Source organism: Diadema setosum, chromosome 11, assembly GCF_964275005.1.
Source record: "Diadema setosum chromosome 11, eeDiaSeto1, whole genome shotgun sequence".
NCBI classification, from domain to species: Eukaryota; Metazoa; Echinodermata; class Echinoidea; order Diadematoida; family Diadematidae; genus Diadema; species Diadema setosum.
In genome coordinates this window covers 11,778,356-11,921,451 of record NC_092695.1, presented here as the reverse complement: position 1 = coordinate 11,921,451, position 143,096 = coordinate 11,778,356, and the positions used below count along the sequence as shown (strand labels likewise).

Genomic DNA, 143,096 nt, shown 5'->3' with positions numbered 1-143,096 from the left:
TATCATTAAGTGAAATTTCATTTCATTTAATGAATTTAAGCAAAATATGGCCAACATTATGATAACGTTCAAAATGAATCTTCAGATTGCTCAGCAAGACGGCGGCTTGGAACATTGATCATCAAAGGCACAAGTGCACCTGTGGAATTCTTTTGTACATCAATAGAAATCTGACAACTGTTTGAATAATTACAGCCAGTTGGAACTCCAACTCTTAAACCTCCTTGGATAAACTTAGTTCACTGAATGTTAATTTCCAAAGTATTATGAACAAACGTGCTGAATGGGAAGCACTGATACAGGAACTTCAACCGGATTTTATACATCGTACCGAAACATGGCTTGACCCATCCATTGAATTTTTGCCAGAGGGATATACAGTCTTTCGAAGGGATAGACCAACAGACAAGCACGGTGGGGTGTTTTTTGCCTTCAGAAAGGATCTCCCTGTAAAGCGCACTAATCCGCTTAAACCGATCGATAAATTGCCTAATCCCGCGGTACAATGAAAGCTTTTCTCGCGCTTTTGTTCCTTTTACATACAGCTTGCATTCTATGTGGTGATTGACTATCAAGCGGTGTTCCCAACTAAATTTGCGTGTAAATTTTAAGTTTCTCTCACGGTTTCATGTGCAAAAGTCATGCCTTTACAGTAATGTAGCAACTGGTCATTAAAAAAAAATAAATAGAAATGGATTTGTCATACAATTTACATCAAAGCAAAGCTTGGCATTCCTCTTCAACTTTGCTCACTATTACGTCCAGCTTAACAGAAATCTTCGTGTCTCAGAATAACGTGGCATACAGAGGGTTTCCACCATGGCAAATAAAGAGTTAACAATGGCACCAAACTTAGAGATATTGTACTACAAGGTGACCTCAACCAACCAAACATTGATTGGAAGATGAGCTCGACTGCACCCAACCACTCGGCATCCAAAGAAACAGCTGACAAATTGTTGCAGACCACCCGTGACTTTGGCTTGGAACAAAGAGTAACAACAGCGACAAGAAAAAAATAACACGCTTGACTTGGTATTTGTTAACAACCCAGCACTCATAGACTTAGACCCCGTTTACAGTGCGGGCGGGGCTGGGCCGAGCCGCGGCCGAGCCCAGCCTCAATTGCGGGGCCGAGCCCCGCAATTTTGTCCGTTTACACTGCCCGGGCTCGGCCGCGCTTTTAATTCAAACCTTTCAATATTTTGTCGTAGTGGCGCTCTGCTTGTAAACAAACACAATTTGGTATAACCTGGTTTTCAGACCCTTTGCCAACTGGATTCCGTGGCGACGAAGTCGCCGTTCGGGCAAAGGCCTTTGCCGAAGGAAAAATCCTTTGCAGGACAAAACCACCTTAAACTATACTAGTTTTCGACGTTGAGGGGGTTAATATCGTGAATAGCGAAATAGTACGGGCAGAGGGTCTGGAAGCCAGACTAAAATTGGCCGCGCATTTGGCCCAGTTTGCGTTTACACCAAGAAGAGGCCGGGCTACGAGACCACCTCCAGAGCGTGGCCAAATGCGCGGCCAATTTTGGCCTCGCATTTGGTCTTTTGCGCGTTTACACTGAAATGAAGAAGGGCTCGGCCGCGGCCGAGCCTCGCACTGTAAACGGGGTCAAGGTCTCAGTTGCACCTGGATTGAGTGACCATCATGCTGTACTGACTGTTCTTAACATAAGAGTTAGGAAGAGAAAGGCTCCTACCCGCAAAATCTATCTGAGACAAAAAGCAAACGTAGAAATTATCAAACAGGAAATGAGTGACTTCTGTGACAGTTACTTAGATACCCCAGGGAAATCTGTCCAAGAGAAGTGGGATATATTTGAGAATAAGATCATATCAGTTATAGATGAACATATCCAAAGTAAAACCTCCAGTAACAGAAGAAACCTTCCATGGTTTGAGAGGAAACACAGACGGTTGTGTAGGAAAAAACAAGCTGTACAACAAAGCCAAAAGATCTGGGGATCAAAAGGACTGGGAGACTTACAGGAACTTCAGTCACTCCTTAAGAAGAAAATTAAATCATTCCAAGCGGATTTATGTGTCAGATAATTTGTCCCGTTGCATGGAAGAGAGAATCCAAAGGCCTTCTGGTCCTTCATTAAAAAGATGAGACAAGAAGATCCAGGTGTTGCTGATCTCAAGATTTCAAATAAAATCATTAGTGATGATTTTGGTAAAGCAAAGGCCCTTAGTAATCAATTTGCTAGTGTTTTTTTTTTTCTAACATTGAAGACACAGCAGAAGTCCCAACCCTAGATCGGTCCAGTGTACCTGACATATCTACTCTGGTCATTAAGGAAGAGGGTGTTCTGAAGCAGATTAAAAAGATCCAACCCAATAAAGCCCCTGGACCAGACAGTATCTCCCCGTGGATGCGTCAACTGTGCGCAGAGGAAATCACCCCTGTGCTGACAGACATCTTCCAGTCATCTGTCGAAGAAGGAACCCTACCGTCACAATGGAGAGATGCCAACGTCTGTGCCATTTACAAAAAGGGAGACAAAGAGACAAGTGTAGCCTGTAAGGTACTAGAACACATCATCCACTCACACATAATGAAGCACGTAGAAGTTCATGACATTTTAGTGGACAGCCAACATGGCTTCAGAGCCAAATGCTCCACGGTAACACAGCTAGTTCTTACCACTCATGATCTGACCAAAAATATTGAGAATGGTGAAACAACCCACATGGCAATCCTTGATTTTGACAAGGCTTTCGACAGGGTGACACACGAAAGGTTGATTGGGAAATTGGACCACATATGGAATCAGAGGCCCACTACTACGATGGCTCAGACATTTCCTCACATCAAGGACACAAAAAGTAGTCTATAATGGAACAGCTTCTAAATCCAAGGAAGTTTTGTCAGGTGTACCGCAAGGTACAGTACTGGGCCCCCTGATGTTCTTGTTGTACATAAATGACTTACCAGACAATCTTCACAGCACAGACTGTTTGCTGACGACTGTATCCTCTACACAAGCGGCAACTCGCAAGAGGACTTCGACTCTCTCCAAGAAGATCTTCACCAACTAGAAGATTGGCAGAGCAAATGGGCCATGTCATTCAACCCGTCTAAATGCTCGGTGATGAAAATTTCAAACAAGCAGAATCCACCAGACAGGAACTACACCTTCTGTAGAAGTCTGTAGAAGTCAGCACGCATCCACACCTCGGGGTAGAAATTGACAACAAACTGAGATGGGACACCCACTACAAAAAGATCACCGTCAAAGCCAACAAGGTTCTTGGTTTCCTGAGGAGTCTATGGTTCTGTACCAAGTCCATCAAAACCACTGCCTACACAACATTAGTTAGACCCATCTTAGAGTATGCCAGTTACTGTAGCTCATGGGATCCGTATCACAAAGGGAATATTCACCTCATAGAATCCGTTCAATCCCAGCAAACACGTCCACGTGGGGCCCACGTGGGTAAGATGCGGGTTAAGTGAGCTGACCCAAACGGGGCCAATGTAGGCAAAACGTGCTATTTCATTGGCCCCAATTGGGGTCTTTTCATGGTTTGGCCGCGGGGCCTACAATGGCCCTATATGGGCTTGCCGATGGGACGCCAGTGGGCATCGTATGGGTACCATATGTTTACCCTCATTTAGTTGATCACTTTTTAGTTGTAATGGGCTTGCCCGAGTATACCCTTCATGGGCCCATGTGAAACCCATGTAGGACCCAGTCGAGCCCACGGTTTTCATTATCAGCTCTTCTTGGGACGAAAAAAAAAAGATGGGTTGATTAAGGCATAATAGTCATACGAGTGTGCACAAGCACAACTCTGGGATTATGCCCTACTCCTAATCCTATCCTAACCTATAATCCTAATGTCCTACCCCTATCGGCCTACCTCCTACTTCCTAATCCTAACTGATGAGTGTGTGTCACAGTTTTTTATATACCCTGCAAAACAGGTAGTCTGTGAAGACATGGTTACTTAAATTAGTTCACCCAAGTGTGTCATTTTAATATTCATAAAAACGCATGAATATTCATGAATGTGCCCTTTATGTCCTATGTGGGGCCATTGTGGGACCCGTGTGGGTACGGAAACCATAAATACCAACAGGGATTTGGTATTAGATTTTCATGTATACAAATAGGTGCCACACACACACACACACACACACACACTTGTTTGTAAACACATAAGAACACTTACAATCGCACACTCACACCCACTCACAAAAAAGGCAAGGCTAGCCCTACAAAAGCCCATCATACTCCCTGCCGGCTCCGTCTGTGCCCATGTGAAACCCAAGTGGCAAGCCCATGTGAAACCCATATCAACTTTTCCCATCTCTGCCCTTGGCTGGCCCACAAGGGCCCCTTGAAGGATGACGCTCGAGTAGGCTGGCCCACAAGGGCCCCTTGAAGGATGACCCTCGAGTAGCCCTTGCCCACCTTTTACCCACGTGGGCCCCGCATGTTGGTGTTAGCTGGGATGCAAGGCAGCTAGATTCTGTATGAATGACTACAAACAAGAGAGCAGTGTCTCTCATATGCTAAAGGATCTGGAATGGGACACCCTGGAGAACAGGAAGAGAATTTCGAGACTTCAACTACTGTTCAAAGTCATGAATGGGGAAGTGGGAATTGACCCCAACGTCTACATTAGAGTTAATGACAGAGGGGGAGAATGACCAGAGGGAATAGCAGAAGAATAAAAAAAACACTCACCAAGAAAGATGTACACAAGTACTCATTCTTCCATAGGACAGCAGTAGACTGGAACCTCCTTGACGAGGAAACAGTCACGTCTACATCCAGTACAGTCTTCAAACAGAGGCTTCAAATGTGAAACATTCTTCCTGTCCTGCACATGAACGACCATACTAGTTATAACGTTGGTGGGGTACAGTTAATTCTGAGTATACCGACGGAACCGGAACAGAAACAGAACAGAAACGGGAAATGTTCGGAGTGTTCACACCATGGGGTCAAAACTTCAAGGTCACATAGAATTTGCAAGGGTCAACCGATTATCACCAAAATCTTATTCTTTCATGTCATTGTCCAAACATTCTCTGAACATTTCATGCAAATCCGTTTACCCGTTCACTTGTTATCTTGTACACAAACAAACAAACAAACATACGGAACCCTTATATAACCCCCTGCCGATTTTCATCGGCGTGGGTAATAATAATAATAATAATAAATCATTTATTAAGCGCAGAAACTATGTATATATATTCTACTGCGCTTCAAGAGCTCTTAAATTCCTATGTTGCATTAGCATAATGCTGCATGAGAAGTAAAAAAAGAAATACGCTTATACTAAAACAAAAAAGTTTTCACTTTTGATTTGAAGCTGTCTTAAGTCTGACATTTCCGAATGTCTAATGGTAATCTATTCTACAATCTAGGGGCTGCACAAGAAAATGATCGGTCACCTAAGGTAACTTTTGTTCTGATTTGGGGTATCTGCAATATCGATCAATCCATCATTTGTACTACGGAGATTATGACCATGAGTCTGAGATTCAAAGTTCAATAATTCACTGATATAACTAGGGGCCTGACCATTCAGAGCTTTATAAACCAGCATCAATATCTTGAAATTAATTCTTTGGCGGATGGGCAGCCAGTGCAACTCCCTTAAAAGTGGTGTAACATGAGTAAATCTTGGGAGATTACAAATCAATTCTATTGCTATTCAATAAGTCTATTCAATAGCAATAGCTATCCTATTCAATAGCTATTCAATAGCAATCAATTCTATTGCTATTCAATAGCTATTCTATTTCTTGAAAAATTTACCGTTTTGAGGAGAATAATTTTACAAACACAAGCCACAAATTGAGGCGAATCGCTGCGATATGGGTACGTTTTCATCCGTTCAATGTCATGTTGAACTCTGATAAGCAGGCTAGAAATTGGGAAAGCTTATTAAAAATATCATTTTAAATGAAACCATACATCGTTCTTGTCCTCGGTTATTTTTTCATACATTTTTTCTATGGGAGAGGGGGTCTCATGAAGAGGACAATTTCAAAAAAAAAAAAAAAAAAAATTGGTAACAATGTTGCTCCCCCCAGCGTGACAAAACTGCCCCTTAAAAGCCACACGGGCTGTAGAAATACATACTTGATGTCGTTGATATGTAGATGGTGCTGTTCAATTAGTTACAATCTCTCGCTTGATGGCGTGACGAAATTGCACCCGCCAGTATGTAATTTTTCCTTCGTGGAACACCCTGTACAGGTACTTATTTGTAATTGACATGTAGATGACGCTGTTCATCTTGTCGGTCTCGTGAGCCTTCTTTGCCTGGTGTCGGTCTCGTGGGCTTTCTTTGCCTAGTGTCAGTCTCGTGAGCCTTCTTTGCCTAATTTGCATCGGCAACACCATGCAGTAACCTTTGCCTCATAAGTTTGCTAACTCTCAAGATATTGGCAAAGAAGTATGATACTGCATAAACACTCTTATATCGATAATGCACAGGTGAGGGTGTGTTTTCAAGAGGAGATAAGCATCACAAACATAAACATGTGCATTATCTGTTGTATAAAATGGGTCTATGAATTGTATCAGCTCATAAAACTTTGTACTTCAATAGGTCAAGAAGGGTTGCTCTTCATTTGGCAGTGCAGACGACACTGTGAATCAAAGCGAATGTTTGGCTGCAAAGGGTAACTGGACTGAGCACTTGGTAATCTGCCACGGGATAAACCACAAAGCAGTTGTGCTGTTTTTCTTTTGCTGCAACACTTTTTGGACTCCTGCGCATTATTGAACAAATAAAGACAGCACATACCACTCACTTCAACTCTTCTGATTGGCTGCAAACCAATTTTATAACACAAACTGACATGATTCAAGAAAATAACAAATGTGGCACACTTTTACCTTTTTTTTTTTAGATAAATGTGATTTCCAAATTTATTGGTGCATCTTTACAACAAATACGTGTATATCACATTCCATCATAAAATATATAGAAGCACTTTTTATAGATGAATGACATGTACACATGAAATACTCTTTTTTTTTTCTCTCGGCATATAACAATATTCCATTTGTACAAGAGCCTGTGTAAAAGTGAACACTGAGAAAATTTTAATTACATTTGCACATTCAGTTAATCACAGTTGAGATCATACAAAATACAGTCGTGCTTCCTCATATCATGAACAGATACAATGTTGAATATCATTACATATTTGACACGAAACGCTCAGTTTAGATCATTTCATGGCGACAAAGACATACTGATGAGCAGACGGACAGTGAAAACCGGAAATTGACCATTGATAACATTTAAACAAAGCTACGAAATGACGACCATAGACGTAACCAGTGAGCACTTTTTCATCATGCAGCGTCGAAACAAAACTCACACCAAATTGATGAAAAAAATATCGCCCTCTTTGATGAAAGGCGGCAGAACCGTAGACGGACAATACAGGCAGGAAGAGAGAGAGATAAACGTCAAGCCCTGACACAAAACGAAAACCATCTCCCAATTAATCAACAAACAGTTTCCAAATAAACAAGTCACATCAATAAATGGTGAATGACAAGAGCCCCCTCGCTTGGCAGTTCATTGCTGACACTTCTCTGCAAAGCCTCTGACATTGCATAAACTTATGTCTGGATGGAGTCCAGTTTGAAGGTATGCTTTCACAGCCCACATCGCCATCATCTCAGGAAAAAATAAAATGATGAAGACACATTTACTTCCATTCCATGTTCACATTATCATATTTTTTTGAGGTAATATCAACATCCAGTGGCTTTCTCTGTACTCATTTGTATGTAAATTTGAAGCACAATTATTGTGAATCCAGGCTAATGGAGTAACACAATAAATAGTTACTGTCAAGCTCAGAAGTTGCTGGAAATCTCACTTCTACTCCTTCTCCTTGCACTACTTCCTTCCCCTCCCGCAATCGATTTGCAACTCTTTGGGTTTCTGACCCCTCCAAATACAAAGTTTTGACAGTCTACATACATTGTTGACATACACTGTACAGCACTCCCGTCCTTTTGTCCAAATAAAAAAAAAAGAAGAAGAAAGTAACATGCTGGCAGTACATCACACATTTGAAATCCAATTTGAATAATCTCAATAAAATGTAATACCAATCATGGTTAAAACAATCTTGTGAGACATTTTCTGGCTGCCTGCTTGGGCAATGCCGTGCCTCAGTTGGCTGTAAGTCTGTCTTGTGTCACACCGAGAATGCAAAGACATTGGATATGTTACTGATTTCTCCAACAAGATGTATGAACATTAATCACTGTTTCAGAGTTGAATCATGTAATGCCCCAAAGATGGTCATAAACATAGTTTAAAAACTATAAAAAAAAAAGACACACACAGATACAACCTTCCAGTTTCTAACAAAACTTGGTTTTGGCACTTTCTTTCTGAAACAAACTTACACAACATCAGCAGTTACACAGACCATAGCAAATTCAAACTACTGCTCTCCTGGATCGAAGACTAGCGGACGGACAAGGGTCAACGCTCAAACCAAGTAATTTTGAACCAAATTTGACTTGAATAAATGATGACCAGTACTTTTAGAATCATAGGCCCAAAAATGCATGAACAACTCTATGAAGACAGCAGCTTGCCATCATTTTCAATTATCGAAATGAAAATAATCCTACGTTGTTGTCATAGCAAGTGTATTTGACAGTACTAGTATAGCCAATCTTTCTGCAATAATGAGGCTGATAAATCTTCACCAACTATCATTAAAATATGTATAAAACACACACACAAACTAACACACACACACACACACACACACAAACACATCCTTCACCATCAAAATCTTGGTACAATGTAGTTGACTGAAATCACCGTCTTTGGGAAAACCCAATAAACCAATACAAAATTTGACTCATAAAAGATAATCCCACATATGTAAATCTGTGTTGCTTCCAAGAAGGTTCTTCTAAGATATGCTCTTGCTTGGAGTGCACAAAAAGTCCACAAAAATGTGTACAGGGATTTACATTAACAGTACAATTAGCAGATCAAACTGCCCAGGAGAGATTTGATTTGATTTTTTTTTATATATTTTTTTTTAGAATACACTTATGCTATTACGTTGTAAATACAATCTTGCGCCGACTTCATGCACCCAATCAAGACAGAATGAAGTAACCTGGTACATTCATAAGGTTTGATATTTCAAAGTGTGGCAGAAAAAAATTAGGGGACACTGAAATCACAGTGTTTAAAACAGGGGGGGGGGGGTGTTTCATCAAGTTAGTCAGCACTGACAAGTTGTCAGTCTCTGACAATGACCACAGTAACAGTCAGTGACCAGAGCATCTCAGCCAATCAAAACCAAGGATTTTGCTGAAATTGTCAGAGACTGACAACTTGTCTGCGCTGACTAAATTGATGAAACACCCCCCTGGTCTCTTGCTCTCTTGTGACAATGCAATATGCTCTAATTATGGCCTGGACTTTTCAGGTAATATCTAGCTTCAGGCAGTAATGCGGACAATCTGGCACGATGACCTCAACAGCTGACCTCTGGCACTTGACCAATCAGAAAAGACAAAATATCAGAGCATTGTTACTGCATACCTGCCAACATTTCAAGATGAAATATCTTACTCGTGAATTGCAAAAATCTTATTTTATACGCAAACTGAAGTTAAAAAACTTACTTTCGGTTAAATCTTCGGAAAATACACATGAAAGGTATATCTAAATATTTTTTAAAAATCTGATTTCTCTGAAGTTTCTTTATGTGTGTGTGTGTGTGTGTGTGTGTGTGCATTATTTGTTGTTCATTTAAAGAAAACAAAATCTTTCAGCTGCTCACAATGACAAAAAAGAATGTTCTGATTCAATTTGAACTTGACCTTTCATTTCTTGATCTCTGGCACAAACTGTTAAAAGCAAAACTACAAAAAACAGCTTGCCCCCCAACAGAATATGCACTTGGTGAACTGCTGCTGGGCTAACATTACCCCTATATCTACTATGCTTGAACGAACGTCAACACTGTCCGTATTTTGTACTTGCTTTCTCATCAACGGAGCAAAGAATCGTGTGAGTGAAGTCGTAGCCAGCAAGAATAGCATGCTATGCAAGTAACTTACTGTAACAACAATAACCACACAACTAATCAATGCAAGATTCCTTGTGGTTGCCATAGAAATTGCAAGCATATGTCGAAATAAATAGCACGTCCCTCACTCGTGCTGCTGGTTTTGTTGTTTTTTTTTTTGGTTTTTTTGTAGACCCCTGACCTAATGCATATGAATTTTCACAGTATGATACCATGAAATCTTTATTGATGCTGTCTATCAATTTTGACCACGTCCTGCTGACCATCTTTAGTTTTTATTACTGTAATGGCAATAAGGTTTGAACTTTGACCCTTGACCATAATGAGAAATGATGCAGAACAGATGGACGGACAGTGTGAAAATGTGAAAAGAGAAGTACCTGGAGAACATCTTGAGAACAGGCCCCAGAGCAAACATGAGAGAATCGGCAGTACCGTGCCTGTATCAGAATGGCCTGCAGATACTGGCTAATACTGTTTGTGGTTTAGTGATTGGTTTTGTTGTTTTGCTATGACATGAAAAGCTGCTTTCCACCGATTAACATCAATTCTACGACTTCTTGTAGATGACCATTGGTCTCCAGGCATGACAACATGGGATCAACCCAAGCCAGAACATATTTCCTTTGGCGATGTAGAAACAATACAACATGCTTTCCATTCCCAAAAGAAAGAAAGAAAAAAAGAGTACTGACGAGGAGAGGTTGCAATGTCCTTCATGCTAATTCCACCTGTTACGATTCTCGTTCAAATGCTTTCACAATATGGGCTTGGATGATGCAAAGTTGCAAAGTAACAATAATTGTTTCTCAAAAGCAATACAATGATGTATCTGCCCCAGTGAAAGCAGAAAATTGGAAGGCACATACATAAGCAAACACCCACTACAAAGACAACATGATTCATACATTGGAGGCGATGTGGCAGAGTGGATAAGAGCAGAGTCTCTGAACCTCAAGCGTGATTGGGTTAGTAGGTTTGAGCCCAACAAAGCCGAACAGGTTTGCCGTTCAGCAAGGCACTTTACCCACATCGCTGCTCTCTACCCAGGAGTATAAATGGGTACCTGGTAGGATGAGTGTTGGTTAATCAGCAAGTGTGCACCTACGATGGTGACTGGCTGAAATGCTCCTCAGGGAGTGGAGAGTGAGCACCGCAGGGCTGCCAACTCTCACTCATTTTGGTCCTTTCTCACTCTAAAACTTTATTTCATTTGCATGCACTTCTATTGATCTCACTCATTTTGACTCCTAAATTATAGCATTGGCCTATGGGAGTCTCACTCTCAACTGGTTTCCAATGTTGGCAGCCCTGGCACTGTCAGTGCTGGATGGAAATAATGTAGGCCTATCCAGTAACCAGGGTAATGATAATATTGTATGTGCACTCTACAGAGTGGATTTGGTGCAATATAGGTCTTTTATATTATCATTATCATCATCATTATTATCATTATTATGATTAGTCCCATGCATGGAAAGTTGTGTGAGCACTCTTTGTTTACAGTAAACTGGTTTGTTACAACTTCATCAGGTCAGAAAATCACCAAAGAAACTGTCTCAAAGTTCATAATCTCCAGAAAAAGGATTCTAGTGTCACACATGATTGACAGTACAGAACATACTCTTGGCAGCTCTTCCAAAAATATTAGATCGTGGACAAAAACTAAAGAAACAAAATGAGCAGATACATAATGCCAGTAGGCCTACTCAACTTTACACTTCAACACAAAAAAGTTGCATTATTATTCATCTTTTAAGAAAATAAAAATCAAATACAATAATTGGCAATAACATACACATACACACACACACACACACACACACACACACACAAACACATACCTTTCTTTCACTCTAAAAAAAAAAATGGTGCCACAATGAAAGGAAAACAAAAAATAAGTACCATCATAACTTTCAAGAGAATATTTTTCTTTAAATCAACCGCATTGATAATGCACACACTGATGACAGGCCATCACATTTAAGCAGAGAATACGGTCATGATTTCATTAAAACTCTGCCAAATACATGTATTTCACAAATCTGTTACAATTTTCATTCTCTTCCGCTGTTATCTTTTTTTTTTTTTGCCTGTATGTATATATTTTTATAAATTGAAATGAACTCTTATATACACTTATTTACAATTGACAAAATATGTATATACGTATGAAAAATTTCAAAAGATACAATATTTTTAAAAAGTGCAGTCTAAACCTGCAAAAAAAAAAGAGCAGTAGCATAAACAAAAAAATAAGGTAGATGCTCTTAGCATGAAGTAGTTGGAGTACGCAGAGTACTTTAAATTTCACATGAACTCTAAATAACACCTGGGAGAATTTCACTACAACAGCGTTCCAATGACATTCAGGTAAAAGCTAGGAATTCAAAAGGGAGTGACACAGGTATTGAGAGAAAAAAAAAACACACAAAAATCCACATTTCACAAATTAAGCTGCAACTCACAATCACACACAGTTTGATGAAGCACTGATACATGCAAATACACGCACAAGAAGCTATAACGAAGTCTTCATTCTATACAACCTGTAGCAACATTACTGATTTGTCAAAACAAATCCAACATTTGTAAATACATTGTACTGACCCTTTGCACCCTCTGAAAATATATGCCGATTAAATCCCTTTTCTACCAGTATCATGACAAGGTATGCTCCTTTCCACTCTCTCCTTTCAGCACGAATGGCAACACAATGTCATGTACTGTATATGCCATATGCAATACTTATAGCGAGTCTAATTTTTGTGAATCCAGGACTTCCAGACAATTTCACGTGTGGTTAAATTCACGTTCATGGAGTACAGTAACGACTAAGGAAACATATGCATGCATGTTGCATTCATGTCAGGAATACAGTTAATATTTCTGCGTGTTGATTTGCAAATAGCAAACGACTTGCAAAATTTGTGAAAATAACAACCCCGCAAAAACTATGGCATATGCAGTAAATAAATTGAACATTTGTTGTCACTCCCACCCCTTTCAGATGGAAGCCATGTGAAATGTACACCAGCCAAATGTGACCATGCATCACAAAACCAACCAAAAGCTGCACGCCCCCATTTTAAGCGAGGATGCAAAATAGGTGAAACAGGTCAACCTAGTCCATCTTTGGTCTGTCATATTTTCTGCAAGAGCAATAATGCATAATTCTAAAATTTAGGATCATAAAACAAATGGGAAATTGTTTTTCCAGTTTTCTAAAAGAACACTTTTTTTTTTTTTTGGAATAGTGTGATTAGGTACGAGGAGGCCCCTGTTCATTTCTTAAAACTCCTTGCACACTCTTTACTTTCATTGCAAACAGCTTTTAAAAGGAAGATACCAGTAGTGCTGCTTTGTGTTCATAAAATGTGTAAAAGTATCAGCTATATCTGATTATCCCTTCACTGTGGATGCTATGGAAATTTACATCCTGTTTTTGTTTATTTCTTCCCATTCATTGAACACAGCACAGCTTGGTGAGATTCAGCATTTCAATTAACAGCAAGGCCTTCTTTTCTCAGTTAACTTTCCAGAGTGTGCTCTTTTTTCCATTATCTAGAAAAGTTAGGAAAGTCCAATTTTTCTTTTTTTTATTGAGTTAAAAATCATTTTAAAGCTTAGAGTCTGCTCTTTTGGAATCTGCCCTTTAACTAAAAAATCCATGTCTGGCAATTTCTGGGGTGATTTTGTGATGCATGGTCACAAATGATTACTGTATAAGCTGTTATTTTCACGTACAGATGTTTTTCGTGGATCAGGTCACAGTTTTCGCAAGATGTTGTTTTTGCAAATGGACACACGACACTATCGTAAATGCGCCATTACCTTAACACACAGTGACATTTCCATGTGTTGTTAAATTCACTATCCGACTGTGATTCGCAAAATTCATGAAAATTAAACCCTCGCAAAAATAACAGCTTATGAAGTACATGGTCACTTGGGTTCCCCTCCATTGCTTCTCAGCTCTACAAAAAAACAAAACAAAACAAAAAATAGGCGACATGTATCCCAACAGCTTGTGCACACGTGTGACATTTTGCCACTAGAATTTGAACTGAAGAGGGGGTCAATATTTTTGTGTAAATCTATCAGCGCACTACACCATGCACCACAAAAATATTGTGTCAAATCCAATGAGGTAGATGTCCTGAAAACTAAACAAACTGAAGAAAAGTGGGAGATGGCTTCTCTTAAAGAAACAAAACAAACTTCCATGATCTAGGGACCCGAGTCATAAAGATCGAGCGTAAGTTGCACTCAATCGCATATTGCGTTTCATAAACAACTTTGCAACTGATCGCAAGTAATGCTCAATCTACTGAAAGCTATGCTTGATTCTTCTTTAAAGTAAGCATGTCTTTATGAAAACAGGCCTTATGCTCAATACTGAATTTACGCTCAATAAATCGAGCATACGGTCAATCGCGACTTAATTGTTACGAAACAGGCCCCTACTAATCTCCTATTTAGTTCAGAGTGATGAAGTCTGCATAATACATACATACATGTACATGCATGTGAGGCTACAAGTATCACTATCTCCCACAATGCGATTCAATGCACTTCATCAAGAATATCTTCTACCATCCTTGTTCATTGTGTAAAGCCCGCCGCACACACTATACGATCCGACCGGTCGTATGACCTTAAGACCGAAAGTGTGACATCACCAGCCTTGCCAGTTTCAGTCGTACGACTGGGTCTTAGTGCCAGTCGTAGAGATTTGACATGTTGAATTTCCACGACCGGTCGTATTTTGAATTCGGGGAAAATGAGAAAAAAATCACTGCCCAACAATTCTCTCACAATTACATGACGAAATATACAGTGTAACATGATGTGTGTGCGTAGGTCAAGCTCTTGGTATTCATATCTTCAAACAATTTTACCCATGGGACAAATATCTGCTTCACAAATACCTACCACCTCCTGACATTGATGTTACTTCTTTACAGCAGAAGTGTTTTGTTCTTTTTTGTTCTTTTTTTGTTTTTTTTTTTGTTTTTTGGCTGAGGTCCGTGTAATATAATTTGAGGTTTGTTGGTCACAAAAATCAACTTGAGTTAATAAGAATTTGTAGAGGCATATCAAATCAAGCCTGGTAATCTTATCCTCTAAATATCTGTTGGGATTGAGGATGAGGAAAATAGCTGATACCAAAAAGTTTGTTCTAAATTTTGCTCTTTCTCTCTCTTTCTAAGGTATTTTGCTGTTGATGTTGATATCTGTTCTATACTTGCACACATGATACATTATGCTGAACATGAAAGCGGAGTTTAATTGTAGTGAATTTTCTGATAACTTCAAGAATCCAATCTAGTTTTAATCAAGGATGCTTTCATGCGGCCATTTTACAAGACAAGCAGAGAGCTCTGGACCAAAAAAGATTGACTTCCTCCAGATGACAAACTGAAGTCTTACTAGCTCGATACATCCACGCACAGGCATGGGTAAAGTGAAGCATTCCCTGCAAAAAACATGTGGGCTCAGTTTAAATGATATTGCCAATGTCAAATCAGACAGACTACCCAGCATTCACACTGTTATCCGTACTGTAAATGGAAAGCAAGAATATGAAAATAGTACAAGCTTAAGAACCTCCCCTCCCCGTTCCCCATCACCCCCACCCCCAACACCTCTAGTTTCATGACTGGATCTCATAAATACTTCCCAATCTTCTTCACATTATGCATGAGGTATTCTTCATCTCCATCCTCTTTTTGATCACAATGTTTATGACATGCTTGTGGCCAACCCCCTTTTTCATCATATTATGCAAGGGGCATATCCTTTTTTTTTTTTTTGATTTGTTTTGTTTTGACCAATCACTGCTTCAAATGAGGTATCTTCATGTTGTCTACAGACCGCAGCCCTATCCTTTTTTTTTTGAGCTTGAAAATTACACCTTGGCTTTGAAACTAGGTCATTTACCATCATCACAGACAAGAGATGTGTTTCCAGAGGCCAGCTCAGCTGGTTTGGTTTTCAAGATGTTCTACTGCCCTCGTGTGTCAACAGATGACAGAATAAGGATTTTGACCACAAAGACTCAGCCCTAGTTAACAACTTCTTGTTTCTTGTTACGCTGACCTTTTCCTTAATCCCAAAATCATGCAATGTAGGATGAAATGAGACAGTGCGAAGGAAACACATTGGATATCAAAATGACCTCGTGATTAATGAAACTGAAACATCAAAACAGCAGGAAACTTTGAGGAGAGTATGTCATCCAGAAATATAGCAAGACAAAAGTCGTATGCAATTGTTGTTGTTGTTGTTGTTGTTGTTTGTTTAATATGTAAGAAAGCAGACTAGTTGAAAATACAGACCTATATCCAGCTTGGTCCCCAATTTTGGTCTGAATTAGCCTTGTTTCAACACTGTGGGGTCAGTGTTTCATCGCTAGTACCTGGGAGAGCTTTTCACCATGTCCTCATCAATAAAGTCTTTCATGTGAGTAACAAGAAAGTCTGTAGACACACTACATCAAAGTTCACTACTCCTACAATGTATCTCTCATATAGGATTAAAATACAATGTACCAGTCAAATGACAGTTCACAAGAATGGGGAAGGGGTTGAGGAGAAAAGTTTACAAACAAATCTACAGCATACCAAGGAATTTGATTATGGCTTCATAATGTTTCACCAAACTGCTACTCTTCAGGGAATAATGACATGCAAAATATTATATTCTGCCACAGCTTGCGATGCCAACCAATAATTGCATGATAACAATCAGCAGAGCAACGAACACGCCAATCAGGAACGAATGCTGGTGAATACGAACCCTTAGAATCAATCAACCACTGAACACGCATACAAAAACAAAATATTTTGATGTCTGGAAACAAAAACCCAAAGAGAAAAATACAAGCACAAAGTGATCTATCAAAATTTCATCTCCATTCAAACAGACGGGTACAGGCAAGTTGTGAAGTACCAAAATTGTGTTGTCCCCCCCCCCCCCCCCCTTCTTGTATCCATTTTTCTGCCACATTACATAAACTGACATTGTTGGCTCATGATATTGTGGGTATGCATGTATCTGGTATATTCAAATGCTTTAATATGTATTAATGTTTATGCTGCATAAATACATCTACAGGGGCTAGGCTATCTTTGAAGCATTTAATCTCAGAATCATATGTGTGTGTACCTTCAACATTGGCACTGCAGGTCATTCTTAATCAATTCATACAAAAAAGCAGGTGTTTGTATTCAGTGAAAGACAAACTGACCAAACATGATTCGATTGGTACAAAATAGGACTGGTGGGAATGAATTTCATTTTGGTTGGGAATAAAAAGGCAAAATGTGATTTACAACAGACAAAAAAGAAAAATACCCCGTTGTGACCTGAGACAACCCATGCACAGATGGTAAAACCGAAGAGATCTTGTTATCTTGGTAACACCATTCCCACACATGATACAAAATGTAGAATAAGGGGCACCAACATCTCTCCATGTATTGTGGCTCCATCAATGAATTTCACATAATGTGGAATGCAGTGGGCATTCAAAGACATGAACCTAGCACTGTCCTCAACCTACTCTAGATGCAAAAAGACCTAACTGTAACATGTTTGACTGCATGCAGAGCACCAAGTTCGGCGATACGGCTAGGGGAGAAGAGACTTCCTAGTCTTGTTGGCCCCCTTTCTCACCATCATCACTACTCTCACTTGTTCTCATTACTTTCATCTTTTCGGGTTTGTTCAGTTTTCATTTTTCAGATGAAAGGAAAATGTAGTCAAAGCTTTCAGTGTTCTCGCTGTTTCATCTTAATTTCCAGTTTCCGCTTAACTTTCACATTAGAAAGTCCTCTCAGTCCATCCCCCTCCCAAAAAAATTCTTCTTCCTCCCTTCAATGCCTCCATCCTTCTATCCAGCCCTTTCATCTCCAGGTCTGAATCTGATCTATGAAAAGTGATGAAATGTCAATAACTTGCTACCGTCATAACGCTACAGTCAAACAGAGATGTCACCTAGATGGCTCTTGGAATGGCTCTAACCTATGACCTTTGAACCTTGAATGAAACCGAGAGGTCCGTGTGTAATGGCACTTTTGGCTCAGGTTGATTTGGTTTGGATGTTGTTGCACTTGTTCATTTGTTCTTGTGATGGTACAAGGAGTTTTAGCAACATGCTTGTTTTCTGCACAAGTGTGAGAGCAAGATTACACTTCCAACCAGACCTGCTGCTTTGTACATCATGCATTAAAAAAAATAATGAATCTATTCCAGTTTGTGTGTTAACATCCTTGTTTTGCTTCTGATCTTTCACCTTCACTTAAACACATACACATTGCATTTCCTTGTCAAATTTCTCAGATGCTAAACTAATGACAATAATTGATTCCCATATCAAAATACCATGACAACAAAAAATGCCCAATTTCACTCTGTACCACTTTGCACATTATAAACTTCTAACTGGACACTACAGAAAAGTTCACCATTATCATGTGTAGGGAAAGAAATCTATAAATCATCTTACTGTTAGAAACTGCAACGTTCAGGTTTCCAACATGAGTACTGTGTTTATTCTGGCACGACTTCTAACTCTTATGGTCAGGGTACCAAGAGATGTTCATGACATTTGTCAATTTGCTGAACATATTAGAAGACTGCATTCATTTGAAGCACAAGCCTATTTGTAAACCCTGCTCCTATTTCTATCAAACAATTCTGTTTCTGAACAAGTATCAAGATAGCTAGCTTTGGCATAGACTGAGTTTGTCAAAATTTGCATGCTGAATAAAAATGTCAAACTACAAAGTTATGGGGGAAAAAATTATTTATGACAAAACCACATTATCTTTTTGCTTACCACAATAACCTGGTGAAAGTCAAAGACTGGGCAATCTGCCAAACAAGTTTGGTACATCAGTGGAAACATGCCATTAACATGTCTACAATAGGTGCAAGATGCACTATTTGCAGTAAACCACAGCAACAAATTAATTGCTCACATCCGATTTGGTTGTTACCCAGCCAACTGCACAGTAACGGCAATCATCTGCACCAATAGTTATGTTGTACATAGACAGAAAGATCCGTCTGTCCGGAGGACTCTTTTTTATATTTTGCCATTAACGCTGTCCTCCGTAGACAGACGGAAGCTTGCAGTACCCATTGCTGTGTGGATGTTCTTAACCACTGTCTCTATGGAAAATTGGGTGAGGTACCTCACCCTTCTCGATTGCGTCTAATTCACGGCCCTAGGTCGGCAAATTTAAGCTTGTATAGTGAAATTAGCCTTTTAAGAATACATTACACTCACCAGATTAATGAATAATCCAACATTTTAGGAGAATTTTCAACGTAAAACACAGCCTGTCGCGTCGTCACGTTCAAACTCAAGAAACATACACTATGAATCTATTAGCCAATCACATGCGAGGTAGTTTCTACGTGTTTGTGTTACTAAAACACGTACCTCGCATGTGATTGGCTTACAGATTTAAAATGGCGACTTACAGCTTGCGAACGGCGATGTTGCGATATCGATAAAATTTCTACGTTATAACCGAGTTTATGTGAGTATTTCGATTGCACAATTGAGAAATTTATCCCAAATATTGCTGCATAATGTGTCATGTCATGTCAAACTTGTTTGAATGTAAAAAAGCTGTCTGAATTTTGGTTTATCGTAACGTTTGATCTGTGCGCGACTGCTCCACACAGGAGCCGCAATCATTGACTTCGGTCTGTATACGGAGGGGATCCGTGAAGCCAGACGCAGTCTCCGCGGAACATTCCCCGACGGACAGATACAGACCGATCTTTCGGTCAATGTTGTACACATCTTAATGGCATGGGGTCCACAAGTTTAATGTGATAAAATCCATCAAAAAAAAAAAATTGTACTAAATTTCTCGTCTTTTAAAACAATACACAAAAAGAAAAAAAAATCAACAGCAAGTGGTGTATTACATGACATTTGAAGAGAGAAAACATCATGCACTGATGCCAAAGGTTACATGGTGGGAAGGGAGATTGGTTATAGGTTTATCTATCAGAAGAAGGGGTTTAAAGACAGCACCACTCCTTTCACCTTTGTCTTCATTAAAGACTACAGCAAAAAACACACAAACACACATGCACATAGTCTTACAATGATCCACACTTAATTTTGTGAAGGCACTTGGTAAGTTCAGATTTTCCAAGAAAATAAAAAAATTAATAAAACAAGGAAAGAATACCACTTTCTCTCTGGTCTAGTAAAGGCACTGGATCAGTGTCCCATTGTACAATGCTCTCCTGCCTTGTTTTCAGGCTTGCTGAAAACATGCCGCACCTTTGCCGTTTACCGATCCAAGAAGGCACACAGTTGCATCTGCACACAATAACATCATGATAACGGCAACACACACACATGAACAAACACTCACAAACATGCACACACACGCACACACACACACTAACAACAACCAGCCAACATGATATGCTGACCTGTGCCCCATCCTTGGTATCAGACTTGGGTGACACTGGCTTGGCAGGCACCCCAGAGTAACCCACACTGCATCCAGCCCTATATCACTGTACACATGCTGGACCCGCAGCCATCTGTCTTGGCAAAACTTTGCATGAAACCAACTAAAAAGATCCTGTTTTTCTCCAAAAAACAAAAAAACAAACAAAAAACAAATAAAAAAACAGCAGAAAAAATGTAGTATCTGGACATAGTGAAAGTACAACTTTCGTAATAGAAGACAAAACACAGACAAAAAAATCCTGACATGCCAGAGTAAACACAAGGTCTTGGCAAGGCCTTTCAATAATGCTCCATAGAAACACCACCATATAACAATGTGAAGAAAACAATGATAAATACAAATCAAGAAAAGAGAAAAACAAAGCAATTCTTTGTTGAGATTCACAAATAAAAGCTTTGGTTACCATGATAATTCTTAATACCATGGTAAGTTGGAGCAAAAACCACAGAAATCACTAGTATCTTTGAAATGTGTATTTTTCTGTTTTGTTCTCTTTTTTTTTCAGGGGGGAGGGGGCAGCAGGGAACACCCTTTTAACTCTTGTCTTACGGAACTATATACCATATACCTGCCATTTTCCTTTAGCTCATCTGACTGTAATCAAATGAAACATTTAACATGCGGTATTTCAGGTGTAAATACTCGGTGTAAATAAATATGAATCTTTAACAAGTACAATAGAGTAATCTCATTCTTCATCACAGAACACGTATAGAGTGAGGGGATGTATTGAAAATTCCTCTCCTATAAACATTCACGATACAATTATCATACCACGGGGTTGTTGGAGATGGTGGACATTAACAATGAGGAAATTTAAAGTGGGACTAAAAAGTTATATTCCATGAAAGCATCAAACCTTTAATACTTCACTTTCATCTTTCGCTTCCCATCACGTTTGTGAGTAAAGGTGATGTGGTGACTTGTATTTTAGCAAAATGAAATAATTCAAACTAACTTATGAAATAGCTTAGAGACTGATCAGCATACATGTAGGGGAAAAAAAAAGCACTTGCTTTATGAAAATTAAAGGGAAGTGGAACAAATACAAGTAAAAATTACAGCCGACACATGAATTATGGCACCTTGATCTTACAGTGGCATAGGAGCAATTCAGTACAGGCCCCTTGTCTGGTAAATACCACACCTTCCAAATTTCCACTTAAAGAGCCTAATACAAGATATTGTCTGAACTGCACAGGAAATCTCATACGATGGTTTCAAAACATCTACGGATGATGATAATGATAAATATATATCCTGGCAAAGAGCCAATAAATGATAGCAAATTAGGGGGAAATGAACAAATTTGTGACATTCCGTGCAAAATGATTACGATGAGTGAAGATGGAACTCTTGTGATGTAACGGTCATGTGACAAAGATCACTACACTGTGACATTTCCAGTGGCGCTGCATTTGACAGATACCTGTCACTCAAACGGTCAAAACTTTTTGAAATAAATTTATCTTCTTCCATATCAAGTACCATTTAAATGATGCTCTTCCAATAAGTTTCATCAGAGAGTTAAATCTTCTTTTGAACAAGAGGTAGTCACCACTTCAGAGCCGAGGGTGTAAAGTAAGATACCCTACATGGAGAGATGTGTGTGAGGAGGAAACAGATGCCTGTACTTTGGCTCCTACTGTACATTTGGATGACCAGCGTTTAGAGAGAGAGGTATTCAAGACTGATCAGTGCTGTCACATGATTAGGGAAGATCACATGACCAAGAGTTGGGATACATTTTCACTGCAGCTTACACTGTACTGCCACAATTCACAGGTGTGACTTCTTGACTGCAGCAACAGCTTGACATACATCAGGGAGAATAAAACAAACCACACTTACCAGGTACGTTACAAAATTACTCCAAACACAAACACACACAGCATAATTTTCCTCACTACATGTTTTACATCACCTCGCGGAGAGGGATTTGGGCATTAGTGTTGTTCACCCTCCACCTGTTACGGGCAACTGACAGGTGAAACCAATACTTCAATCAATAAAATAAAAACTTCTCCAACATCCTCAATAAGTTGACAAATGTACAAGATGGACAATGCAACGTTTGTCTCTACTGTTGCCGTCTTGATACGATTCCCTTCTCCGGGCTGACACCTAAGCTGAAACTAGCTCTCTTACTCCTTAAACTCCTCGGTCATGACATTTTGGCAGAAAAAAAGAAGAAGAAGAGATGTTGTAAGATCCACAATCATGGCTTTCATTTCAGAATACACACAAAGCTAGAGCATTAAAACAAAAAAGAAAAAAAAAAATCTCTGAACTTGCACAAGCACAACCTAGCGTGTACACATACGTCTCACTCCTGTGCAATCAAGGCTCGAAGTATCCCATCCACAAGGTGGAAAAAGTTTGCGTGGCTCTCTACTTCCGAAAAACAGGTTTATAGGTATATCTTTGTGAAAGACGCAAATGGACAACAATAGGTCCGGCCGGTCCATCGCCAACGAATCGTGCCCACGCCCCGTGGGTGGGGAACGTCACAGAAATACGTTTGTGCATTAATCGGCACAGGGCATGTTCGCACAGAGAAATACTTGGGGAAGCGTGCCCTACATATTTCAGCCTTCACGAGGTGGCTTGGAAGTTGAGGATTCCACTTACGATAGGTGACTTTGGCACTCACTTTTCTTCTCGCACACAGCGCACTGCCTTGGCACACAGACTTTGCAGATTGACCAATCAGACACAATCAACATCCAGGGGTCTATCTCCTGTCACAGCATCAGCGCTTTTGACTCAGTGCGTAGGCATACATGTACATGTTTCAATTTAACATACTCAGCGGCAATGTGAACACATTCTCACCTTTATTCTCTCTTTCTCTATCTCTCTCACTCTCTCTCCTTGGACTTCTGCAAAGGTATGATTTCTTGCTTTCCACATACACACATGTGTGCCACTGTGTACATCAAACAACAGAGCTTCGTCCCTCTCTGGATAAGAGTTGGCTCCTTTCAACCCTAGAGGGCGTCCTGTCCATCTGGCTGGTGAATGTACTGGTCCGACGACATGTCCAGGGTGGGGAGTCCGAGGCAGGAAAGATCCTGCATAGGCATGGCCTGGGCTCCGGGGGGCATCGTCATGGACGAATGCATCGTGGGCTGCGGCAGTGACAAGGTGGCTTGCCGGGATTGTGGCTGCTGTTGCTGCTGCTGCTGCTGCTGCTGCTGCTGCTGTTGCTGATGCTGTTGCTGCTGTTGGTGCTGTTGCTGGTGCTGGTGCTGCTGTTGTTGCTGCAACTGTTGGCTGAGACTCGTGGCAGTCCTGTGGGGGGTGGAGTGGTTGAGACGTGTGTCCATGCTCCCCGACGGGTACTGCTGCGCGTGATGCATGGCAAACGGTGCTCGGGTGGCTGACTGCAAATCAAAAGGGAACAATTCATACACCACTCAATGCACATGTTGATCCTGTAGACATTGCATCTCTCATGAACACACTGTAACGAAGTGCTACTTTGCTTGTTTGACTGGTGTAGAGGAAAGGGGGTAATTTTCCATTAGAAGGACTGCATCTTTTCAGCAGAATGAGTACTCGTGCAATTCTGCGATGTGTAACCTGCACTATCATCTTGATCTTCTCATCATGGGGGCATAGAGATAAACTTTTATCTTTTACCTGTCCTTTCCTTACTGGGAGCATATTTAGCAATTAAAGGTTCAATTTACCTTTGGGAGCAGTGATTTTAAAAATGTTCAAGATATCACATTTGATGCATATGTGTAGGTCTGTTGTATCACAAATCGACCTACCATATAAAATTTTGGCAATAAAGCCTAAAATATAAGGAGATATCAGTATTTTTCTCAATAAACCGTAACTGTAGACGGTTTAATCTGGAAGTATTCTTATTATAATTATTGTTCACATTTTGTGTATTTAACAATACTAAACATCGATTATACAGATTCATTTTTTTACAGTGGTTGTTTCTATCTCTAACTCGCATTTAGAACTAGTTTAAAGCACTGATGCTGGGTTTTTGTTTCATCTGCAAATGGTAAACTATGCCTTTAACAAATCTTTTGTTGTCAATTATCAACTCTCTTCAGGGCCTGTTAATATTAACCTATGGACAATCAGCACATGACAACACAAAGGTACAGGAAGTTAAGTGAAAAATTTTGCTCAACTGTGAATAGAATAGTAAAACTTCGTCACAATTTGAAAGAACAATACACAAGTACATCCTTTGCTATACAGAAAACCTTGAAACTGTAAATCCATACAACAAATTGTCTCTGTTCAGAAATTGCACTGTAGATGTAACAGACTACACTGACAGTAGTATATTTACTTCCATGCAGCTGTAAATACAAGTGCAATCTACTGTTGCAAAAATTCTGAAGGACCTTTTTTCTGACTGCCTGACTATTTAAAGGGATTGTACAGTTTCGGCTGAGACCTAATTTCAGGTTTCTAACATTTTTTGGTGAGATAATGAAAAACCTCTTATGAAATATAAAAGAGCATGAAATTCTATGTGGAATTCAATGTTTATTTGATGAAAATTGGTTTTGAAATGGCTGAGATATCAAAAAAAGAGCGATTCTAATAAAGTGTGGGACCCACACTTTATTGCGATCGCTTTGTTTTACTTTGTTTTTGGATGTTTCAGTCATTCCAAACCCGATTTTCATCAAATAAACTTTGCATTCCACTTAAAATGGTATGCTCTGTACTATATCATAAGTGTTTTCTTGATATCTCGCAAAAAGTTAAAAGCCCAATTCTCATCTCCACCAAAACTGTACCATCCCTTAAGTACAGAATATGACTTTGGTACAATAGCCCCATATCGACAACGCCACAAAATTTGGTTCAGACAATCTTACGAATTAGTTGAGACTACTTATATGTGCACTCAAGTATGCAGGACAAAATAGAGAAAGAGAGGTTATGCACCTTTTCTACAAGGGAAAGATCATTCACCTGAATAAAGGAATGAAATGTAGGTGGTGGTGTTTGGGGTTGTTTATTTTCCCTCTTTTTTTTTTTTTGTTTATTCATATTCTTTTTTGGTCAAACCTCATTTTTCTGAGGGACTTGCATGACATCCTCACAATGCACTGGATATTCTGAACATTCCTGTCCTTTGTTGCCTAGTCCTGAAGATATACATGAACTCTTGCACACCGGTTGTGCCAAGGATGACAAGTTTGGGGGCTTATTACAAATACAAATGCTTAACCCTAAAAAGACTGGGGGGGGGGGGGGGGGGCTAAAAGGCCCCCCCTTGACATTTCGCGCGATTACTCTGCAACACGCAATGCTCTTGCCGCGATGCTCTATGACTTTTTTCTTTCGAGTTTCCCGCACATTTTGACACCAAATTTGTGACGCCCGGGGGTACGGTTCTGAAGTTACAGTTTGTACATAACTTTTTGTACATGCACGTGAGGCCGAAAATGGCTCAAAAATGTGATTTTGTGTACAAAGTTAATGCAAATTGAGTTTTTTCACATGGTTCATATAAATATGCTTATTTTTACTCTCAATGGCTAAAATTAATTTGTTTTAGGAGTATTATGCTTCAAAAAGTGTCTGCCACAAATTTTGTTAAAAAAAACAACAAAAACAAAAGGTCAAAAAAAACCAGAGAAATACATAAGAAATTCATAAAACAATAAAATAAATAAGAAATTAATTTTGATACCAAATTTTTTTTCCAGTACATTTGCTAAGAATGCCATAAAGAATAATTAGACCAAAAATGAGCGCTTTTGGAGCTTTACTTACTGATTTAGATCAAAGAGTCTGATTCCTCGCATAAATTAGCATAATTAATCAAAATAAAATAAAAGAAGACTATTCTGTAAAATTTGAATATACGATCTTGTAGATTACATCGCACACTACCATTGTGCAAATTTCCGCGGCGATCGCGCGATCCACGGCCGAGATCTTAAGGGGGGGCCCTTTAGGCCCCCCCCCCCCCCAGTCTTTCGAGCTACCAAAATAGCCCAGTCTTTTTAGGGTTAAAGTAGAGGAAGAGTTAGGGAAGGGGAAGGCGAAAGAAGGGCGGGGGAAGGCAAAAGAAGGGTTGGAGGGAGACGGAGGAGGAGAAGGAGGTGGTGGTGGAAGAGATAACCACCTGATGACTGGCAGTGATGAGATTAGGAACAGATCTGAAGGTTAAGAGGGGTTGGAGGACAAAGATTATCTACTGGGTGATGGACTTGCATCAGTAAATGGAAGTTGGTGTGTGTGTGGAGCAGGAGAGGGGTGGGGTTAGAACCAAGCAGCTAACCTGTAAGGCATTACTTGGCAAGGCTGAGATGTTGCTGTTACAGGGCCACATGGCCCCAGTTGAAAGCTGTTTCACAGAAGGAGAAACAGGCTGGTTAGTACACATGTGACAAGCAGGACGAGCTGGGCGAAAGGTTTGACATCACAGGTAGAGAATTTGGTCTGAGAGGAGCAAACGTCCACTACCTTCTATCATTTGCCATTGTAGATGGTACGGTGAACTGAAACACTGTTGGCCAATCTTATTGTAGAGGAGTCATTTGGCAGACACAACTGAATTCACAGACTGCTTGTTGTGTTTGCATTAGAGGTACTAAAGGCAGCTTTGGTGCTGTCTCACCATAAAGATACACAGCTTGATCATTACAATTCCTTCTCAGCTTCAATGTGGCTATAGGGAAAGAATCACTGTACGAAACAAGGTTATCTGGTAACTTCCAGACTGGAGAGACAAAAATTGATTTGGCACAAAAGATCTTCATTCCTTCAATTCTGATCAGCACAGTAGAAATAGGGGCGTGCCATTATGGATAATGATTACAGACTTCACATGACCAAGATTAACTTTGTTTATGTCTTGCAAATTAGTCTGGCTGGCTAGGGAAAGCATCTCAAAAATGCACAGTTCTTGTAAATAATGTGTCATGCAGATGAACACAAGTCAATGCAAAATATGTAAAGATGATTTTCTCCATGGCTGCCTCATACTTTTTGAGAGCCAAAAACACTTGTTTCATTCTTTATTAACAACAAGATTAATAGACTCTCATAAAGCACTTATTTCATCCAAATTTCATTAAACAATCTCTCATCTAAGATTGCCCACATGCTAACTATTACTAATATAGAAAGTTACACCATTCATAATGCAGAATATACAATATGTATACTGTCCTCACTGTCCGCATTATTACATGAAATGGCTCTCATGAAAAATCATGGAATTGCATGCCACTTCATCATTTTTATGTTGAAAACTATTTTTTTTAATATATCCGTTTTTGAAAACCTTTTCATCTAACTTTAATTCTTTTTTTGGTCTGTCCTCAAATTGAAAGGTAGGTAAATGATAATGAAATTCCCTTGCAACCATAAGAGCTTAGTCATGACAGGCATGATAAAACAAACTTCTACCATGATGACAAACATCCGACCACTCTTGTAATGACATGTTAATTAATATCAGGCAAGGTGAGTTCACTAGTAATTCATGCACATCACATCAAAAAGACATTCAATAGAATCTGCAATATGATACATGTCAAAACAAAAAGAGACTGGTCAAGCTAAACAAACTGAAATACAAAGAAAAAAAGGAGCTTGAGTAAATTCAGTGCAATACTTTGGTGAAACACAAGTTTGTAGGATGGGAGGGAGGCCCAAGAACTTGTTAGAAAAGGTGACAGATGTATTATTGTCGCAGATAGTGGACAGCAACCTTCACGAAAAATTAGTACTGTCACTGACTGTTTAGGACATTAACCCATATCTGCCGATCTCCCGTAGTTCGCTCAAACACTACAATCACCAATTTACAGGATAATTCGTAGAGAGTGCGGAACTTGGACAATGACGTCATTTATAAATGATGTCATATATTATTTCTGTAGCACGTGAACTCTGACTTAACATCCCACCCTCCCTTGCCTCACTTTTGAAGTATACAGCCGATAGAATAGGTCTACATCTATGTGAGATGAAGCAATGCTACACGCTTGTACATACTGTAGTCTCATCCATACAATGTAGGTTTGTGAATTAGGCCACACTACTCCACAGCTTTCTATCAGTTACCTTTCAATAATCCTTCCTACTTGTAAGTGTTAAATACCCCAAGAATCACAATTTATATATATCCTTGTAAAGCTTACACCATGAAGAATTTCACAAATTTAGACATACAAAGACTTCAAATTTTTTCATAAGTGGTTTCAATATGCAATATGATTATTCCAAATGTATATTTCACATGTAAATAGTCATATCATGCGATACCACAAAATTCATGATACTGATTTACATCTAATATTGAAGACCATTATTTTCTCTTTTAATTCAGTTTTCCAAAGTTTTCTTCTCGTAAGTGTCGGTGTTATCAATCTGAAGCTGAGAGAGCACAGCTGAATGAATGCAAGTGAAATAGCCTGCAGCAACAACACCTTATAAACAGCATTATGCAATGGGCAGATATGGGTTATGCAACTCTATCAAAGTCCTAAGTCACATCACAGCCGCGACTAAAAATACTAAAGATAGAAAAAGAATGAAGTAACTGTGCATGCACTATGAATTAGTTGAAGTAAAATCATCAAGTATAGTGACATGTTAAGAAGTCAAATCATGCAAAAAAATGAGCTCAGGAGTCACAGGCACAATCTATAAAATCCATTTGAAAAGTGTCAGGAAGACAAAATAGTGATTGAGGACAGTTGTTCCAAGTCCCATGCATGTAAATTGGTGTTGATTGTACTTACCTGGTGCTGCATGGCAGGTTCCACCGTCAAGGCCTGGTGGAGCTGTGACTGAAGGGCCTGGGGCGGCTGGGACGGCCCGCTAATTTGGTCTCCGCCCGGGACCATGCTCTGTGGGGTCAGCGGCGAGACGGGCGTGGCCTGGCCAGACCCACCCAGGTCCAGCTGCATCGGGGAGACATCGCTGCCCATGAGCTGTGTTTGCTGCTGGAGAAACATCTGTCCCAGCATCGGGTGGTGCTGCATCATCAGCTGCTGGGCCATCATCAACTGCTGCTGCACCTGTAAGACAAGAGTAACACCAGCAATTTGAGGAAACTCCCTACCTAGCATCCCACATGCAGCCCTTTAAAGGGATAGTATAGTATTGGCTGAGGAAAGGAATCAGCTTTCAACTTTTTGCAAGATACTTTAATAGAAACCATTCCAAGAAATGTTGAAGAGCATACAATGCCAAGAGGAATTCAAAGTTTATTTGATGGAAATTGGATTTGAAATGGCTGTGATATCCAAAATAAAGTGATCCTAATAAAAGGTGGGACTCACCTTTTATTAGGATCACTTTGTTTTACTTTGGTTTTGGTATCTCGGCCCTTTCAAATCCGATTTTCCTCAAATTAACTTTGAGAGAATGCAGAAATAATTATGGCACATGGTTTTCACCAACACTTTGGACAATCAGACCTTCCAAATGGATCTTTTCCTAAAACTTCACTGCTATGTTCCAATAATATCTCTACATTCACTGAACCCACATATTGTCAGTGGGATGATCACAAGACCTTGTATTTCAAATTTTGATAAAAATCACTTTTTTTTTAAAATCAATTGTTGGATATCAGTTAAGTGATGTCCTGTCCAAATCCTAGCCGTCTTACCCCAACACTGGAGCCACTAAGACCTGTCAAAGGAAAGGAAATCATATTTGTCACAATGCTTTGCCTAACATATTTTTCAACCTTCTGAATATTTGACATTTTTGACATATGAGGTTTTGTCATTCTGACAGCGATATATATATATATATATATATATATATATATATATATATATATATATATATATATATATATATATATATTGGGGTAAATTTCCCTTTGTTCCCCCTCCCCTCCTCCTCCCTCAACCCTCCCCCAGCCACACCCGATCCGATGCCCACCTGCTGTAACTCCTGCTGCTGTCGGAGGATAGCATCCTGCAGCTTGTGGTGTCTCATCATCAGCTGCTCCTGGAGCTTCAGCTGGATGACCGTCACCTGCTGTGGGGTCAGGTTGTCGTCCGACGTGTCCTGCTGCTAGGGACGGTGGCAATCACAATAGACTGGGGGTCAAAACTTGGATCACGGCCACAGTTTGCAGTACAATTTAACATCAATGGGTTTTATTTCACAGTAATGCATAAAGTGAATATTTATGAATGCATGCTACAAGTACATTCGAGGGATCGGTTTCTTCTCAAGCACAGAGTATACTTGCATGGCTGTAAGTTATGCTGTCATTATTAGAATATGAAATGGGCTTCCATCCATCGTTTCCATGGATATCAAGCTTTAGTTCTTGTGCTGATGAATGGCTGTCAGGTTCTTCAAGTAGCTAAATGTACTTCATGTCATATTTATCAAGGGATTTCTTTCACATTTGCTCTCATTAAATTATGGACGCAAGCTTTTACTAGTGCATTAGTGTATTGTCCGTATGTAGTTTATCGACATTCAGTATGTGTGTTCGTGTATGTGCGTGCCTGTTGTGTGTGTGTGTGTGTGTGTGTGTGTGTGTGCATGTGCACACACGCACTGGCGTGTCTCAGGTATGGTAAGGGAGGATGCAAACAGTAAACACTCACCTGCTCCTGGGGTGGGTTACTATGGTACATGGTAGGGAGCGTCGGACCGGATGCAAAGGCCTGCGTTTCAGGTTGATCCTGGGTGGGCTTTGGGGGATTTGACGCCTGAGGTTCTGTGGAGAAACCAAGCAGAATCACGCTCTTAAGAACTTCTGGTTAATTAGGTTTCCTTTATGGCACATCACTATAAACAAGTAGCATGCTCTTTATGACCCGACTTTCAAGTGCTACCAAGTTTATGCAATGCCTCACCAAGTGCTGTGAACGCCAGCAAAATTCTCGGTCAAGTGCCATAAACTGTATATGGCATATAGAACTTAAAGACACAGATATTCAAGAGCCAGGAAATTTGACACAGTTCACACTGACCATACCTCCCACCCCTCCTCTCAATAAATAGAACAAAAATAAATCCCCCCCCCCCCCGACGAAAAATACTGAACGATGGCTGCTCCTTTAATCTTCAAAGCAATAGTTAATTTGTATCAAATAGACTTCAGGTATCAACAAACTTTGCATATCCCAAAGAAAGACTGGTTTGTCAACAAGCCTTCATTAATTCCTTGTCTAAAAAAAAGAGATCAACTTATCAAACACCGTCTATATCAACATTAGGTTTGGATTTCTATGTAACAAACTTGCTCAGAGATCCAAGCTCATCTGTGAGCCCAGAAAATGACAGTGGACAACTCATTTTTATTTTTTCAATATGTTAGGCTCTTTACCCATTTTCTAAGCGGCATAATGCTTACCATAAACAACGGTGTATCAACCCCACCCATGTATTAACCGCACCCCCTTTGTTTTAAGCCGTCATGGTGAAAAACTATTTGAACTACGTGGGCTGTACACGCCCCATTGTTACATCACACCGTGAATAAACTTTGCTTTATTACAATGTAATGCTCCAGTGTCACAATGTGAATAAAATTGACATTTCACATCACAACTCCAGGTGACATTTCTGTTTTCTCAACACAACATATGTTTCTCATATTTCAGTGCCGAGAGTATCTCCTCACTTTACTACAAAAGTCTCATTTTCATTTTTGCGGATTTCACAGGAGGAGATAGTAGACTCCACCATTGTATACATGGGCAGTGGCTCCCCTGGTACACGGTCCTAAATTTCCCATACAGCTGTATGTCTGGCAAAATCTTTGTGTTGTTTGTAACTTAGCTTCCTTTCCCCTTTGAAGCAATATTTTTGTAACACTGAGTGAACTGGTGGACTGTACTGTAAGAGCTACATTTTTTTTCCCCTACTCGTCTCTCTCTCTTGCAAATCTCTGCTCATCTCATTACAGAGTGGTAAGCGTGTGTTTTCTAAAGCTCTAAGTAATCAAACCAATCTGATTCATTCTTCACCAGAGCCTCTGGCATTCTTAGGGCTGCGGCAAAACAGAAAGAAAACAAAAAGAGGTACAAATGACAAGAAGAAATAAGATATGAAGATGTTCAAAAAAGTGTTACAGAAAAAAACTAGAAATGTCGCTTTGGCGACTGGGTATGCCTCCGCCATAATGCATGATTTTCCCAATAGGTCTAGATAGTACATGTGGACAATGTGTGATTACATTTTCACAAAATTGGCAAAATATTGAAATGACAAGTTTGTCACAAATGTGTTGAATGTTCACCTTCCTTGACCTAGGTTTAATTGGATGAATAGGAGAGCATGTATCTACGGATTTAAGGACTTTAACTTGACTTTGACCCATTCATACATTTAGGCAATGAGTAATTTTCAAGGTACAGGTGTGGAGAAAAAGTGCAATTTCTGAATTGAATAGTAAATTGTTACCATTTTCATCAGGCCCTTGACCCTAAAATTCATAAGATAATTACTTTCAGGTAGAACATGCATAATATGTACTAAGTTTCAAGATAACTTGAGCCACTTCCGAGATATGGAGGAAAAAGTTAGTTCAGCACTTTCACTTGATCTTTGACCTTTTGACCTTTGAGGCAATAAAAGAAGAAAAAAACAACTTTCCAGAGAATTTCTATTAGGTTACACACGCATACACCAAGTGTAAAAAAATAACCCTGCTGGCATTGCATAAATATGAGGGTAATAGTAAAATTTTGAAGTCTTGCACTTGACCTTTGACCTTTGACCCCATGAACCCTACATTCTCTAGATAATCACTTCCAGTCAATACATGTATATACTATGTTCTATGAAGATACCTTGAACAATTTTCCAAGGTACGGAGAAAACAAAGAAGTTTTAATATTTTTACTTGACCTTTTGACCTTTGACCTTTGACCTCATGACCCAAACTTTCACCAGAGAATCTTAATTGGGTAATACATGTATACACTAAGTTTCAAGAAAATATCTTCAGGCATTCAATAGATATGGTGGAAATAGTGAAATTTTATGTATTTGACCCTGACCTTTGACCTTTGACCTCATGACCCAAACTTTCACCAGAGAATCTTAATTGGGTAATACATGTATACACTAAGTTTCAAGAAAATCTCTTCAGGCACTCAATAGATATGGTGGAAATAGTGAAATTTTATGTATTTGACCCTGACCTTTTGACCTTTGACCTCATGACCCAAACTTTCACCAGAGAATCTTAATTGGGTAATACATGTATACACTAAGTTTCAAGAAAATATCTTCAGGCATTCAATAGATATGGTGGAAATAGTGAAATTTTATGTATTTGACCTTGACCTTTTGACCTTTGACCTTGAGCATGTGCACCCAAAAGTTGATAGGCACAACTTCACTCCCTAATACACATACATGCCAAGTTTCATTAGGATACCTCAACGAGTTTCGATAGTTACCTTGTCCACAAAATTCATTACGGACGGACGGAAGGACGGACGGACGGACGGACGGACGGAAGGACGGACAACCCGAAAACATAATGCCTCCGGCACCACTTCGTGGCGGAGGCATAAAAAACCACCCAAACCAACCATCATGCAGGAAAGATGCTTCCTACTTCTACATCTTCTGCCTCACTCCTTACATCATAAATTTATTGCAAAATGAGTGATTTGACATGGACAGTATTTTTCTGTATATCATACAGACTTGCTGAAAAACAGCCTAATGGCTGAGTGCAAGTATTTTAACCGGTGTTTAAAATGAACAAACAGTAAATCTTCATCTCATTTGACTTACAACCCCATACTACAATCTCTCCAGGTGGAGTTGTGCATAGTAACATCTCATATACTCCAACAGAGAGAGAGAGTGAGATGTCTTTCTAAACTTTATGACGACAAGATCAAGCATAACAACCAGACAGACAGAGGAGACTTTATATACAGTCACACCTGTCTATAGCAGCCATCCAAGGAGGACAGAAAAAGTGGCTGTTACAGACAGGTTCTTTAACATGCTTTTTCACTGAGAGGGAATTGTTTTCAGTGGTCGTATACAGCAGGTGGCCGCTATAGAAAGGCGGTCACTAAGACAGGTTTGACTGTATTGAAAAAAAAAAAAATTACAGTTCATGTACAACAAACACTTTAAGGCTGATGTCATTCTGTCACAACTCTCCTACAGGTTTCTATAATAATAGTAGCAGTAATAACAATAATAATTAAAATGACAAAAATAATAATGAGCATACACATACATTCTACTTCGAATCGGTCTTTAGTTAGCAGTGATAAGCTCCCCCCATCCCTGGCAAGTTTTTATAACTCTGTATTATATATTCTCTGATATAGAAGTCTTTCGTGAAAACATTATAGAATGAAAAAGTCTACAACTTTCTTATTTTACATTCCACTAAAACTCTTACTGTTCTGCGTGCTTGATTTTAGTCTATACGCCTACAGCAAAAATGAAACACAGGATGGAATTCAATTTTCACTGGAATGCTGTTAGCTCACAGACAAACTCTGTGTGCCAATCGCAAGACACATCAAGAGTATGCCAGAAAAAAATGTACAAGCACCTCTAATAAGATCGTGAGGTGAATGGCACACTTGGTTGCTACGCGTAGGTGTAATCACCTGCTACTGAAAAAGCTGCTACCATGGCTGACTTACAATACAACCACACCATCAGAGCTAGCAACACAGACATGCCCGAGACACACCAAACCAACACTGCATTGTTTTTAATTCGTACCCAGCCAGACAGGCAGATGCTGTACGGCATCCCTGGGTGGTGTGGGGGGCAACTAAATTCAAAGCACGCACGTCTTCTAATGCCAAGTGTTGTTCTGCACAGTGTAATGTGTCACTGCAACTAACTACAATTCCTGGAATTACGGAGATCTCTGACGCCACTCTTCTGTACTGCAGCAATGTTCTTTGATCCAATCTATTTCACCACATCTGCCTCTGCACAACATCAATGCATTGTTTTGGGAGGTGTTGGGGGCAAGCACGAAATTGCCTATAGTTTACCACAAATATATCGCACAAATGTCCACATTTTAGTATCACTGGGGTTGGGGGATGGGGAGGAAGAGGCAAGAATGGTTCAAAGATTTAGTCAAAATTCTCCTACTGTCAATAAAAATGTTGACTGAGATGATGGTGACAGAAATGTAGCTACTACAACTACTACTACTTCTACAGATAATATTACTTTGCAATCTCTGTATCCACACCAGAGGGATGCTTAAAGGGATGGTACAGTATTGGTGGAGGCAAGGACTAGGCTTTTAACTTTTTGTGAGATACCAAGAAACCACTTATGAAATAGGACAGAGCATAACATTTTAAGACGAATTCAAATATATTTGATCAAAATTGGTTTTGGAATGGCTGAGACATCCAAAAACAACGTAAAATAAAGTGATCATAATAAAAGGTGGGTCCCAGCGTTTATTAGGATTGCTCTGTTTTACGTATCTCAGCCATTTCAAAACCAATTTTCATCAAATAAACATTGAATTCCTCTTGGAATTACATGCTCTTTCATATTTCACATAGGTTTCTCATTATCTCACCCACAAATGTTAGAAACCTGAAGTTAAGTCTCACCCAAAACTACTGTACGAGCTGAAATTTTCGCGTACAGATATTTTCGCGAATTGCTACTAGGAGAACATTTTCACGTGTTGTTAATTTCGCGGTTGCAAGGTCTAACTGTGCTTATCTGTTCGCACGATGTTATTTTCGCGTGTTGTTATTTTCACGGTTCAAAGGCGATTCGCGAAATTCGCGAAAATAGAACCACCGCGAAAATTTCAGCTCGTACAGTATACGATCCCTTTAATAGGAGTTTGTTATAGTAATCTAAAGAGAGCACATTCGACTTCAGAATGTGCGATGGCATACTTCTTTATCAATACATCTCTGCAGTGGAAACTGAAGGACAGTCCTGAATTAAGTTAGGAGAGAGAAGAAGAAAAGGTCTTGTTCAGCTGAAGTTCAGTGACCGTTGACCTTGTGAAATTTTGCCAATATTTTAATAAGATTTGGGTGGAATGGACAGACAGACAGACAGACCAACTGAACATATGATGCCTCCACCCCTCCCCCCCCCCCCTCCAAGCAGAGGCATACAAATGCAATCTTTAGATAATGCCATTGAACCCACATATTTTTGTGACAATTCTCTACACATGACAAACTCACAGCCACTTCACAGCATCACATTACACAAGACAGATGGAACAAACAAACAAACAAACATGAATGCAATATGTCTAGAACAGTTTACCGTACATACAACCGTACTTTCTGCACAGAGACTCATTTGCCCTCTAAATCAAATGCATCTGGAAGCTGCTTTCAATCAAGCTCATACCAACATTCTTTTTTTCTTTCTTTCTTTTATTATGAAGTCTGAAATGCTTAGACAAAAGCTGTGACATGCATTTCCAAAGTGTGCAAATTTTCCAGCCTACTGACAGGGATGGTATAGTTTTGGTTGAAACCTGGTTTCTGGTTTCTAATGTGTTTTTGGAGAGAAAATGATAAACCTTTTATAAAATGTAAAAGAGCATGTAATTCCATAAGGAATTCTACATTTATTTGATGAACTTTGTTTTTGGACATCTCAGCCCTTTCAGAACCGATTTTCATCAAATAACCTTTGAATTCCCCTTAAAATGATATGCTCTGTAACATTTCACAAGTGGTTTCTCAGTATCTCACAAAAAGTTAAAAGCTAAATCCTCAACTCCACCAATACTATACCATCTTTTTAACCCATCCCCAATGCATTCACTGGCTCATAGTGCAATGCCATACGAGGGGCGCGTGTTTGTCTCCCCCCATGGCACACCACATGGTGGTCACGTACCCTGTCTGATCTTGGTCGACATGACACTGCCGCCATCTGACATACGTGGCGCGGTGGACTTCTTGACACTGCTTGTGCACGACACATTCTCGTCTGGGGTGAAGCAGGATTAAACATAGGAGAGAGAGAGAGAGAGAGAGGGGTGGGGGAGGAAACAAAAATGGGCGGTGAGCGCTTTACTGTGCTTGACCATAAGGCAACATATGTGACGCAGAAACGTAAGCAGAAGCATACTACAAACAGGCAGAACTTAGAATAGCCATAAATCAACAAAGGATGGATGTTTAAAATCAACATATTCTCACAACTAGAACTATCACTCAATGCGATTAATACCACCACCTAAAACTGATGGAGTTGGCTTAACCAGCAATAATTTTGTATGCTTTTTACTGGAAAGAAATTGTTATCATGGCAATGCTTTGATCAAAGTTGAAAAAAAAAATGTGTTTTGCTCATTTAGAAATTATGTTAATCAGCATATGCCATATCTTAAGTCATGTGTTCAAAACCTGAGTGAGTTTGATGAAGAAAATGGTGATTTCAATGACTTTCATTTAAAAACACTGTTACCATGGTAACACAATGGTCAACATTAACAAAATATGAAGTTTGCACATTTACATATCAAGCAGTCTCATGTGCCACATTTCAAGCCAAATGCTAGAAATCTAAAAAGTTAGCTGAATCCACAATAATTTTTTATGATGAAATAAGATTAAATTTGCACATCTGCGTACTACAGGGGTAACATGTGCCAAATTTCAAGCAAAATGCTAAAAAATTGAGGGACCTAGTCAACAATATTTCTGAATGATATTCATTCAAAATACACTGTTACCGGATGGTAACACATTCTTCAACAATAATGAAAGACAAAGATTGCACATCTATGTACTATAGTGGTCACATGTGTCAAATTTCAAGTCAAACACTCAAAGACTAAGGGAGTTACATGTACATGTAGCTGAATCTGCAGTATCTTTTTTATGATTTTCATTAAAAATATGCTGTTACCGTGGCAACACATTCAACAATGATGAAAGAATGATGATTTGAAGCCAAATGCTCAGATGGACAGAGTTAGCTGAATCCACAATATTTCTGTATGCTTTTTAATTGCACATCTATTTTGTACTTTTGACAGGGGTCACACATAAAGTATGCCAAATTAGGGGTCAATTGCAAAAAAAAAAAAAAAAAAAAATGAGAGAGAAGTTCAATCCACAAAATTTTGCAATGGACTGACCGCCCGGTCACCCGACCTCAGAGTGATTCCTATACCCCCATGCACACCATGTGTGTGTGTGTGTGTGTGTGTGGGGGGGGGGGGGGTATAGAGAAGAAGTGCCTCAAATTTAAAGTATGTTCAAAATGTTTCTATTTCTATGTGACTTTCATTACAAACCTCAGAAGCCAGGAGATACACAAAATTTGAAAACACAAAAATAATCACAGACAGCTACATAAGTGTGACATTAAAAGAGACACACTAGCTGTATTTCTAAATAAGAGTGAATTTCTCTACTATGTGGCTGGACCTCTGCATACACTGTTAAAGTGGACATTTTTGCAGTGTTGAAATTTTCACGCATTTCGCGTAACCAGAAACTAGCACGAAAATAAAAGCATGTAAATATTTTTGCTTGCCATAATCCCTTCAGTAGCTGATGTCTTGATTCCACGGAATAAAAAAACATGTGAAACTCTTCTTTCCCTGCCGAGCGCAAAAAAATTAGTCGCGCGAAAATATCCACTTTTACAGTAGACCTTATCATCAATGGCAAAGTATCAGTTCAGTCAACAAGCTCATTCTGCAGACAGAGTAAACTTGCTTTGCTCATAACTTGTTGTTTAATTAAAGTCTGACATTTCCAGAGGCCAGCAGTGAAGGTGCTGAAAAATAATCATAAGAGGTTTTTTCCTCACTTTGTGTCTGGAGAGGAAAGTGCAGTGTACTATTTTTTTTTTTTTTTTTTCTGAATTAGGGGGAAGAGGTCTTGGCAATCTTCTGCCAACAAAGACACGCAATTCTTCTTTCCTTATGGACACACACTCATACAGTGGATTAAGAGGCAAGAACAGCAAACGACTAACATGTGAATCGGACGTGGCATTTAGTTTAGCAGGGAGCCAGATGGTCCGGTGTAATACAATGCAGCCTTCGAAAATGTGAGGGGGTGGGGGAGGGGAGGTGTCAGGGGGGGATTTTGTGGGTAATTGGGGATCAGTCTTCTGCAGCCTAGAATCTCCAAGTTGCCATGACAACGCTGTGGGCGTCTTATGCTATGCACGCACCCAAAACGTGCCGAACGAGGCTTGATCGTGGCATAGATATTTTGCAAGAGTTCTGGTTGTCTCCGACCAAACATGAATCGAAAGTCATGACTTAATACAGGATGGATGATGTAACAACACAAGCACAGTTTTCTGAGAAGGGAACACTCGTTCACATGGCACGGTCATTTGTTTTACAAATATGAGAGCATTTGCCCGAGTTCAGGTAAATGGGGAGAAATGAAAGCATAATCTGAAATTTCTCACTCTTACTATGCCTATTGTGAAGTTCAAATCAGTTTGTGATGATTCCCACTGTTCAACATGCCTAGTGTCCCAGGAATCAGCAAATCTATAAGGTCTTCTACAAAATCCGCCACACTTGACCAATTGCATGATAGACAGCCTATCCTCAAGTGATTTTTGTTCTTGTTTCCAAAACATACACCTGTATCAGCAAATATTGCCCTTTTTCTCTCTAATCTACTCATTCTTCACAATTCTGTTCTAAATCATCTGTCTTATGCCGCTCATGAAGTAAGAGGAAAATTCCTTGGCACTTTGTGTTTTCAGCACAATGTTAACTTGTACAATTCAATGACAATATGCACAAAAGGGCTCTTAAATGCTTTTTTATGGTGATCCTACACAAATTAACTGTGTCATTTCTAGATTATATAAACTTACATACAATTTACTGGACTACAAAAGCATTATTTGGGTAGGGGGTGTGCACAAGTATCAGTAGTTGCCTATTATGTAGCTCTCACCGTATGAAAGATCACTGGTCCGATCTGTTTGAGCTGCATAATGGACCAATAGGTATCAGTGGCTGGGGGGTGGAATCCCACCCCTCGATGTTTCACACAAGACCTCGTCATGAGGCTTCTTGACTTTTTTTTTTCAAGTCTTGCGCAACTTTTAAGACCAAATTTGCAACATTCATGCTTACCATTATGAAGCCACGCCCATTTTAATAATAGCATATCATCCAAAAACTGGCACAATTCTGTGTACAGTTCCTACGGAAAAACAGTGCTCTCTCATTTCACTCATGAAAACCTGATTATTTTTTATTATTCATCAACTTGATTGATTAATATTATGCTTATTATGGTAGAAAAGAAGTCCATGACAATTTCCGTTAAAAAAGAAAGAAAGATAAAACAAAGGTCAAAAGACATAGAATACATTAAAAAAATAAAAAACAATAAAATACATAAAAATTTAAATGACTTTTGGAAGTTTTCATGACATACAATTCTTGAATGTTAAAACAAAAACAAAAAATAGACTCCCAATGCTTTTAATTGGTGTTTAACAGGCTAAAATAAGATGTTGGCTTTAATTTGCACGATTAATTGATTAGAATAAGAAACTGATAAGTCAAAAAAATTTCAAGACACAACCTTGTAGATTATGAAGTGGGTGGCCGAGTTCTTCCCCCCCCCCCCCCCTCCGGATTTAGCATAGCCAAAAAAAGCCTGGCCTGTTTAGGGTTAAGCTATAGGTGCCAGGTTGAAGTAATCCAAATCCTAGAGAGATACAGTAACAGTATCTATTCAAATACAGCTGAAGGAGGCACTGCATGCTGGATGGGCTAGCTTTCCACATAAAGGCAAAACCTCAAAGTGTTAACTGCCTTCTGCATTTAAGGGTTTCTACTTCACTAATACCCACAACAGTAACCCGTTTTTGCTTCAAAATCAGCATAATCGGACCGTGTTCCAAATTTTTACATGGCTCCCACTTCCAGGAATATTGCGAGGGGAAACTAAAACTTTCCCGGATTTAATTTCACATTATGGACACACACACTCAGACAGACATACTCTGGCTGCATGCAGATTATAGCCAGGATGACATTATGGAGTGATAGACTGCAGAAGTTGTCATGACAACCTACTCTTAAGCCCCCATCCCTACTTCTCCAGTGAGGGATGACGCTATTCAGCTGCACTTCCATGAGGTAAGACATTGTGTTCACATAAAATGACTGCACACTGAGATTCATGGCTACTTTGCTTTTTAACAGGCAAACACTGACACACACTACTTTAAAGGGATGGCACAGTTTTGGTTTAGATGGGGATGCAAGTTTCCACACTTTGTGTGTGTGTGTGTGTGTTTGTGAGATAATGTGAGATAATGAAAACATTTAAAGTTGAATCCTCACCTCTACCAATACTGTACCATCCCTTAAGCATTGGTGTGGACCATGGGGCATTTGTCAACTTGAAACAAGAAGCTGGCTGAAGCAGAAACACAAAGATACTAGTAGACCCTGGACATGAATGGAATGGGGGGGGGGGGGGAGGGACAAAAGCAACTAAACTACATCCATTGGATGGTTAGGATTTTCAGGAAGGGCAGGGAGAGGGAGGGGGAGGGGGAAGGAAGGGGAGGAGCGTGAAGTGAGTGGAGATAGATAGAAAGTGCTGGAACGGTGTGTACCTGACTGGGAGGACCGCTTTGTCTCTTGATTACCTGTGCTGAAGAGGGCGACACTGAGCGAGGTGTTGGTGGAGACGGTGTTCGAGAGCGAGGCCGAGTCGGAGGCACTCGAGTCCCACAGGTTGGTGCTGTCCGAGTCCGCCCCGCTCATCTTGCTGTCCGTCAACTCCAACTCCTTGTTGATGTCGTTACGCACATCTGCATAGCTGTTTGAGGAGAAAATGGAATATGAATCGTGTCAAAACCTCCCTGAAAAACACAAAAATCCTACGTATATGAAAATTCAATTTTCAAAAAAAAAAAAAAAAAAATCTCAAATGATGAAGAAGTCAGTGCAGACGTACGATTCCTGTCAAAACATATACATTAAACATATAAATGTATTAGGGTATTACTGTAAAACTTATGCATTTTAGCATGAGTAATTTTTCGGCTTTGGCTGGGTAAGATGAATTTCACATGTTTTTAATTCCACCGAATCAGAACATTTATTAGTTGAACATATCACACGCAAGAACACATGTATTTGCATGTTTTTATTTTTGCGTTGGTTTCTGGTCACATGTAATGCATGAAAATTTTAACTTTTACAGTATATGCTATCACAAACTGTAAAGTATCATAAAAGAAAGATAGAGGTAGACAGAGAGAAATAAAGATAGAGATAGAAATAGATAGATAGATAGAGAGAAGAGATAGATAGATAGATAGATAAATGGATAGATGGATAGATAGATAGATAGATAAATGGATAGATTAATAGATAGATAGATAGATAAATGGATACATGGATAGATAGATAGATAAATGGATAGATGGATAGATGGATAGATAGATAGATAGATAGATGGGTAGATAGATAGATGGATGGAGATAGAGATAAAGATAGATAGAAAGATATATAGATAGATAGATGGATGGATAGATAGAGATAGATAGAGCAAAGAGAGAGATAGAGATAAGGGGAAAGACAACAAAGACATCTAGGAATAAACAAAACTGTTTTGCCAACTGCATGAACCTTGAAGACGACTCTTTGAAAATGAGAACTTCACATCTACCAGTGATGTGAGCTCTGGCTACCAATACTCATTATCTCAAAGAGGCTCGAGGGTCATACAATGCGGAAGAATACGAGAAAAATCGACCTCCTTTGAATGGCCTCGGATAAGTGGCAATCTTGTCACAATACACCGCCCACTCACTTTTCTATGTATGTTAACTACAAACTTTATTCCACTTTCTCGAGACACTTACTAGCAGGGTCAATGCTTTATTTATCAGGGAGAATTTTTTTTTTTTTTCATTGAAATATTCAAGAGGCATACAGTTGTATCACCAAACACAAAACAACTAAAACTGAGTGCACCCGGATGAAATGTTAAAGGTACTGTTTACCATTGGGAGCAGTGATTTAAAAAATGTTAAAGATATCACATTTGATGAATATGTACAGGTCAGTTGTATCACAAAACATCCTGCCATGTAAAAATTTCACAATAAAGTCTAAAATATGAAGAGATAGCACTATTTTTCTCACTAAACCATAACTGTAGACAGTTTAGTCTAGAAACATTTTTATCATAACTATTATTTACATTTTGTATATTTCACAATACTTAACATTAATCATACTGATACAAATTTTTACATAGGTTGTTTCTATCCCTAACTCACATTTTAGAACTATTTTGAAGCACTAAAGCTGGGTTTTTGTTTCATCTGCAAATGATAAATAATGCCTTTAACACCATTATACATAAGGTAAGCCTTTGTATTCTACAGGCAACTACCCTGTCATAAACACAAACTGAACCTAATACAATCATATGACACTGTTGTTTTTTCAACTCTAAAACATTCCATCTTTAATGATATTTCCAACAATCAGGGATGATATTGAGGTTTGTTCAAAAAATCGGAAATCAAAATTTTCAGATGATTTTAATACATGGAAAAGCAAAATGTGTACAGACTTGAGAAAAAAAAAATCTGAAATCAGATTTAAATCTACAGAATATCATGCCTGAACAATGGTTTGTTAAAAAAAAAAAAAAAAAAGTGCTATTATCGAATAAAGAAAGTGGGTAACGAACATAAAAACTTACTTCTCAGTAAACCACCTATCTATCTACCTAGATTTCACTCTATTCATCAATCTATATTCATCTATTCATGTAAACACTTACACACCTACACACACTAGAACACACGACTTATCAAAAGGCCAAGCCACCCATTTCCACAGCACTCACTTTACGACTTTGTGTGTGCAGACGATGAACTCTGGCTTGGAGTTCCACTGGTTGTAGGTGATGAAGTAGCGCGTCTGGAGCCAGATCCACTCCTGGCCCTTGGTGAGGAACCGGTAGTAGCAGGACACACCCTCACCCGTCTGCATCACTGGAGGACACCACGGCAGGATGAGAGAAAGAGAAAGACATACAGACAGATAAAACATAGAAAACTCGCTGCTAATGTACTTAAATAAACTTACTGTCAAATTGATAGATACATGAAATTTCTTTTTTTTTTTCTTCTTTTTTTTGAATGCTGGCACAATTTGAAAAAAAGTACTGTACATCATACAAAACAAATGATTTGATCACAGCAAAAAAACTAGTAAATAACATACACTCTGGGCCCTGTTGCATGAAGAGATGCAATGAAACAGAAAATCAAAACATAAGTCAAGTTTCAGCCAATCAGAATTGAGTATTCAGAGGCTTATGCTTGAATTTTGGACTTAAGTTTGATCTCAACTTCCATGCAACAGGGCAAGGGAAACATACCCCCAGTGATATCTTTCTACATTGGAATGTCAGCTAGTCAGCTGTCATCTACTGTAATGAGATAGCTCCAATCAACTTTCACTGATAATCCCCAAATGAAAATGAAAAAACAACACCACCAACATTTTTTTATTTATTTTTTAAAATGAACTCTGCGTTTTGGCATCAAGAATATAATATCAATCTGGATTTTTTTTTTTTTTTAACAATCACAATGTCAATGACTAAACAATCGGTTAGCATTTGGTAACACCAATTTCCAAGATTTTTAAGTGCATGTATGTGCACTACAATCATATCAGAAATTGTCAAAAACAATGAAAAAATCTCTTTGTTGCCTCATTTTTTTTTCAGAGTAAATACACTGAATAAGAATTAAAAAAAAAAAATAACAGAGAACATGAATCAGAATCATGCCAACCTAAGGATTTCAGTGAACCACAAAAGGGTCCTACCAAATAATATGAATAGTACCAAAATGTTCCCAGGATGACTGATTAGATAAGATTCAATAATTCAAAAGGAAACTAGTTCACAGTGCACTAGGAGATTAAGATCCCCCACCATCCCCAACGCACAACATAAACAGAATCCGAGTTGTTGAAGTGATGACGTAAATCACTGGAAGTTTGCGTGGAATACCATTGATGCAATGAGTAGGGTAATGAGTGGCTAGAAGATGTTATCTCACTTCCCTTAGGTGTTGTTCTTCTCATTTTGTTCAAAATAGATTCCCTATCTGGCCTATCTTTCATTTTGAAACACTTCACAATATGCTTGTAATAGATTCATGCTTCGATTCAGCTTGTAGGAGACAATATTACATTTTCTCCATAGATTTAGCAGCACCTTCTGTCTTCAGGACAAATACCGATACCACTCATGCTCTCTATGCACAATGCCACCTAGTAGAAATAATTTGTATTAATTATTTGCACCTGTGTGGGTGGGGGTGTCAACACGACCAGTCATATGTAATATTGAACTAGAATGAAATTGTTTGAATATTATGAGTTTGCATGGCGGGATGCGTATGCATGAAGAGTTTGCTGAGTCACACTATATAATAGAGTTCTGAAGACTGTTTGAATTCTGTCCAGATATAGCTCTAGATAACAAGATCTGAGCAAGCTTAACCTCAGCTCTGGGATAAACTTTGTAAACACAGTCTTGACGTTAGCCTAGCTATAAAGAAAAAGATGGCATCTGTGGAGATTTCAGAATCTCAGTGGAAGCCACTATTCTCAAACTTCCCTTGACGCCTTTTCAGCTCACTTTTATATAACTCAAAATCAATCACATTTTCCACTCCCTTAATATGTCTAACAGGCACAGTCTTCAATATGTAATATCATGCACTTTGTACATTATAAGGTCATTCCCTAAAAATATTACACACCAAATATTCACTTGTAAAATGCCAGTGGAAAATATGATGTTGAATATTGAAGGGCATATTGCCTCATATTCTCTTATCATCTTGATTAAACTGAGAATAGGTACATATACTTTGAAACAAACCAAACTTTGCTGTCATTCACAAAAAGTGGAGCAAAGGCTGGAATTTCTATAAACTCAGACCAACCTTTGATCATTTCGTGAGCTTCAACCATTTAGATCATTTCCTTTTACCCAGTGGTGTTGGACAAATTACAACATGACCAGTAAAGGCAGCTAAGAGAAACAGTTCACCAACAAGTGCATGCAATCTTGTGGCTACAAAGACGTCAAAATGCATATTAATCCATTTGAATTACCATTTGCTGGTCTTTTTGTCTGTCTATCAGTTCTTTGTCATTTCATTACCTTGTCAGTCTTGTCAGTCTGTCACGTTTTTTTTTTTTTTTTTTTTATGTAACCCTGTGGAAATCTCTTTCATCTGTTAAAGTATAAATGAAGTAAGTGATTACTTACAGGCTTCGTGGCACCTGCCCAGTTTGTCCAGATCATCTTGCTGGTAGTATTCATACACGGAAGTACCGAGGACTTCAAATGGAAGATAACCAATGATAGGGGGAGCTCTGCAGTATTTGGGAGGGGGGGGGGGGAAGGAGCAAAAACACATTAACAGGCATGACGGTAGAAATTTTGTGACTTTATCATAATTTTTTTAAGAGCATTGTGTATAATCTGGTTCACTCTTCCACACTTCAGACAGAATTTCAAGAAGGGAACCCTAAACAAGGCAAGATATGTGTGTTTTATGATGCAGTACAGTTGTACATATATGTATCAAACAAAATGCATTATTTGAACGTGTGGGAAAAAAGAAACCCTACTATTTCAACAAGTCCTCACCCCCCCCCCCCCAACACACACACACAAGTACATCCTTATAGCATAACAAAGAGAAATGGTATCCACTGTTACTCAACAAGTATATCGATCACGCATCTTGTTACGTATCTCATTACGTAAAATGTTTGTGCTACGTGCTATCAGCCACAAAACGGGTAGGAATTGCTGATTCTGCTGAACCTTCTGGATGTGGTGTAACAGAGTAACAACAATATCCTCAATCAGCAGATCACAAGCAGTTAAAACTGATTGAGTGCCACCTGATACACCTAAAGGAAACGGGATGTCATAGATTTGTTACGTTTTGCAAGGTTTTGGTTGTGGTTTCCAACGAAATATGAGCCAAGTATTGGTTGTATGCATCTTTTTTTTTTTTTTTTTTTTTACTTCAGTCCCCACTCTGTGATCAAGTGAAGGTGGTATTTGCAATTTGTTTTATGATAGTGTAACTTTTTAGTGAGCTTCGGATACATTGATAATAGTCACTAGAATTCATAGGTGACCCACAATTTTGCCTGCAATTATTATTGAAGTAAGTTGAATGAAAATAAATTTATCTGGCAGTTAACATGGAGTTGGAAAGGTGTTGTCAATCTCTCTAGGACAATAAATGATGATGAGGATGATGATGACGCCGACAATGATAACTAGAGATGATACTATCATCATCATTGTCACTATCATCATTACCATGATTATCATCTTTTTTATCATTCTGTGGCTTGTCTAAAAAACAATCATCATTTGATTAAAAAGTTTTTCAAACTTTCACATGACATCATCATGAAGTGATATTGGACACAGGCACACATGTGAAATTGAGAGCACAATGATGTGATGATGTTGCTTCCTCATAGGTCTCACAAATCTTCATTCAATTTCCTTTTTGGGTTTTACCTAAAAGAGAAGACAACACATCTCTCTGTGGCAAGGCTATGAGAAATGTGAGGCCATGGTCTCAACACCTCATTCTATCTGCATGTGTGATTGTAACCAAAATGGATCAAAGTTTCCATTTTAAAGGGATAGTATAGTTTTGAATTTGGTGGGGGGAATCAGATCTCAACTTTTTGCACTACAAATAGAAACCACTTTGCTTTAATATGAAATATAGTATCCAATTCTAAGAGAAATTCAAAGTTTATTTACTGAAAATCAGTTTTGAAATGGCTGAGATATCCATCAACAAAGTAAAGCACAGTGGTTCTAATAAAAGATGGGTCCCATCTTTTATTAGGACCTCTTTGTTTCTGGATATCTCAGCCATTTCAAAAACCAATATTCATCAAAATTTTCTCAAGAGGTTTCTTTCTATCGCACAATAAAGTTAGAAATCTGGAGTCCCCTCTTAACCAATCCCTTTGTGCCATCCCTCTGAGAGGATTAAAATGGGTGGGGGGGGGGGTGAACAGGGGCTACCAAAGGCCCAGGTTGGAGTGGACACTGAGCTTGTGAGTGCTGACCTGTGGTCAAGGAAGAGGAACTTCCAATCCAAACTATGCCTCGAGGTGAACTCGTTCCCCTTCTCGGTGAAGGTCGCCATCTCTCGGCTCAGTTGCGTGGAGAGGAGTCGGACTGTTGCCACAAAGCAGTAGCGCGGCGTCGTCACCATGTCTGTGAACGCCGCTGCAAAAGAATGATGAATGCCACAAAAACACACAATAGCGATAACATTTGCAGGTTATATCACGCCAAATCCATTACATGAAATGTTCGAGGTGACACATTTCTTATGAAAGACAGCAATGAATTGCAGTGATGGCCCGGAATGTGCAAAAGCATTACTCTGTCCAAGAATTATTACATGCAGAAACCACAAGCAAACCAGAGTCTACTGACTAAAGTGATTGAATCTGGTTTGTACACATTTTACTAATGACACATTATATTGGGAGACAGAACGTTCATGTAGGAAACACTTACAGTGTATTTCAATGGCAGAAGAAGTACTAGCTTGCTATCTGGTGACAAGGGAGACACAACATTTGCTCCTGCAGCAATTACTTCAGTCTTTTGTTACCTCCAAGGACTTAGGGTTAGGGTTGTGATAGGGTTTTAGGTTCAGTTTGATGTGAAGACTAGGGATTAGGGTTATGTTTGTGGGTAGAATTTATGTCTGGCTATATAGCGCAAATGTTTAATGGGAGCAATTGTCACAGTTCTGAGCATATGTCATGGAACTTGTAACAAGGCATTACATTACAATATTCTTCTACTCGGCTGAATGGGCACTGGACACGGGCACCACATAATTAGCAGACAAGTGCCCAATCGTTCTGCTTGCCCTGTAGTGAGTTTGGTTGCCCCCATCAAGTGGCAGAGTGGACTTGTTGCAGCCTAGATAATAATCATGCTTATACCTTTCACTTCCTATTCTGTTCTCTATCCTCCACCAATTTGCTGTTCCATGGGGGTAAAGTAGGCATTATAAATCCAAGACAAAGCTACAGGAAAGCAAACTCTAAATATGAAGCTTGCCAGGGTTTCCTACTACATACACTGTACATGCATCATGGCTTTACAAAAGATGTTTCTCCAAATTGGCTAAATAGACATTCTGAACAATGACATCTTCCAAACATGACCGACCATCAACCTTTGCATCCTCAGAGGTGGATGATCAATACAGAATACTTCATGTTCCATGTGAAGATGGCACATTGGCTCTGTTGGTGTCACTGACAACTCACCCTGACTTGTTTTGAGGAGGGAGAAGCTGCCATTGAAACGGACAGGCTCATATTCTGGGGGCTTGTCCGGTTCTAGCGTCCCTCTCCTCATGTGGCAGGTGAAGGAGAACCGCTGACCAAGGACGTCCGGCGTGCCACATGACGAGTCTGCCCGTGACAGTATCTTGAACATCTCCGGCCTGTCGTCCTCGTGAATCAGCTCGTATATTGTACAGCTTTCAAGGTCTTTCTGCAAGGGGGTTGAAAATTTTAAAAAAAAAGACAGTAAGAGAAAACATTGTTTCAACAAACACAAGAACATTTGCGTGCTTCATCATGCACCATTTCATGTGTATCCACTGCTACTTTGTGTACTTGATGGTAACATGGCAGCAAAATCTATGGGCCTCATTCAAGAAAACATTGTAAACAAAGAGAAGAATGCATTGATGCTGATACATTCTAAGGAAGCCTCATGTTCACACATTAATGTGCCTGCATGTAATTTCCTTCTCCATAGTGCCAGCTCTGAAAAATACTGAAAAGTTGCCCTTTCTAGCTTCACACCTCAATCAAATTAAAAAAAATCACATCTTAATGTCATGCATTCCCAACAGGGAATTTCCATACTTGGACAACGAGAGCAACAAAATCCACTGCTCACTTGTTGTTCCCGTAGTGCTCGTTCTTGAAGAGGTCGTTCTGGAATCGATCCAAGCTCGGAAGACAAACTTCCGTGACAAAAAATGCAAGAAGCATGCACTAGACCGCTTGGGAGATTACTGATTAAGTCTCGATACGTTGCTCTTTCCTGTCTTGATACCGGTAAATGAGCTAGAAATCACCCACCTTCAGCTCTGATTTAACCTGCTAGCCTTGACACCATACACACATGCCACAAAAGTGCCATCAAAACAGAAACTGACTTAAATGCGTTTTCCCCTTCTGACACTGACCGTGAACTTGCCTATAGTACCCCAGGGGAAAAACAAAGAAAGCACTCACCAATTTAAAGCAAGCAGAAAAACTCAATACTCCCCATGAATTATGCCAAAAGTTAGCTTGGGCTGGATTCAATTTAGTGGGCAAATCAAGCTAGGTTGAGTTTTGAATTTCTCTGTGCAAGTCATAATGTTTTACGCATGCAACAGTGGTTGGCATAATAAATTGACTGTTTTGAGGAGAAATTTGTCATCAAGAGCAGAGAGTGTGGATCAAATGATGAAGACAATCTGCAGGGCATCACTCTAGCTGTCACTTTTGGCATATTGTGGCCTTAAAGAGCAAACAGCGAAAGGTGAATGTGTAAAAAAAAATATGTATATACTGTATATACATACATACAAGTACACTTGTAGCAGCCACCAAATGCTGGGTGCACGATTCCATGCTTCATGTATGTATTTAGTGCCCACAAAGGCATTCTTTGGCTGTTCAATCTATCTTCTGAAGTGAAAATCCACTTCTGGTCATGCTGACCTTGACTCTAGCAATTCCGCTGGTCAAAGTGATGAACATTTAGTAGAAGTGGTGCAACTCTCTCCCACGTCTTGAAAAATTATCACAGCAGATCTAAAAAAAAAAAAAAAAAATTAAAAAAGAGGCCCTTGTACTGATGCACTTGGCTTTGACTCTTTTTGGCTGTCAGTGCTCATGACTATTCCTCTCTTCCCTTAAAAGAAGCAATACTGTGTATATAAGTGTAAGTACATGTTTTTATATATATAAATCATGTTTTTATACCATTTTACAAATCCATGCACTGATAAACTCAACCATAGATGAAGTGAGTTAATCTCAACCTTTGATCTTTCTCACTGACTGTTACCCCATTAGTTAAAGGAATCACTTTCTCATATACAAATATTTCTACCCCTCTATACCATACCACTTTCCTATTGGACTCTCAGGCTGAAATAAATGAGGAAAAATGACCTTTTATTCTACATTTTTAAGACCTCTGAGTAATAAAGTTTACTTTTCACTATTTTCATGCCAACAGATCTATGTGATTATTTCATTCTTCCTACATATCTTATAACCATGTAACATCCGCACAGTCAAATTTCAGTTACATAGGACTTCTGAAGGATGAGAGACTTCCTCAAACATCTGTACAGCAATTTAGCACCCCATGAGCATGTCTTGGAGGTATACCAATAACAACCCCCCATGGGTTTCTTTCTACAATTATCAACTCTTTATGTGCCATGTTCGCATGCCCGACTCGGTCAACTGTGTGCCAAGTTCGCACATTTTGCTCAAACGCACAAACCTACAAAACCGATGAATTAAAATCTCCAAATGCCATAGTACAATGAAAGCTTCACTCCCCATTCTCCATTCCATGCACATGTAGCTTGCATTGTGCACAAGTGATTAAATATCAAGCCGTGTTTCCGACTGGATTTTCAAGTAAATTCTTAGTTTCCGTCATTGTTTTGTATGCAAAAGTCATGTCTGAATAACAATGTGTAGCTACACATCCTTTGAAAAGAAAATAATCATAAATTTGTCATAAAACTTAAATCACAGCAAAGCTTGGAATTTTCTCTACAACTTTGCTCATGGCATGTCCAGCGTAACAAAAAATGCTTTCTCAGGGCATGCCTGCATAGCAGTCTCAGAATAATGTGGCACACAGGGGGTGTACACCATGGCACACACAGGCAACCTTGCTTAGACCGTGACCTTGCATAAGTCAAATCACCTTTCAAGTCGTATGTCTTTTCAAGCCCTCTTCTCTTTACATTCTATTGATTTTAACCGCTCATAAAGTCGAATTTTCTCTAAGTCAAAGCTATATCTTCAGTCCAAATAGATTCAGCTTAGGCGAGGTTGACTGTATACTGAGTTAGATGATGTCTGAGGCATCAATACTGTATGCACAGACAGACAATTTGCAAACATGATGCCTGGGATATATACTTCAGTGTGAAAGACATGAAGAAGCCATAATTGTCATCTGCCTGGACCTACTGTCTAGACTGCACAGTTCCATACCGCAGACATCAAAAAGAGGAGGGAAAAACAACGGAACTTCATGGCATATTATGCAATAGGCTAGCCCTTTTTACCTGGTTCTACTGGTACCCCTACCCCCGCCTAACACTCACAAACAAGCACACACACATGAACGCACACTTTTGGGTGTATTGTGCCTCAAAAGGTCTTGTGACTTCAAGCACGTACAAGTAACACCTTCACATGTACATGTAAATGTACATTGTACTTATAGCACAGAGTGAGAAGTTTAACTTGATCTCTTTGCTGTCTTGTTTCACACTTTCCCCAGCAGGGATAGGTGATATGGTTATTAAAGTGACATCCAACAAGATAAGGTGTGGGAACTGACCAACCCTGACTTAGGAAGGAAGATTTTGCCCATCTCGCTGAACGAGCACGATATTACCCATGAGACAGATAAATGGAAATATGACTAAAATTAGACACAAATACAGAAGATTGCAGGAGCCGATTTCAGTTTAGTAATAAAAAAAAGCAACGTTCTCTCTGAGACAAAGTACACTGTGTATCTACAAGATGTAAGTGGGTAAACTTTTTTATACTCTTTTCCAACTGCAATGGATGAGCAATTCAGTTTGAGGAAAGCTGTTTAAAACAAACATGGAAAGCCACCTCTCTACATTTGTTAAGACATTGATTAATTTGTCAGCTGTAAATTTCTCCCCCCCCCCAAAAAAAAAAAAAAAAAAAAAATATCATACTGTATGACATGGCTCTGCTAAAATGTGCAGATACTCATAAGTTTACACAATACTATCATTTCTTAATTGTTTGTGCTCACCCTACGAAAAGAAAAAGTATACATGTACATACATACACCTTCAAAATTTACATAGAAATGTTTATTCATTATTGGGATAGACAGAAAAGAAAAATCAATTTGATAATTGTATGCTTTCATTTGTTACCAACCAAATCAGTACTTGGGCTTTAAAATGATAAAAACATGATCACATGAAAATGTTGCTTTGTTCTGAAAATAGTCACACCTGTGGATTGAAGTATGCGCACATATAGATGGTATGGCTTTATGTTTTTCTCTTTACTATTTGCCTTCAGCAAACTTGTGGCTGAATTTTACTCTGTCCAGGACACACGGTTCAGAATATGTTATTGCAAGGTTGAAATTTTCTTTTCCTTTGCTTCTGTTTCTTACATACTTTAAATGCACACAGACACACAAAAACAATGTTCGTTTTTTTATTTTTTTTTATTTTTTTATATCACTTGTGAACATGCCAAACTTGAAGCCGTGCATATCTAGCAAATGACTCACTGGTAAACATGTTTCGTTGCGTGTGTCAGTTACTCACGCTTACCGAATTACTATACGAGCTGAAATTTTCGCGTACAGATATTTTCGCGAATTGCTACTTGGAGGACATTTGCGCGTGTTGTTAATTTTGCGGTTGCGACGGTCTAACTGAACGTAACTATTTGCGCGTTGTTATTTTTGCATGTTGTTATTTTCGCGGTTCAAAGGCTATTCGCGAAATTCGCAAAAATAAAACCACCGCGAAAATTTCAGCTCGTACAGTAGTCTAAATGCAATCTTGACCAGCAATTCTCCAAACACTTTCTCCAATCACGTTTTTAGGCTGAACTGTGTTCTTGTGGGTTTCTCCCTATCCATGTTAACTTGATTATTGCTTGCACTCTGACTTGATTTGACTTCAAAAGCATGCTGTAACGTAGTGGTGACCTTGTACATTTAGCTCAATATTGCAAGTGATCATACAACTATACGTACACTAAGAGTGGCATGTTTGCCTGACAGACCATGGAGTTTGTGGCGCAGCTGTTGTACGTAATGACATTTGTGATTGGCAATTGTAAAGTCATATTTCTCAGAATCCCCTCAACACCTACACATGTTTACAGACTCCCATGCTTGATGGGAAGCCTGATTGTGAATGAGTATTTTGTTCATGGGTTGGTTTGTGTTTTTTTTTTTTTTTTTTTTTTGTATGCTGTGTAATCTGATTTTAATTCTAACTACAAATTTATATGAGCCTGAGAAATGAAATTTGGGCCTTGAACAGTCAACGTAATCAAAGCTTGCGCCACATGTTGCACGATTTGTATGGCTATAAATATAATGTTGTGCTACAGAGAACACGATGTATTTTCTAGAACCAGACATGTTTTGCACCTGAGGCTTATTCCACTTGAATTGTTTCAGTTCATGCGTTCGAAATCATAAATCACTCAAAAAAAAAAGAAGAAAAAACATGATCCTGTAGAAATTATCTGTTTTCATCACATGGACCAAGGATGTCACATACCCCATTCATATAGGACATTTATGAGGGCACTCAGGAGTGCTCCTGCACCCCTCTGAGCTCTGCATGAAGAGAAAGCTCAGACCTGGAGCACTCTATGCCTCCCGAGCCTAGGGACATGAACACTCTTGAAGCACCCTGAACTCTGTAACTGTCACCAATGTTTAGAGCGCTCCAGAAGTGGTATGCAGCACGCGTTGCACATACAATTTACGTTAGAAGTTTTGTTTCAGTATTATTTTTTCAGTGTTGCTATCTGGCTAAAATCATGACGTTTGCATCACATTTTAGGGGGATGTTTTCCCAAAGTTTTCCCCCATGTATTGTGGATTAAGTGAGCCCAAAATTTCTCGAAAGCATCAGTGAAAGCTTTCGGTAAACCAGACAAGTTGCATAGTTTTATCTTTTTTGCTAACAAGAATAATCATTGGTTCCAAGAAATTCATGTCTCCATTTTGCACAGGCCCTTCTGCTACTTGTAGTCACAGGCCCTTCATCATAGGCCCTTCTGCTACTAGTCATCATAGGCCCTTCTGCTACTAGTCATCATAGGCCCTTCTGCTACGAGTCATCATAGGTCCTTCTGCTACTAGTCATCATAGGCCCTTCTGCTTCTAGTCATCGCTAGAGACGTCAAGAAGGATTCAAGCCACCCGAGAGAGGCAGGCCCTAGCAAGTTCACGGTCATTCAGAGACCTACCCAAATTCCTTTGACTGTTTTCACACTTACCAAGAAAGAGCAATTTGAAACATGATTGTAATAACAACTGTAATAACACATTCACCAGAATCATGATTCAGATGGTGCATTTTGGCTAGGGAATGCAAACTGGAATCGCAGAAGGTGATTTCAATCATTCCAATCACAATGCAAATGACAGTTCAGAGGTGTTTTCTAATCATGATTTGAATTATGGAATGAAACAGTCATGTGTACAAATTGACCTCCAAATTGTGTTTTTGGTGGGGAGAGATAATGGTGACCTTTCAACCACTTCCTCAGAAAAGTTGCACCCTTCAAATGCTTGCCCTGCAGTCAGAGCACATGCTACGTACCACTGAGAGATTGATGGGAAACTTCGAAAGAAGCCACACCTCTCCTCCTAGCTCTGAAATTCAAAAACTGCAGAATCCGTGAAGTCTTCCTCAGCCATGTGTGTATGGACAATAATTTGAATCATAATTGCAATTGCAATGTTGTAATAATATTTTCAGCATTGCATTTCTCAACCGGTGTGCAAATGACCGAGTCCAAGCTAATACTCCTGCTGAACAGACTTTACTCAGATATCCCTCTGAGTGTTCTCAAGACAAAACACAGGGTCATTTTTCACAGATACATTGCAGTTATCAAAACAACAGGATGAATGGTGAGTGCACCATCTTATAGGGATTGCTTCAAGACCTTCTCTGGGTATGTTGTTCCTACAACTGTGGTGAAATCAGCAATCCCTGGTCGTTAACTACAATGAAAATCTGTATCATCAATGCATGTTATCAATGCATTCAGTAGCATGCATTAGGATAAAGTGCATGTACAGGCTTGTATTATCTGCATAAGATGTTAGATTTACTGTTTTCTCTTTTAAAATATGTTTCCCATGTAAATGCATTTTATTTCTAATTGCTTAAGGATATCATTACTACTTAAAAGAGAGTGTAGATCTTAAAATCAGCACCATTGTTAAAAGCATTGAACGCAACAGTGGATACCAATAAAATCGTAACATACAGTGTGCAGGCTGGTCGCAACAACATCACCTCAAGTTCTGTGGCCTGTTGAGACAGGGTATTATCTGCCTATGTGGAGACAGGCACTCATCCAGATTTGATATTAGCGGATAAGCATGATAAGCACAAGCAAGACCCTCTTAAGAAAAGTTGTGTTGGGGCATGCATGGGGCACTGTTCATTTAATATTCACTATGATGCTTCACATGATATTTGCATATTTCATAATTTCCATAATGTGGACATGAAATCAAATACTGTATGCCATATATTCAGCAAATCAAATTATTTGTGAGTCGGGACTTCCAAACAATTTTGCAAGTTGTTAAATTCGTGATTGTGGAGAACAGTGCTGATACGAAGAAGTGTATGTGTGCACGCCGCATTCATGTCGAGCTCAGAGGTAATATTTTTTGTGTTTTTTTTTAATACGTAAATAGCACCCTACTTGCAAAATTCGCGAAAATAAAAACCTCGTGAAATATTTGGCGTATAATTAAAGCAGGCATTAGTGGAAATATACCTCCCTCTTGGTCTTTGTTAATTCTAGCAACAGCATTTTGGTTGTTTGAAATATACATTGTAACATGGCGATCAATAGTTATGTCCCAAATTTCCCATGCCCTTGTATTGGCGAGAGAATCATTGTTTTATCCTTTCAGTTAGGTTTGGCACGAAAATCACGAAGACAGTAATGTGCCAATCCATCATGTATGGATAATAGAGAGATTTGGAAAAGTGACGGCCAGATAACCGAGGTCAGACTGTCGTGCCTTTGAATTACCAACCAGAATTTGGCAGCAAAAATCCCATCTCAGAGGAATTACGTTTGAAAAGAGCTGCTGCATACACTACGTGTAAGTACTGATAGCCGACGGGGAAAATCTTGCAATGCCATTGAAGTCAAAGTGACTTTCTGAGTAATTCAGTAGGAAACGGCATGCCGGTTAAGCTGTCTTGAGGCTGGCAATGATAATCGCATATGTATGCAGATCTCAAAAGGCCTCCACGCTGATTTGCTCAAGCTGAGTTCACTTCGTTCACAATTCTGTCTGCACTAACAACAACGTGAGGGTCTTCGAAAGAGGCTGTTTCCAGAAATAGCAACCATACTTAAACCTAAGTTTCTCAAAAGAGTAAAAAGAGCAAGCCAGGAAAAATTTCAAAGTTCCAGAAGAGGCAAGTGCCTGTGACAAAATGTTTCCTAAAATGGGAAGCCTATGCAGCCTGGTGTTTCCTATTAATGACAAGCAACACACTATATGCTTAAAACTGTTTCCAAAAATGGCTAACAGGCACAACTCCTGGATTCACTCATAATCTGAAGATGCGACCTCCTTTCTTTTTTTTTCTTTTTTTCATTTTTTCATAATCAACCAGAACTGAGCAAGATCCGAGCATACATTACCCACTAACACACACACACACACACACACACACACAGAAAAACGTAAACAACTAGATGCACAGTTCTTAAAACATACATTTTCCATACCCTTGTGTGGATGTATCCATGCGTAATGTTATGAAATTGTTGTTGTTTCGTTAAGAATCAAATACTAACAATGGCATTAAGATATCTGCTGAAAGCCATTATGATAAGCATTTCATCGCTAAATACCATGGAGCGACCTCTATGGTACTACTCAAAAGATTTTGCAGGTCGGTATACCCATACATCATACCTATGTATCATGTGTTCAAAATTGTCAACTACCCTATCACTATCAGGTATGGAAATAACATCTTTGCTGGGATATTAAAAAAGTCTATCACACATGTTTGCTAGAACACTGAATCATTAATACCACAATTTGTATGAATGCTAATTATCATCAAAAACTAGTATACCACATCTCTATTCAGATAGCAATCATAGAAGAACAGCATGAATCTTATATTAACAATAATAGTGACAACTGAACATTTCTTAACATGCCCATGATATCTATGTTGAATGAAACATACATATACTGGTGCATATATGTACATGTCACAGTTTTCCTATTTATCACTGGTTAAGATTAACACGTAAGAGAGCTTATAGAATACAACACATTGATATTGAGTGCTTCCTATTTAAGGTCTTTGTGGCTAAGAACGATTTCTCATCAGTGGTTTTCCGGAGTGGAGTTGGTGGGAGGGGGGGGGGGGGGGGGGGGAAGGGATATGAGGACGGTAAAGACCAGCTTGATATTAGAGCTCCAGTAACGGGACCCAATTCTCTCGGTCAAATTTGACAACCTGCGACTCCTTGTGTTCGGCTGACAAGTGTTCACTCCTGATAGACTCTTTTGTAATCATTCTATGTTTGCACCCCAAGGACGAAGGAAATGACAGTCTCTTCAGCAGGCATGCTTTGCACGACAGATTATCTAAACTGGGTCTTTCTACAAACATGGAGAGACAACAACTGTTCATCCTATTAAACTAAAAGACTAAAGAACGTTGCCATTATTGCTCACTTGACATGAATTTTATGTACATGGCAGGTACATGGTACTACTAGTACTGGTAGGATTGTTCTAGATGCATTCCAATTCCATCAAGGAAAACTAACTCGACACTTAGGAAAACTGGTGTAATTTGTGACCAGCATGTGAAAATAGCAATTCAGATGTCAAAAGCAATGTCAAAATACCACAATAACTCATGTGTAAATCCAATTATGTGTGATTACTGTCGAGATTTATTTTGAACTGAATTTACATTACACTTTCGTTTGGCTCTGATGTGAAAGGGCCTGGCAGAATAAAAGTTGAAAGTTTAATTACTGTGCCGAGCAGTGTAAGCCAGAAAAGCACTCACTTCCTTCATTCTACACATACTTTTGCATGGACCACTCAAGAATTGTAAAATGTGCAGCACTCTATGCGCAATTTTAGTGCACTGCATTCATCACACATTTCCGCACAGCACAAATATTACAACTGCTTCTTCCCTCTCAACCCGCTTTACTGAAATCATCATTCAATCTGAAAGCAGCATGAAGTGTCGTGAAAGTAAGACAAATCACGCTCAAAAGTGTTTTTCGATTCCAATTTGTATCGGTCTAATACCCCTTTCATAAACTCAATAATGCGGATAATATCCGCAACATTTGGTCGTAAAATCGGAGCGGGGATAGAATAATGCGCATTATTTCGACCCTTCTATTATCCGCATAATAGCAGCGTCGGGACCAGATTTTGAGTTTATGAACGCAAACCCAAATAATGCGGATAATTGCCGGGGTGCGGTCAAACGTCACCTGTCTTTCCCGCAGGAGGGACGTGTGCAGTCACCATGACGATTATCCGCCTTTTTCAGGACGGGCGCTCGTAAAAATAATGCGGATTATTTTCAGAGTTTGTGAACGCATTTTTTATTGAATTGTCCGCATTATTCTTATGCGGATAATAGGAGGATGAGTTTATGAAAGGGGTACTAAATGGCTTGAAGATTAAGTTGTGTGATATGCAGCAACCTTGGTGAGTATATCCACCTGCATGTATAGATGTCCTGTCTCTGTATATCACCCATCATCATAAATCTAAGTACACCGGGAAACTTTCCAAAACTTAGGCTTACAATCTGCCACAGACAGAATTTTCCTTCCTTTAGTGTGCGGGACGGTACCATCACGCTTACTTTGACAGGTCTCTTCCAACAATTTCTTTTGGCGTGCAGGAACAAGTAAAAACTTACTGCGGTCTAAGTTTAGAAAAAGAAAACCCTCTGACAAGTGTTCAAAAGATATACATGGAGAAAAATATGTGCAGCACTTGTACTTTTGAAAAATACACACTCCTGCAATGAGGAATAGAGGCTACAGCTCAGCCCCAAACTTTCATGCACATATTTTATATAGCTCAGCAATTTCTTTCTTATATCTGCTTAGAGAATCCATGGGATTATGTTGCTGTATTCTCTGTTTCAGTGAGAAATTGCCAAGTGTAAATGACTTCTTTTTTTTTTTTTTGACCAGCATAGCTAAAAATTTCAATCGTAACAAAGATATGTTTGATACACATTAAACATATTGTATCACTGTGTAATAAGAAACTGTATGAAGAGTTTGCCATTTTCAAGAAGATTCTACTGAAGAGGGAAGTAGTCCTAAATATTAAATACCAATCAAATCTTTAAAAATTATGGGGATATACCAGATACAGATCTAGGCAATACTGCACAAACTTTAGCACAACCTTTGACAGTTCAGTATGTCTGTCCATTATCAAACGTGGTATGGTGGGACACCACTTACTGATTAGTTACATACAACCACTTAAAAATCTTTGATCATATGGACATATATGGTAGAATACCACTTTAATTTGCTCGACTTGACATTTCTTATTTTATTCTCTACTGGAGCATGAGCCAGACCGAAGTAACCTTCAGATGTCATAAGCAAAAATCTACATGAAAATCTTTTTGTAGGGACTCGTCTTTAATGTCATGTCCGATGATACACCATTCATTTTTAATTTTTTTTTTATTTTTATTATTTTTTTTTTGTTGAATCCATGTTGTAGAGACAACATCGAATTCATGATCTGGAGTGAATAAAACACTGATACTCACTTCCCTATACTTTGAAATTATTCATCAGAGGTACTACAATATGAATTAGGCATAAAATGTCAAATAGTCCTACACGATCAGCCCGTTCAGGAAATCTACAAGGACAAAAGCAAAACTGGTCCTAAAACGAGGAGAAAGCAGTACCAACAACCTTTTGCTTTCCAACATGATAAAGAGCCCTCGCTGCTGAGAAAAGTATGTGTTGACTCTATCACTGTAGGATCACTGACATAACTGTCTCAAACTATCTCTATGACTTCTTTATTTATACTCACAGCAGTTGGTTCCGTTGAAGACTCTCTGCTACTAGCATCACTTCCAGTACGGCACAAGGACATATGCTGCACTTATATTGTATTTACAGCATGTATCCTGTGCTTTCACTAATAATACGCACAGCTTCTCTGCCGCTCTATTCCTACGCCTGCACAACAACTGCTGAGGTAGAATTTCATCATCTTTCCTAGGAAGTTGACTGCAACAAACCTCCATGTTTGGACCCTAAGCATCACATGTATTCAATGTACTGTAGTCATCCCACAAACAATTAGAGCAACTTCATTAATTTTGAAATTTATTAGAAAGATTAGCGAGAAGAATATATTTTGGGGTTTTATTTTCACTTGAATATGGCAGCACTGATAACTTTACAGTCAAAAGCAGATTTGAACAACACAGCAACTTTCAAAATCAAGTGACTTGGTCAAAGATATTCACTTGATATCTAAATCATAATTCCACTCTATGTTTGATAACACCGTTTGATTAAGAAAGTAAATTAAGACAGACTGGAAGAGGTAACCCTCATAATTTAAGCAAATCATGGAATCTTCACGTTGTTGAATATTTTCACCAGAGTGATATTGGTTGCAATCATACATCGCATATAGGTGCCTGTCCAGAGATCAGCAGGTCGTAGGTTCAAATCCTGCTCGAGTATGCATGCCCATGATTTTTTATCATGGCTACTACCAAAACACTGATCAATTCAGTGCTTATTTACGTCGATGTAGGGCAATTTGTCAATCAATGCAAGTATACATTTTTATCCAAACTGTCAAATGATGTTTACAGTTGCAATGGCTTTACAATGGTGCCTCTATAGAGGGAGAGGTTTATAGTCACTAAATTATCAGCTATTAAAGAACATTACTGTTTTGACAGGCTTTTTTTGTTTTGTTCTTAACACACCAATGACATGCTTGTGATCGATGTTATCATTGCTTCATCTAATTTACTGGCTTGATCTAAACAGATATTACTGTTTTGTGAAAACATGTGAATTGTCACAATTTGCTTCTGTGTCTAATGTCAGTAAAACTTCTACCACTGTTAGTTTGATTTCACACTTTCCATAGTACTGTAAAAGTGGATATTTTCGCGGGACTAATTTTTCGCGCTAGGCCGGGTCAGAAGAGTTTCGCGTGTTTTTAATTCCGCGGAATCAAGACATCACGCACAGGAACGTATGGCAAGCAAAAATATTCGCGTGTTTTTATTTTCGCGCTAGTTTCTGGTTGCGCGAAATGCGCGAAAATTTCAACACCGCGAAAATTTCCACTTTTACAGTACATGTTAAGTCAACTTTACAAGAAACACTGTTTCACTCTTATAGGCAACTGTTTCAAGAGGCCATAATTTGAATGCCCCATTAAAGGTTTTCACATACCTGAATTACCACTTTATGAAACTCATGGAAATCTTTGATTATTGCCATTCATGGTACGATGCACAATTTGACCCTGCTTGATTTTCAAAAACTTTTTTAAAGCATTGTCATAATTTGCCCTGAGCGGTGTGTGCATGCAGTACACTGTACGTGAAGAGAAACTAAAGTTTTTTAATCCCACAATGCAACTTGCCACAGTAGGTCCGCCCACTTGGATGCCGAGGGTCCCTTTCCAGTTTCTGTGGACAATTTTCTCTGAAACAGCGTGACAATTTGTTCTGAGCAGTGTGTGCGAACGGTGGCAAATAAAATCAATTTTTGCATCTCAATGCAAAAACCGATATCTCCTGTGCATGAAAGCAGCTAAAGATGATCAGCCCTCAATCAAATTGAACTTCCACTTATCTGTATAATTTGTCGCTTTAGTCAAGAAAATAAGTGTCCTCAGAGGTTATTCCCCTTCAAGATAATCAGGTATAAAGTCACACAAACTAAGATACTTCAGAGCCACATGGCTGGAAAGCAAAGATTGAGCATAACGCTCACAAGAAGAGAGAGTACCTTGGGAAATAGAGGGTACACTTGAAGTTCCCGTTACCAAGAAGGGAATATCTTTGATCTCATTCCCGGTAACACTGGCATCAGTCACATTCTAATTGCTCTAAACAATAAAATTAGAACTCATGTTCAGCAACGATGTATACTGCCAGGGGCGGATCCAGGAATTCCGTAAAGAGGGGGCGCCTTTACAAAATTAAAGGGGGGGGGGGGCACACTCACCCCTCCCCTATTTTTTTTCTATCTATTTCTTTTGTTAAAAAAAAAAGTGAAGGGGGGGGGGGCGCCCGGTGGTCCCCCTGGATCCGCCACTGTATACTGCCACCATGGAAGGAACTCCGCAGCAATCACAAAGCCCATGAGAGGTTTCTCCGAAACCAACATGGACCTGTGACAAGCAATCAATGCAAATCATATTAGAGCCACAAAACTGTGATTGATCAATGCATGCCTGGTGTAGTTCACTTGCTAATTCTTTTACTTTAATATTAAATACAAGAAAGAAATTCTTCCCCCATAAAACATAATAATGGTATACTGTGGGAAAATGAAAAATTGTGATGATGAATTTGACATGATGTCTTCTTGACAGAATGTCTTGGCAACCATGAACTGCTACGATATCACTGCTACCTGAATTTTCTGAGTATTGACAGTAAAACTGAATACTTTAAGGAAACAATTGAGATACATGATTCCTCTCATATATTTACAATGGTGCATTTCTGAAATCTATTGATGTAAATTTATCACATGCAGCCTTTAACTCTGTATGAATGACAAAATTAGCAGTGATTCTTCCATAAAATTATTTCATCTGAATTTTAAATCAAAATTTACTCAATGTGAAACAAGCATAAATGCTACTACTGGGTCTATCCAAAAGCAATTCATTCAAGTGTTGTTATCATACTTTCAGAACAAAAAGTGCAATACCAATCCATCTATTCACGCTTTGCTGATTAAAATCTCTTTTTGTCTTCCATTAGGCAAATCATTACTTCATGATAGCTGCTACAGTATCTTCTAAGCATATAAATTGCAAGAAGAATAACAAAAAACTGGTGAAGAATGAAGGCAGAACAACTGCAATTGTTTTGCACAGATTGATTGGATTGCTTTTCATGATGTGAACAGCCAAATTTTAACTGCAAATCAGAATGTACAACTGGCTTAACTGGGATAGCTTGTACACTGGGGTTAAAGGTCATCTTGAAGCTTGCAGACAAATTCTGATGATCTGATATCACAGTTTGAATTTGAAGTGGCATCGCTATTGTATTTGTAACCAAATCTCCTAAATTGGTGACACCGACGTGATCAAAAACTTTGTGGAGTGACAGTCATTGTAATTATTGATCCGATGTTAGATCATTAATTTTTGTACCTATTCTACCTTTATCGCCACTCAGATGTAAATTACAGCTTCGTGTCTGGCAGGGGAGTAAATGTAGTGGCATCGCTATTGTATTTGTAACCAAATCTCCTAAATTAAATGAGCTAAAAGGACAGGCACTGTTTCTAGTTCAAGCATCTTTACTTTACGGCATGTCTATACCACCTTTATAAGGAGGCAGGGGATAGCAAGACAGACATAGATCAAACTTGAGTGTGCAATAAAGGGCTTCACACTTATTAGGAACTCGTTTGTAGTCATGTTTAAGCATAGATCTTTAACGTTTTGTGCTAATCTGTTTCTCAAGTCATCTTAGGCCAGCTCTTTTCTAGGTTATGTTTCACAAATGAAGCTATGCTTCTTCTGGATGTACACCAGTTTGATCTCTATGATTACAATGTGATGACTGAGCAGGACTTAACCAGGTTTTTATTTTAGCCATAGCACATACACTGTACGCTTAAATACTAAGCACATTAAAAGAAATGTTTTTGGTTGACAGTCCGTGGAGATTGTGACATAGCTGATAAGTTACAGTATTTACAGTTAGAAGTCAGCAAGGCGACTCATCTCTGTGAACGAACTCTAGGCAAACTGTAAATATATTTAAAAAGTGCACTTCAGAAACGTGATTAGAAATAAGTTCAATTCAAAGTGTGAAACCCCTTTAAATTAGCATGGCGGGGCATGTGCCTGGCACACAGGGAGGCAGCGGAGGATTATGCACTTACAGGAAGATGCCTTAGGAGGGAAATGACACTGTCCGAGGTATAGAGAATGTGGCCCTGCTGCGAGAAGACGATCATGAATCCGTCTAGTGCCTCCAGCATCAGCTGGCTAAACTCGTCGTCAGACAGAAAGGACGGCTTCCAGTTCTCATTGATGGCGTTTTTCTCCGATTTCATCACCATGTCTGCTGGACGGGAAGAGATTTGCACATAAGATATACGACTGGAGAAATGAGTTCGTGACAGTTAATCAAACACGAGCTGTAATGCAATATGCTACTATATTTATCATATGGATTTATGCAAGGAAAGGGGAGGATAGGTCAGTGATTAAATTCATGAACAAGAAAAGTTGACAGAGTTTTTTTTTAAGGAAAACAAAGGGTAATACGAGACTGTTTTTTTTTTATCTTTTACAACTACTGTACATGTAGGAAAAGTTTTCTTAGGAAATCGACTGAAGACTTTCATCAAAACAAGTTTGTTTTTTTGTTTTTTTGACATTTTCCTTTTTCTTTATGTATAGATAAATAATCAAAGGAGTCCAACATGCAAACATTGTTGTTGGTACTCTGACTGGGGGATGTGACTGAAATTCATACAAATTTGGATTACCAAGAATACAACAAAAAATTTATTGGAATTTTACAGGATTCCTGGACATTTTTTTTTCCCATCACTGCTGGAAGATTGAAGGCAAGAATTCTTAACACATCGATTATATAGTCAATATGAATATCACTTTGTATTAACTAATACAGATGTGAACAAAAAGCTAGTCTACAATACAGATGTGAACAAAAAGCTAGTCTACAATACAGGCACAATCAGAGTACTCGGCTGATGGCATGCAATATATTTCTATGGCATGGCATAAGAATGATTGTTTTTGGTTTGGTTACTGAATCTTGCAAAACGCACAGGCTGGATTTCATATGCGTTCAAGGAAACAGGATGTATAGCAGTGTTTGCGGAAGCAGAAATTACATACTAGTATTCCCTTCAAGGACAGATACACACTCGACGACGTAGCAAGTAGCCAATATTCAAACCCGCCCACTAGACAGTTTGAATGAGTAGGGTAAGAGGTAACATACAACTACAAGTGCAGACATCAAAATTCCAAAGCAGAATTACAGGAAAGGAAACACATGCAGTGAAGAGTCTAGAAATTTCCCTTCCCTGCAAATGGATGTGGGCGTTTTTTGTTTTTGTTTTTGTTTTGTATCTGATAACATAGTTAATGTTCAACGACTCTTTGCAATAAAACAGACATGACATCAGCTTGAGACGAGGTTGGCTCAGAATGAGGATGGATGAAAGGGTGGGGCTGGGATGGGGTAGGGGCAGTCGGCTTACCGTTGTGTGCCTTGAGGAAGTGTATCGTGGCCCGCAGCACGGCCGACTTGTCCAACTTTCTCGTCTTGGACGAAACCATTGAGCATAGCTCCTGTATGAGGATGTTGAACTGGTCACGCCGCTTCTTCTCACTAGCATTGCGAGACTTCCTGAGATTGGAGGAGAGCAAAAAAACAAAACAAACTAGAAATATCACTGAAGGTGATTAATACCCCCGCCCCGTGACGACAGTCTTACCCAAGGAATGATCTTTCCTTGATCTTCTGCCATTTAAATGCAGTTACCATGGCAATGCAGCTTCCGACACGTCCGAAAAATATGTCTTGCACATCTTCCCACCAAGACTATTGTGTGTGCCACATTTCATAAGCTTTTGTCAAAAACTGAGGAAGTAGTTCAATCCACAAGATCTTCCCTTGATCTTCTGCCATTAATATGCCGTTACCATGGCAACACAGCTTCCGACACGTCTAAAAAATATGTCTTGCACATCTTCCCACCAAGACCAATGTGTGTGCCACACTTCATGAGCTTCAGTCGAATACAGAGGAAGTAGTTCAATCCGCAAAATCTTTCCTTGATCTTATGCCATTTATATGCCGTTACCATGGCAACGCAGCTTCCGACACGTCTGAAAAATATGTCTTCCACATCTTCCCACCAAGATCAAGGTGTGTGCCACATTTCATAAGCTTTGGTCAAAAAACTGAGGAAGTAGTTAAATCCGCAAGATCTTTCCTTGATCTTCTGCCATTAATATGCCGTTACCATGGCAACGTACTTTCGGGTACTGTCAAAAAATGCGTCTTGCACATCTACAACCAAAGGCACACATCTGTACCAAGTTTCATGGAAATTGGGCAAAAACTGAGGAAGTAGTTTGCAACACAAAATTTTCCATCATTTTGGCTCATAATATGTGAGCTGTTACCATGGCAACATACTTTTTGTCACTGTCAAGAAATGTGTCATGCTGACCTACATCCTAAGACAAACATTCAATATGAATTCCATGAGAATTGGAAGAACACTGATGAAGCAGTTTTGCCATGAAGCATTTTGCCCTATATTTTACCAATAACATGCCGTTACCATGGCAACGCACTTTTTGCCACTGCGGAAATATGTGTCTTGCACATTAACATATTCAGATTGATCAAAAACTGTGGGAGGAGTTCGCGATGCAAGATTTGTACCCATTTTTGCCCATAATATGCCGTTACCATGGCAACATACTTTTGGGTACTGTCAAAAAATACGTCTTGCACATCTACAACCCAAGGCACACATCTGTGCTAAGTTTTATGGGAATCGGTTGAAAACTGAGGAAGTAGTTCGCGACGCAAGATTTGCAACGGACCGACCGCCCGACCGCCCGACCGTCCGCTGATTCCTATATACCCCCTTCAAACTTTGTTTGGCGGGGGTATAAACACACAAATGTGAAAGAGTTAAGTAATAGATTGGAAGAGCACAACTGAAATGCAGCATTTTATACTCTGCTCTCTCAACAGGAAATGATGATTCAGGTCATCACAGAACAGCTATTCCTAAAAGGAAATACAGTCAAAAGAAAATTATGGAAAAAAATGAAGTGAGGATAAAAATTGCTCAGAAACCTGCTGATATGGGTAAAATGTAAAAATCTAGCAAGATCAACTATCACTACATTTAAACATTTAACTTCAGATGCTGCACCACATTTCAAGTTAAAGATATGGTGCTAGAGAAACAAAACAAACATAAAACCCTAGACTCAGGAGATAATTGCTTACTATGAATGTATGTCATTAAATGATGTAGAGAAAATTATGATACACTTTTGCATCATAACAACTAAAGTGTGAAGTATCCAAGAAACTATCATAGGTTTCAAATGCAGAAGACTGTCTGCACTGATACAGGTAGTGTGTAGGGATTTTTATCTCTTTTTTTTTCTGCTAAAGAAACCCCCTTTTCTCAGAATCCCATTTTCTTTGCTCATTTTTCCACTAATATAATATCAGGTAAATACATTAACAACTTCCCAATGACAACTACTATTTAACCATTCTAGGGTTATCATTTGTCTGGTAAACAAATATCTCTTCCACAAATACTGCCAATCAAATACAAACATCTTGTCAACTTTTAAAACCAGCAGAGAGAACTAGTAAACTCAATGTGTACACCAGTAAAATTAATTGATGAACTATCGCACATTGGAACATCTGAAAATCTCCACTCCACCCCCCCCCCCCCCCCCCCCCCTCTTCTTCATCTGTCTGGGGGTGAACAGAGTTTCTTTGCAATTGTTCTGTGAAGTCAACTGGCATGGTCGCATGTGGAATATTTCAAAATTCTAATCGATGTCAGTATCACTACATAATATGCATGTTGGCTGTACACCTCCGGAATATAAGTTTGCACTGAACATAATATACCGTACTGTAAAACACGATATTTTCGCAAATTGGAGCTGACGGCATTTTTTTGCGGCATGAAATCTTTGCGAGTTGCCTCTAACATTCAATGCGTATAGTGTAGACAAGAGCTTTCACGTGCATTTTAATTTTGCAAATCTTGGCTCTCACGAAATTAAAATGCACACGAACGTTCCTTGTTTCATAGTATAGGAATACACGTTACTATGTTCTGCCAATAGTGTATCCACATCTCTGTTGAAGAAGATCAACGTGCCTACACACGTGGAACTTCATTTACTATCTTTATTCTCTATTGTCACTGCATACACACTGCAAAATGTCAGACGTTGACTCAGAGGCTGACATTCCTATTGATGACGCCATAACGGATATTTGTCCCAGATTTTGTCGTTCTATTGCCTTAGTTGTTACCCTGCAGCCATGAACTAAATTCAGTGACTTTCTGGCAAATACATTTTTGCAGTAAACAAACTACCAGTAACATTAGAAAAAAAAATAGCTGGTTCTGTGACAATAACTTAAATGTATCCTGTTCCTAAAATGTCAGTAAATTTTCACATACTTTATAGATCCATGCCAAATTCACTGATATTACATGTGTAACAACAGAATATTTCTTCTAATTTACTGTTTGTTCTTCTTCCTTTGCCTCGACTTCTGATCCCTTGACTCAAACAAAATTTTCACCTCTGTCCCATTTGTGAACTGCCCTCTCAAAAGTCATCCATGTACACTGTACTACAATTTGTTGTATGTTGTTTGGTCTTTTATCTTTCTCGCATGTCAGAAATTCAAATACAATGTACGTAAATAATTTCAGTATATTTACATACCCAACCTAGTCTTATGTGAGTCTTATTTCAGACATAGCTGTAGTGAGAATATTACACATGATGAGGCATATTTTTGTAAATAATGCAGTGTCACCAGCTTGAGAAGAAAACAATCCAGATACTTCCATACTTGTCGTGAATCATTACAATCAAAAGCAAACTTTATCTTAAGAAAGCGTGCAGAGAAACATTTATGAGCAAAATTTCTAATGACATCGATACCTCCATATCCATTGTGATGATATTCACAGGTGGGTGACACATGAAAACTACTGCAGGCAAAGGTTGAACTCAGATGAGAATATTGACTTTCTATCTCTGTTTCATAAATGGGGGATGGGGTATGTGTGCTGCCCTCTTTTTAACACATTGCTTCATCCATTCACCACATTTCATGAAGAAGCTCAATTATTCATTTTGGATGAGCCGGATAAGATGAAACTCGGAGCAAATTATCACATAAACAGAGAAGTGAGAATGGATCGGCCAGATGGAGAAAAGAAGAGCAGTTTGCTTCCTGCCACCCTGCTAGCAGAGGCACATACAGATCACATTTTATGCATACAAGAAACGGGCCAAAGCTGCCTGACAAAGTATCTCACAGAAATACAATACTGGGTGCATTTACAGTAATTTCCGGCGAATTACCCACTTTTCTTTTCCTGACAAGGGATCGCTCAAGAGAGGAAAGGGGCTGTTCATTGACAGTAAAACGTGACCACAGGATATCTTTGAGATATGACCATTCACATTTTTCAGTTCGCAAAGAAGTTCAAAAATGTTCACATTGGTAAAATCAGACATGCTTCAATCTGGTTTTTAATCTTAATAGTATCAATATCAATGCCCACAGTAGCTACAAGCAGACCCAATACTAAAGCTTATCAAGAGAGCAACATCATGCAAAAGATATGCCTGGTGTTGGCATTTATTTGCTTGATTTGACAAACGGTCCTTGAAACTTTGGCCACTTACGTATTAGAGTAAATTAAAGAAAATCGCCACAATCAATGCCATTTAGACAGTCTGTTATCCCTACAGCTACCACTGATGATTACAAGTGTGTATTTGTCTGCTCACAAAGTACTAAATGGACATCCTCACATATCATACTATCTTACAGTCAAACATACATGTACAGACAACTTCTGTCTCTGAACCCTATGGTACAAGTACCTTCTGTATTGCAGATTCTGAAGTGGTTGTCTTTATTGTTGTACAAATTACAATAGGGGAGGTGGCTCTGTAACTGGACTGTAGAAACTTGAATGCTGTACCACTACTGATTGATGTGTATTGACTGACAAATCAATAATGCCGCAGAATTAAAGATACAAAATCATACTCTTTCCTTCTTTCTTAGAATTCTTCAGCGCTGAAAAGCAACAGCATAACAATAGATTGTACGGAAAGATTTTAAACCTGCACACTACTGAAATTGTATAACAAATTACAGTTGTTTTTTTTTTGTTTTTTTTTTTTTTTATCAAGTTGGAAAACAGGTGGGGTTGATACACCTGCATATAAAATACCTAACAATGCCAAAATGCCTTGAAATACAAAATGATGTAAGCACTGATTCAAATAGTCAATTCAATATTTGGTAGCTAAGCTCAAGATACTTTTGTACTAACTACTAGGCTTGCAAGAAGCATCTCTCAATGTAGAGAAATAATCAATCATGCTGAATTTTGCTAACTTCATATCTAGGAAAGATGAGAGCAAAGAAATCTATTCATGTTATCAGATTTTTTTTTTTTTTTTTTTTTTTTTTTACATTTTGTGGGGAAATTTTTCTCTTTCTAAAGAGTTTTTTTTAAAATGGGTTTTTGGGGTGGATTTCTTCTTTCAAAGATGGTAGCATTGGACATGTACCAATAAGATGAAAGTTGCCAGACTTAACTGCCATCAAACTACACCGGAAGACCCGACTTTCCACATTTCCTATGAAGTTTGTTATCTCGATATGCAGTTTGAATTGCCACTGAAGAAAACTTTTTTGAATTTTGCCATGTAACTTCCACTCAAATTTAAGATTACTCCCGACCACAGTCACATGTGAAATATACAGCCAATTGGCCAGACAAACTTTACAGCAGTTGCACAGACTGGACAACCAATCCAATTGTGCAAGAAAATGACATCGGCAATGATTTCACAATTATCAAATGTGCACAGTTTAAATGGAAAGGTCAAACATTAAAGTTTTTACGGTCATAAGTCTTCCCAACATGTGGACATATAAAAGAAGACTGTTTTATGGCTTCGGTCTCTGATTTAACAGTGATGTAAGTTACAACCACAGAGCAAATTAAATGAAGTGATAATACATGTATCATGGTCTAACAAATCTCCCATAATGACCCAGCACACAAATCTCTAAGGTTTATATCTCTTCTTTTCAACAGAAATCAACAACGACAAAAAAGAAAAGAAAAGAAAAGAAAAGAAAAATGAAACAGAAGAGAAATGAACATGCCTTCAGCTCAAAGTATTGCCATGTTGTATTCCCTCCCCCAGTAATAACTGTGCAATCATGACTTTTCCAGAAGGGAGTGGATGCAATTCTCCCTATCACAGCATAATAACTGTAAAAATCCAACAAGCGGAGGCGCTATTTCATTTCTGCAACAACGAGTCAACAACGCTGTGCTGGTACACAACACTAACTCTATTTGATCATTCAAAAACAAAAACAAACAAACAAACAGACAGAAAAAAAAAAAAAAAACATGGACCACAGTATCTATCCCTAAACTACCAGTTTTGTGGATTTTCTCAGCAATTGTTACATGTTGGGAAAAGAAATATGAAGTTACACATATAAGTAACCCTCGAAAATGTCTAATTCGAAATGACAATGTTTTAGTCATGATAAAAAGGGAAAACTTATGCGATTACAGAATGTACTCTCTGCCCTTGCCTGCAGCACAGTAACTATGCATTACCAGAATGCATGTAAGTTGATACCAAAAGTGTGACTCCACTTGACTTCCACGTGTTGCACATGGGTGCATTAATAAACATCACCTCATTCATTTGCATGTAGCGTAAAATGCAACACAGAGAATTTCTGAATCATCCACCGAAAACATAACTTCTTTGAGTAAAAAAAAAACAATGGGAGAGTTCATACATTGTAGGTGACTACATCATCACCCAATCAACATACATGCTGTAGGTTGGGACCAAAATCTCTTTAAAAAAAAATAAAACTTCTTATCACAAACATAGTATTTTTTCTCCTTAATTATAAAAAAAAAAAATCTGCAATCAACCGATTTTGGGTTTCTTTTTTTTTTTTTTGGGGGGGGGGGGTGGGAATTTACTCTTCACAATTCAGTTTAAATATGGAGTGGATTGGCACTGTGAAAGGAATACCATAACATCAAAATACACCATTCAGTCCCTAGTGCCCTTTGTACACAATCAAAGCTGATACAGCTACATTGTATCTGACCTTTGCATCACACTTCACAAAATTAAACCAAACACACACACACACACACACACACACATTCATGAACTATCTTTTCTTCCTCTCTGACAAAGAGACATAATGAATAGTACATTCAAGGAATATATGGTGAAGGGGTGAATAAAAAAGGCCACAGCTTGAAGAGGTGAAATATTTTCTCTTCAGTCCTATCTAGAATGTACTATCATACTCATGGTAAGAAGGTTACTACAAAAATAGAATGCATTATGAGTTTTCTTTGGGCTGCAAGTCTTTGGATTTTTTTTTTTTTTTTTTTTAACATTTTCACCCAACTTAAATATATTTGTGTCAATTCTCGCAGGGGAAAAAAACCACTCAAGAATGATCAAAGAGATGAATTGATAAATTGGCCAATCTGCAGCATTTTGTATTATATAGACAACAATTTCTTGAGAGGGCACGAGTTTACACAGCCATCTCTGGCTAAAAATAGACAGCGGGGAGAAATTGTGTGCATTCATGGCCTGGCAATTGTCATGGTCAGCATCTGAACTGGAAACTGATTTATTGATTGTGCAGCATTACAAACAACATCCATCTCAAATGGCAATCTACTATGGGCACGGGTGATCCCCCCCCCCCCCCTCCCCCATCACCTACACGCTTTGGTTTTACTGTTAAAGACTTCAAAAGATCACAGATATTCACAAAACTAACGGTACATCCACGGAGACATCTCACTTCATTTTTTTTTTTCAATGCAGAGTATTTCAATAAATTGTAAGTGTGGAGTATAGCCCACAACAAACCAAGCACATTAAGAATATTGTGCACCATACAAATCTTTGTCAAATCATATCATTCACTGCAAATACTTGATTATTGGTACATTTACTATATATTGACTCAGTCAAAAAAGCATCTACACTGTATGAGTGTTTCAAAAATTGTTGAGTTTCAATGACTTTGAACATCAAATCATGAACAACAAGGGTCACACAAGGGTCTTTTATTTGATTGAGCTCTAGGTCCCAAGTCTATCATTCACTCATAATCTTATTTGCTGACCACGCTTAAAACAAAATTTCACTTGAGTGTTCTTTATTGAATTACTTGAGCTGCTTTTTAGTAACAGTTTGTGACTGCTACAATGAAGGTCACTCAAACCAGCATGTAAAAGGGACTGCAATATACCTGACATTTAGTGCACTTTGAAGATTTGTGCCAAAAGGGTAGAATCATTTTGAATGCACTAGGTCACAGCATAAAAATATGCTGCCGCATATAATAATGTGGTATCACTGTATACAAGTTTTACTTGAAGTTTCAATACATTGTAAATCACTGAAATTCATATAAAAGAACCCTACTGCAAGTTGCATTATCTAATAGTTATTAATAATTGAAGCGCTCTACCCTTTATAACTTCCTTGAACTTACAACAAAAAAATAATGCCATTTGCACAGCTATACTCAATTATTGATTCCTTCCCTCGCCAATAATGAAAACAGAAAGCCAACAGACAGAGCAGAAAACATATTTGTGAGGTTTGATCACGTATGCTGACAGTACGGTACGAGGCAAAAAAAAAAAAAAAAATCAGAGCTTTGATGATGCGTGCCAATTGTATGGTTTCAGCTAGAGAATAATTTTTGAGAAAACAAGAGAAACCAGGCTGGCGGTTGCTTTTCTTTTGTTGCTTCTGTCAGCAATGACGTCTACTGAACTATAAACAGCATACAACATGCGTTATCTATACTTTGAAGATTTTCTGGTATGAAGCAAATATACTGGTTTGATGATGCATGCTGACAGTATGGTTTCAAGTATTCAAAAAAAAAAAAAAAGTTTTTTGTCTATTGTCGCTTTTGTTGGCAATGACGTCTGCTAAACTATAAACAGCATATGGTATTTAAGTACTTTGAAGACTTTTCCAGTGGCACATAGCAAAGGAGTGGGATTTGCATCATAGCAACATGTACAGCTAACATACAATGTAGTATACAGATATTCCAAACCAGCTCTCAGTAGGTCAGCAATTAAAATAATATAATAATAATAACCTACAATCAAAACATTGATTTACATCAGGGTTACAGACAAACTAACAAGCAAATTTATCCACATATCAGTCCCAGTGCCATCCTTCCTGAAAACTCTGGCTTGCACAAAGTCATCCTGCCACTTAGATGATTTAACAGTAAAATGCTACTGGGGAACGATCTCTTAACAATTTCTGTTACGGATAGGGTACCTCAATTACATTACTGAAGAGAAGGCACCCTAATAAAAATGTCAATTTGTTGCGTTTATTGTCTCTATCGTGAGTCAAGAGGCCTTGTCCATGTGCATCTACATTGTACATGACACAGTTTGACCTGAGGAGTGGAACTGTGTAGCTGGTAGTGATTGGAGTGGGCAGGTTCAAGCTATAAACAGCATTCATCATCTTTACAGAAATGTGTTTCTGGCTCAAATGCGTTTGCTATCATACTTGTCTTGGTGTTTCCGTTGTTTGGAAACCTTAATTCCACATCAGAAGCAAGTTGATAAACACATCCTATGTCACATGAGTGGAAAGAATGAGATTCCCAAACCTGGTTTTTTTTTTTTTTTTTTTTTTTTTTTTTTTTTTTTTTTATATATCTCTCTTACCTATAAACTTACCCCACACACCTGTTGTGTCAGGCAAGCATGGGGTGCTTGCCAGAATACCATTTTGTGGAAGGGTAGAAAGTAGTTTGTAATGCCCTTAAACCTCGTTTCATCTTTCACATTAATTTACCAACTCCTGCGGTGCATATGGTATGCACGAATAAACAATAGCAATTTTGGCAGCATATAATATGCAGCTTGAAAAGTGCTAGATATGCTGAAAATGAAGATTTCAGTCTCATTTCTTCTTTATTATGGTGTCTTTTTGGAGAGACTTTGCAGTAGTTCAAGATTTAAAAAGAAAAGAAAAAAGATAGGATGAGTCAATAGTAAGATCTGCATGTCGTGTGCATCACAAAATTGCAATAACATCTTTTGAAAAAGTTCTAGTTGAGAAGTATCATTGTAATACTATTATAATTACATAATTACGGTCAAAACTTGGCATAGGATCATTATTGTCGACTGCTAATTTGAGCTCCATGATGACAGTGTGTAAATAGGTCCCTATACATGTTATCATTTATCATTTATGGTATCATAATACCCACCAACACATATGATTCTAAATCAAACCATTTAATTTCATGTGTGTTAAAAAGAATTAAAAATTGGACAAAACAAAGAGAAAAAATAATTGCAAGAAGTGTAAGAAAAATCTGTCTCCCGAGGTAACATGGCAAACATTAGAAATCAATCTACTTACTCATGAACGCAAATAATATTCTATCATGCAAGGCAGGGGGGGGGGGGTTCCTAGCCTAACTGTTGCTATCTACACTGTAAATAATACATGATGAATACCATCCTTCAAACCATGACCTTCAGAGAGAAACTGAGAGATTGATCAGCACTGTATCCTTCCATCATAATGAGAGTTAAGTAGATGGTGATGTTGCAACACACACACACACACACACACAGAGATGATTTCCAATCAATCTCTAGCAAATCCCGATGCCTCCAAATTAAATCCCTTGAACTCACTTCCATAGTCAGGCTTATGAAGAACTGTCAATTCAGCTGTCCTTTACTGGTAAAGCCATCTTCCTTACCTCCACTCATTTATTTATTTGCTAGAAGAATTCATGAAACTAAAAGTAGAAAGACACTTGTTGATATGATATCCTACGTATGAAAATATGCACCACTGTACGCACAGAATATTTTACACTATCAAAAGTTTCTCTAAATTCACACCATGATTTTAATTTTACAAATTGTACAAACTTTCATTTCACATTCAACTATTAACACATTTTAATACATCTACAAACACTTGCCCTTTAAAGAGGGAGTTTCAGTGTGGTATCATTGATAAGCTGCCTTGCTCTACTTGATCTAAACAAAGTAGAACAGCAAACAAGGTTATGTGGTTTGGGGAATATCATTTCAATAAAAGATTTTTGTTGAAAGTAAAGTGTGGGTGGCACAGAAGCAATGTCAGAAATCAAATCCGGTATTGGACATCCACCATGACTAACGACTTGATCATTTCACTGCTAAAATGGGAAATTCAATTCTGAAACCAACAACATGACATGGAAGAGAGAGAAGAGAAAGAGAGAGAGAGAAAAAAACAAACAAACAAACTGCCCAGATACAGTAGGACCTAAATAGTTGCAATTAAATTTTTAGCCTAAAGAGAGTAAGAAACAAAAAATTACTGTAAGTTACATTCACACAACATTCCTAATCTTAAAAAAAATAGCTCCAAGTTTTAAACTTTGATAATTAGCTCATAGCAAATCCCCATGTAGACGCACTTAAAAATTTAGCAGTCTGAAAGCTTAGTTGATAATTACAACCACAATTCATATCCCTTTCAGTAACTCTCTGGTGAGAACCACAGGGTAAGTTGTAAAATTTTGAGTTTATGAATGGCGGGATATTTTGGCGCTGCTGTTATCAGCACCAGACAAGCGCTAGGCTCCGACCAAAGGGTTTATAAATGACAGCAGAACCAGGCTCCGGCAAAAATTTCTGGGTCATTGTAAAAGTAGTGTGGCTCTGCTATATTTATCGAATGCATTTTTTACCGCTTGGCACAGGCTACACATTTATTTTAGCATGAGCCAGGAGCAGGCCAAAAATGCATGGGTTGCTGAAAAGGGTATAAGATTTCTAAGGATTTACGCTCTATCCATTAGCTGCTGCAGGTCCCAACTTGTAGTTTAGTGTTGTGTGGACATGATTATCAACGAACCCGAAAATTAGCATGACCTCTCCGTTAATCCTATTTCCCCTAAGATTCTGGGTCAGCCTCCAGTACATGTTGTACACTACTGTATCGTCCATTGTTATGTTCATCAGTAGTGCTAATTAGCATACCTGCCAACCCTGAGACTTAAAAAAAACAAAGACAAATTATTTAAAAATCTGAACTTCCATAAATTTCATATACTTTACTATAAATAGATATTTCACAAAAAAAAAAAAAAAATCAGAACACACTAAAATTAATGCGTTTTCTTTCAGTGAAAAATCTGAATATTCAGATTAAAACTGAACAGTTGGCAGGTATCATGCGTGTAATTATTTCTTCCGCCTCTGTGGTTTAATGGAGTGGCGCTCTAGCCCCTCGAAAGTTTTTAGAATTTCTATTAACGATAGGTGTCATATGGATGTGGGTCATAATTTAGAACTACATGCTAATCATCGAAGTTCAAAACTTCGAAGATAACAAACGTTGTGTAAACCTAACTACTGGTAGTATTGTGACTCATGCAAGGTGAGAGTGTGAAGTCTATGAAAGGTGAGACCTTTTACTGCCAGGACAACCTTGGACACTTATCTGCTGATCAACTGAATTGGCGAGTTACTCACCGTTTGGTATTATCCTTACTGTCTTCGCCTTCATCATACATATCACATCTGAAAAGGAAAAGAAAGAGAGGAAAATATTTACATTTTAATACCATCTAAAAGCATGTCTCTGGCCTCCAATTACAAACATTACATAAGCATGGCTCAGGTTTTGATCGAAAAAGACAGATATCACACTTATTTACCCATCATACTGATTTTGTGTGAATGTTATGGTCATTAATGTCATCTACAGTACTTTCTGTGATTGTTCTGGTTGTGTACGAGTTTTGTTTCATTAATACAATGTGATAGTTTTGTACTTCCAGGGTTAACATCTCAAAAGACTTTAAGCTCTTTCTGTTGATTCCCATTCACATGAAATATGTTCTTTATGTTTGTAGTTGAATGTGCATTTTATGATGAAAGAAATAAACTGATGTAAACTTTATATCCACAAGGATGTACTGTAAAAGCAAGCTATATTTCTGCATATTGCCAACTCCTGATTACCTAGGGGCTTATGAGAAATAGATGTTGCTCCTCCCTCCCATTAAAAGAAACAAAAGATTTCTGAAGGTTTCTCTCGCCCAGGAGACATCAGAAAGTATTGCCCTTCCTTGGACAGCAAGGCCTGCACTTCACGTCTTTGACTTACACAGATGTTCCCTGCTCAGTCAATTTACCTGATGCCCCTCGCAAGGTCAACATTATCAGTACGTGACTGAGGGTTTGCCATGGTATTGTATGACTTCCCTTCATTCCAAACATCACCTTGCCTGGGCACTGTGAATCTCCTTGGGCAAAACGACAACAACAAAAAATGACATCAATTCCGTTACTAAGGGGCTGTCCCTACAGCACAATAAGAATGAAGCTCTCAGATGATATGAAAGAGCTGAGGGAATATTAATAATAATACTTTAAAAAAAAATGAATTCAACATTTTCACCAGAGCTATGATGTACTATGAACGGTAGCAATCTTCAAGATGTGCAGCATTACTTCAAAGGTTTGCTGTGACACAAAAAATCTGGACAGGATGTTCCTGATAATGGAATAAAACTATATATTCGATACCACATTTACATGAATCGTCCAGTTAGTTTATGGAGCATGCAAACAAATGAAGTGAAAAAATCTTCTAACAGCTAACACATTTGCTTATTTTGTTTTGGTCTAATTATGATACATTGTAATACTGTTTCATTCGTAACAGCCCTCCCCCTCCCCCTTTCTTTCTTGTTGGTAAATATGTGTGGTTCACACACTTGAACTTATGGTATTTTGTCAATTTGCTCATATACCCAGCACATCTGTGACTGCATAGAGTACCAGCGTGTGATGTCATAGCTATTCATCGCCATGGTAACTGGTTTTAAACAAGCTCTCTTGGCCAGGTCTGTGAACACTATTGTTGCTAACCATGCTCGCACTTGGTTCCAACCCAAGCTATGACAAAAGACTGTGACATCATCACTTTGGTACTCTGTGGTCTTACCTCTCCAACCTTATTATACTAACACCAACAAAGTATGCAATTATCATGCTACACCAACCTTGCATCAAAAGGTGCATTTCTTTTTTTCATGATATATTGTGGTTTAAAAGATGTATCCTGCATGTATGTGTCCAAATTTGAACCTCTTTCAGCAAATATACATAAACAATACTTGCAGTTGCTATAGGAGCACATTTCATGAAATGCTCACTGATCACTGGTTGTTGCCTTGTGTTGCTATGGTAACTGAACTTCAACAATTGAACTCCTGTGCACAGTGCCTCCAGAAGGGGGACAGAAGGTTTGACCAGAATTTATCATATCATAATTCAATTTACAAACATTGCAAATTGAATTACAACCCCATCAAGTAAATTATATACCACACATTAAAAATTTCACTATAATCAAAATGCATGTATCTAGAACAGACGGATGCCAAAGAATCAAAGCACTCATTTTATATTATAATGATAACTGACATTAGTACAGAATGCTGAAGAAATAGTTCTTTTGAATACAATTTGTATTTCAGGGCCCCTTTTTTTTCAAAAGATAAAATCGATTTTAATTTCCTTACTACACAGACTGCCATAGACTTACAGTTGAAATCAACTATATAATCAATTTTAAAGTATCCATGGTGAACGAGACATCAAAATCAAGAAAATCATATTAAAAAAGGTGTCAAAGCAGAGGGAAATGTCTCCTAAAGCAGAGGGAAATGTCTCCTAAAACAGATAATTAATGTGACTTATTAAAAGATATTCGCGCCACTGAGAAATCGCGAGTTAAAACTGACTGATTTGCTTCACCGATATTAGCTCCGGAACAGCTGTCTTTTTCGAGCCCTAAAATATGACGTCACGAAATGAACAAAACCCTTTACGAGTGCAGCGGGACATCGAGGCCACCATTCATAAAGCACATATTTCTTGGTGGGCGGATGCAGTATCTGGCCTGTCTTTAGTCGCCTCTGCTTTCTCGGCTGAGACATTAAAACGTCCAAATTTCCCTTATAGTGTACGGAAAGACTTTGAGTTTGACATCGAGAGTGAATTGAGTGATGACAGTGACAATGACACTGATAGTGACAGTGGCAAAGTCGGAGCGGTAGAAGAAGCGATTGAGAGGCGACGGATATGGATGGCCGCCGATAACACAACTCGTTTGGGACATACATGGAAACGGGCACACTGCCTGTCCATATGTATGCCCCAAACGAACCACGTCCGCAACGGCCCTCCATAGACGGAGCCCACTGTGTGGATGGAGTGGTAGCACAGCGCACATTTCATGACGTCATAATTTTGGTCAACAAAATTTTCGCCGTCAGATTGGGTTCTGGTGGTCTAAAAAGAGTCTTAAAACACCATCTCTCTATCGTTCTGGAAACGTTTTTACCTTCTGAAAGTTAATTATTCATATTCCTAGAGACTTAAGCTTTCCAGGAATGTATAAATCAACTTGTTTATGAATATCGTCCTTTTTTTCTTGTTCACCATACTTTAAAGGGTGTGTACAGTTCTGGTCGAGGTGAAGATTTAGCTTTAACATTTTGTGAGATATTCAGACACCACTCTATGAGATGTCAAAGAGCATGCAGTTCTAAGGGGTATCAAAAGTTTATTCGATGAAAATCGGTTTTGAAATGGCTGAAATTTCCAAAAACAAGGTGAAACAAAGAGATACTAATAAAGTTGGGGTATGTCGCCTTTTATTATTAGCACTTTTTTGATATCTCAGCCATTTGAAAACCAATTTTCATCAAATAAACGTTGAATCCTTCTTAAAATTACATGCTCTTTCATATTTCATAAGAGGCTTTTCATTATCTCACTTAGGAATGTTCAAAACATGAATCCCTACCTCAACCAGTACTGTACAGTCCCTTCAACTCTTCATAAAACAGGGCCCTATATGGCCCTAGTCTGGAATATAATGAGAAATTCTATGAACAGTAAACGTGCCTATCACTGTTGCAATGAGGTCTTCCACCAACTAATCATGAGAATCTGAGAATCAGTATTGATTCTCTTATCTACAAGATACAACTGGCCGTCCGTCTCTCAAAGTATGCTAATACTGTGTTCAAGTTGGCTTCTTCATAAATAAAAATAAAAAAATCAAACTAACAGAATAAAAACACAGTCTCCTGAAAATCTGACCTAAAATTAGAAGGGGTTATGGAATTTAATGTTTCGTTTAAACAAAAATGTGCTTTTTAGCAACCACATAAGATAACGAGAGGATATCACAGCATCACAAGTACATCATAATGTATACCACATAATTTACTCTATCCTTGCTCTGTGCGTAAATAATTACTAACTACTCTCTTTAGACGTCAGCATTCAGAGGTGTTACATTTAAATAGTATCCCAAACTTTATCACAAAAGCAAATCTAGAAAAGGAAGCTTTCTCTCCCATGGCACATGCTGGCTAAAAAAAAAAAAAAAAGTATAGGTACACATCTACATCTAGCCTCCCCCTCCCCCCCCCCCCCCCAAAAAAAAAATACTGGCTCTGCAGAAAATTGGACCATATATCATAATGTACCTACTGTTACAATTACTCTACTGAAAAATTAACAGTGTCTATTTCTATCTCATTATTACTTACTTGTAACAAACTTGTGATTTCCACAAAGGTTGCAACAGAAAACACATTCTTAGCATGATTGATTGAGAAGAATACGTTGTTCATGACCTGAAATGCGGATTGCCCAAAACTGTAAACTCCAATACCCCTTTCACGCTTGTCACTTAACTCTGGAGATTCACCTCAGAATCAAAACATGGAACAAGGGAAAATATTCCTTTCATATACTTACAAATGAGCTCCTGATTGAATTTATCTCGTCCGCTCCTCTTAATTCAGTACAATGTACATGTTATGACAACCACGTTATAAAAATGATCTGCAAATATGCCGACCTTTGTTCTTCACCCCAAGTTCACCCGCAATGCCCTACATACTGCAGTGTCATCCGGGAGTTGTGGGAACACTCAGGAGTTTACCAGGGACAGTTCAAGGGTAAGATTTCTGAGAAGTCACCCGAGATTTTACGCAGTTTTTTACCGGCAATGCAGAGCGTCATCCACAGTTCCCCAGAGATCTCCGAGAAAATTTGCCAAGCATGGAAGGGAATTTATGGCATTCAATTAGTCTACTAATTCCAGTATAAAGATTGCCGATATCATACCCCCTCCCCCCCCCCCCCATCCCCATCTTCTGAACTGTATACCGACAGCTGAGTCTCACACACACACACACACACACACGATATCCTGGGGCACCATACATTACTTATCTCTAGATCATACAAGAAACAATATTGACCTCATTTGCTGCAAAACTGCCACACTTTGATGCAACAGTCTTCACATAATGGGGTACACTTTATTGGGTACGGGTACTCCGCTTAAAGTGATGCACAGGCTGAGCAAACAGTTCCTGTAATTATTATGGACATTTTAGTTCAATGGGTAGAAATTTTCCCAGACATAATAATAAGCTGTTATTTTTGGGAGGGTTTAATTTTCGTGAATTTTGCAAATCACAGTTGGATCGCGAATTTAACAACACATGAAAATGTCTCAATGCGCTTGGGTGATAAGCATCGGCGTCAATTCTCAAAAAAACAACATCTCGCGAAAAATGTCTATGACTTCCTCATTCGAGAAAATATCTGTATGCGAAAATAATATACAGTAATAATAATAACCATATACCCCATTTTGGCACAGGGTGTGACCAAATATTGGGTTTGAACAGATAAGAGGGAGAAGTGGATGGGGTGGGAAACTACATTTGCAGAGACCGAGTCCCCAGTAAGTCAATATACAGAGCCAATAGCATCCTTTTCTGATCTAAGTCTGCCCTTCGCTAGCTTGTTTTGCTCACCTGACACTGAAGTTCCCCTCATCCCACATTACATGTACCGATGCTACTACTACAGACTTGTTTGCCCTGGCCAGGCTCAGGTTATTCCGCAATAAGGTCACTTAGTCTGAGTCATGCAGACCTGTTGAAATTGTTCACTTCACATCTGTGAAGGTTCATGAAAGAATTCCGTTGTTTTGTTGCTGATATTGTTTTTATTTTTGTTTTGTTTTTTGGGGGGGTTGCCATCAATGTTTTACTGGTTTTAATTTTTAGTGAAAAGGCAAGACGAGAGCGATCATATTGCCTTATCAGAGGTGCAGATACTTAATTCCATTGAGAAAATTATGATTGCCCACAGTTGCATGGGTCATATTTGTAACCATCCATACTGCAGTCATTCAAAGTACTGATGGCAGTGTAAAGCAAGATATTTTCTGCAGCAAGAAATTTTCGCGAAATGGAGCCAATGGACCTTTATCCTGGCATGAAATTTTCACAAACTGCCACTGGCATTCAATTCATATAGTGTAGACAAGAACTTTTGTGTCCATTTACATGTAAATTTCGCAAATCCTGGCTCTTGCAAAATTTGCTGAATCAAAATGCACACAAACATTTCTGGTTTTACAGTGAGCTCACATTTCCAAAGAATAATCACTTTCTGATTACTGTGCAAATATACAAATAATAGCAAAATGTATCAAAATGATAAACAGAGAAATATGTTTGAGATCTATTAGAACTATGTAAATGGAAAAGAGTGCATCAATGTTACAGACATCTATATTAATTCAAACAAAACATCTTTTGGTGTTGAATGGCACCTTACAGGCAGCAGCTGTGCTTCAGAGCTCCCAAAGTCTTTAACATACATAATGTATAAGTATACTATCAGAATGTGCTGGGTGATAAACTTTTTTTTTTTTTTTTCCAGATAGCAGTGTGATACTTGTCAGTCAACAGGGACTTTTTCGATTGCGTCACCCTAAATCAAGCAGTCAACACATCAGGTGAGAGCAGTGTAGACATTCAGCTGTCACAAGCTGTTGACTGTACTGAAAGTCTTTGCGATTTCACTCATGTCTGCCATGTCATCTGTGCATCAAAACAAAAGCTCTGCGAGCAGATGGTGAACAGCACTTTGGTTAGCGTGTTCAAAAATCTGACGCTCACTGCTAGACGCATGCTCAGTGCTTTTACGAGACGGTCACTGGAGCAGGCAACTAGGTGGCCACGAAAATAAAAAACCTTCAAGCAACATGAAAATTAAAAATGTCCCTCGTAACTCTTGTGGACCTCTTTGCAGGAACCATATGCACTGTAGCAGCATTGTACATTGTATTTTGCTCGAAATTAACTGGATTTCTCGCACTGTTTGTAAGTTATTTGTATGTGACTTGTTTGTTGCTGCAGCAAGCTAGCATATCCCTCCATTCCAATACATTCACAGGCCTAATGAACTGCACAATTGAACTTGAACCTAAAAATATTTCTATGGATCCTTTTCATGATGCCATCCAAGTCACACCCTACGTTTATGATTCCTGTATCCTCTACATGCTCTCTGTCTGTTTCCACGTGCATCAAAAAATCCTAAGATAGACCAGGATACGGTGCATTCTGGTGTTCCACACAGGACTATAAACTCAGATCTATCCTATTCCTCTGAACTGGCAATGATAAACGAGGCACGCAAAGCTTCAGATGTAAAGGAGCCATATTTCAACGAAGTGGATCACTCAACACTTGTCAAAAGGAGAAAAGGAAACCAACACCAAAACATACAGTGCTCTGAATGACTATCATGCAAGACTGCTTCCTTTGGAATATTAACGTGACCCTGAACCCACAATGTTTAGTTCTGACAGTGTGCATGTCTATTAGAACCTAGTAATTCCAATCCCTTTTTCAGTGGGTGATAATATGATTCTCGATACAGTTGACAAAGCCTACATTTTAGGTACTATATTGTATAACCACTCCGTCAAATCTCAAGACAAATACCGAGACAATGTAACAATCGTACATTCTGAGATGTGTAAAAAAATACAAATTGCCATGGCGTGACATGATTGCAGTCTGCAATGGATACATCGAACACTTGTCTTTAGCGGTAGTGTAACTAAATAAAGTAGTAGGCTTCTGGAAAACAACCAAAAACAGGCTTGCAGGATAAATGCCTGGCTTCACATAGTGTAAAACCAGAAATTTTAGCAAGCATAAAACTTTCATAAATTTCATGGGCAGCCCAGATTCCTGAAAGTGAAATGCATGCATAAATTTCTGTCTGCACAATGCACTGAATGCTGGTATAATGCTGTGCACTTTACAAGAACATTAACAATGGATGTTTTATTGCACATTCTGTTTGTTGTGCATTTTATATACCGACCAGCAGTGTGTGTTTATTCTCAGCAAGTCTCTGTATCACTAGTTCATTTACATGTAGTATACTCTTAATTCTTTTATGGTCACCAATTCACAAAAGTTTAATGCTGTAAAAAAGCCCTCAATTTAAATTTGCGAGTTTCATGACACATATGTTTGTGGTTTAACAGTACACTACCTATGATGAAGCGCATCAAGTGTTCTTCTTGGAAACCCCACATAATTGATGAAAAGGGCTTTGTTTGAATTCTGGATCTGTAGAACTCACAATCTGTAGAAAAGACTGAAATGTCAACAATTCCAACGTAAAACAAAATGGTTTCAAAATCATCAATGAATGACTGATTTTGTAGAAAAATCAAACATGCGACACTTTACATTCTGAGTCCCACAGAACTTATCCTCAAGGTTTAATTATCCTCAAGATTAAGGATCACTATCTGAACATAACTTACATACTACAATGTACGTGTTTAGAACATTTACCAATGCATTTACATCTTTAACTAATCTTCATAAAGTTTCTTTCAATTGCTATATCAGAAAGATGAAATGAACCTGAGAGGGTATGTTTTCCTTTAAGTTTGGTTGATATCCCAAGCTAATAAAAGGTTGTAAAAAGCACTTGATTCAAGACATGAGATCAGTTCAATCTATTTACCTGCCTTTAAACAATCAAAACCCGATTGCAATAAAGCATCATATTCAGTCTATGTCTCTTTCCACTTCCCTGGTCTTTTGTAACACAATATACTGTATCTATATACTATGGATGTTGAACAACCTGCTTGTGTAAAGGAGTGTACCATGGACACAAGGTCATAGCACCTGATCAAGGTAGAACCAATTATCACATCATTACATCCATCCCTCTAGGCTTCACCATGAATATTTCCAAACATGTTCACTGCACAGCGTTGCGAATGTAGTGCACTGAATAATTGAGCTACAGCTGTGATCAAAACATGACCAGCTGTAGAAAGAATCGCACATACCTATACAGTTTGTATATTAGGAAATAATTGCAAACACATTTTGCCACCCCCCCCCCCAAAAAAAAAAAAAAAAAATACTGATATCTAAAAAATAAAAATAAAATACTGATTTAAAAAAAAAACAACAGAAAAACTCCTCTTTGTCACCATAAATATTATCAAGTTGTATTTCAACATCATACTCATTATATGGTTAATTTTCATGAGTTTTCATGAACAGTGAGATATTAGAACACAAATGTGAGGGCATTCTAGCCACTTGCTCCGTGCAGAGCTTCAGTAGCATTTACAATGTACTTGTACAAATTAAAAAACAAGTTTTCGCACAGTTATGCCTGCAACAAGAATAATACGCTACCGATCATTTTTTTGGCACACTTTTAATATTGGTACATTGTAATATTTGGATATAAAGTAGTTATCAAATCAATCTGCATGCCCAACTGTCAGCCTTGCAGATCTATGTGAGTTGGATTAATGGCACTTTCACTCTTGAGTCTTAAACTAGTCTGAACAAAAATCTTGCACCTCCTACCAAAAACAAACACAAAAACAAAGACAAAATGCATTCTGATGTTGACACCAAATTGCAACTCCAGCATTTTGCAAATAAATGCACTTGAAACCAAACACAAATTCATATGGAAATCATGAATGGTGGATTCACCCGTAACAGACAGGGAAAAGAAATCCAATGTTTTCAAAGAGAGACCAACTATGATGGATCATCACATCTACAGCAAAATATTAAAGCTAGATCAATTCGATAAACAAGAAATCAGACTTTGAACTGTCATATTTTTTGTGAACCCGGGTGTTTTGCATGTCTGAAGTTATTCATTGTGTGTTGCGCAGTTACTTCTGGCTTGGTGTATTTGAGTGTTAAAGGTCTGCTCTATTTTTAGATTAAGTGTGGTTCAATGTCGTTACACAAACGCGATAAGCCCGAGTTCATGGGAGACTGTTTTGAGGCATGTATGCATAACTTTGGATTTTAACCCAACCTCTTTATGCCATATGACTTGTTCATGTGATACAAGGCCAATAACATAACCCTTAGCATAGCGTTACTGCTATCTCCTTTGATATACTTATAAAGCTCATAAAAGGGTTCACATTGTAAACCTGCAGGTATTTACTTGGTATTGCAAGGAGCAGAGTTGTAAACATGCCAATTACATATGAGATAACTTAGGTTTGTTTTTTTATGTGATGTTGATGGAGAGAAATATCTAGAAACATGAATACATCATCGGCTATAAAGAAAGTAAAGAGACAGGGACCAGACAACATTAAAGGTTATTTAACTCAGATATAAACAGAGCATTGACTACCACTGAAATAAAAGAAATAGAAATCATGATTTTACATTTCCAAAGTTTTGCACACTAGCAAAGACTACCAGAGAATGTAAGTATTTGCACTACCTATATGACATGGGAACATACACACAAACAAAACTCCGACAATTTTCAAGAAAATGGTGATATGTCACTCATCTGAAAATCTTTCAATATGTCTCAGTTTACTGACTTTGATGATTGTATTTTTTTTTTTTTTTTTTTTTTAGACAGGTGAAAATACTGAAACATGAGTTTTTTTTTAGACAGGTGAAAATACTGAAACATGAGTTTTCATGAATCTGCACATACAAATTCAACCGCTTCTATTTCAAGACTACTCATTTACAAATGCCAGTCTCAAAAATATAGGTCAGAGCAAAAACTGAAATATGATGTATCTCTTTTGACATTTAGCTGAAGGTTCGATGATTCAAGCCGAAATAAGGAGAAAGAAAAAAAGTGAATGTGGGTCATATGTGACAAAAATAGATATTTTGAGCTACCTACTGTACAGTGTATACATGTCATAGGAGGCCTCTAACCAGCATAGCCAACATGCAGATGGGCACAGCTCCTCCTCAATACTCTAACATCTGACTTTCCTCTAAAACTTTCCACTGACTGTATTTGATTTCTAAGCGGTTCTTTTCGCGTACAGATATTCTCGTGAATGGGGAGGTCACAGACATTTTCACGAGATTCTGTTTTCACGATTTGATACTGAGGCTTACGGTAAGTGCATCATCAGCCCAGCATATGGCAACATTTTTGCACGTTGTTAAATTCAAGTCCAGCAGTAGTTAACAAAATTCACAAAAATTAGACCCTCGAGAAAATAACAGCTGATACAGTAGGCGTCCTATCTGATGTGTCCCAATTTACTGCATTTGTGGAATGCTGATTTTTCTTGAACAATGTGACGTTTTTTAGATAGTTTATAGATGTCAAGCCCTAACAGTTTTCACTGTCGCGGCAACCTACTGGAACCAAGCTACTGAAAGAAAAGGCACAAACAGAGCACTGTGATTTAGCATTGACATATTGCAACAAAAGTTAAAACATTAGCATAAAAATCACACATCACAAAGTAATCATTCTTTTTTACTCAATTCAAGGTTATGCAAAATGAATGGTTAATCCTCAATGCAGAATACTTGTAATTTTCCAGTTTCAATCACATAACTTCCTCACGATGCTTTGATTATTCCTGGCAGAAACCAATGAAATGTGTAGTCACAAGTCAATTAGCAGCTAGCAGGGTTGTTGTTAACACCGTCATATGTGAGATGCCCTACAGCAGATTGCAGAACTGATTGCTATAGTTATGGTTATTGTTATTGTTATGGTTTTCTAATATGTAATTTCTTTTGCTTCTTGTATGCATGTAGACGATGATGATAAGCCAAGAGTCAGCTAAAAAGTCACAGAACTTATTGAATTGTGACACACATGACAGTGGCTGAAACTAGCAATTTTTCTCTAGTGTCTGAAAATTACATTCCCCAGTGGCAGTACATTGAGAGCACCACTTCATGAGATGATTACAGCAAAGTTGGCTTAACCCCTTCAGCCGCAAGAGAATTCTGTTGCAAAAATCATCATTCTGTCCTCGATAGCTTGGCAACTCCAAAGTTTACTAAATATCCTTTATTGGGGGAGGATTTGATAGTAACTAGTGTAATTTATTGAATTGGTACAAATTCAGAAGAAAAAATACAGATTGTTGCAACTTTGAGACAGATAAACTTTGTTTCATTCAATGTGGCACCAATTCAGGATCAGTTTTATATATTTAGTGATCTACAAGCTGCTGGTAGTTTTGCAACCAAAATTGAAAAAAAAAAAAAAAAGTGTGTAATCTGACCAAATTAGGGCTACAGTAGAATAAACAAGAACTTATTGTACCTCCTCAAATATTATCACTAAATGTTAAAAATAATAGTGAAAGTGTAACACTCAATAAACCACGGAAATATAGTTTCTGCAATTAGATCCATGCATTCACTAATAAAAAAAAAAAAAAGGCGGGGACGAGACAAAACATCTAAGCATGTCATACTGTATACGCTGTTATTTTTGTGTACAGATATTTTCGCGAAAGACGAGGCCATAGACATTTTCGCGAGATGTTGTTTTCGCGAATTGACGCCGATGCTTACTTTAATGTACTATTAACAGGGTGCATGGAGACATTTCCGCGCGTTGTTGAATTCGCGATCCAACTTTGATTCGTGAAATTCGCGAAAGTTAAACCCTCGCGAAAATAACAGCTTATACTGTACAATACTCAAAAGATCTTGACAGCAGCCATGGGAGCCATCATGGGATGAGACAAAAATCACAGAATTGTCACACAGCAATGTTGTTTTATACAAGAATTGTGTAGAAATCTAAATTTACCTCAAACTGCTTCCACATCCCCATCCCACTTGTTTCACATACGTAGTATTTCCACTGAAACATTTTCCCCAACGGCACTGACTTCTTTACTCGAGAGCATTGATTACGAAACGAGTACTTACAAGTAGTACCCATACAGCAGAATTCTACTCTTGCACTTCATCAAAAAACCTCTAATTATCTTCATCCTCAAACATCCCAAAGCTATCATCTATAAATACTACACTGCTACTCAATGATATACTGCTCTATAAAAAAAAGAAAGATTTAAAATCTGACAGCCTTATTAAAATCATGTCTTGAAAATGGAAGCGTTCAGGCTTTCCACTTTCTGGTATTTCTTAAATACTGTACGAGCTGAAATCGCCTTTGAACCGCGAAAATAACAACGCGCGTATAAGTAAGTTCAGTTGGACCCTCGCAACCGCGAAATTAACAACATGCGAAAATGTCCTCCAAGTAGCAATTCGCGAAAATATCTGTACGCGAAAATTTCAGCTCGTACAGTATGTGATTCTCAATCATCCACAAATCAACATTGTAACTCATATGGGAAAAACAACAGCAACCAGTATAACTACATGTACAAAATGTAAAAAGGGGAAGAAGGGTGCCCCTTTTACTATTTACACAAGCTTCAACATACAACATCAGTCTATGGCTGAATGAACCTTGACCCAACCAACAAACTGTTCTACTTATGGCTTGTTGTCTTTGCTCCAGACACCATGGACATTTTCCCCCAACTTTTGAAAAATGGGTCATCTAAGTTTTTTTCTGAGCTTGGGATGCCATGTAACCTAAACAACAATGCAATGATCAATCACAGCTTCAAAAAAGAAAAAAAAGAAACCAATTTGAGCTGCTTAAGTGAATTTTACCTAACTTGACAGATTCCATATTATGTGAATGAAAGCGAAATTTTAGCTCAACGGCCAATACATAGGAACAAAACAGAGTCCTCAGCAGAAGAGAATTTGACAGTGTTACATAAGCTGCTCTGTGAGCTGGTGCAGACATGCGTGCGTGTCCTGAATCTTTCCCCTAGTACTCGTGACACGGCACAAATTGAGGACACCGTTGCATCCACACAGCACCCATCATCCCAGAATTGAGTAATTTGATATGGGCTCTGGAAAATGTTATGAAGATTGATTTCAGACAATGGCAATATATCAAACCTTCAGGGCATCTGTCATGAAAAGAGAAAGCTAGTTGTGCTGTATGGTACAATGAAATCAGGGCAGACTTTTAGTTGTAACAAAGTCGTGTTGTCCTTGCTATATCTGTGAAGACGGAGAGATACGCATCAATGGGGAAACTCTTCGTGGACATATGCCGCAAGAAACCTTCGATGCGCAGGGCGGAGGGAAAATCAAATCATTCCTGTCCACGCCGGAAATAACCAACATCGAAATCATATTCTTTCTGTAACAGTCTTGAAAAATGCTAGCACACTGCATAAGGTCAGCCTTTGAACAGAACATTTTAGACTTGTGTAAACATCAAAACAGGCGTGTTCTTGCTGCAAAATTTTTTTACTGTTTAGGCGTGTCTTCATCAGCCCGAAGTTCAAACTAGCGGGACATTTTGCGGTCTTAAAAAATAGCCCGATACAGCGAATGTGCGTCTTCATCAGCTCGAACAGCCTGCTTCGGGAAATTAGTCCGAAAATTGACGCATGCGCACTTTGCAATATTACTCTGAATGGCTCGCGGTTCGAAAGTGGATTTCCCCGCTCAAAATCTCCTATATCACTGTATGTATGATTCTACAACCAGGGAGGTGAGCAGTACAGCAAATTCTCTCCAAAGGGATATTAATAACGCTACTCTTTCTTCTGTCCAGTGAGGCATCTTATATGAAATTAACGAATTGCAATGTTTAAACAAATCCAAAATGCACACAATCTGCAAGAATCTTCAGCTAAGGTATGAATAGAGTGGACCAGAAGAAGAAGTTTACAAAAAAAAAAAAAAAAAAAACCCAGCTAGCATGCACGGCACTGAGTTTTAATAGGGAGGTGAGAGAAATAACCTCCCTGGTTTTAAAGATGACAACAACAGTAGGCCTATAGTACACACAATGTGATCCTTGAATACACCGTGCGTGTAATGTACTATACACAATCACTAGCTGCTTGTACTGTATGCGCTTTCCATTGCCAGCTGGCTAACCAGAAGCGTGGAGGGATCGAGAAAATTTTGGGCTGATGGAGACGCACCCAAGATAGCGCGCTATTTCACGAATTAGCGCTCTAGTTGACGAACTAGACCAAGATTTTGGGGGAAATTTTCCCGATCAAATAGCGCGCTATCTGCGTCTTCACTACACAGATAGCGTGCTATTTTGACATCGGACTAGTTTGGTAACCGCAAGATAGCGCGCTATCTTGAAACTTCGGGCTGATGAAGACACGCCTTTTGTGGTTAGATACTGTTCAATTTCCTTAAGTTCCAATGCAGAGTACAGAGTTGTTTTGTGAGTTACTAGCTCACAATTTTTGGTGACATGGCATTTATTTATTTTTTCTTCCAATAGGCCTACACCTCCAATTTCAAGATAATCACACACACATACACACACAAAAAAAAAAAATACTGTAAAACTATTTGTGATATATGGTATGTATATCATACCAAAAATGAATGACAGAGAAACATCATGATTTATATTTTTTGTAAGTAAAGCCAAGCCACCAATGTAACACATAGTTTTGGAACCAAACTGTGTCGACTAAATTCGAAAAATGACATGAACAAGAGACTGACAGTAATAACGGTATTCTAAGTTGTATACCAAATGTAAATATTGTATAGGGATAGATGAGGTGAAGATATAATTGCCACACAAGTTTCCCACTATGAAAGTGACTGGGTGCACAATCCTTACTAATTACAGTTTTATGGATATAACAAAATATTACAGAATTATCTCCATTTCAACCCCATGAGCACTGTTGTAGTTCAACATTACAGCAACACAATAGTACGGCAGTAGCTTTGAAGCAATTACCTATGATGGGTATTTGCATGTTGTAGCTGTTTATATAAGAGGGGCTGTTGCTGCTATTAATACATGAATACATTACGTGACTTCGTAGTATTTTTGTTAACAAACCAATTGGACAGATGTATAGAATGACAAGGGCATCATCATATCTGTTAGTTAAATATGATAGCCATTGATATCAGTTTTGTGCAGACATTAACAAGAGCTTAGAATTTCATCCTTCTTATTGGGGGAATAAACCTAAAATCTCCTAATTTTTAAAGTCTGGTCAACAGACTATGCACTCATTCAAAGACCCCACCATGCATGAGCTACAGTATGATGATGCAAGGCGCCAGCATTTCACATGCCTTTGCAATTGCAAGGTTTGCTGATATTTAGATGACAAAGAGGACTTCAATACATCTGTGGAAGAGTCATAAAGATGTAATATTTGGCAGAAAAACACCAAGTTCAAAATGATACAAATTATATCTTTGCTGATACGACTCCTCCTTCAAGGTGGAAATAAAAGGGAGTATCCAGATGATGAAATAGCAAATCACATATGGTCACAACGTATGGAAATATTTGTCCGACTTCAAAGAAAAAATACAATACACTAATTCATAACATTAATATCACTGACTATGTGGGTGGAAGACACATTTCTTCGAATACACCCTGGACACAAACACACAAAAAAAACAAAATTAAACTTAAAGAAGCAAAACAGACTTTCACTCGAATGCTGGAGCGAGGATAAGCACGAGTTCTCTTGCTCGTGTCAATGATATTTTTCTTGTATTTCAAACTAACAACATCATCCCTCCCTGCATGCAAAGGGGAAAGCTGTTTAGGACATCATCATCACATGGCTAATCCTGCCAGGATGGAGGTCCAGCATGCTAACCATATGGGCAGAACTACGTAATTCCCCTCCATCTGCCATGATGTGTTTGCTCATAAATCCTACATCATAATTCTTTTCACACCCCGCCCCCCCCCCCTTCACTTCGACAAGTGTGGCCATAAAAAAATATCATAACTGATTGCACACTTACATTTGCATATTAGCAGAGGCTGCTTTCAACAAAACTTTGATAGTAAGACCATAGTAAAATCCATGTGAAGGAATCCAGCGGTAGAGGCGAGCATTCTATCGTCCACCCTACAATATGTCCACATGGTCTCTTTCTTTACCAGTGCTCAGGCCTCACTGTCGGCCATTCACCACATTCCCCTCACAGTTTGAAGAAATTGTGTCACCAGCGCCTGGCTTGGCCAGAGAGTCTTCATGAACACAACGTTGGACTCATGATTGCTGCAGCTCTGAGGAACAAGTTCATTATCACCAGCATGCCGAACAAGCAGTTGAAGGGGGAAGATATAAGCAGTTCATAGTTCTCTTCCACAGCAAAATTACAGTGCACTAAGTACCTGGTTACCGGCCGTACCCACACGCTTCCACCAATTGGAAATAATCTTCCTCTGTTCCTCTCTCTCTCCCCTCTGCCTCTTTTTCTCTCTCCCTCTCTTTGGTGATCACCACCATTCTAGCCACTGATGCATATCACTCCAGTTGTGAGCATGCATGCACACACGCGCACATACACACACACACACACACACACACACACACACAACCACAAGCACCTGATAATAAAAAAACAAAAACAGCACGTACACAGTATGCCTCCCATCCAGGGTTCACACAAAACTGTGTCATTGGCACCAATCGCACAGCAGTCAACATACACAGGCAATAGGGCAGGATCCCTTGTAACGGAAAAGGAGTAGTCTCGTCGACTAGACCCTATGTCGCTCATCATTTACATTCCTGCGCATTCCTGTCTACATGTAGTTCAGTCCAGGACAACCCATTCATTTCTTCACTGAAAGACTATTATAATGATGATACTAATGATGATAATGACATAATTATGGTGACCACTCACTCACGCAGCGCACACGACTGCCATTTGACACTCATGGCACTTTGATAGACAATTAACAACTACACACGGCATGATACATAGGAATAGAGGGACAATAAAATATCAATTAGAAAGGAAACAGTGTTTTCCTATGCTTTTCTTTTCAACATTTGAGGACATGAAATCCTACTTTAAAGTTTGGCACTTAATGCCAGTTTGAGACCAACATTCAAAGAAGAAGCTGTCTGGGGGTGGCTGCGCCGAGACACAAATAATCTTGCACCTCCCAATACAATATACCCCATACCTGCACAATAGATAATATCAGCATTCAGGTTTGCGAGCCATTGATGTGCATGTACATTGTAGGGCTACTTTGTTACGGGCCTTGACAAGATCCTGCATGGCAGATTTCAATACAGTCTACATGATGATTTATTTTCACATAACTCCAAGCATACACTGCATACATGACAATAGCGTGGAACGAACTTAGCAGCACGCCACAATTAGTGAAATTCATGGAATGAGTTCATGCCAATTTTATCTTTCAGGTCTGTGCGACTATTTATGTACAAGTACAACCAAAATTGAAAAAAAAAAGATGAAAATTTATATAAGAGTCTATAAGAGTCTATAAGAGTTTTTAAACAAGCCCTCAAACTCACTGCACGCAACGATGGCTTGAAGGCTTTTCTCTTTGTTGTTTTTTGTTTTGTTTCACATCACAAAAGTCAATTTTACTTCAGCTCGCAACAACTATGGGCACAGGGCGAGTTTCAAGAGCCAAGTGCGCCTGAGAAAGTGAGACGGTTCTATTAAGTTTCCCCGCACAAACAATCAGGGCACAGGGCTCCAATTTCAAATTACATACTCCGTTTTTGTTTTGTTTTTTGTCCCCTCTTCTTCTTTTCCTCTTTGCCAATACATCCCAATTAATCCATGACACCGATGTTGCCACTGCAGTATTCTTCCCTCTTCTCCGCGATGCAATGGCGGGACTTCTGCTCTTGATATTTTTACTCTCGTCTTTCAGCAGCGAGTGAAGATGGCACCAAAATTTCACTTTGATGAGGCGCCTGTGGATAGTGTTTGTTTGTGCTCTATTCTAAACAAGTGCAAATAATTCCAAGGACCGCACGAAAGGGTTGATAAAATTACTAATCTATCGCCTGATGGCATGGGCAACCTAAGGCTGAAGCTATTTTGAGCTTGACATAAACAATATGCATTCTCGCAATTTCGTCTAGGAGAGAATCTGTTGATCGCGTACAAACAGTTTGCATGCTAATTTTAAGTGACATGAAGAATGATTGTATGCTGCCGAACTGGTATGGCTGATATCATATACCATGACGCTCCTTGCATAAACTGGTGTCATTCATTCAGATGTGGCAGTAACCTGCGCTTTATATGTGGCCATTGCAGGTTCACAGTTGAGCCTTTGATCTGTGTTTCAGTGGCCATTTTATTACTTTGTCATAACACAACAGATAATACAAGTACACAAGATTTTCACTAATCATCACTGACATGTATACTATCAAAAAAATATATATAAAAAATGCATGTCTCACATTCTTAACCTATTGAAGACGTGTCCCAAGTATACCTGGGCAAGTGTCTATGGGAAATGCATGTTTTAGCAAAATCAAACCGTTCTCAACAGGTTAAAACTTAAACATGGTTATCAGAAGGGCTCAAAATTCATTTCCTACCATTTGAAATTTGCTGAAATATTATATTAAAAGGGTCTAGAAAGAAATTTACATGGCTTACATGATTTGCCAGCACAAAGAGTTGCTTTAGAGTATTTTGAGATCAAATGTATATAAACTAATATTGATCGTATGTATGATATTTATTCCAGAAGAGCCCTCTCGTTCAGCATTGCGATTAATGGCCATCAATCGTGCCCTAGCAATCATAATTTCCAACAAGCTCCATGAGATTCACTCTAGGGCAGCAACCATTATTGGGTAGGCCAATGCTCTTAGACTGTCATATTTCCAGCAAATATTTCACGTTTTCCTCTTTACCTATTAAAGGACAAGTACACCTTCATTAACATAAGGATTGAGAGAATGTAGCAATATTAGTAGAACACATCATTGAAAGTTTGAAGAAAATCGGACAATCCGTTCAAAAGTTATGAATTTTTGAAGTTTTTGTGCAGTCACCGCTGGATGAGAAGACTACTGCAGCGTATGATGTCACATGCATACAATATAAGGAAAATATAAAGAGAATTTCACAAAATTTCGTTTAGAAAAAAGTACACATTCCCTTGACTCATTACTGACATATGTTATGGGTAATATTATTCCCATTGCCTTTAGAAAAGGCAAGTGAAGTGCTCTTTTATTAAGCGAAAAAAATGAAAATATGTTGAATTTTCTTTACATTTTCTTTATAATGTTTTACTCATATGACATCACGAGCCTTAGTAGTCTCCTCATCCAGCTTTTCCAACACAAAAATTTTAAAAATTCATAACTTTTGCATCGATCGTCCAATTTTCCTCAAACTTTCACTGATGTGTTATACTAATATTGCTACATTCTCTCAATCCTTATGTTTATGAAGGTGAACTTGTCCTTAAACAATAATTGTATTTATTATGGCTTTCTTTCACATAATTTCTTATGCATATGAGTACATTTGGGACCAAAAATTGACAGTTCTGCATGCAAATGGAAAAAGTTCTACAGAATGTCTTCACTTTAAAACATTGGGGAAAAATGTTGACAGCTTGTCACAACTCATTACAACATCCAACTCTGTTGATAAACGAAGATGGACCGAAAACAGGATGCGGGGATGGCTTTTTGCAAAACACAGTCATTCCTTTAATCTTGCCTGTGTATCATGTATGTCTCACATGCCAGCTTGCCTTGTACCTCCTTGGTTTACCTACATTTCCTAACAAAACATGGCAGGTACCGCCCAAAACTTTCAACTCACAGGGCATCAACACTTAAAGCTAAGACGAAGTACTAGGAAGGGCTCAAAATTCATCATCTACCATTTGGAATTTGCTTGGAATATATCAAGAAGCTCTACCATGAAACTTGTCTGGCTGATGCAATTTACCACTATAATGAGTAGTTTTGTAGCATTTTGAGATCAAAAGTGTGAAGCTCATTCCCTATTCAGCAGTGGTAGATGTAGAACCCTGCTTGTACGTAATGATTGAATCGTGTCGAAGCATTAGTACTAAAACGCACACAGAACAGGATGCACAAATTTCACTCTTGCACCCAATGGATACCGCTATGTTTTAGCCTGATATATTCTAATTGATGTAATCAAATATACAACATTACATAGCAATCACAATCAAGTTAAAGGGATAGTTTAGCATTGGTGGAGATAAGGATTGGGCTTTTAACTTTTTGCAAGATATCAAGAAAATGAAATAGTAGGGCCTACAGAGCATAACATTCTAAGAAGAATTCAAAGTTTATTTGATGAAAATCGGTTTTGGAATGGCTGAGACATCCAAAAAAATGAGTAAAACAAATCGATCATAAAAAAGGTGAGTCCCCTATTCAGACGCATGCCATTTTATACCAAAACTTGATAACGAAACGACATATAAAGAATCATCGTATAGCCGACAGACCACTAAGACACTAATTCTGGGAATTTCTGGGAAATGTCGTATAGATGTGCAGTTTCTCAATGCGCATGCTGTTGTAGTCATGAGTGACAGCTGTGGGGTCACCTTTCATGCATGCTCCCATTAAGCCCTGCCCAGTTATACCATTCTATGGTCACCATACATTCAGACGCACACGGAATGCTGATTCATTATCGAGTTCTAGTTCGAAACAATGCTCTGACCATCATTTCACTATATGTTGCTTCGTTAAGTCAGCATACAGACGTATAAATTCATAGTATGGCTATACCGTTTTGGTATAGCTATACCATTCTAGTATTTTTTTTTTTTTTTTTTTTTTTTTTTTTGCATCTGAATGCCCTGCTAGAGGGACTGTGAAGGCTTTAAACCTTCAAGGGAAGACTTTGGGGTAAAAAGCCATTTTGTGCTGATCACCTGACCTCAGATATACAAATCCACAGAAAGAGCAAGCACTCATCTTCTTCTTCTTCAATGGGTATTCTGTGACCATGAAAGCACTGTGTCCTTCCACAACACAACACTTGGAGGGTAACTACACTAGGAGAAGGCCAAACACACACACAACCTGCTGGGCTTGGAGCACATGCTATAAATACAAAACAAGGTAAAATTGTCACAAAACTGTCTGCCTATAGGCCCGTTCACACACAAGGGAAAAAGTGCGATTTAAAAATCGATTTTATCGCGATCAAAATTTCGAAATTTTTTCCAGTGTGGACAGAAAAATCTCACTAATTACCGCGATCCTTATCGCGATCCAACTCGCACTATTAGTGCGATTTTTCAGAATAATCGCGATTATTTTGCCAAGCGTCGTGTGTGTGAGCGCGATCGAGATTCGGAAATCGGTATTTTTAGTCCCATCGTTCGTAGCGCGTGCGAAACTCTATTGGGACTGCGGGGTCAGTCTTCGGTCATGCAAGATTCGCGCTTGCGCAGTTTGGCCACTGATTGTTCTTTCCTTGCTGCGAAGTGCTATTTTTCCCTGTGTATGAACGGTCGAAAAAAAAATCGAAATTTGGATCGCGATTGAAATTTCGATTTTCGTTGTTTGTGAACGGGCCTAATGTACCAAGATGAATGAGTGAAAATGCCAAATGCAGAGAGTTTTCACACACAACTGTAAATGCTCTTAATCTTCAAGCTTCTCTGACCCAGAAGTTAACTCTTTACCATTAAAAAAGGGGGGGGGGGGAGGGAAGCAAAGGCAGGCTCATGCAATCTCAATAAATTGCAATGCTTACTCCACCAGCCTGAAAGTGGAACAAGCACGCAATCGATTGCAATTTTTGGCGGGAAAACAAGTCCTGCAGATAGTGACTCACCAAGGTGCTCAGGAGCAACAAGTAATCAAGTCTTCTCTTCTCATTTTTCAAGGTCTCTGAACGAGCAGACTTCATTTCTCACGACAGAATACAGTTCATATTTTCAGTAAAGTCCAGTACAGAACTTTGAATGGGGGGGGGGGGGGAGTTCTTTGCAGTAAGGAGTGAAAACAGATTGTTTTGTTTGTTTGATTCCACGATGGATGTTCAGAGACACTGTGAAAGACTGGGTTGTGAATGTTCTGTGCATGACCCATACTTGTTTGTTTGTTTGCACTTGAATAGCAGAGGCACGGGGAGTTCGTGTCTGTACAAAGCTTGCAGGGACAACAAATATGATGGGTATATTGTCAGTTTCCGACTGCTCAAACCTGGCGCAAAGTTTGCTTGGCTGGATCCTGAGTTCTGTACATACAGTCTGTACATCTTGATTGTGTATGATTGCAGAGGTGCAACCACTTACCAGTAATAAGCAATATTTCGAGTTTGAACAATAAAATAAATATGAAATTATAAAAAAACTAGAAAAGCACTCTGCGAGAGCAGACCTCCACCAAGTAGCTACTTTCCGATGATCTTGGTCTTCCAAAGAGATCCCTCCACCCATAGGTATGCATGCTGAAAATCGCCCGATTTTCCAATATAGAAGCCTTTAGGTCATACACACTCAGCTGCGCGGCACGCCTTGCCCTAGCAGAAACTAAAGCATGCACTTTAGTGCACATATGAAAACCTAAAAAATGTGCAGCTCGAACTCCCAAGTTCATTGACCCTACCTGCCAAAATATTGAAAATCCTTCATAAATCCATAAAAATTTCTGCAACACTACAAAAATTTAATAATCTATTCCTTGTGTCATTCTCAACCTTTCCTGCAAGCTTCATTCAAATCTGTTTACAACTTTTTGAGTTATTTTGCACCCGGACAAACAAACCAACGGTAATGAAAACATAACCTCTTCCCTTGGCGGAGGTAATTAGAGCTGAAAATAGATAATGAAATCTGTGACAATATAAGTTTTCAACGTAAACTGCAAGTTTGGCAACTGCGTGTGAATGTAACTATTAGTAGCTAACCAAATCGGTACACACTGCACCCACCCCGATACACATCGTAAATCTTCACAGCGGCTTTTGTTGTATGCCCCAGTTGAATGCCCTTCAAAGTAATGTAGAGTAATTATATACAGCCCAAGTCAGCATCACAGCTGAAACATGACCTCTGAAATTCTTCACGCTTGGAAGTGACTTTTACGACCCTTGCATATCCCAGGCGATTCTCTCTGCACACAGCAAGCAGGTTTTGTGGCTGCTGTTCGCATGAGGAACATTGCATGTCCAAGGCAAATGATTTGAGAAATGAGGCCACTGAATATTTCATGGTTTGATAGACATTTATATGCCAAGAAGGAACATCAAAAACATAAATTGTATTGACTGTTGTCATCTCTTGAAATCTTCATATGGAAATTGAGGGAGTACCTACATATCATACTTTACTCTCTGTCTTTTTACTTTGAATTCAACTGATAATACCGTATATATCTAGGCCTACTATGTGTTTCCAATGCAGAGTGACATTACCCCTTGACTGCTTTAATACACTCTGTTGCAAATACAGTCACCATCAGGAACTGGTGGTTTCAGTAAAGGTGGGTAGTGAATATTGGTATTGCAAACTTAGATTTACGGACCTCATTGGGCTTTTAATAATTCAGTTTATCTTTTACCTGTAAGCAAGCTTTATCTGTCTGTAATCCTATTTTCACACAATCTCCCCCCCCCCCCCACACACAAAAAAAAAATAAAAATAGAAGTTAGAAAACTTAAACATACACCGTTTACACCATATATTTCACAAGTATAATATAATACTCCACCAGCTGTAACTTGTAAAGGCAATTTTGTGTGTGACTGAGATGTTCTACAGTTGTTATACACCATACATGAAAAATAAGTGTTACAATGTACCGAGTACACTACTCTCTGCAGGAGAAAAGTGTTTTTCCATCCTGAAGATCATACCCAGCGCATATTGCTTTCAAGGGAGGCAATATTTTGATGAGATAATTAACTTTTCAAACATCAGTGGACTTACCAAAAAAAAAAAATAATAATAATACAGCTTAAATGGCAAACATACAGTCGAAAGAAAGAAGATCTCTTCCTTAGAATCCATGTTAACGAAAATAGTTTCCTTCTGTCTTGCCCTGTCCTTTTATCTCCTATTTCCCTTCCTTCCCTCCCCCCCCCCCCCATCTCTCTCTCTCTCTCTATCTGAATCTCTGTTCCCTGTTTTTCAGCAACAGACAAAGTATGCTACAACTGTATATCACACAAAGAAAGAGGGACACTCCAAAGAAACTTTTTTCCAGGGAAACCTCCTCCACCACTTCATGACACATCAACCTGGTTTTCGGTGGCCTCAACCCGCTAGCCCTAAGATATGCACAGAGGTCGTCAAGTTTGAGAGCACAGGAGTGACAGCCGCGGGAATACCAATTCATTTGAATTTTATATGTCTCCTTTTCCTCTTTAGTCTGGATTTCCATACATAATACTACTAAATTAGGCCTACTACTACTACTACTACTACTACAAGTCTTCACAATATCCATCGTCGGCACACACACAAACACATAAGGGGGAAAAGGAGGCTTAAAATGTCCATTTTATCCCAAAATACAGTAAACCCTTCTGTTTCCTAAACTTTGCATGACACAGATGGCTCATTAGTTTGTTATTCAGCTCTGGAAATTGTTTGCTTATATACTGTTCAAGAATGCATCATTAAGGGATGAAACATATGTTTTAATTTGTTGGAAGTTGATTTGATGGAGCAGTCTCCCCTCTTTCTTGAAGGCTGTGCCAAAACTAGGCATTTAATAGAATCATTTTAATCCTGAGGGGAAAAAAAATGCTGTTACTAACACATTCCCATTTAAAGGGGATAGCTAGTACCTGATCAGTGGGAATCAGTGGGAATGCTGGGGGATGACTGTTCCAATCCTTGTGGAATTCATTTAAGAGTATATTATATATCTATTGTTGTGTGAAAATTATTTCTTTCAGAACGGTCTCATATTCAAGTAATGTGCAGTTTAATGCCCGTCACTGTACAGGCATGCTAGCCTAGAAACATTAAACTGCACGTTACTTGAATATGAGACCGTTCTGAAGCAAATAATTTTCACACAATAGATATGTACTCTTAAATGAATCCCACAAGAATTGGAACAATCGTCCCCCAGCATTCCCACTGATTCCCACTGATCACTTACTAGCCATCCCCTTTAAACAAAAAACAAACAAACAAACAAACAGATGAATAACCTCTCTAGTGAAAGCATAGCAACAAGGCAAAAGCAATTTACCAGAACGAAGCCAAATTCCCATTTCCCACTGGTATCAAACTTCAAACTTTCACAGCCAAAACTTTTGCAGCCCTTGTCTTAGGGTGCATTTATCAACTCACTTCATTTCCATACAACTTTAAGGGAGTTTTGGGTAGTTGATAAATGCAAAGCTGCTTTTTGATTATGGAGTTAAAAACACTTTTCTGAAATGCCAAAAAAAGTGGATTTGCAAATGTGTTTGAATAAATCCCCTCAAAATAAAACTATCAACATAAATGTCCACACGTAGTGTGGTATTAGACTGTCAAAACAGAATATCAGAATATTCACAGCAAACGACTTCTCTCACTTGATTTCTCAATTTCTGAGACAGATAGTCACGACCCATACCAACTTTCTGTATGTGCACATTGATTTTCCTAATAGGGTCAAATGTTGAGGCTGTAGCAACAGGAATAGAATGACCAGGAAACCCGAGTGTACAGTAATCACAAGGAAATGCATGTATTTCACAACAAGACAACACTCAATTTTTTTGTTCAATACCTTTCTTTTTTTCTCTTTTTTTTTTTTTTTTTTTTAACAGGCAAATTTACGCACTGTATTCAAAATGAGATATTTCTTCTGTTGTACAAGCTCCTTCTGTTGCCACTGCTAGCTACGACGGTCCATACATGTATATTCATTGCCAGTAAACAAATGTCTGCATACATATACTGCCATGGCTTTATTTTTGCGGCTTCCACAAGTGAATTGATATTCACGAAATGAAGAATAGATCAGAGTCAGTGTGCTACTGTCTCCCTGCGACGTGAAAGCAATTAACATACAAACAGTTGCCACTGTAATAATCATTAGTAGTCACGCACACGACTACACACTCATGCCCAACTCTGAGGTTCTCATCCACAAATAATGTCTTATTAAAGTACCAGTTGAGAACAATCATGCCCTTAATATGTATGGCCCTTGTAGGCCCATTCTCATGGGGAAATGTGGCATTACAAATCGTTATGTTCGAGCTTTCCAATCAAATCTTGTTACCGTGTTGTGTATGCACAATTAAGCCCAGCAGTTTGCTACAATATATGCCTACATCCTTGATCCAATATAGCTATGACCCATATGTAGGGATCCACACATGAGTTTAAATCTGTAACAAGATTTTTTTTTTTTTTTTTTTAAACAGTTAGCAGAATGCTACATAACTGTTTTTTCCACTTGTCCCATTGGGCAAGCAGATTTTCACACTGTTGCAAAATACTTGCCTGAACATGAATTCTAATTGCCCGAAAAAGAAAGTCCCAAAATACAAGACAATGATATAGAAAATCACTTGCAAGTCAAGGGCTTAATAAAACACAATCATTTGAATAATAACACATGTTGATTTGCATGCTTTAACACATTGTGGTAACAAACTTGTTTCGATTGAGTTGAGTATTGGTGTTGCATTGCTTTGAGGCCTCTTCACGTAAGTGTTGGAAAGTAGCTGAAATGAAATGACAGTGCATTGCATCACCAGTCATTATCTTTGGGCTTCTGTACAGTTGACTCTGTTGGTTTGTAGCTGGGGGAATTAGTGAAAAAAAGGTGGCTTCAAAACATTTTGCTTGCCCAATTTGGGCATTTTTTCCCCATTATTTCAAAACACTTGCCCGACTTTGATTTTCGCTTGCCCCCGGCAATCCAGGTAAGTGCTTATGTAGCACCTTGCAGTTAGTGAGCACTCTGCATGAAAAAATCAGAGCAAACTTCACAAAAAAAAGATGAGAAGAAAATGAACTCACAAATCCCACTTGCAATTGTCCTGGCAGGGCAAAGTTGCCTAGCAACTGTCACCCAAATGTCCTGAATGATCGGTTATTTCAGCTAGCACAATATTTTTTTCACCCCTACTGTGACATCTAGTTTGCTTTCCTAACAGTATCATTTACAGACAAAATAGTAAGATGTCCAAGATGATCCAAATACCAAGATTTTTTTTTTGTTTGTTTTTGCGCCCACTCAAATGGACGAGATATCCCGCTGATTGCCTATCATGATAATTTGCCAATGAAACTGCGCACGCTCAAAATCTATGTTACAGAAATGATGATCCCTGCCCTTGCGTTTGTGAGCTGCTGTGATGTGTGGTTTGAATGAATGGGATAAAAATATCTCGAGATCATTTACTCTAGCGTTCTCACACTCACGGCAGTGCCAATCATCACACTGTATTTCCCAAATGATCATGATGCAAATGTCAAGATCAGCATCCCACTATGGGAAATTCACGCCAGTGTGAATTCCTCTTTAATGTCCTACATGGTCGGTTCTTTCAAGAAGGAGTAATTTCCAATGAGTTGCTTGAGAATAAAATAATACCACAACAAAATCGCAGAAATGAACCAAACTGGCAAACATCCATAACGGCTAATTGAGATCCCAGGATTCTGGCATAAAAGCAAACATGAAAGTATCCAGAGCCTCATTGTACCCACAGGTAAGAACAAAAAATAGGAGTCCCATTCACACTGATAATCTTTTTTTTTTTTTTTTTAAATTGTAAAAGATGATTTGTACATAAAACTTGAAGATACAGCCACAGCTTTATACTGAAGTTTATTTTTAGTGCAGACAGGCAGTGCAGATGCAAGTTTACCATTTAGTTTGCAAGAACATTCCTGCAAAATTTTGATCAAACAATTCTTCCCTTATGCTACATTTACACCATGTTCCCAGTGACCACTACAGTCCCGTTCCAGGCCACTGCGGACAAAATGGGATGGACATGAAACAACGCTAGGGGACAGGATGAGCAAATGTGGCAGGCAGTGATTGCCGTGGATGGCATGTCAAATTTTGGAACTGTAAAAAAACAAGGAAAAGTAGAAATTACGCGGTGCGTAATATATGTCCCCGCCGGAAGTAGCATTTAGTAGCAAAATGTACAATATAGGTAAAAAGATGAAGGTCAAAGGTCAAAGAAGTCAAAGGTCAAAATTCTATGTAGAAGTTTTGAAGCCCTCACCTAGTGCCATCACATAAAGCAAACGGAATCGAAATTGGGTTAGAAATGGCGAAGGAGTAGCATTTTGTAGCCAATGTACAATATAGGTAAAAAAAATCAAGGTCAAAGGTCAAAGAAGTCAAAGGTCAAAATTCTGTGTAGAAGTTTTGAAGCCCTCACCTAGTGCCATCACTTAAAGCAAACGGAATTGAAATCGGGTTACAAATGGCAAAGGAGTAGCATTTTGTAGCAAAATGTACAATATAGGTCAAAAATCAAGGTCAAAGGTCAAAGAAGTCAAAGGTCAAAATTCTGTGTAGAAGTTTTGAAGCCCTCACCTAGTGCCATCATATAAAGCAAACGGAATCAAAATCGGGTTAGAAATGGCGAAGGAGTAGCATTTTGTAGGCAATGTACAATATAGGTCAAAAATCAAGGTCAAAGGTCAAAGAAGTCAAAGGTCAAAGTTCTGTGTAGAAGTTTTGAAGCCCTCACCTAGTGCCATCACTTAAAGCAAACGGAATTGAAATCGGGTTACAAATGGCGAAGGAGTAGCATTTTGAAGCAAAATGTACAATATAGGTCAAAAATCAAGGTCAAAGGTCAAAGAAGTCACAGGTCGAAATTCTATGTAGAAATTTTGAAGCCCTCACCTAGTGCCATCATATAAAGCAAACGGAATCAAAATCGGGTAAGAAATGGCGAAGGAGTAGCATTTTGAAGCAAAATGTACAATATAGGTCAAAGGTCAAGGTCAAAGGTCACAATTGAAATTCTGTGTAGAAGTTTCAAAGCTCCCATGTAGTGCTATCATATAAAGCAAACAGAATCAAAATCGGGTTAGAAATGGCGAAGGAGTAGCATTTTGAACATTTTGATCACACACGGACGCACACACGGACGGACGCACGGACGGACGCACGGACGGACGCACGGACGGACGCACGGACGGACACACACACGTACGGAGCCCGTTTCATAGTCCCCTGCTCGAACTCGTTCGGCGGGGACAAAAAAGATTGCTACGGCAGTCAGTGCTAATGAGATACCTATAGGCCGTAATAAATCAGGATGAATACAGCAAAATGAGACAACTAGTAACAGGCTGTAACAAAGCTTGGAGGCAGTCCGTAGTGGGACCCGATGAGAACTGTATAGTCTAGCCTGACCAGACGGTGCCTAACAGCTGAAAAATGTTCACTGGAGTTAAGATTAGAGTGAATATTTAAAGACTAGATTACAGAGGGGGAAAAAAGGGAGAATATCTCTCCTACCCATTTCGCACAACATTTCAGCCTGGCCCCGCACTGTAAACGGGGTCTAAGAAGCACGCACCCTGGCATCACTACAGACTGCGTGACGTGCAGAAGACAATGAAGGCAACATTACCTAGCAACACCTATGCGCTTTACTCTTAATGACAGCTCAACTTCGCCAATCTTTGTATCAATGCTAGATGTGATCAGCACTATCATCCAACAGCGCCCCCGCAACTGCCGGTCTCTGCGTCTTTAAAAAGCAATTCCCTTCACTTCCTTGCAGGACTTCTGTGGCAGACTTGTGTATACATAGCATCTACAGTACCTCCCAGTGGACTTGATGCTAAACCAGGCATTTTCTGCGGTTTTTGAATTTTGAATGGCAGGCAACTTTATGGAATTGATCTTCCTGAAAACCCATTTACCAAAGATAAGAAATCTGTAGTGTGAATGCATGTATTTATTTTTTTTTTTTTTTCATTCAAGTCTACACTGTCTTGTCTCTACACATCAGACACTAGTAAAGTAGACCCAAAAGTATTGTAGTTGCATAAGAAAAGCCATGTGGGCCACAAACAGGGTTGGGAGGGTCAGGTGCTTCATCAAAGCCAGTGACATTTTTGCAAACTGCCTGTCTATACTATGAGAGCTTCTGCATAAAAAAGAGTCGTTTTTACAATATACACTTTCGCAAAGTGTTTTTGAACTATGTTCAGCATTTTAAACCCAATTGCTGTGGTCACTTGCTCACCAAACCACTAATACTGCAAATAACATTCAACATAAAACTATGTCACAAAAACTATGGCTCTTCAGTTGAAATGCACAACTCTCAATTTCCCTTGTACGAACTTTAACAGTGTACACACACGCAGTATCCTGGAAGGAAAGTTTGAGCTGCAGTATTGTAAAATCCAGTTCATTAATCATTGTGATGGAGGTTGAATCAGTCAAATTACATACAAACGCACACCTACCGTAGAAGAGAGCAAAGGATCAGAAAACAACTCTAGACCTTGCCTGCTGGATAAATGTGATATGAGAGTAGAGTTTTAGAGACAAATGATTACAGTTTATTTTTATACATATAATAATGAGAAAATAAAGATTACTTGACTGGCATGACAGTTTATATCACAGATACTGGTAGGCTTACATGTTCACAAAATCGTACACAGAGTATTTCACAGTAGGGAAACTCACATATTTTGTGCTCTGCTGCACAAGTGCTGAAGTTACTGCATGGCTCAGTGTGACAGTGTCTACTGATTCAGTGTTTCAAATTTAATACCGCATCCACGTGATGTAAAATTTATAACATGCTTCTGTTGGGAATATCAGAGGTAAATTGCATGAATTTTGAAAGATTTTGAATTGGTTTTGAAATCCCTTTTGTTGTTAATGTTGTTATTGTTGTTGTCTTCACTGCTTAGAGGCATCTGGATGACAGAGAAGTCTGGGTAAGAGGGGGCTGGATAATCGAGGTCAGACTGAATTCTGTACAAATAGACACAATGGCGGCATCATTTCAATGGCATTCACATGCAGATGATCACAGACACAATACAGGACAATGACTGCAGAGTTACATACAGTGTCTCTCCTGATGTGACATGACTTAGACCCCTGTTACATTGTACGAAGAAGCCGACCTGAGGCCGGCTTCAGGCCAGCTCCACTTCAGGCCACCTCTGGAGGTGGTCTGAGGCCAGCCCTGCTGTATGTGTAAATGGTACCAGGCCCGAGGCCGGCTTTCGGAGCTGCGGATGACTGGTCACATGACCTTCTGCTGGGGCGAGAGCGTGATAGAGTATCGAAACCAAATTGACCACGCGAAATAATTTGTTAACCTAAAGGGCGCTCCTACAGCAGAGTAGGGAAAGGCGACGTAAGGCCGGCCCATGTGTAAACAGGGTCCATGAGGAGCTTCGTCGCTCAAGCCGGCCCCGAAGTTCATGTGTAAACGGTCCACAAAGCGGCCTAAGGCCGGCCATGGGCCAGCCACGAAAAGCAGGCCTCAGGCCGCCTTTCATTTGTATCAGGGGTCATACAGTAGAGGTAGCAAACCCTTCACTGCTGGGGGGGGGGGGGGGGGGGAGGAGGGGAGGATTGAGGGGGAGGGTATAGAAAGGAAGACCAGGGTAAGGGGAATATTCGCCATTATTATCCATACAGAGGATTTTTGGAGCCCAAATACAAGTGTTATTTTGTCGACGCACCTCATAACCTCTGACCCACTTAGAAAGTTTGTTGAACTCGACCAATATTTTTTGCCGAGGCGACCAATATTTAAAATATTGGACGGCAAGAGGGGGATTCCCCAAAGTTTTTCTAAACTGCACCGTGATTGGCTGAGATATATACGAGATGACCTGAAATATGAAGTAAAAACGTCTGTGATTGGTCAATAACGAATTAACAAAAATATCGTTTCTTGTAAAATTCTGTATACAAACAAATTTCATATATCAATTAGTTGAAATTGTTTTGCATACAATTTTTCAAAATATCACTTTCATACATGTGTACCAGGAAATTAAATTTAGGTTTGATGAAAACAAGTTGCATTTTTTGTGCAGGCGACGATTGACCAGCTCAGCGCTACTGCTAGATAGCCCGCGCGCGATATACAAATACAGTACATGTAGCCGGCCGCCGCCGCTTGCATTTACATGCATAATGTGTTACTAAGTACAGTATAGTAGGCCATACAGTACTACTGAAGTAAATCTTTCACGATCTACGGTAGATGTGACGTGAATTGTGTCTCAGATCTCGGATACAAGAACATCTAATTCTGGTCTAAATTAACTAGATCTCGGCCTAACAGTAACATGACGGCTACCATGGATACACATAGATCACTGTTTTATCAGGGAATGAAGTAGATTAACTTGCACTGAAGAGTGTACCGGTACCATACCCCATGTCAAGATCAAGTACAGTAGGAGACCATACAGCACTCGGAGACAGAAAGGGTAGGCCGAAGTGAAAATCTTCTCTGCTAAAATCCTCTGTAGGATAATAATGATAATATTGGATGTCCTATTTTCGATTAATACAAGGAAATATTGGACTCGCTAAGCAAAATATTGGACTCGTCTTCGACTCGTCCAATATTTGTGCATAGCTCGTCCAATATTTCCTTGTATTAATCTCAAGGCCATCCAATATTATATAATTATCTGTACATGTATCTAACCTGTGGGTGGTTTCCGATGGAAGTGAATTATACTACCATTTAGAGTCTCTTGAAGGCCTATATGGTATGTATACCCAGAGAACCTCTGGAGGACAAGCCTTAGTTTATTTTTGCAGATGAAAAAAAAAAAAAAAAAAACAACCAGCTATAGTGCTTCAAAAGAGTTCTAAAATGTGAGTTAGGGATGGAAACAACCAATGTAAAAATTTGAATTAGTATAATTAACGTTAAGTATTGTTGAATATACAAAATTTGAAAAATAATTACAATAAAAATGTTTCTAGACTAAACTGTCTACAGTTATGGTTTATTGAGAAAACTAGTGATATCTCTTTATGTTTTAGGTTGTATTGCAAAATTTTTTAGGATGTTTTATGATACAACTGATCTACACATATGCATCAAATGTGATATCTCAAATACTTTTAAATCACTGCTCCCAATGGTAAACTGTACCTTTAACTGAGTGGCAGAACTGAGGTAAACCCAGTAGGAGGGAGGGGTAGGATGAGAGATACTTCAATTAATAGAGTTCCTGATTGTCTAGCATGAAATCAGCATACACTTGTACGTTTCTATGGAAACCAGTGGTTGTGCATTTATCCTTACAAGAGGCGGGCAGTTTTAGTGCATGTATGTGTGTACGCGGACAGCGGAGGTCACCGGAAGTGTGTGCCCTGTTTACCATCATAACTGCTTAGAGTTCCCTTGATTGTAGTTAAAGGACAAGTCCACCTTCATAAACATGACGATTGAGAGAATGCAGCAATATTAATAGAACACATGAAAGTGAACACAGGTGAAAGTTTGAGGGAAATTGGACAATCCGTTCAAAAGTTATGAATTTTGGAAGTTTCGGTTCCGCGATCGCTGGATGTGAAGACTACTACAGCTTGTGATGTCATATGTGTACAACCATATAAAGAAACTATAAAGAAAATTCAACATATTTTCACTTTTCTCGCATAATAGAAGAACACATGACTTGCCTCTTTCAGAAGGCAGGGGGAGTAATATTACCCTTAACATATATCAGTTACAAGTTGAGGGAATGTGTACTTTTTTCAAAAAATGAAACTTTGTGGAATTCTCTTTATATTTTCCATATATCGTTGTGACAACGCATGTGACATCATCAACTGCAGTAGTCATCTCATCCAGCAGTGACTGCACAGAAACTTTAAAAATTCATAACTTTTGAACGGATTGTCCAATTTTCCTCAAACTTTCACTGATGTGTTCCACTTATATTGAGCTGCATTATCTCAATCCACATACTTATTCAGGTGAACTTGTCCTTTAAATACAGTACAACCTCAAGAGGTTACATGTACCTCAGACTTGTGCTTCATAGGTGACTGGCACAACATTATATAGGGCAAACTATGCTCTACATGCCCTATTGTGCTCATGCATAATTCATTAAATCAGGCAGAACTCAAAACGGAAAACATTTCTTGAGCACAGTTGCCCAAACCGATATCAGTCAGTCTGCAGCGTGTGCAATGAGGCAAAAATGTTTATTCAGAACCTTGTTTGCGCAGTCGGTGGCATTGAGACAGACAGGGTTCCGTTAGACTTTGCGAAAGCTTTTGCAGAAGTTGACCACAACAACAGCGTTGGTAGCTTCCCCAATGCATTGTGTGACCCAGGATGTTTGGGGAAATGACAGACCTGATTGTGCTCATTAATTTGGTATTTTATTTCCCTATTTTTCTTGTAATTTCAAGAAGAGCAGTTTAGCATTAACACAATTATCATGCCACTTCTTAGGACGTTTTTGAAACATGTACAGTATTGAAAATAGATCTCTGTAATTTCCTCGATCACAAAATTGTTAAACTTGGGCAACTGGGAATGATTAAAAAATGAAGGGCACTATTTTTTAAACAGTGAATTTTGACATCTATTTGTAAAGTGCGAATTTGCATACAAGGTGCAAGTCATGCGCATGACCGTAGTTTGAATGGTACACGGTAGATACCACAAGACAGAATTAATGTAGTGTTTGAAGACACTTTCAATAATACCAGAGATTATCAATGTCTTGATGGTTTTTACTTCATGGAATTTGAGTTTTCCTTATCCTCAAATTAGTGTCAACAGACATTCATAACCTGTACATTCACGTGAACTGGTGTATACACTGTAGCTTCATTGACTTGCGTCAGGGGCGTACGGGCGTCAAGTTGCTGTCTAGGACTTTAGTAACTTTACACAGCACTGTCTCTACACAGCACTGTTTGTAGACAGGCAGCCAAGCTAGCTGCACATGGTGTCTGGTCGGGCTGATGCACCTGGAAACACACTCGCATTGGCCATCATACATATCTACATTGTAATTCCACTGACGTTGCACCATACCAAATAGGTGGGACTGTAGCATGAGCATAATGATTACATGTTGTGATAATATTAATTAATAACAGATTCTGACAACTATTGTATCCATGTATCACTGCTAGATAACAATCAACACATCTCATTATCACAAATCGTAACATTTTATCTACAATGTAAACCAACATCAAAATCAAGCCGTAGCCAACTGCACATTAAGTCAGCAGCCAATAGATACTACACAATGTGATACTAGTATGCAGCATCAAGCAACAGAGGCATCAAGCAACAGATTTTGACCAATCACAGACCCAGAATTTGGGTGCGAACTTGAAGGCATTTTTTTTTTTTTTTTAAACTCCACATTAGGAATATCTCTGAATTTTGATACAATACCTGACCTGTACTGAAATAAAATTTGAAAAACGTGCCCTAAATGTGACACAACACAGCATACACCATATGATGACATAAATGGTATCCCGGGGTACCAAATAAAAATCAGCCATTTTGTTGGTTTATTTATTTTTTTAAAAAGGTTGTACCCTGGGTGCCAAAAAGATGAAATTATTTTGGTGCTGGAGCTAGAGCGCGCTAGCCACTGCACTGCACTACACTAAAGCACACGCAGCTTCCATGCACGCATAGTATAACATGCAGTGGCATGGGAATGCTATGTACACGCACACACAGTGCATGCATTTTTCTCTGGCTGTCCTCGAGTGGACGTGAGGTGGCGCTACACAATGCGGTCGTAGTACCCCGGGGTAATGCGTGATGCATCATATCTTAGATGGGCATGGAGGATTTCATATCGGTTTTTGGCAACAAAGGAAATTCTGTAAACATAATACTGAATTTCAAGAGTGAGTTTGATAATCTAGATTCTTCTTTTCCATTTCATTTTGATCATGGGCATATCTGTTGATGTTTCTCTTTCATTTGATGGTAAAGTTGTTGAAAACTGACAAGAAATATTAATTCCACACGAATTTGTTTATGACCATGTATCTGCTCGTCTGTAATATAACAAAGCGCTGCTCAGTGGTGCAGTATACAACTTGAATAAATACATGCGATTTTGCTAGTGCTGCGGTCTGACTGTGAATTGAAAAACATGATGAATCAAGCTGCATTCCAATTAAAAACAAGGAAAAGTAGAAATTACGCGGTGCGTAATATATGTCCCCGCCGGAAGTAGCATTTTGTAGCAAATGTACAATAAAGGTCAAAGGTCAAAGAAGTCAAAGGTCAAAATTCTGTGTAGAAGTTCTGAAGCCCTCACCTAGTGCCAGCACATAAAGCAAACGGAATTGAAATCGGGTTAGAAATGGTGAAGGAGTAGCATTTTGTAGCAAAATGTACAATACAGGTCAAAAATCAAGGTCAAAGGTCAAAGAAGTCAAAGGTCAAAATTCTGTGTAGAAGTTTTGAAGCCCTCACCTAGTGCCATCACATAAAGCAAACGGAATCAAAATTGGGTTAGAAATGGCGAAGGAGTAGCATTTTGAAGCAAAATGTACCATATAGGTCAAAGGTCAAGGTCAAAGGTCACAACTGAAATTCTGTGTAGAAGTTTCAAAGCTCCCATGTAGTGCTATCATATAAAGCAAACAGAATCAAAATTGGCTCATAAATGACAGAGAAGTAGCAAAGTGAACATTTTGATTACACACAGACGCACAGACGGACGGACAGACACAGGGACACACACACGTACAGAGCCCGTTTCATAGTCCCCTGCTCGAACTAGTTCGGCGGGGACAAAAAAAAAAAATATGGCTCTATTATGCTGAAACATGTTTTTCAATACATGTCTACACTTGTTTGTTTTTCTTGTTCACATTCAGCAATCTCTTGGATATTTTTCACTGTTGCATTAACTTTTATCACCGTCACTCTTCTTTGCCTCGGTACAATCTTCCCTCATCCCCCCCTCCCCCCCCCCCCCCCCATTAGTAATACTCTGTATGGCTTCAGCCAAAGCCTACATCTAGAAGCCATACATATAGGTAATGCAGCCTATCAATTTTTCATGTGCACCACAATGCCTACTGCAGTTAACGACCAGCAGCCTTTCATACAGGACAGGATGTTAATAATGTCAGTGGTGGAAGCAGCGAAGATGCCAGACAACACAAGAACAGAGCTGCCAACTTTTGTAAAAGCCTTTCAGTACTATGATGACTGAAAATCAGTAATTTGCACCTTTTTGGAGTGAAAATCAGTAATCCTTAACAGTGTTATAGAATTTATCACAGACAATGATTTCTAAAATCAGTAATTTGCTTGTAACCTTCAGTATTCTTGTCCAATTTCAGTAGAAATTACTGAAAATCAGTACTAGTTGGCAGCTCTGCAAGAAGGAACAAAAGACGGACGTTCTTGACGAGGATTCATTAGTGCTAGTTTAACTTACAAACAGCCATCTGGCAAAAACCCTTCTGCAGTCCCTTTGAGATTGGGGGCCATTGACCCAAGTTTGGTCTCTGCTGTCATCAAACCTATGTTTCTTTGCATTTGGAAGGAAAGGGCATTTTATTTGTTACTGAACAGTACTGGCTGAGCTTTATACCATAGTACTGCTTCATTCTCCCATGCACAAAACAATACATACATTGCAGTAAGTTGTACTTACTTGGTTTAATCACACTCTTTAACAACACTAGCTCCATTTACACCAGTAACTAGATAATGATATTCATAAACTCCAATCATTCTGTCTTAGCATCTTTAATACGTCTGTGCTTTCACAGAAGTCAATTATTAGTGAATACAGTTTTTCTAAAGATTGCAAGCATTTGGCCTTTGTTTATTAGCAAAACTTCATGAAATCAGTTTTAGAACTGTATGTATGATCAATGGGGAAAAAGAAAACCTTATAGACGCAAGACATTTTCAACATCCTAGCAGCATGCAAGTTGTGCAGTTTTTAGGATTTTACATTTTTTCATGTCAAGATCTTCGTACATTTCTGTAGGCTCCAACGCAAGTACAATACTTGCTTTACCAGGGAGGTGTCAGATGAAGTGGCAACCCTCCATTGAAACACATGTTTGGGTTCTAAAGCATTACAATGGATGTCACACATTTCTCTATATATGCTTTTGACATCATACTCAGCGCCACACTAGCTCTATAAAGAAGAAATTTGGAGATGAAGAAAACATTTCGAACTTAATTACAAACTATATCTCAACATTAAATTTTGAATGAAATGCTCAAATTTGTTAAAATACTTTAGGAACAAAATTCAAAGTCGTACACATGTTCTTCAGTTCTCCACATATGTGCAAATCTAAATTTAAAATCAAAATTAGGTCTTCTTAAAAACTGAATATATTTCCACATTGCGCACATTTGTGCATGTTAAAAGATTTCTATCTTTTAATCTGGTGTATTGATCTCTCAAATGAAGTACTCCTCTAAAACATGCTCCAGCATGTCTTTCTACTTTTTGCTATATAGAGTGATTTTTACACTGCAGTGTGATTCGCCGCACTCCAATTCAAAGCACAAACATTCATTGTTGCAAACACATTGAAAGAAAGAGCAAACTGCAGCAGGGGGAAGTCCTTTCTGCTATAAGAGCGGTTAGATAGTCCTAATCGATTTACATGAATCCTCTCTTTTATCGAGGCACCTGGGAACATTCAATTAAGCAATGTAACCTCTTGGCGATGCTGAGCATGACTTCTACGGAGAGCCACAGTCTTTCTCCATCTACAGCTGTACAATTATGTATAAAATGCCTCCCTGGCTTTAACCCATTGAGGATGGGCTGATTTTGCTACAACCATTTTCCTTAGACACCTACCCGAGTAGACTCAGGACTAGTCTTCAACATTAAGATCTGTCTTTTCATTGCCACATTGCAACCTGGATGCACACAGGTACACACTAGCCAAGTGAATAGCAGATACATGTAACTTACACATGACTCCACCCAGTATGTACTGGACAGGGGTCTACGCTGCTCGTTAGGCACTGAATATTTTGGACAGTCGGATCAACATCTCACATAGTATCACCTGCACACGACGCTGAAAGATTATTGCTTTAATCAAGCTTGTCATGAATAATCCATCCAGACTTGGTTCTAAATTGCTGAACATGAACTCCTCTTATCATGGAACATGCTATGCTTGTATAATGCATGTAAACCAGGGCTGCACACTAACCCATTTTTTCTACTGGTCCGACTGTCTGTCGGACCAGTAGGTACCAGGTTTTTCCATCTTTTACTGGTCTATACCTGAAAAGGTTACTGGTCCAACAGTGATTTTTACTGATCAGGGACTGTCGGACCAGTGCCAGTGTGCAGCATTGCACAAACATGTTACATACAACCTGGTACTGACAAGAGGGCAAAATATCTTTGACAGTGGCATCTCATCTTTTAGGCAGGGACTGCACATTGCTTTTGGTACTGTACTTTCCATTCATCAAAAATACCAGTATTTGAATTATGACAATCACTAAATTTTGGTTCGAAAGCAACTTCAGGAGTATACTTAATACTTAAACATACATGTAAAGTGTTGTAGGTATACTACAAAATATGTATCTCTTTTTGTACTTTCAGCAAAAAAAAAAAAAAAACAACAAACAAACAAACAAACAAATTATGAAAATTCTGAAAAAACAAGAATCTGATAAGAATTCCTCAACTGATACTAGTTTGCAATCTACTGTGACTTTCTTCATTATATTCTTGAATACTTGTGATATATTTAAGCCGCCTCGAGAGGAGACGGTTTTACTGCACCAGGTAGACATACATCATACATCAAATGCCTGTAAACCAAATTGCTGTTGAAGTTTACCACAGGTGCTGTCACTTTCATCAGCAAATATGCCTGTTTCTCTCAGGAAGCCCTTTGGTATTTTCAAGACTAGAGCTTTGATATTTACAGTGTATATCACAATCACCTCATACGGGCTGAAATATATGCTCTTCCCTCGGAAAGTGCTGTCACACCATTGCTAGGTGCCAATGAGGTGGCGCTGATTCCCTGGTGCAAAACACAGCTATACATGTAACTGGAGCAGTGAGAGCTCTTCCCACTACATGGGACTCTTCATACTATTGTCAGTTAAAATCAGAAACGGGTCATGTGGGTAACACTCTCATGTTCACCTTACTCATGAATCTGAAGTTCAATCACAAATATGTACACCAACATACAGCTGTATCTCTAAAATGGGATAAGCCATAAAGCCATGGTTATTCATCTCTCAAAACCCTCCCCTCCCCCTCCCCCTTCACCCCCCCCCCCCTCCTCCCTACCCTACCCTCCCCTCCCCCCCCCCCCCCCCAAGGAAAAAAAAAAAGTTTCTGGATCACTTTGAACAGTATACTAACAGCCTCTTCTTGCAATTACTGGCAATTACTCTAAAAGATCAATGGGCAAGTATGGATGTATGGCATGAGCTGACTCTGCAGAAAAGTTAAGTTCAGGCTTTTTGGGGTTGTAGTTTTTTTCTGAAGTAGATAAATATCACTAACTTGTATGCATCAGATACATGTATGCATACCAGTATTCCTCACAAGTCAACACACTTTCCTTGGTTTGAAGTGATGCAGCTCTATTAAAAAAAAGTATTTTTTGACTTTGGCTACAACAAATAGGCTATGACTCAACCATTCTGAGTTGGCCAAGTGCAGCAGATTTCCTGTTGCACTGGTAATTATTCAAACATCCCTCAAAGGTCACTCACAATTCCACATGATAGAGATCATGACTTGTGTGTGTGTAGTATGTCATGTATGATTAGTCAAACTCCTCAGAAACAGGACCCTAAATGGTATATTTAGTACCGTATAACAAATCTACACCCCCCTAAATGGCACCACACCAGTAAAAACAAACTAAAGGGCGTCACATACTATAGTTTGTCATGGTCTGTAACTCCCATTCACGATGCACTGAAGCAACACGGGCTGCATACATAGAATTCATGTTTTTCACATGCAGGGCTAACTTACCTACACTACTGAAGTAGAAGAACATTTACAGTATACTACTGAAGTAGAAGAACATTATATACAGTATACATACATATATGTGTACACCTGTCAGTTGCATGCAGAAAACCCATCTAGTGCATAGATAGTGTGCAGTGCTGGCATGTACTTGGAATGGAACGGACCATTCTAAGTTGGTCAAATATCAGTGAGAAAATAGGCATGAAATGGGATTGAACATAACATCAACATAATAGAAAGGGAAATTGTAGATGATTACTTTTTTTTTTCAGTTTTACCTCCCTAAAGATCCAAAACCTTTTTCATGAAATAGGATCCCTAAATGATAACAGAAAACACAAACACTTTATTTCCAGGGAAACCACTGATGTCTAAATTACCCCCTTTTTGACATTTTTCTTTTGAACAAGGGTCTGTAGCAAGCCATATGGAAAGCGACCATGCAACCCAACCCCCCCCCCCCCCCCCCCCCGTCCCCTTTCATTACAGTAAACAACAGGTGCAATACGTACAAATGATAATATGAACACTTGTGTGGTACAAAAATGGGGAAAAGCCATGCTAACGAAATCAATAAGTTTTATGGAGAGGTTACTGCTACTACACGTACATACAGCGTATATACACTGTATGATGCACATACACCTCTCACAAATATGTACAATATCTCTATTTTCATCTCAAAAATTCCTCCGGACATTTGTGCAATCTTTTGCCTGGTTGATGCTCTGTAATGATACACCTTGTACTCTACTTGATGTAATGGATCTATTCATAGAGCGATACATACATCACTGGCCCATACATGCACCCAGATGCAATCACATACCATGCGTCCATGTACAGTAATTATATACTAGTAGCTAGAGTAGTCTAAATATCTACTTCTGCACCTGTGTATGTGCAGCCAAAACTCTAAAGCATTATTTTGTAACATTGTACTGCTAAAATATCTGATGTTGGCTATAGGTGACTCTAAAGTGAACATGGTACAGTTTCACTTGAGATGGAGTTTGAGATTTCAAAAAAAAGAATTTGATGATTTTTTTTTGGAGGTAATGAGAAACCACTTATGAAGTAAGAAAGAGCATATAATTCTATGAGGGATTCAAAGTTTATTTGATGAAAATCACTTTTAAAATGGCTGAGATATCCAACACAAAGTGATCCTTATAAAAGGTGGGACCCACCTTTTGTTATGATCACTTTGTTTTACCATGGTTTAGATATCTCAGCCATTTTAAAACTGATTTTCATGAAATAAACTTACAATTCCTCTTAGAACTTTATGTTCTTTAACATTTCCCACAGTGGTATTAAGTATTTCACAAAAACTTAAAAGCTGAATTTTTGTACCTTGGCCAATACTATACCATCCCTTTGACTGAGGTTTTTTTCTTTTTCTTATAACTTCTAAAATCTGGTACCAAAGTGATGAGGTCTACAATGAGTAGTTGTTGTTGTTTTTTTTCCAGAAATTTGCTGATTTCAAACCTTCATTTGGAATTCTAATTTTGAATTTTATTCATTTTCATGTAAGCTCACAAAGTTGAATACTGCTAGCAGTCCCATATGTTGTACTGTAAAAGTGGAAATTTTTGCGGTGTGGAATTTTCACGCATTTCCGCAACCTGAAACTAGCGCGAGAATAAAAGCATGCAAATATTTTTGCTTACATGTTCCAGTAGTCGATGTCTTGATTTCGCGGAATTAAAAACACGCTAAACTCTTCTTACCTAGCCGAGCGCGAAAAATTAGTCACGCAAAAATATCCAGTTTTACAGTACAATGTATTGTATGTGATGTCTGCTGGTCATACGCAGCCACAATTGCTCACTCATCATCAATTTACATGGTGTGCCAAAATGGTACACCTGTCTCGATTCATTACATATGTTATGCACAGATGGAAGTTTGTTTGAAGAAAAACATGAGGAGTACAAGTTATGGGCCCACAATCTTCTCCCCCCCCCCCCCCTACACAGTTCACCTCTGCTATCGGTTCAAAAGCACTAAAAGAGATGGGATGGAAGGTTGAAAGATCACAGTTGCTACAATGTACTACAGTGCTTTTATCCCAACGTAAAAAGCATTGATACAGTGAACCCATAACTTAGAAGCAATAGTCACAGAACATACACATAATCATCAAATCATACATGTATAAACAGACAAAAAGTATCATAAAATGTAAACAGACAAGAGTCACAACGAATTTTTGTGCATGATTAATCATGTAAATGGCATCACCTATTTCTTGGTTCTCTTTCTCAGAAATCATTGCTGTGCTATAATATGGCATCTCCTTAAAACAGATAAACTGAAGTCTTCCTTAGCCTGGCAGTGCCCTTTAAAATATAAAAAAAAGGGGGGGGGGGGACAGGAATGGTTTTTAAGAAGCACAAATTTGTGAAGGTCTTTTCATTTAATCATTCATTTGTGGGTTCTTTTTTATTATCATCATTAGTTGCTGTGGTTTCCAGTACAGTTCCCATGAAAGCACTCAATGGGAGAAAAACTTGTAGGTAGTTTACCACTGATCTGTACATTTGTACACGCCCCTCCTTATGTGTACATCTTGTATGTTAGTTACAATGTAGATGTAATCAGCAAATGAAAGCTCATGTACATTGTAGATGTTGGCCACAATCGGCCCACTGGGACTAAAAATAGCGCTCTATGGATAAAATGACGCCAATAAGACAGTTCATAGTTCCAAATTGCGCATGAGCAGAAAAAAAAAAGGTCATTTGCCAAATAACGCGCATGTTGATTTTAAATTCATGGAGATAAGCATCTGTGATGTAACTATTCTTCATATAATCCATATGGTGCTTGCCAACACATCCTCCTGACAGCAATGAAGTCTTAACTATAAAGGCTAGTGTTTGGCAATGATTTTCATTTTCACCTTTTGCTTTTGATGAAAATCTTCCTTGCAATTCCAAAGTTGACACATACATAATGTATTTAATACACCATAATCTTGTTCTATGCGATAGTATGCTGACCACACTTTTTCCCGTATTCCCATAGGGAAACTGTTAACAAGAGGGGTGTGATCTACACATAGCTAAATCTACAGGACATAACAGTCCTGATTCTTGCAGCTTGCCTGGGTGTTCGGAAATATGTTTATCTGTCAAACAAGACTGACTAGATTTCATTGCAGAGACTCAGAATACCACAAAAACACCCTTGAATCAGTCCTCATCGATCCCTGTACATTAATGGAACCAACCCTCACAGTCAATACAGATTGATGAAATGCTAAAATGCAATCTGAGTGGTTGCATGTACCTAGTCTGTAGAAAAACAGCACGTACCACAGTGATCATTACTGTTGTTTGTTCCCCCGAGCCTCGTGGACAGCTAGCCTTGACTCTGGATTGATAGCAACTTGTGCAATACCCGGTAAGTATTATTAAAGTAATACATGGTTGCACACTAAACAGTGTCTCCTCGAGAAGGCAGTTGCTGCACCAATACATTGTTTCATTGCCTATCACCCATTTTACCCTGTATACCTGCAAACGAAGGAATGTATTTCAGCCCCCCCCCCCCCCCCACCCACCAAGTATGACCATTGCCGATGTGTTCAGCACTCTGCTCTAACAATCTACAACTGGTACTCTATTGTGTTTTAAATGCTCTGAACTGTCTACCCTCAAATAGTATACAACTGACAATAGTTGTATACTATTCACACAGCATTCCTACACCAATTTAAGTTTAGTTTGATGTTTTAAGCTTGATGTTTTAAGCTTTCATTACGAGCTTGTAGTTTAGTACCATGGAAATGCACTCAAAAGTTACCTACACGTACTTGTAAGCATCTTGCAGATTACTGGACGATCAGGCTCTATATTATGATTTATGCTCTATCCAATACAGGGGGGGGGGGGGGGGGGGAGAGACCTTGCATTTTAGCATCGTGTGAACACAATAATCAACAAACTCGAAAGTTTGCATGTCCTCTTGATAAGTCTTATGCTCCCTTAGCTTCCAAGCCACCTTATGTTGTACACTATTACCGATATCCTCACACCATAATCAGGTTTATCATTCACACTGTGTGTATGTACTGTACACCAGTATTTCTTTTGATTCTGTGGGTTTATCACCAACAGAACTCTCGCTCACGAGTTCAATCTTAAAGATTAGGTGTCGTGTGGACATGTATACCCTAGTTAGTTAAGATGGAAATGTAAATGAGCCAATGAGATATCCAGATACATGTACTTCCTACAGAGATCAGTTAATACCAGGCCAACATTTTGAAAGCTCAAAAGGAGTATTATACAACCACAAAATTGTTCTAAAAGAAAACAGTCATGTAGAGGAAGTAGCACATTGAAAATCAAAGCAACATCAGACAAACTTGGCAAAAACTTTACGATCACTTCATCCCAGACTGTCCAAGACAAAACTCAGCAACAATGTATACATTGTACCTTTTTTTCTTTCACAATACAACCTCAGAACTTGCACAAATACTCTCTTGAGTTGCTTGTGTTTCACTGTTCTGCATGCACAATAACGTACTTGAACCGTGGCAACATCTCAGCCATCCATGAAACACAAGACTTCATTGCTGAACATAGCGAAACAGCAGACATGAATCTATGCATCTAGTACATTCAGTCAGACATACAACATGGAAAAGGAAAATCAATCATACTCTTTCACAGAATCCTATTCTGCCACATGAGAGTTTCCTAATTCAGTGGTTTGTACCTTGACCCTCCTACCATTATCTTTTTGCTTTCTCAACCATGCATGCAACAAGATATCAGTCACCTTCTTTGCCATTATCACTGCAGACAGCCTTGGGTACTAATCATTTTCAGCATTAATGGGTTCAACCATGCAGTCATTAGTTACGTTCAGATGGGAGCCCTTAACCTCGAAGTTAGGAAACTTCGAGGTTAGAGCTTGTAGTTAGGGACCGTCAAAACGCACTCGTAGTGAGCAAACCTCGAGGTTTGCTCGATGTTTCGAGCCACGAGAAATCTTATGGTTAGCGCTCTAACCACGAGCCGCGGGGGGTCCCCACTTGTAATTAAGCACCGTGTGGACACAAGAAACAACGAACTCGAAGTTAAGAGTGACCTCGCCGTAAACTCCAGCCCCCACAATTTCCCTCTGCTTCCGGGTCAACCTCCCAAACGTACACCAGAAATACACTACACGTGAAAAACCTATGACGCACGTCACAACATCATCTTTTCTTCCCATGTGCTTGATCTCTGAAACTGAACACGTCGAACTCACTACTGTACTCTATATTCTTCTCCGACGCTAAAAAAAAAAAAAATGTTTTTGACGAATATCTTCATAAAGGCATAAAGTCATCATTGTAGTGCTATCTCTGCATACCATGACAGAGAAAAAGAGTACCTGTAAGCGAGTCCGACAGGGTTGGACTAAAGAATAAATAGACGCCTTGTTAGCAGTGTGGGCTGAAACTTCCGGTTTTGTGGTTTTAACATCGAGTGGGACCCACTCGTAGTTACGAGGGGGGGGCAGAAGCTTAACCTCGAGGTTTCGCAACCTCAAGGTTAAGATTTGTCGTGTGGACACACGTCGTAGTTAGGGGGCAAGAGCTAAACCTCGAGGTTAGGGCCTGCCGTCTGAACGTAACTATTGTGCTCACTGTGAGTTTCAGGTAACTCAACAGATGTCGACATTCTTTATGCAATCAACAGATGGCTGCACTGGTGGACCTTTGCTAGAGCCATCCAACTTCACCTTCATGTTGACTTTAAGGGCAAAGGCAAATGAACAGAAAACGTGAATGTTTGATCATGATGGGGCAAAAAACAAATACTTCATGAGTTTCCAAAGTTTCACACACATTTACAAAAGAATGGTATGTCATTGACATTGGCAAAAACATAGATTGTGCAAGACAATGGCTTCTCAGAGTAATTCAACTGGTTTGTGCAATATAAAAATCATCATGAATTATTTTTCATAATTTATTGACTATAACATCCCCCAAATAAAAACTTGCTAGATACATGTATCATACCAGCTACATCGCGTACATGTACAAATCATAGTTGGTACAATAATTATAATACTTTCTGTAATCTGTTAATTACACTTATGTACAGATGTATGTGTTTGGAAGTCTCCCACTGTGCTAAACACAAATCTTTACTACATGACATGTACCTGGTAACTTGTACATGAATTCATTTATTTTTTTTTTTTTTTGGGGGGGGGGGTGGGGGAGGGGGGCATGAAATCAAGAATATGATGCACCATATTAAAAGATGTATTTGTGCATTACATTATTGCAGTCATGTTATAAGCTTGCAAATACCTGAATAAGTTACTGACCAAAATCATGATTTTCATATCTTTGCAACAAACTAGTGGCAGAGCTGTGAGGTGATAACATCATCTCTTTCACATTGCACTGCATTCAGTGAAAACATGTGAAACTTAAACTAGAAATGTCGCTATGGCGACTGTTATGCCTCCGCCATAATGCATGATTCTCCTAATAGGTCTAGATAGTACATGTGGACAATGTGTGATTACATTTTCACAAAAGTGGCAAAATATTGAAATGACAAGTTTGTCACAAATGTGTTGAATGTTCACCTTCCTTGACCTTGGTTTAATTGGATGAATAGGAGAGCATGTATTTGGGGATTTAAGGACTTTAACTTGACTTTGACCCATTCAAACATTTATGCATTGAGTAATTTTCATGGTACCGGTATGGAGAAAAAGTGCAATTTCTGTACTGAATAGTAAATTGTTACCATGTTCATCTGGCCTTTGACCCTAAAATTCATAAGATAATCACTTTCAGGTAGAACATGCATAGATATGCACTAAGTTTCACGATAAATTGAGCCACTTCCGAGATATGGAGGAAAAAGTTAGTTCAGCACTTTCACTTGATCTTTTGACCTTTGAGGCAATAAAAAAGAAAAAGAAAAAGAACTCTCCAGAGAATTTCTATTAGGTTACACATGCATACACCAAGTGTAAAAAAAAAATACTAATCCTGCTGGCATTGCATGAACATGAGGGAAATAGTAAAATTTTGAAGTGTTGCACTTGACCTTTGACCCCTGACCTTTGACCCCATGAACCCTACATTCTCTAGATAATCACTGCCAGTCAGTACATGTATATATACTATGTTCCATGAAGATACCTTGAACAATTTTCCAATTTACAGAGAAAAAAAGAAGTTTTAATACTTTTACTCGACCTTTTGACCTTTGACCTTTGACCTCATGACCCAAACTTTCACCAGAGAATCTAAATTGGGTAATACATGCATACACTAAGTTTCAAGAAAATATCTTCAGGCATTGCATAGATATGGTGGAAATAGTGAAATTTTATGTATTTGACCTTGACCTTTTGACCTTTGACCTTGAGCACGTGCACCCAAAAGTTGATAGGCACAACTTCACCCCCTAATACACATACATGCCAAGTTTCATTAGGATGCCTCAACAGCTTTTGATAGTTACCTTGTCCACAAAATTCATTACGGACGGACGGAAAGACGGACGGACGGACGGAAGGACGGACGGACGGACGGACGGACGGACGGACAACCCGAAAACATAATGCCTCCGGCACCACTTCGTGGCGGAGGCATAAAAATTGGTAACTTTCTGATGACACTTGAACAGTGTACAAGGTGTACATCGTGTATGTCCAATTTTGATGAATCTTCCATCCATCTGCTCATTTGATTGTATTCTTTTCATCAAAGTCAACTTGAATATATGATATGGAATTGCCATTTAGGAAATTGCCCTTTTACCATTAAGGAAATTAAAAAAAAAAAATGCAAGCATGTATTACTGTAGGTGTACAGTTATTATTAGGTAGACAGTTTTTTCCAAAAAGCCTGGTGATGCTTTAAAGCTTAAAGGGACTGTACAGTATTGGTTGAGGTAGGGATTCATGTTTTGAACATTCCTAAGTGAGATAATGAAAAGCCTCTTATAAAATATGAAAGAGCATATATAACTTTAAGAAGGATTCAACGTTTATTTGATGAAAATTGGTTTTCAAATGGCTGAGATATCCCAAAAAGTGCTAAAAAAGGCGACATGCCACAACTTTATTAGGATCTCTTTGTTTCACCTTGTTTTTGGATATCTCAGCCATTTCAAAACCGATTTTCATCGAATAAACTTTTGATACCCCTTAGAACTGCATGCTCTTTGACATCTCTTAGAGTGGTTTCTGAATATCTTGCAAAAGGTTAAAAGCTAAATCCCCACCTCGACCAGAACTGTACACACCCTTGAACACTATGTTTTCTATCAATCCACGGCTTTGGAGAATGGGATGAACAAAATTGTTGATTTGCACCTCAGCAGTCCACTTTCAGACTGCAATCTAACATTTGTTAATCAGCCTTTCCTGATATGCTCTACTAATCACCTTTACAGTTATGGACTACTTACAAACAATAGTGAGTTTTCACCACTCACTGAAAACTGCAATCCACATTGTGTACTACAGACCTGTACACTGTGCATGCAACACTAACAGTGTAGAGTACACCTTACAAACGTGTACATGTACAACAGTATGTCACACCAGGGAGGTGTTAAGAATGATGCTCATGGCACTGTTACATCACCAGCATGAAAAGTACAAAATACAACTGTACAATAATCATATAAAATAAAATCATATGGTGGAATTAAGATTCCCGAAAGAGAAGGGCAAAAGAGGGGGACTCGGAAAAAATGTGCATTAAAGGAAAGGAAACAAGAATCTCTCCTTTGTACATTTGTACCCATGCTTTGTGTTGCTAAAAGCTTACGAGCACTATCGCAAGTGTTAATAAACTGCCTTGACAAAAGACAGAATTTCCATTATTCCTTTTTCACAACAAATTGAATGAGCAGCAGTTTGCTGTCCCTTTCAATATTTTCAGCAGCAAATATTGAGTGAGAACAGGACATGCAAACAAAAATCAGTGAAAAACTGTACTTCTTTAACTGTAAATTGTTATTATACACGCAAAAACATGCGTAAGCCACATACTTTACCCGAAAGATTTAACATACAGGTTAACTGACGAATAAAATAACGTACAAATGTGTGCAAAATGGTAATATTATACACTGTATGCTCACTTGTTGCAATATTGATATTCCTATTTTCAGTCCCGGGGTATTGATAACAAGAAGATATGATGAAAACCTGAACGGATTTGTTCCGTAACAAATTGCAAGAAAGTTGAAGACATGATTTCGACATTTCCTCTGAAATACAGCTTAAAATTGTTCAAGTCAAGAACCCCCTTTCCGGTCTCTATATCAAAACACTATAGAAGAGCGATTTGGCACAGTGGAATGCTAAGCATTCAATTGTCATGCTATAGAACCTATGCATAAATTTGCACAAATTAGGAAGAGATTCCACTCCTCTAACAACTCACTGGTCACACTCACATGCTGGGTGTAGTTGTACTGTACATCGTCCTTGAAGCAAGCATAATGTGTGCACAATGCTTGAATACATAATACTGAAACATGTCTAATAACATTAACCTTTCAAACACTACCAGAAACATTGACTCTGACCCCCCCCCCCCCCCACACACACACACACACACACCCTTGAAAAATGTTTTGTGGCCCATTTAGGGTTTACATGTACATGTCTCCAATTACTACTGTACCTCTATCACAGATAAATGTTCATACATGTATTATAATGCAGCGCTGCCAACATTGGAAACTACAGTAGCTGAGAGTGAGATTTCCATAGGCCAATGCTATAATTTAGGAGTCAAAATGAGTGAGATCAATAGAAATGCATGCAAATGAAATAAAGTTTTAGAGTGAGAAAGGACCAAAATAAGTGAGTCTCACTCTCAATGAGTGAGAGTTGGCAGCCCTGATAATGTCTACAGACCTGAAAACATACCTCGCTCAGATTTTCCAAACTGGTGTCACTACAATAAAACAGTGCCTTTCATATTGATGGCATGTACCGTTGGTACAATGGGGAATTGCTTGTGATAGTGAATGACTTACCGGTGTAATTAGTTAATTGAAAAGAAAAGTATGCTCTTTTTTCATCCTTTACTTCTTGTCACTGACAAGGATACATGATTGAACATCAATTACTAGTATAATTATTTGACAGAGAGGAGCAGGTTATCAATTTTGAAGTCACACTTCATTCATTCTTTAAAGCGTATGGCACAATGTCCCTGATTGATACCGTTTGCTGACTATTGCTCGTCACATGGGGCGAACTATGAGGGGATGGCATCATTTGCATATTTTCTTGACATGTGGGTGGGTAGGAAGACCACTTCACCAGGTTAGCATCCTGCTCTTTGCGATTTAAATGAATGGACTTCCAAACAAGGTCCTGTCCAAGTGATAGAGTGTTTTGCCTCTTACTAGAGGGGACGGAGTGCTTACACACAACACTGCTCAGTGAGACTTGGGAATTGAACCCAGTACCCTTGGGAATGGAGGCTAACACGCTTTCGACTGAGCCATATCACTTCCCTCTGCGGTCACACTGACAGACCAGTACTCTTCCCACTTTATAAGGTACATGTACACGGTACTTTGCCCCTTGACTGATCCAAGCACTTTTACAGTAGGAGTACATATGTGGGGATGGCCATGTCACTCTGTGCCATTACAGGCTGTATCTTGTCAACATGCAGTGTTCATCTTTAATGTTATCTTCTCTTTTTCTTCTTCTTTTTTTTTTTTAACATTATCTGTAACATTGCCTTCTGGTTGTCTTCCACAATTGACTTTAACTGTAATAAACAAGATACAAAGAAGTCAGGACAGAAAATACAGATATTTTTTTCACTAAATAGTGACATTGGTGGCAAACATAAACAATGCAAATAAGCAGTTAAAGATTATTATCTGCAACTTCAAACCAGGCTGACCATATTTCGAAATGGCTATACCCAATTACATGTACTGTACAGCTGTACAAGTAGACTGTTTCTTATTTCATGCAGAAAAAAAAAGAGAGAGATTGGTTTTGTAATGCCTTGACAGCAATTACATGTACAGCTGTACAAGTAGACTGTCCATTTCATGCTGAAAAAAAAAAAAAAGAGATTGGTTTTGTAATGCCTTGACAGCCCTTGTATCATACAGGTACGTATTGGTATCAATTTGATGCTATCAAAATCACTGTTTCATAAAAATTAAAAATAAGAGTGGATTCAATTCCAAAAACTTTTTTTGACCAATATGATTTGAAACCTCTGCATATTTGACAGTACTTTTTATTTGTTAAAGCCAACATAAAAATGGTATGGAATACAACATACATAAAATGTACACTTCAAGTTCAGCTGTTTGCCTAGCAACACTTCATGATGCATTTTATTTAAAAACCTTGCCTACAAGTGCAGCACATTGGGAACCTGGTTTATCCCTCTGAACTACCAGATTCTGCCCATTTCACCTTTAACCTTTCGACTCTGAATTTATTTTGAGAGAGTGTGTGTTATACACTGTGTAGTTCAAATGTTCCAAGCAATACACTAGTACAGTAGTAGTGTACATGTACGTGTATAGTTGACGGCTCAGGCCCCCCCCCCCTTTTTTTTTCGCACCATACAAAGGAATACATGTACACTGTAGGTGTCATCATTTTGGGCCCCCACATTTTTTACCCCGGAAAAGCAGAAGTGGCACTGCAAAGAAATATACATTTTGTAGACAGAGACCTTGGAGTGTGGGGGCGGTAAGTGACTTACGTGTATGCTTGTGCGCTGAAGACCCCCACCCCCCCTTTTTTTGTTTTTTTTTTTGCTTGTTAGCTCATGAAACCTGGCGTGTGCTCCCCCCCTCCCCCCCCCCCCCACACACACACACACTTGTGAAAATGCTCCGCCAGCCCTGTTTGTGGGTACAGTGGATTCCTGCTATAACGAAGTCCTTGGGACAGGCAGTTTTCTTTCGTTACATCGAAATTTTGTTATAACCAAACAAATAAATAATAAAAAACAAAGAGCAGGTAATGTTGATGCCTGAATTTTTCTTTCATTGCAACTGGAACTTCATTACAAATCCCTGTGTTCCTTTAGGGAACGGGAGTGCACTACTGTACGAGCTGAAATTTTCGCGGTGGTTTTATTTTCGCGAATTTCGCGAATCGCCTTTGAACCGCGAAAATAACAACGCGCAAATACTTGCGTTCAGTTAGACCGTCGCAACCGCGAAATTAACAACACGCGCTAATGTCCTCCAAGTAGCAATTCACGAAAATATCTGTACGCGAAAATTTCAGCTCGTACAGTATATACATTATGTAAAACTCTGCCTATGTATAAACTGGGCCCCTGGAAGTAGGGCCATATACAATGTAGGGGCCAAGTTTACCCACAACTACATACCCTGTATAATAAATGTGCATTGTTCAAATGTCCAGTGTCGGAAATCCTATTACATGTAGACCACCCTCTACCACCAGCTGTGTGCAAACGTATCTCGTGGGGGTAACATACATGTACATACATAATGTATGTACAGCTGTAAGAGAACAATAAACGAAAATGTGAATCAGAGTATCTGTATGATCAAATCATTTCATTAAAGCAATGAGAAGCATGTAGAGTCTCAAATTAGCACAGCCGCTAATTTAAGTCAGACAGTAAATGATTATACAGTGCATTTTACAGTTCTGGTTCCTATAGACTGCAAATGTACATGTAGACAAGTTTACTTAACATTGACCTTCATTGTATACCATCCATCAGTAGCAGATCTACTGCTTACCACCACATTCACAAGAGTGCACCACTTACATTTTTCTGCTTGTCTTCGGCAAAGAAGACCTCTTTCCGTAGTTCATAATGCTCAAAACTCAAATTTGAGATGAGAGGTTTGACAACACCTGCCGCTGAAAATCGAAATCCTCTTCGCAGTGGGCAAACACGGATCCCACTTAGTGTCGACACTCAGTTAAGTCTATACCAGATACTTATCTGAGTGATGATGGCAATGGCTAACTCGAGTCTTTACCGAGTCATCTCTAACATCTAAAAGATATCAACTTCAATGAAAATCTTGGTCGCGTTTGCCGTAATCTTCATTTATTTGGTTTTCTAGTCAATGGAACTGTCATTTCGGACATTGTGAACAGTAACATGTTTGCAGCAACTGGATGTCAAATGGATGCAGCCATATAATGCCTGCGTGTATACCATAAACAGCAAATATATGGCTGCACACATCAGTCGATTGCCTGTCTGAATATTCTTTGTTCCTGGAGAAGGTATCCGATTTCATATGCACTTCCAAGTGCCGTCACATTCTTCCTGGAGTAGCTCTAGCATACCAGATACGTCATTATGTACCATGATGTACAATGCATAGACCCTCTATAATAGCTCTAACATGCAGACACCACCATCACACCACCATGTGCTACCATGCACCTTCCAGCCAGGCGAGCTATCCATGAATTATTTTCTGTGTGGTTATTGACACTACATAAACTTATGTCTTGGAGTGAACCTGTAACGTTACAGTCGCACTGCACACAGAGCAGAGGATACCTCCGAGCGAAAAGCAACTTATCCACGTTCAATAGCTGCGTATAGTTTTAAGACGTTGCAACTAATTGAACACCGTATGTAGCGCAGTAGATACATGTAATGACACTCGTAGCTCTCTAGTAGCACTACGGACAGGTACTAGGTAGGTCGTACGTGGGTACGGTTGGTGGTGTGAACCCTGCAAATTGACCACGTCTAGTACACCTGCAGACCTCTACCAGTGACCAGCCGATCATACGACGTTTCCTAGATGATTGGTGGCGTAATGCATGTTGGTGAGACGACGCCAATGTGATGCATCATCGGTCTGTTTGCGACATTCGATCGGTTGAAAAATCCACATTTTCACTGTTGAAATCCCTGCCAATTGTCTTTGTTGTATCGTCCCAACCAAAAAGTAGAGCTTATGTGCACTATCTCCGGCTAGCTTCTCAGCAAAAAATGCACGAACGCTTACTAGGTATGTTGTAAAGAGGGCCTTGCCTCTACGTGCGTTTCATACAGTACAGTACGAGGGTCGGTGATTTTTTTCCCCTCTCTCTGCTTGCTGATCGTACAGTGATGCACGCGCCAAGGTATACTAATGGGGTGGTCGCGTGAAAACGGGGTTATTGCAATTCTCTATGGAAAGCTACAAGTATAGCAAAGACATATGAAATTTCTATACGCTCACACATCACTGCGCTGCTTTCCATTCATTCAAGTGATGCAGCCCCTGTTTGGGTCACACATGCTCCAAGCAAACTAAAGAGGCATGTCTTTACTTGCACTATGCACAGTCACTTTTATTGTACATTAGTGACATTTAAAATCATCCGTTAACCATGCCATCTCTCACTGACGCACGACACTTCTATCCCGGAATAGTCACACTCTGCACAGGGACCTGCTTGATTGTAAGTTTTGGTTGAGACTTCACTTCAGGTTTCTAACATTTTTTTTTTTTTTTTTTGGTAGTGAGATAATGAAAAGCCTCTTATAAAATAAGAAAGATCACGTAATTCCATGAGGAATTCAACGTTTAATAGATGAAAATTGGTTTTGAAATGGCTGAGATATCCAAAACAGAGCGATTCTAATAAAATGTAGAACTCACCTTGTATACGATCGCTTTGTTTTCTCTGTTTTTTTTTTTTTTTTTTTTTTTTTTTTTTTTTTTTTGGGGGGGATGTTTCAGTCATTCCAAAACAAATTTTCATCAAATTACGCTTGTAACTTTGAATTCCTCTTAGATGCTATGCTCTGTACTATTTCATAGTGTTTCATCTTGTTATCTCGCAAAAAGTTAAAAGCCCAATTCTCATCTCCACCAATGTACCTTGATATGATCCCTTTACATGTACTTGAGGCGGAAGGTACACAGATGTGTATGTTATGTTTTCATCGGCGTTGGTTTGTCTGTTTGTGTGTTTGTCACGTCTGTGTGACAGATTTGGATGAAACTTGCAGGAAAGTTGATAATGACACAAGGAACAGATGATAAAATTTTGGTAGTGATCTGGGAATTTTATGGATTTTTGATCTTTTATGCAGATATTGATATAGGGTCATGAATTTACCAGTTGTCTCTGGAAGATAACTGATACCTCGGAGCAGAAGATTGTGTAATCTCTGTAACTTACAGTCATTAGGAGATGAAATTTCACTATCTATTTGATGTTCATTCTTTTCAACGGAAAGTAGTCTTTACCTTTAGAATTATTCATCAAAAGACCCAATACATAAAAAATGGATCAGTGTTTAACTCGAGAATTCAACTGATATAACCCGAACGAACTTTGTTAATTTTGTCATAATAAGAACCTATAGTAATAAAGCATTTTGAGTAATGCTTCAACCCTCTTTTCATTTTCTTAAACATTTTGAATTCATTTGATACTATAAGGCGATTAGCGCTGTTGTTTGGTCTCTACTTTCAATCAAATTATGTGCGCTTTCAATATCCTTGTTCTACTGGCGCCTATCGTTCCCTTCACCCTCCCCTCCGTATTTATTTAATTTTATATTAATTGTTGTTGTTGTTGTTGTTGTTGTTGTTGTTGTTGTTGTTGTTGTTGTTGCTGCTGCTGCTGCTGTTTGTTTGTTTGTTTTTTGCTTAAATCTTCTTCCCTGGTTATATTCCGGTGTCTTATATTTTGTTAACAGTGTGTTCAATATCATTTATTGTTTTAAACAGGTACACAAAAGAAATCTTGTAAATACTGCAATCATTCTTGTAAAACAGATATGTTACTGACCAATACTAAGGGATGTGGAGCCGGGGAAATGTGCAAACACCGGGAAATGTGGGGCAAACGCCGGGAAATGTGCAAATGTTCAATTTTGCCGGGAAATGTGCAAACAGCCGCCGGGATATGTGCAAACCGTTCATTTCACCTAGTATATAAGATGGAAGAGATACTCTCAGTAAAACCTGTGGATGAAGCCTCAAAGTCCCTGAGCTATGGATTTTTTTTCTCTCTTCTTCTGCCGAACCGTAGAAAGATAGAGCAAAGTTAGTGCTTTGAAGACATTATAATGACTGAAATTTAATTTTTGATTATATGATAGCGGATCGCGGGGTGCCCTGATTTTTTTTTTTTTTTTTGGGGGGGGGGGGGAGGAGGGGGGGGGGTGACGCAGAGGAGGGGGATTGTCCACATTTTCAGCATCTTCTCGATAAATCTCACGACAGATTAGCACCAAACTTGGCAAATGGCATCTTTACGGTGATATGATCTGTATTTGTAAAAAAAAAAAAAAAAAAAAAAAAAAAAAAAAAAATGAGTCCTACCCTCCCCCTCCCCACCGCCAAGGGTGGGGGAGATGAAGATGAAGTGGGGGGGGGGGGGGATGATCCCTAACATCTGGAATTTTTAAATCTTCTTCTGCCAAACCAGAAAAGAGAGAGGTAAGTTAGTGATATGAGGACATTAATGACTGAAATTCATGTTTGATTATGGCGGATCCATCAGGGTGCCCAGATCGGGGGTGGGGGAAAGAGATAGGGTTTTTCACATTTTCAGCATCTTCTTTACAAATCTACAACGGATTTTCATCAAACTTGGCAGATAGCATGTTTATGGTAGTGTGATCTTAATTGATAACATGAGTCCTACCCTCCCCCTCCCCACCGCAAGGGTGGGGGAGATGAAGATGAAGTGGGGGGAGATGATCCCTAACATCTGGAATTTTTAAATCTTCTTCTGCCAAACCAGAAAAGATAGAGGTAAGTTAGTGATATGAGGACATTGATGACTGAAATTCATGTTTGATTATGGCGGATCCATCAGGGTGCCCAGATCGGGGGGTACTCGGGGGAAAGAGATAGGGTTTTTCACATTTTCAGCATCTTCTTTACAAATCTACAACGGATTTTCATCAAACTTGGCAGATAGCATGTTTATGGTAGTGTGATCTTAATTGATAACATGCGCCCCCCCCCCCCCCCCCGCCAAAGGAGGCGGGGGGAGGGGGAGGAGGTTGAAGCCTCAGAGTCCCTAAACTCTGGATTTTTTCTTCTTCTGTCAAACTGGAAAAGATAGAGGTAAGTTAGTGCTAATGAATTACGATGTTAGTAAATGAGATTCACGTTTGATTATGGCGAATCCAGGGGGTGGGGAAGAGTGAGGGGAAGAAGGGGGATTTTCCACATTTTCTGCATCTGTTTGAGTCTTTGACGGATTTTTACCAAACGTGGTAGCATCTCTAGGCTAATCCCACTTTGTTCGAAACGGCAACAAGTCCAATTTGTTCCCTTTCCCCAAAGCGGGGCTAAGACGAGGGTATAGCCACCACGTGACGGGTATAGCAGACGTGAAATTTCATCAAAGTAGGCCAACCTTCCAGAAATGTGATAAAATTGATTTCTATTACTCTTAGTCGTACAGAAAATGTCTTCAAATATGTATTCCTTTTGTCATGCGTATAGTTTTAAGAAATACCTGAAATTCTGAATTTCACCCAAATGACCCCACCCCCTCGTCTCGGTTCCTATTGAGGGGCTGAGATGGTGGGGGGGGGGGGGCTCTAACTCCTCCCACCTTTGGGGTTGGGAAGGTGAAAATTCGTCATAGATTTTTTCAAGAAGATGGAGGAAATTTGGAAATCTCCCTCCTCCCCCTCACCCGACCCATCCTTGATCAGGGCATCCCTGCACCCGCCATAATCAAACATGAGATTTCAGTCAATAATGTCTTCATAGCACCAAATTAGTTCTTTTTCGATTCTACAGGAGATAAATATTGAAATCCAGAGTTTATGGACTCTGAAGCTTCAACTCCTCCACCCCAACCCCCTCCTCTTCGGTGGGGAGGGGGGGGGGCGTCATTTTAACAACTCAAAATCAAATTAGTTGAAAATCTGTTGAGATTTTTCAAAGAACATACAGAAAATGTGGAAAATCCCCCTCCTCCCCCTCACAACCCCCTATCAGGGCACCCCTGGATCCGCCATCATCACACCTGAAATTTCAGTAACAATAGTGTCTGTATAGCATTAATGTACAATGTAGTTCTAACTTTTTCGGTTCAACATAAGAAGATTAAAATTCCGGAGATTTAGGAATCTTAAGCTTCACCTCCCCGAAAGGGGGCTAGGGAGGGGAGTTGAAGCTGCTTAGCGGAGGTCTGCGCTCTCAGAGTGATTTTCTTGTATAGTTGGTCATACAGTATAATAAATTAGTTACTTCATGGTCTTCGTTGTCGAGATCGGGATGATATACAGTGGGTCAAGATGGACATTGCGCATATACGACATTTGTGTTGTCCATATGAAGCTTGGTAAACCAGAAGCCAAGCACTACCGCATTGCATGTTCCTCTATAGTGCGTATCAAAAAAATAAATATATAATTATATTCAACTTTGGAGGGTTATTATAATTGTCAGCTACAGAGAGCACAATCCTAGTTATGAAGACAGGGGAACTCTTCCTATATGTTGACAAAATGTCATGCATGTATTACTGCTGAGCACATGAATTTTACAGACAAAAATGACAAATTGCACTTTTCCAAGTTTGAGTGTTATTGTGAAGGAACAATGCATGTCTCACTCACTGCATGGATGAGATCTGTCAATGCAAGTGGCCAATGAATAGGCCAGCCTGTACGAATCCAGGTTTGTGTTTGGAATTATAGGGTTTCTCCTATATACATTGGTCCTGGCCATCTGTCTGGAAACTTGGTCACTCCCACAGAGGCCAACCCACACAGTCCATTTTCTCTGTTCATGTTCAACACATAGCTCCTATACAAGTGACAAACCATGTCTTGAATATGAAGAGAGAAAGATGTGGTTTAGCCTATATATTATGGGAAGGACCAAGTTATAGACAATCAGTATGGCTTCATGTTGAAGGTCATGAACGATAAAAGGATAAAAGAAACCCTAAACACGAATTCTGCACTCGTGCAGGCTGGCCTGATGATTTGATCACCTTTATTGACAGATCTCATCCATTCAGTGAATGAGACATGTATGCATTTTTCCTTCAGAATGGGTCTATTTATAGGACAATCAGTGTACCCCCTGCATGGGCAATTACCCCGGACCCTTCCCATGGCCCTAATCATAATCTTAATCCTGAACCCAATCCTGTAACCGTATAACCCTACTCCTAACCCTAACCCAAATCGTTACTCTAACCTTACCACTTAGTAACAGACGGGGGGGGGGGGGGGGGCAATTGCCCTCGGGAGGGTAATTGCCCTGATACGCTTCACAATAACACGCGAACTTGGAAAAAGTGCAACTTGTCATTGTTGTCTTTGAAGTTCATCAGGCCACCAAAATATAGCCTCTTTGAAGTTTGATGGCCCAACGTCAATTTTAGTGGCCCCGCGGGGCCACCGGGCCATCGAGCCCTGTATATAAACAATCAAACCTGTCTATATAATTAGCCACCATAGGGAGACGAAAAAGTGGCTGTTATAGACAGGTGACCGCTATAGACACAGTCTTTTTTATGACTTTTCTCCGAGGGGATTTTTTTCGTGGCCGCATACGGCAATGGCCGCCAAGGCAGGTTTGACTGTAAAAGTAACTATATGCTGACGCTATAACTTGAATGGTCATTATAGACACAATAAAACATTTTAACATTGTAATAACAATTATACCCCTTTTGTATCACTATCTCTTGAGACTGAATTGCTAGAAGTGAGTAAAATCATGTAATATTACATCTGCTAGAATGTATTTCTTAACTATTAGCATGATCAGCTGTCTTTATTACGCACGTTCTCGTGATTTCTTTCTTTTGCTTGAGGATATTGACAAAAGAAGATATTTTTAGATCATTTTAACAGGCACAGATCAGAGGAAACCTGATCAAAGTCGGACAATATCATGTAATGTCATCCCTTTTCCGTTAACATGACTAAAGATTATGATTTGAAGTTAATAATTATAATAATAATATACAATTTCTATAGCGCCGTTCTCCACTTTGATTTAATGCTCAAGGCGCTTTACATCAAAGCAAACAGACTGAAGATACAAGTACATCACCGTAATAGAAGATGAAGAAGCAGAAGAAAAAAAAAAGACATGAAAGTCTGTCTTCAAAGGCACTGATCTTCAAAATGTACTGCTAAACAAATATGATTTTAAATTACTCCTGAAAGATGTTATGGAGCTTGAGTCTTTCAGCTCACGAGGAAGTGAATTCCACACTGTTGGTCCAGCGTGAGTGAAAGCTCGTTATGTTAGATATAATTATAATAATTATATATTATATAATTATGTTAAACACATTTTACTTCTTATTTCATATAAGGAAAATATGTGAAGAATCGCGTGCGCACATGGGACAATGGAAGACTGTAGGGGCCAATAAATTAGCTCAACCATAGTATGTATCTGATTGCCATATACAAATATTTCTCTGTCCGATTGATTGAAATTTTGTTGTTTTTTCTGCCTTCAGCGACATTGTCATCTTCATTGTGTACAGTATACGTTGAAACACGTCATTATTCTAAAACACATGTCTGCAATCATTCATGGTTGCACATATAATGACAGGGTTGTTCTTTCGCTGACGAAACATTTTATTTCTATCCCGCAGTATGACCACGAGATATAGAGCATTACACATATACTTATGAACTTGACATTGCACCAATTTATCGAGTTATTGCGGTAACGGGTTATACCACGTGGAGCTGGCTCCGTAGACAGTTATATCAGGACAGATCTATACGTATAGGTCCATGGTCATAGACCCCGTTTACAGTGCGAGGCTCGGCCGCGGCTCGGCCGCGGCCGTGCCCAGCCCCGCTTCAGTGTAAACGCGCAAAAGGCCAATGCGAGGCCAAAATTGGCCTCGCATTTGGCCTCGCTCTGGAGGTTGGTCTCGGCCGCGGCCGAGCCGCGGCCGAGCCCGGCCTTTTCTTGGTGTAAACGCAAACTGGGCCAAATGCGCGGCCAATTGCGCGGCCAATTTTAGTCTGGCTTCCAAACCCTCTGCCTGTATCTTTCGCTATTCAGGATATTAACCCCCTCAACGTCGAAACCTAGTATAGTTTAAGGTGGTTTTGTCCTGCAAAGGATTCTTTCCTTCGGCAAAGGCCTTTGCCCGAACGGCGACTTCGTCGCCACGGAATTCATTTGGCAAAGGGTCTGAAAACCAGACAATACCAAATTGCATTTGCTTACAAGCAGAGCGCCACTACGACAAAATATTGAAAGGTTTGAATCAAAAGCGCGGCCGAGCCCAGCAGTGTAAACGGACAAAATTGCGAGGCTCGGACCCCGTTTACAGTGCGGGGCCGGGCTAGGCCGCGGCTCGGCCGTGGCCGAGTCCGGCCTCAATTGCGCGGCCGAGCCTCGCAATTTTGTCCGTTTACACTGCTGGGCTCGGCCGCGCTTTTGATTCAAACCTTTCAATATTTTGTCGTAGTGGCGCTCTGCTTGTAAACAAACGTAATTTGGTATTGTCTGGTTTTCAGACCCTTTGCCAAATGAATTCCGTGGCGACGAAGTCGCCGTTCGGGCAAAGGCCTTTGCCGAAGGAAAAAATCCTTTGCAGGACAAAACCACCTTAAACTATACTAGTTTTCCACGTTGAGGGGTTAATATCGTGAATAGCGAAAGATACAGGCAGAGGTTTGGAAGCCAGACTAAAATTGGCCGCGCAATTGGCCGCGCATTTGGCCCAGTTTGCGTTTACACCAAGAAGAGGCCGGGCTCGGCCGCGGCTCGGCCGCGGCCGAGACCACCTCCAGAGCGAGGCCAAATGCGAGGCCAATTTTGGCCTCGCATTTGGCCTTTTGCGCGTTTACACTGAAGCGGGCTGGGCTCGGCCGCGGCCGAGCCGCGGCCGAGCTCGCACTGTAAACGGGGTCTCAGCCGCGCAATTGAGGCCGGTCTCGGCCGCGGCCGAGCCGCGGCCGAGCCCGGCCTCGCACTGTAAACGGGGTCTTAGTTACCCAACCAAGCATCGCGGTTCACCTTGCTCTATAAAACACACGGCCTATAATCACGGCGCCACCAGAGAAGCGTGGCTGTCATGATCATATCGCGTTATACTTATATGCATGCATGAACAGTCGATGACAAGACTGGGGGCCATTTTGTTTTTCACCATCATCCTCCAAGTATTGCCTAGATTTTAGAATATTCAT

The 143,096-nt window shown here is 39.0% G+C and overlaps 1 protein-coding gene across 2 annotated transcripts; it reads right to left on the bottom strand.

The window, feature by feature from the left end:
* Positions 1-22,661: 22,661 nt before the first annotated feature.
* LOC140234823 (uncharacterized) lies at positions 22,662-134,107 on the bottom strand. 2 transcript variants are annotated; one of them, XM_072314860.1, is made up of 14 exons: positions 133,737-134,107; positions 79,400-79,447; positions 67,220-67,368; positions 65,864-66,045; positions 49,925-50,153; positions 48,698-48,860; positions 46,851-46,957; positions 44,400-44,547; positions 42,178-42,350; positions 37,414-37,506; positions 31,173-31,285; positions 30,490-30,624; positions 29,334-29,612; positions 22,662-23,969 (listed from the first exon to the last, which is right to left on the bottom strand). In XM_072314860.1, exons 1-14 carry the CDS (start codon positions 133,781-133,783, stop codon positions 23,574-23,576), a joined length of 2,262 nt encoding a protein of 753 aa, XP_072170961.1. In that variant the 5' UTR covers positions 133,784-134,107; the 3' UTR covers positions 22,662-23,573. The 2 variants fall into 2 exon arrangements, with proteins under 2 accessions (XP_072170961.1, XP_072170962.1); XM_072314861.1 differs by lacking the exon at positions 133,737-134,107 and adding an exon at positions 95,950-96,079.
* Positions 134,108-143,096: the final 8,989 nt, after the last annotated feature.

Coding starts and splice junctions, on each gene's coding strand:
- LOC140234823 (XM_072314860.1), bottom strand. CDS start 133,783: ATGAACTACGGAAAGAGGTCTTCTTTGCCGAAGACAAGCAGAAAAAT. Junction 67,369..79,399: donor AGTAAGGATAATACCAAACG/GTGAGTAACTCG, acceptor CTCCAATCTCAG/GAAGTCTCGCAATGCTAGTG. Junction 37,507..42,177: donor TGTCGCCCTCTTCAGCACAG/GTAATCAAGAGA, acceptor GCTTCACCCCAG/ACGAGAATGTGTCGTGCACA.